At 39.5% G+C, this 144,179-nt stretch overlaps 4 protein-coding genes across 6 annotated transcripts; 2 read left to right on the top strand and 2 right to left on the bottom strand.

The window, feature by feature from the left end:
- Window positions 1–4,679: 4,679 nt before the first annotated feature.
- Window positions 4,680–24,819, bottom strand: NSUN3 (NOP2/Sun RNA methyltransferase 3). 2 transcript variants are annotated; one of them, XM_044442424.1, is made up of 6 exons: window positions 24,732–24,819; window positions 22,348–22,457; window positions 20,560–20,759; window positions 18,575–18,729; window positions 13,904–14,025; window positions 4,680–4,950 (listed from the first exon to the last, which is right to left on the bottom strand). In XM_044442424.1, the coding sequence occupies exons 2-6, from the start codon at window positions 22,434–22,436 to the stop codon at window positions 4,689–4,691; spliced, it is 828 nt and encodes a 275-aa protein (XP_044298359.1). In that variant the 5' UTR covers window positions 22,437–22,457; window positions 24,732–24,819; the 3' UTR covers window positions 4,680–4,688. The 2 variants fall into 2 exon arrangements, with proteins under 2 accessions (XP_044298359.1, XP_044298358.1); XM_044442423.1 differs by having other exon boundaries at window positions 20,416–20,759.
- A 1,915-nt stretch (window positions 24,820–26,734) lies between these two features.
- On the bottom strand, window positions 26,735–79,617 carry ARL13B (ADP ribosylation factor like GTPase 13B). Of its 2 annotated transcripts, XM_044441645.1 has the most exons (12): window positions 79,397–79,617; window positions 78,155–78,325; window positions 70,251–70,321; window positions 67,663–67,912; window positions 42,703–42,808; window positions 39,770–39,972; window positions 38,934–39,048; window positions 34,401–34,656; window positions 33,746–33,862; window positions 31,654–31,722; window positions 30,521–30,561; window positions 28,347–28,429 (listed from the first exon to the last, which is right to left on the bottom strand). In XM_044441645.1, the coding sequence occupies exons 2-11, from the start codon at window positions 78,211–78,213 to the stop codon at window positions 30,554–30,556; spliced, it is 1,254 nt and encodes a 417-aa protein (XP_044297580.1). In that variant the 5' UTR covers window positions 78,214–78,325; window positions 79,397–79,617; the 3' UTR covers window positions 28,347–28,429; window positions 30,521–30,553. The 2 variants fall into 2 exon arrangements, with proteins under 2 accessions (XP_044297579.1, XP_044297580.1); XM_044441644.1 differs by lacking the exon at window positions 30,521–30,561 and having other exon boundaries at window positions 26,735–28,429.
- On the top strand, window positions 46,000–54,555 carry STX19 (syntaxin 19). Its single transcript, XM_044441646.1, has 2 exons — window positions 46,000–46,241; window positions 52,667–54,555. Exon 2 carries the CDS (start codon window positions 52,708–52,710, stop codon window positions 53,587–53,589), a length of 882 nt encoding a protein of 293 aa, XP_044297581.1. The 5' UTR covers window positions 46,000–46,241; window positions 52,667–52,707; the 3' UTR covers window positions 53,590–54,555.
- Window positions 79,618–91,418: 11,801 nt separating the features above from the next.
- On the top strand, window positions 91,419–118,896 carry PROS1 (protein S). Its single transcript, XM_044442084.1, has 12 exons — window positions 91,419–92,853; window positions 96,586–96,708; window positions 97,148–97,279; window positions 98,135–98,260; window positions 103,876–103,997; window positions 106,592–106,710; window positions 106,897–107,086; window positions 107,693–107,860; window positions 111,403–111,571; window positions 113,429–113,580; window positions 114,286–114,502; window positions 116,534–118,896. Exons 1-12 carry the CDS (start codon window positions 92,661–92,663, stop codon window positions 116,719–116,721), a joined length of 1,899 nt encoding a protein of 632 aa, XP_044298019.1. The 5' UTR covers window positions 91,419–92,660; the 3' UTR covers window positions 116,722–118,896.
- The last annotated feature ends 25,283 nt before the right edge of the window (window positions 118,897–144,179 follow it).

The following is a 144,179-nucleotide window of genomic DNA, read 5'->3' on the forward strand; positions in this document are numbered from 1 at the left end:
GTTGGTCCCAGCATTGACCTTGAAGGGACTTTGTACAGCATCAGAAGAACCTGGAGGGCTGAGGAGTGGGGCTACCACAGTCTGCAGAAGGGCTCCCTGTCTGTCTGACTCCTAGAGGGTTTGAATCTTGTGTTGGGTCAGCAGGAGATTAGGGATTCTGCTGGTGGACTATCCACCCTGTGACCAAGCTGTATCCCCAGATATGGACAGAGGTTGTTTCGGTTGCAATGCGGATGTCCTTGGGGACATTAACATCAATGTCAAGGGCACTGGTGCATTTCATGGCCTTTTGAAATGTCATGGTTGGATCACTACCTGCTGAGAGTTAGACCAACAGCAACTTTTCCTCTTTGCAGGGGTTGAGGACATGTTAAAATGGTCCACCTCTCCAGGTTGGTAGATCCAGATGGTTTCCTGAAGGTTCTCTGATATGGCTGGTGGTTCTGTCAAATCCTTAGTCAATTCTTGGAATACAGAGATGACTTGGGTAGCTGACATCATCACTCTCAACCATATTTGTTATAGTAGAGGTCATATGGCTCTGTGTTATATCCCAGAGCTGAGAATGACGAGGTGAAACAGGAGTTGACTTGAGTGTAGATGGAAGAAAATTCAAGTGGATTCAATTGTACCCTGGTATTCACCAAGAGTCAAGTATATCTGGGGACAGCTAGAACAGCAAGTAAACACTATCTCACTTCTTCAATTCAATCTTCTGTTTGCTGTCCAGTGGAACTCTTTAGGGCAGTCCAGTGCTTATTACAGTCTGGCCCCAAGGGCCCACTGCAATATATTTGCTAAGCATTACCAGGAAAAAAAATTTCTTGCCTCCAACAGAACTTTCTTTCTGTTGTCTTTCAATGTTATAGCACTTGAATAAGGAACGATACCCAGACCACAGCCTGGTCAAGTTTTCTTGGATGATTTCCAGATGATACACCTGGAGAAGATTGACAAGGTGTGTGGACAGGTTTGTGCAACCACATGCATACGGGATTGTTTCCCCTCTTGGCTAATAAAAGCTAGAAGAGAGGGAATAGCCAGTCAGATCAGGGAAGTCCTCAATGCCCCCTTCCAACAGGGAGTGGGTGCATGCCATCTGAAACAGGTGATGTTGGGGCCACTCCTGCATGCAAGAGAGCAATTGCCCACGTGAGCCAGCTTAATGATTGGGTGTCCCTAGAGGAGATACCAAGGCACTGAGAGACTAGGTTCATAGGAAAATGCCTTATGGCACTGAGCCATGTAGCTTGGTATTGGCTATGCCAGGGGAATTCAGGACAGGAGCTCCACATGTGTCCCTCCTGGAATTCCACTCCGGCTCCAGATGGCCCCAGCCGCTTTCTCCAGCTTGTTTTCCCAGCTTTTGTGCAGTTTCCTCCTTCTGCAGGCTGAAATGCCTCACTGAAGGCTTAGCCAGTGGCAGGAAGAGCTTTAAGCTAAACTATGCTGGTATTTTTGGTGGTTAGGGCTCTGCCTGTTTTGCTTCTGGCCCTGTCCAGTATCAGAGTGTCTTCAGAATTAAATTTGGCCCTTGGACGGCAAGAGGTCCCCCAAGCTTAGCTTGCACTGACTTCCAGTGGCTCTCCAGAGCTGCAGTCAGGATTCTTTGCCAGTCCTACACGGAGATGCCAGGGACTGAATTTAGGAGCTTTTGCAGAGGAAGCATGTGCTCTGCCACTGAGCTATGGCATGCTTAAGTGAGATGATGTTTTTATAGCTAGGCAGAAGGGGGTTATTTTAGAAATCTAATAAATAACAGTAACAACAATAATAACAGCAGCAGCTGCTGCTGTGAAAACCATTTCTACAGTGACATATGTGATGTTATTGGACTGTCCTCAGAAATAGCTTCTTCTATATTATGATGTGGCTACAAATAGCAAGAAATTACATCAAGTTACTTACCTGCATGAAGGGTAAATGAGAGAAGCTAAAGAAAATATTCTCTGCCCCCATCGCCAAGTTTCTCCAAAGGGTTCGTGCTAAATGGAAACAGCACAATAGCAGGCTTCATTATGGGCTTCCTGTACAAGGCTTTTAAGGCATCACTTAGCCAAGCATCCTGCTTCTGGATTCTTTGTAGGATTTAGGGCAGTTTTTGTGCTCCAAAAATAAGCCTCTCCATGCAACAAAGTTACAAGCAAGTTCACTAACTGACCTCTATTGTACATGTGTGTATTAGAAAGGGAAATTCCTTTATTCAATTTTTAAAAATCAATTCAAGCCTGGACTTTCCCTGGAAGCGCAAAGGACAAAGCTGAGGCTGTCATAGTTTGGGCATATCATGAATGGGCAAGAGTCACTGGATAACACAATAATGCTAGAAGTAGGAGATAGGAATGATCGAATTTGAGATGGCTTGATGCCATAAAGGAAGCCACGGCCTTGAGTTTACAAAAGCTGAGCGGGGCTTTAAGGCAAGGACATTTTGGAGCGCTTTCATCCATAGGGCTGGTTTCAGTTGGAGACAACTTGACAGCACACAACAACATTAAAGAAAGTTGGCAGCCATTTGATACTTATCCAAACCCATATAACTTTACACAAGGAATATGTTCCCCAGTATTGTCAACACTACTTTCTGAACAAGATCATAGGAACTTTCCATTATTATGGTCTGTGAAGAAGATATAATTTTTATTACGTTGCTCTTGCCTTGCAATAATTTATAACAATTTATATAGTCTAGTAAAGAATTGTGACTAAATGGACATTTGATTGGGAACAGTGTATTCTGAATAGCATTGACATTAGTTTGCTCAAATCATTTGTTCAGATTGTTTATGCCAATACTTATGATTGCATTTATTTAGAAATACTCTTATAACACTGTGGTGGCAATGATTCCAAATGGAGGGCATGACAAATCAAATGACATTCTGCAACTATTCCATCTTCACTGTCTACGTAGGGTTTTGTTTTGTTTTTGTTATAAGAAAAAAGACAGAAGTGATGGGAAAACACAGGATGGTTACAAATGGCCTAAGCTGATGTCTATAGGCCCTTTCAAATTAGGTGTCTGAAACAGGGCAGTTGCAGAATAAAAGCTTTTTCTGGAACAATCCCTCATGTATTTGTCATCTTAGTTTCATTTCAGGTTATTTGTTTTGCAATTATCAGAAAAACACGAGGTTATATCCCAAAACTGCAAACAAAAGTGGCCCATATGTTTGGCAATCAGCTGTTAATAAGGGACTTTCAGTACAATTGACTCTGTTTATTATAATCTTTCAGAGTAGAAACAGTAACAGTAAACTGGTTTCATTATAATCTTTGCTGTCCAAGAGTGGCAGAAAGCAATCCTTTGTAGTAACTATTTGTAGCATTTTGAAACACATTTTCTTGGAGCATAGGGTAGCTTCACCAGAAAAGGATATTCTGCATATAAATCTGTTCCTTTTACAGTGTTTAGAATGTTTTACCATATAACCTGTAGCTGCAATTAAAGATGATAATCCTACAGTTGTTAGCTTACAGATGCAAAACGCAGGGTTTGGAAAACCACAAAACTAGGTCTTTTGTGTCTGCTTCCTCTCCAACCTGCCTCTCCGGATTTTTCCCTGGCCTTCTGTGCCAGCTCCAAAGTTGCTCTTGCACCTTTGGAGCTGCAGCTGGCTGGAAAGAACTGCACTGACTGTGAAGGCAGGGATCAGAAAACAGTTCCAAGGCTGAAGCTTGGACTCTGGTTTATCCTATGATAGTCTAGACAGCATCTAGTAGCTACAGGATTGCATCCCTGAATCCTTTACTAATAGACATTTAGGGTTTTCTGCTGCCTCCAGTTCTTCTTGCTTCTCTAGCTTCTAGGATGACTTGGATACGACAAGGACCACTTGCTGAAGTTTCCTTTGGTAAGACATAACATAGGAATCTAAACTATGTTATAATTTTCTTTGCTCATACTGTATAAGTATTGTATTTGGTATATATAATGTAAAATATATACTTTATTCAGACAAAAATCTGAATAAAAAACTTTATTCAGACAAAAATCTGGTATATACTTTATTCAGACAAAAATCACATTCTTACCAAGTTTTTAAATATAGTAATTTTACAAGCAGATCAAGTTATACTTGATCCATCTTTAGGAACCTAAAGGCTGCTTTATGGTCCTACAACAGTCTTCCTCAGCCTATTGCCCTCCAAATATCTTGGCCTACCATGCCCAATATTCCTGACCACTGGCCATATTGCCAAAGGCTGACAAGAGCTGGAGATCAGTTGGTGAAGACTGGCAAATACAACAAACAGCACAGTTCTAAACTGCTAAATGAAGTCTAGGCAGCCACAGGAGTTTTTGAGGGGCCCAGTTGCAAGGCCTGGAAAGTGCTGCGACCTCATAGCTGGGCATTAGCCTTGGAGCATGCTCTCCCACCTGCAGCTGGTGCAGAAATGACTGCACTAGTACATCTCCAAAGTTACAAAAGGTAAGCCAGATGGACTTCATTAGCTACTGAGTTTGTACATTTTAGCATGCTGACCACTACAGCTAGCAATCAAGCTAAATGTATTCTTCTAAGCACAATAGACTAACTTTTTCCCATTAATAGCAAACCAGCTCCACTCAACCCGCATTCCATTGTGACCTGTGTGGGGAGGGACTGGGTGGAATGAAAATGGCACATTGACTTCTCACAATTGCCCACCTCACACTTGCATGAACTAGGCAGGAGTTGTGTTCATCATATTTTCTTTAATTTAGATATATACATTGGTCCCCATGCTTTCCCCTTTTCCGGAAGTACTAGAAGTTCATGCTGCTGAACACCTGAAGCCAAAGCGAATTCCTGGGATGCAGAACTGGCCAAGGCTTGCATGTCCATGGGCTGAACATTGCTACAGGAGTCGAGAATGTTTGTTATGACATCACTGTTCTCTGCCTTAGAAAGAGTACATGTAGAATAAACCAGAGACCCTCCTGGACGCAAAACTTTGATTGCAGACCTGTAAGCAATAGGAACCAAACAGGTTGATTTGAATTTCCTCAACATACATATGTCACAGTAGAACATATATGCATCAAAATACTCATTTTTGTGAATTAGGGCATCATGTAGCATTTCAGCAACAAGCCATGAAGTTCTTAATGCACAACCAATTCATATAAAAGTTGCTTTAAGTTATGTTTAAACATTCAATGCTCGAACACCCCTCCCAGCTGGTGCAGGAAGGACTGCACTGGCTGCTCTCTGAGATTGAAAAAACAATCTTGGAGAGGAGCTAAAGAAGATGCTTTGGTGGGAGAAGTGGTGAGGAGACCCTGGAGGCCAGGATATGTGCTATCCTGAGGCCTCTCCAGCTCCTCCCTCCACGTCAGAAATACCACTGCTAGATGGACAGAAAAGCCTGTCTAGTGAAAAATGCTGGGTACAGGAGAGGGATAGGAAGATCATCTCTACCACTCCTTCTGCTCTGCACTGGATGATTATAAGACGCCATGTTTGGGACTTACAATCTTAAAATCATTGGAGGCACAATCAGCATGACCATGCCCTTGTTTTAGTATCATTAAGGCCTCTGAACGAAACTTTGGGATCCTTATTAATTACTTTTATTCTGCAATGCTGATTTTATAAGGGACTATTAAGACCCAAATCTGTACAGCGTATACGTCAGAACTATGTTCAGGAAAAAAGAGGTCCTATTACGAAAATAGGAGGAAGGTTTCCCATTTTGTAGGGGTAAAGTAGGAGTAATGACACATACCTTTCCAAAACTTATACATCCACTATCACTTTTCAGTCAAAAGTCATCTTTCCATTTAGCCATTTTATAATCTGCTTATCATAGGATCACTGATTCAATCAGAAATACAGCATTTGGGCACTCTATTTGGCAGGCTATCTGCATACACTGCTTTTGCAGGAATGCTTTCACATAAGCAAATGCATAAGCTAATCAAGGTACAATTGCTTACTGCAGGGGTGTTTTTTCATTTTTAAGAATACGGGCAAATATTATACCATCAATAAGGGTTGATGTAATATAGCTGAAACATACTGTTGTTGAAGATCTGTACTAAATCAGTTTGAGCATTCTGGGATCAATTAATTGTAAATCTAGCACAGTTGAACAAGATGCTGAGCAGTTCTACCAGGAAAGTTGAAGCGTGTGGATTAAAACCATGGCTACTATAACCAGACATTATTCTAAGTCTCTGTGTATCAAATATCAGGCATATAGTTTAAAAGCTTCCATTAGCAGTAACTAAAAAATAAAGTTTTTAAATGGGACAATACAAAGAATTCAGAATATGGGAGCAATGAGTAGTACTTCAAGTTTTCAATAACTCTGAAAAAGTCAGACATTTTAAATGTCACCTCCTGCCTCGCAATGAACTATTGCTGCTACAAAATGCCAAAAAGCAACTACTTCACATTGCAATGCATTAAACTTTGTGATAGCCTGCCATTTTTGTTCATTGTAACATCTTGGTGTTTCAGGCTCTGTTCTGTTTCTCTCAGTCATTCAGACACACACCCAGACACACACACACACAGAGTGCATGAAATTTAGCTGGAAATCTCTATACTTATAGGGATACATAGAAAGAGATAAAGAAATAACAGAGGTTCAGAAATTCATGATACAAACTGCACTTCCTCAGCCCACTCCTTCAGAGACTAATTACATGTTCTTCATCCTGTTAGAAGGACCGGCATTAATTATGCCACTAATTTATCCATTCTTTGCATAAAAAAGAAGAGCAAAAATTTCAAGACAAATGATAAGAACAGTGTGCTGTATTTCAACACTGCCATCTTGTGTACACTGTTAGGATTCATTTTCTGAGCATGCTGAGCTATTTTTGAACAGCAGGAAAGCAATCCTCTCTAAGCCACTCAAGCAGCTGAAATCACATTTGCTTTCATCCCTACATTCCTTTTTATGAAGGTGATCATAGATTTTGTTTTCATTTTAAAGATCAACCTGGCCTAGCTGCATCATAGTCACTCCACTTATATTCCTCCATTGTTTCATACAAAATCAATCTGAAAAGGCCAGAAAACCATTCCTGTATCAAGAATACACAATTTGTCATATGCCTGCAAAGTGAGGCAACATGCTGGCACTGGCGATGCTGAATGGCAGCACCAGAAAACTTCATTTGGGTTTTCCCTTTCAATGCAGTGGGGCTTTTTCCTGTTGCATAAAAATAAGGCAGAACAGCCTTTCTGTTTTCACAAGGACTTATATCAAGCTCTTTAACAGGAAAACAGCAATTTGACAGTCTTCCTCCACACAGCATTTGTCTCCTCTATGTGTGCACACATGCATTGCCCAGCAGGTATCGAGTTACAATAACAATTAGAAAAACAAAAGGTTTCCTGATAGTTGGAGCATTGGCAACCAAGGAGTTCATGGGACCAAAACCCTTCTTGTGACCAGCAGAAGTGGTGGGCATGTCCCTGGCAATGGGAGCTATATATGTGTGGGATTATACAGGCCCAGCAGTTGAATACTTTCACATATAATAACCAGGGTCAAAGCTCAAAGACATTTTAATTGATTAGTAGCATGACTTTAGCTGTTGAACTGATATTTGCATATGGGTATGGCATCCAGGTGTGGATCCTAATTTTTGCCAGTGGAAATGTTCATTCAATGGAGTTCTGCTCATAGAACTCTCCCCAGCAGAAGATTCTGCCTCCCACTTCACTTCTACTTCTGTTCCAAAAAAATTGCTCCATAGGCTGGAAGGATGCTCTGGAGCACTGGAAAAATGGAATGGCCTATAGAAGAAAGAAAACATCAGGAAAAACGGCCTCACCCATCTTGTCTTCCAGCAGAACCCTATGCTAGATTGAAATGCTTGCAATGGCTGGAAGGAGCTCTTCCATTCTCCTTCAAAGAGGACTCCTAAAGAAGGACCTCCGATCCAGATCATGGGGGGAGGGGGTATGCATGGAAGGAGGTACTCCTTCAAATATCCAGGTCCTAAGCCGTTTAGGGCTTATTTCTTGCTTATTTCTGAAGCAAGAAACATTTTCTTTCTATAGATTGAAGAAGTGTCATACAGGCATTGCCTTAGAAGAGTTATTCCTCCTTTATGTGTGAGAAAAGAAAATGCCTTTTCTAAGATGGCATTTGCAGTTCACATAAGTTGAGAAATAACTTCTAAAACTATGCAGACCAATTACTTTTTAAATAAACATTTAAACTTGAATTTTCTAACCCATGCTGCTCATCACCCAGAGAACAAATGTTACTGGATGACTAATAAATATAACACCTAAAATATCAGCTGATTAGCAGAGCAGACCTATGGCTGCTTGACAGCATTTAGACAGCCACAGGATTTTTCAGTTTCCCAGCTCCGAGGTCAGAAAAATCACTCCAACTTCAGAATTGGGAATTTGTGCATGGATTCCCTTTTGCCCACCTTGCAGCTGACACGGAAGGTACTTGCTGGCTATTTCTATTTGGTTAAAGCGAGTAAACAAATCCTAGCCTTAAGGGCAGTGGACATGGGGAAAGAGGGAATGGTAGACACAAATGGGTACACAGGTTACAAGATATATTTGCAGTCTTTGGAATATAGGGAAGAATGACTTGAGTTCACAGCATCGGCACAACTCATAGCTTATTAAAGTTACAATGAGACACGGCACCCATAAGTGCCATCCTGAAAATTCAAGCCATGTCATCTGAACCCAGCAGGGAAGGGTTGTGTAAGCATTAAATAACCTTGCAGAAAACACTGTGTGTTTTAGAGTTATAGACCTTGCAAAACTCACCCACACCAGTATTGGATGACACAACAAGGCACGGTTATGACTTGTATAATCAACACGCCTACCAACAGCCTCTACAACTTGCTTCATCATCCTAACAGGTGCCATATTCTCTCCCAATTATTTTGTCATCCACAACCTCCAGAACCCCACATTTCAAATGCATTCTTTAGTCTGCTATAGTTTGGCATATTCTCCTAACCGTTTGCACAGACTGTTTTATTTATACCAGCACTCTTTTTCTTCATTTTACTTTTATGTCTCATTTATTTTTTACAGTTCCATGTTTGTAAGCTTTGCTTCCTCCCCACTCGTTCATCAAACACTGAATCTGACCAATTGTATCAATAAAAATCTCAGTGAATTTAAAAATAGATTGCAAAATTGAGAGGGTGGTGCTTGAGATAAGATTTGTGAAATAACAGGGACTGGGAATCATGCATTTTAATTTCTTCGTGCAGAAAAAACTATCAAGGCATCCAATGTCAATGGAATAAAGGTACTATAGTGATGTGAAGAACATGGGGAGGGTGATAGCCATAGGTGAACCATAGGTGAATACTTTACCATAGGTGAATTTCCACTCATGATACGATGTTTTCCTTTACCTTCCATTCCACAGAAGACTCTTGTGTTCCCCTTAAAGCCACCATCCACATGGGCATGTGGGATGAGGCTGGGGGCTATTCCAGCTGAGATATAGGGAGCTAAAAACCTGCAGAAATGGAAGATCCTTCCTTTGCATGAGCTGAAGTGCTTTCTTATACAAATAGAATTCTGGATACTATCCAACACTAGAAACAATGGGTGACTGGAACATTGGCCAAGAAGATCAACAAGAGACTTTGGTCCAAAACAACTGCAATAAAGAAGGGCTGAGAAATCATTTTCCTAGGAAGGGCTACTGATCCAGGGGAAATGGCAATGCAGTACCAAAGTCAACGATGGATTGAAGTCAGATCCAATGGAGGATGAAGCCAGAGTTAAAACTAGGTTGCATTTGCAGCAATGGTGTCACTTCCCTCTGTATTAACTTACCGGATGCCCCTTCCTCTCTGTGTAACAATCCCTTCCAGTTTTGTCCTCCTTTCCCTCTGGATTTTCCCTACAACTCTGCAGCTTTCTACCAAGCGTCAATTCTCTCCCCCAACCCATATTTATTTTGTAAGAGGTACTTCTCTCTCTCTCTCTCTCTCTCTCTCTCTCTCTCTCTCTCTCTCTCTCTCTCTCTCTCTCTCTCTCTCTCTCTCTCTCACAGACACATGCACACAAAGCAGAAGTGATTTCAAGAGGTGTAGTCTGAAGACCAAGAGGGGACCTACAGCATCTGAAGAGGGTTGCCTGAAATTAGGCTAATTATACCTCCTTTAATTAGCTGTAAGATTTTGCATGAAATAAGCAAGATATGGATTACAGTGACAAGTCACAGGCACACTGTACAAACAAGTGAATTATCCTATCACCATTAAGGCCAGTTCACCTTATTTAGTTTCTCCACATAATCAGATTTTTAATCTGAGTGGGCACTCAAATTCTGCACACTCATGCAGAAGAGAAAACACCCTTGTGGTGCAGCTGTTCATGTAGCCCTGTACACTGTCCTACTTTTGATCAGGAAACTATTTAGAGGTGCAGACACTAATTTAGACTCCTATAATATCTGACATAATACAACACAACACAAATGCTTTAGCTGGGTGTTCAGTACCCCTCATTCCCATGACTCCAATTGAGAGACAGAAAGAGCAAAAGCCATGCTCCCTGACCCTAACACATGCATGGAGCAGACGGCCCAGTTTAGACCTCTCCTCTCCAGTGCCTGAAAAGAAAAGGGGGTGGGCCACTGAAGGGGCAACAGGGAGAACAGGGCCAACAAACACAGCCCCACTCTCCCTCTCACGTGACTGAAATTGTGTGGGGGGGGGGGGGGAGAGGGGAGGCAATTAAATGCTTGGGGGAGCAGGACTGAATGCATGAACAGGGGTGTCCTTTTCATAATTTCAGACCAGACATAAATGATGCCATATTATGCCCAAACTGAAAATAAAATGTTGCTCAAAGGCAAAAGTGTTTGAAAGCCTATAGGATACTTTTCTGCACAATGTGCCTTACTCTCGTTCACCAGGCTACATCTGATCCATGAAACAATTCAGAAAATGTGGGAACATCAGCCTTTCAATCACTATGGTTCACTACACAAGTTAAAGTTTGCTTAGCCCTGTTCATACATTATGGGCAAAGCTTGTTCCATTTGTTCTTGCCTTGGACTGGTGTGCTATCTCTCCATCCCTTCTTCCCTTACATGCTCCAATATGTTTCCCCACTTCCTGGTTTGCAACTACAACTTTGACATGAAATCTAAGTTAGTTATAACTATAACTATATTTTGCCATACCATCTAAGTAGGGCAGCCTATAGTTAATACAAAGAATAATTGTCGCCAAACCGTAACTGGAAATCCAATTCCTACAGTTCCATTCTGGGTTAAAGGTAAGATCTTGTTTGTTATAACCAAAGTTTGTTGGATTCAGCTGCAATACAAAACTATAATTACTATAAACCAGGAAATACGGGGGAGAGCAATCTGTTCAAGATGAGAACCGAATGTATCTTAATGCTAAGAGTTAAGCTATGCATTATGTTTCTTATTCGAGGACTGCTGCAAACAATAAAAAAGTGGAAAAATGATTGTGCATTGCTGGTTTGGATTGGTTTTATTAACTAATCTTGCAGCATAGATAACTCACTCTAATGAGTTTTAGCCAAGGTAGAAATTTAAAAAAGATAAATAAATGGATTAATCAATCTGTTTATTTATGTCATTATTTATGAATAGCATGCAGTGGACCACTGAATTCATATTCTAAATTAGAGTGAAAAAGTTATTATTTTGCAACTACTATCATTTACCTAGTTTTATATACTTCCATCAAACACACAATTTCTCTCTCTTCTAGATCAGAGGCTCAAATGGATTAAGTGTATATTGGGGAGACAGGCAAATTTGGGTTTTTTGGATTTTTCTCTACCAACAAGGTTCTTCCTGTCAAGAATATTCCACTTCAGAATTATAATCAAGAATGATCTATACAAATTTGCAAAAATTTCACTGAATGATGTATGCTTCCTTGAGCCAGGAGTTCACAAATTGGATTTCATATGTCAAATATTGGAAAGAGAACACTGAGGGAGGTCAGTGTTTTAAATGTGATTGATTTCTCCAAAGGAAACGAGTGACATGATGCATTACTGCAATAAGACACTCATATTTCAGTTATAAATCACACACTTCCTTTAGACCTTTTCCTGAGGAAGTCATGCAAAACACACACACACATACCTCACCTTCTCTTGCACTGCCATTATATGAGCTTTCCATAAAGAACACTACTTTTAGGAAAACAAACTATTTTATTTCTCTCTCAATTCTTCCTGACAGCTGGGATACTTCTGAGGTGAAACATAGCACCATGTTAAAAAGCTTTAGTATTTCATCAATAGCCATAAAATAATATATTGCAGGAGAAAATGACTGGGGAAAAGAAAAACAAAACAAAGAACCTTGCTTCACTCATTGCTCCCCCTTCTAATATCCTTATCATATTATATGGCTCTACAGTTAAACTTCCCAGTCATTTCTGTTTGTCTCTATAAAATACAATGCAGAGACTGCAATTTAATCCAAAACTGCGGGCTTTCCTGAGCTCAGACTGAAATTGAAGTAAGTCACTTCTGAAGGATTCTGGGAGCTGCAGGACTTTTTTCTGCCTAAGCATGTAGGTTTCTACCCTTAATTGTGAAGCTTTGGTCAGCAGTGAACAAATGTTTAGCAAAACTACAACCCCAAAAAAGTAAATAAGGATATTCCCACAAGGCAGAGGTTCTCAGGGGTTACAATCCAGTAGTGGGCATGGATAGAGGCAGAACAGGACAAGGCAACAAAGAAAAGCTTTAGATTTTAGGTTATAGTTTTTACTGCCAGTAATTAAGCCTTAGGAAAGGAACTTCAACCTTTTAGAAGTGGGAGAAAACTTCACTCCGTAGCCTCATCCTTTTATTTCCTACAGCGAATGGTCTTCCACAGGAGGTCACTGAGGCTCCATCAGTGAGGGTGTTCAAAGATAGGCTGGACATGCACATGGTGGGCATGTCATGAGCGGAGTTGGCTGGAGCCGGAGGTCAGACTAGATGGCCTGGGAGGCCCCTTCTGACTCGCTCTGTTTCTATGTTTCAATCATTTGGTGGAGACAAAGAAGTAAGGCCAAAAGGCATGACTGCCTTCCCCAGGGGGAGGTTAAGGTCACTATCCTGACCATGTGATATCTGGTTGCAGCAACACAAGATTACATGCTTTGCATGAAAAAGATCCTAGGTTTAATCCAGGGTGTCCAGGTAGAGCTTGGAAACCTGCCTTAAACCCAGAAGGCACTGCCAGCCAGTGATAACTAGGCCAGGTGGACCCAGCAGTCTCAGTCCGTATCAAGCCACTTTTTTATATTCCTCTATTCTTTCATAGCTAAACGGGCTTTGAAAACAAATCTCCCTGGTCCAAGTGTGAAATTCTATCCATTATATCATATTGTGGAAAAGGGTAAAATTGTGGTAGTTGACCAAGAGGCTGCAGCAAACCTTTAATAAAGTAGGCACTAACTACCTCTATTTACTTTCATCTCCTGTAACAAAATAAATCTTTCTGGATCCATCAATTTGTTTCTTGGGTTTGAATTGTTCTTAGATGAATAGACATTTGATGTTTTCCAACTTCCACAATTGCCAAGTTGTTAATTATTAGCTATAAGGAAACAACACAGAGATGTTTGGCCTTTATGCAGGAGTGTTTTTAAAAGGTTTCAGGAATTATGTTTTTATCAGGATACATTCCCCGTTTTCTATTCCTCCACCTGCTGCAAAATGTCCTAGTTACAAGCCTATCGCTCAGCATGAAGAGCAGAATGGGCCTCTCTACACACCAAGGCAATTGTCCGGAGAAGACAGGAGAGCTCTCTGCCTTTTTCAACGATGACTGGCTCAGTGTGAGTGCATACGGAGAGGAGAGTACAAGGACCAGACAGATGCAGAGCCGGAGAATATGATTTAGCATGTCCTTCAATCCAGGGCTGGCCATTACCGAGCTTTATTTGGTTTCCCTGCACACTTCTTACCTCAGTAGCTGTGTCTGTACAGCAGATAATACCTTCCTTTGTGCTAATCGCAGGGTAGCCCGTTGGGAATCAGAAGAGAATAACCAACTTCTATCATTTGAGCATGGAGCATCCACGAGGACCTGAATGATCAATAATAAAAATGCATATGAAAACTGCTCATGTTACAGACAGGAAAAAATGTTACATTGATATGCAAGTGCTCCCATTAACAATAGCAACAAATAATGAAAGAAATCTTATTCCATGTCAGGCTTTCTGTGTGACTTATATGAATGCAAAAATCACTAACCTTGTATTCGATGAATATTTATGGAAGTACAACATACTTCTAAAATATTTATTGACACTCCATGCCCCATTGTGGGGGGGCAGTGGCTCAGTGTTGCATCACATGCTTTGCAGCCATTTCCTATTCCTGGAATCTCCAGCTAGGCTAGGAAAGACTCTTGAAACCCCAGAGAGTCCATGCCAGTCAATGAAGACGATATTACGCTTGACTGATCAATGGTCTGACTTGGAGGAAGACAACTTCTTATAATCCTATGGGAAAATTAATGAGCAATGGCCACTTATGTGTCTGATCAAGTTGCCTATAGCACATGAAAGCTTACACCAGAATACATTTGTTAGCTTTTAAGGTGTCACACGGCCCTTTGCTGGCTTTGTTGCAAAGCCTAACATGGCTATCCTTCAAAAATGCCCTTTTAGTTGTTAGCTAGCCTACCATTTCTAATGCTCAGCAATTTTAAAATTTAATGTTTGTCACATTTTCCTAATTTCCCCAATATTTTGTATATGTTGGGCACTCGCTTTTAACCTTGATTCTTTAGTTATTGTTTCCTAAATAGCTGTTCTGCATTTTTCCAGGATTTTCAGCATGGACTCTGCTTCAGTACAGGAACAGGACACAGAACTGTAGTTCAGACAGGCCCCCTCCCCAGACATTATCTGAAAGCAACACCCTCATGAAAATCACCAGTTACTTTTCCCAATGAAAAGTAGTCTACACTTTAAAGTAAAATAATTGATAACATTAAAAAGAAATCATTTTGTGGGTCCAGAACACAATGGGTCCATTAGCTAAAAGTGAATGCACTCTTCAGCTGCCCTGACAGAAGCAGATTATCCAGATCACAAGCAACAATTCCAAACTCCATTCTGCAGAGGTAAGGAGGCCCTTTCTGGAGTACTGTGTTCAATTCTGGATGCCACACTTTAAGGAGGACATTTATAAATTGGACTGTGTCCAGAGAAGGATGACAGGGTTGGCGACAGATTTGTAAGACAAGTCCTATGAAGGATGGTGAAAAGATGTTTAGCCAGGAGATGAAAAGGTTAAAGCAAGACATCAGAGTGGTCCTCGAATCTCTAAAGGGCTGTCATGCAGAAAATGGAGCAGAACTGTTCAGGACTAGGACTAATGAATAGAAATTGTGAGTAAGCAGATTTTGATGAAACATAAAAGAGAAATGTCCTAGTGCTAAGAGGTGTTCAATGGTGAAACAGACTGCTTTGGGAAGTGGTGGGCTCTGCTTCACTGCACATATTGCAAAGACTGGATAACCACAGTAAGAGAGTTCTTGGAATGAGAGGAAACTGGATCAGATGCCTTCTGAAGTACTTACCTATCCCTGGATAGGCGCTCAGCTTTCTAAATAAAGGCTAAACCTGTAACTAATAAATAACAGTTGTGTACTATTATTTGCGTCACTTTTCACAGGGTGAAGGAACAACCATCCCTCTTCCATGCATATGACTTGTGGCTTTGCCTGTTCTGCACATCCTGCAGAAGGTGGTTCCTGGCTGCACAACCAGAGTTCTGTGAGCATTCATGGACTTCCTCTTGGCTCAGCTTATTTCTGAAGCACAAGAGGAAGTTTGATGAAGAGAAGAGGGGTGGATTCCAGGGAGGATTGCTTCAAACTTTTAAGAGGCTATATGCTCCTGAGCGCTGCAATTGTAAGGGAGTGGCCTGATTTCTAGCAGCAACTGTGCAGGAAGGGAAATTCATTCCGGTTCCTGATTCCAAGGTGAGCAGGTCAGAAGAAGAAGCCACAGCTGGTCTAGGGACTCTGGGATACAAGCAGCCAAGCTCCCAGAGAGCGAGCAGAGCAAACAAACAGGGAGCAAAAACAGGAGTTTGACTGGGGTGGTTTCTTCTTTCTTCCACTTAATTCTTCTTTGTAACACACACCCATTTACTTGTAGGACTTCATTGTTAACCTTTTGGGAAGACATCACTGCTTGTTACAACAGGCCCAACAAGGCAGAATCAAAAAAGCAGCAGAAAGAATGGACCCAGAAGACTCCCCAGTGGTGGGCACCTGCAACATCTGTGTAATGTTTTCTTTTTTTTCTTGCTTGAGGTCAACATGACCTACATGTGCAACGAGTGCAAGCTAGTGGCCCTGTTAGAAGAAAAGTGAGTATCCCCCCTCAAGATAATTAAAAAAATGAAGTAGTTTTAGACAAAGTGTTGGAACTGCAACAGCGAAGGGTAGTACAGCAGCTAGAAGTGCCATGGAAAGTTGAAGCAGAAGACAAGAATCCCGAGGGAAAGCAAAATGAAGAAAAAACTCCTTGGAAAGCAGTGGCAGTTATGTGCAGAAGAACTACAAGATACTCTCCACCAGTGGAAGCAGTGGAACTCTTGAACTGCTGTGAGTTACTCAAAGCTGAGAGTGGAAGGCAGCCTGCTGTGGAAGAAGCAGACATCCCATGCAACCCTGAACAAGAGGCTAAAGGTCAGCTAATTATACCAAGGCTTGCAAGAACAAGAAGAGAGTTAGCTGTGGGAAACTCCCTGCAGTGTGTGGGATGGAAACACATGTATGTCAGGATGACCTGTGGACTCCTCAGGTATACTTTCTCCCTGGAGGACAGATTAGTAATATAACTGAAAGACTGTAAAGTCTCATACAGCCTACAAACATGTACCCCTTCCTTCTTACACATGTGGGAATAAATGACACTGCCAAGTGGAGAGTTGAATAAATCACATCAGACTTTGAAGTTTTGGGGAGGAAAGTCAGGAACTCTGGGGACTGGATGGTTTCCCTTCAATCCTTCTGGTCTATCCAAGAGGCCAGCCATTCGCCTGGAGAATTTTTCTTCCAAGAGGAATGGACAGGAAAAGAAAAATATTCCAGGTGAATCTCTGACTATGAAGGTGGTAGTGAAAAGTCGCGTAGATGGAACAATGATCAGGTAAATCCACAGCTGGTTACAGGAACAGACTTAGAGTGCTCATCAGTAGCACCATCTCAAACCAGGTAAAAAAACAAGTGGGGTACTACAGTGTTCAGTCCTGGGACCAGTATTCTTCAACATTTTGATTAATGATTCAGATGAAGAAGCAAAGGGAATGATTATCAAATCTGCAGATGGCCCAAAACTGGGTGGGTTAGCTAATACCCTGGAAGATTGAAAGAAGATTCAGGGTGATCTTGATAGGTTGGAGGGCTGGGCTGAAAGCAACATAATAAAATCCAATAGAGGCAAATGCCAAGTTCTGCTCCTAGGAAAAAGAACAGAAATGCATCACTACAAGATACAGAATACTTGGCTCAAAAATAGGGCAAAGGAGAAGAATCTTGGAATTGCTGTAGATCACAAGCTGAATATGAGTCAACAATGTGATGTGGCTGCAAAATTGGCAAGTGCTATTTCAGGCTGAATTAATACAAGTATCATGTCCAAATGATTGTACTGATTCCCCTTTACTCATCACTGGTTAGGCCTCATCTGGAGCACTGTGTCCAGTTCTGGGTACCACAGTTTAAGAAAGATACTGACAAGCTGGAAAGGTTTCAAAGGAAGGCAACAAATATGATCCAGGGACTGGAAACATAGCCCTATTATGAAAGATTGAAAGAACTGGGCATGTTTAACCTCAAGAAGAAAAGACTGAGGGGAGATATGGTAACACTCTACAAGTAATTGAAAGGCTATCACAAAGAAGGAAGACAGGATCTCTCCTCAATCATCCCAGAGAGCAGGACATAGAATAATGGGCTCAGGTTACAGAAAACCAGATTCTGGCTAGATATCAGAAAAATTTTCCTATTAGTGCAGTACAACAATGGAACCAATTGCCTCAGGAGGGCATGGGCTCTCCCACACTAGAGGCATTCAAAATGCAACTAAGCCATCTGAGAGAAATGGTTTAACTTGGTGTCCTCCACTGAGCAGGGGGTTGGACCCGATGGTCTTCTTGGCCCCTTCCAACTCTTCTATTCTATGAGTCTATGAACCATAGCTTGAATTCAGTTTTTTACAAGGGCAGATGCTTCTCCCACATCTCGAGGAGGACACTTCTTTTATTTATACCAACCTTCCCCAACCTGGTGGCCTTCAGAGGTATTTGGATTGCAAATTCCAGAATTCTCATCCAGCAGGGACATTGACTGGGAATTCAGGGTATTGCAGTCCAAATGTGTCTGGAAGGCACAGCATTGGGGAAGCATGATCTATACTATTTTGAAACCTGTTAGGCCTTAATAGAAAGGCTGTGCTTCTAAAGTCTCATCTCAGTCTGCTAAAGCAGAAAAGAGGGGTGGGTGAGACTTACACACAACAGCAAGCTTAAGTTGAATGGCTTGCATGGGCCTGAGTGGGGGAAAAAGAATATGTTGGAGCCTCATGAGTGATCAGCCATTATAAAGATACCTTGTCGAATCCACCAAGCTGCAAGTTCCCAATTTGTCTTCCATCCAACTGAGAAACAGTGACTAGGCTCATCTGTGATTCTGGGATGAAGGATTCTAGCGTCTGCTTCAGCCAGCAGGATCTCAAATAATCATATTCATTGCAATGTAGGAGGCCTAAATATATTATAAACATTAGCATTATTTCACTTATGTTGTTGTTACTGCTGCTTGGTGTTGTTCGTTTAATTTCTATACTGCCCAATAGCCAAAGCTCTATGGGCAGTTTACAACAATACATAAAATACAATATAAAATACAAACAGCATTAAAAAACAAGGTCACCATACATTTGTTTTATAACCAAACTGAAAACTCATATAAAATGTTACAATGACTTATACAATGTAAATCTTGAGACCAGGTTAAGCAGCTAACAAAGCCCCAGTTAAACCAATTTAAACCAATTAAATGCCTTGTGGTAAAGCATAGGGTTAACTTGACTCTGAAGGGATAGCAAGGTAGGTCTCTGCAGGGAACATATTCCAACAGTTGAAGCTGCCCAGGCAGTTTACAACAATGCAGTACAGGTATTTTAGAATTGAATTTCATCAGGTTGCATTTCGGAGATTTTAACTTTTGTGTAACAGCCAGAGCTTTTGCTACCGGGCAGCATAGAAATATAATAAATAAATCAAATCAAGCCCCGAAATATGCAATCAGAACAATACCTATGGAATGAGAAACAAGAGCTAAAGGCAGCAATGGAATGGCAAGAACTAGGGGCACTTTAGGTCCCCCTTGCCATGCTCAGATGTGACACGTGCCATGCCACAGTGATCAACAGTGAAGTTCTCAACATATGTATTTCATGGCAGGAAAAAGTATTCAAGAATGCCAAACTACATCTTATACTAGAGCCACGAGTAACCAAGAAAAGCACCCTTGAGAAGGGAGCATTTATTTCAAACAAGAGGTAGGATGAAAAGGAAAAATTAATTCACCGGTCATTTCTCCCTGAAACGCTGCCACACACAGTCCTTTTACCTCTGCCAGATCCCCAGAGTAGTTTTTAAGGTAAATTTGCATTTGGAATACTGATGGGCATTTTCCATGGGGATAGGCAACTTTCTCTGTCTTGAGAGCTGCCATGCCTCATGGTCATTGTTGGGGCACCCATACCAGTGGTGAGTTGGGCTGAAACCAGGACTGGGTAGGACCAGAACCTAAAAGGGGTACAGCAGTTTGCCAGGGCAGGAACAGATCACTTCTGTCAGAGCTCTGGACGGATCTCACGGAGGGACTTTTGAGAAATCTAAAAGGAATTCTAGGGCTGCAGGTTGCTCAGCCCATCTTAGACTCTTGTGAACTCCACAATGACTTGCAGCTATTATGCAATGCTCACTGATTTCCTTCCAACTTTCCTGAAACATATTCATTCCCGTGATTGATAACCTAATCTCCATAGAATCTTATTGCGTTTCCTTTTCGTGTATCTGCACTGCACCTCATGAGCACACTGAGATTGCTTTGTTTTTCTCTCTAGCTGACCTTGCAAAATTAGAGTACCAAAGTATCACAGAGAAGAGATGAAAATATCAGAGGACTGTAGAACACATCTTTTCATATGCTTTCAACTAATGCGCAAGAAAATTGGTGCCGGGCAGCAAGGGCATAATATGCAGATTGCATTTGAAACAGAAATTAGTTCCTGATGTGCTGGCTTTTCACTACAGTGGGGAGAAGGATACCACCAGAGTTTTCTTAATGAATGCCTCTGAATAACACACTTAATGGGTTATTTGAGCAATCTAGCAGCCAATTTGTGTGTGTTCTAATTGGTTTAGGAGCAGAGTGGTTTACCTGGCAAAGCATACTGAAGTGTTGCTATTGATTTACCCCCTGGTGCAGCACACATATCCAAAACCTTCTCTCCCTTCTCTACTTTCAGAGCCAACACTGCCAGCACCGACGCGGCATTCAGCAAGTAATATTCCTTCAGTTTACCAGCTCTGTGTTTCTGAGCAGGGAATCTACCAGGTGTGCTAGTGATGTAGCACTTGAGTGACTGCAGAAAAGAGGGCGAGGTTCTTGGGAAAAGGAGGCGATAGCCCTTCGAAAGTAAATCATTCTCCACTGCAGAGGAAAAATTGAATTTATTAAGGAGGACGGCGTACTGCCACCACTGGGGTGTTGTAAGTACTTCCCTGGAGAGGAGAAAAAAGATATACATGTTATTGGCTGTATTTTACATACAGATGTGCACAAATATAGAGCAACAGCTGCAACACATCATACGAAAGGACAAAGAAGCAGTTCGGCACTTGGGCTGATCCAGATAAGGTTTAAATTAAAATGGTGGGGCACAGATAACTGAGTTACACGCAAATACAATTTTCAGTGTCATCATTCCAGGCAGTGCACTGATCAAAAGGCTAGAGCAGAAAATCATGTTGCATCCACTTTTTATTCTGGTTTGAGACAATGTGTGTCAGAGCAATCTTTAATCAGGATTCTGGAAAGTGGCTTCACAATCAGAGGGAAATCATGGTGTATTTCCATCCCTGCCATCCAATTACTTTCCCTTTCCCAGCAGTTCTACATGGGATTCTGGGTGGTTGTAGTAGTGCAGGCTTAGGTTAGTGTCCAGATATTTGGCTTCTAACTCTCATAAGCTGAGCCAGCATAACCAATAGTCTGCAATCATCACCACTGTGATTATTTTTATTACTTTTATATCCTACCATTTTTTCATCTTGCAAGGATCCCACTACTGTTGACAGGGATTACAGTAGAGTTTATCCAAAACAGCCAAAGGGCACCAAGTTGCCGAAGAGATTTTGAACCAGGGCTGGGCAGACCCAATTACGAAACTGCATGACCTTGGGCTGATCACAGTGTCTCCACCCAGTCAATCTCAGAACCACTGTGATAAAAGGGGAGTGGGGAGGATACCACGTATGCTGCCTTGAGCAATTTAAAGAGAAGGCAGAGTATAAAATTAATAACTAAATACAGGAGACAGTGCTAGGACAACAGAACAAAGGACTATTTCCATGGACTCCTTTGACAGGGCCAAATCACTTTTGGTACACTATTATTTCATAAGAAAAATAATCACATTGTACGGAGATATTCTGCAGCTTATGATGACACCTGAGAACTTATGAGGCTAAGATGCACAGCAAAATACACCTCCAACCTTGGTCCACTGACCAAAAATTACAGTTACAGTGGGAGCATTTTTTCGTTCCTGTTGAGGGCCAATCTGTGTGTGGGCGAATCCAGAAGCAAAAGTGGATGGGTCACCCTTTTCTGCAGTTTCTTCCTTTCTGCACAGAGGTCTGCTGGGAAAGGGACAGATTACTCTTGCCAGAAATTTGAACTGAATGCATGCAGAAGGCTTTTGAAATTAGTCTGAGGGCCATATGCAGTTCTAAAGCTAGAAGATGCCCACTTCTATATGGTACCTAAGAATACAGAAATTAACCATCCCTACCCTAGCTATTCTTCAGATTCTTTCTTATATGACATTCATTTTTTATACGGAGAGAAACAATACATCCAGGGCAGAATGTTTAGGCAGGAAAAAGTCTACAACTTCTGGCTGGCTGAGGATTAGTGCAGCTGTCAAGACTTTTTCCTGTCCAAACTTGCCTAGAATTGAACTCGAAAAGTTTTACACTTGTTTGCACATTGTGAAGCTGTTTCTATATAATCATTTTATGAAGCATTGAAGTGGAGGAACAGTGGGGCTGAGTGGGGGAGACAGGAGAGAAAGAAACAAAAATTGACCTGACTGAGTTCCATGCTTCTCCCAGTTCCTTGGAGTATTGCTTCTCAAAATGATCGAGAACAACCTGGCATATTTGCTTTCGAAGCATTGCTTCTGATTCTGTTCTCAGCTTGGAGAGAAAATGATAAAAACGTATACATGAATACCAATTAGCCAAATACTACACTCAGTTAAACTTTAAAATGTTCTCAACTCAGCAAACAGCTTATGTTTTTAAAATCGCATGGCATCTCCAGGGGTTGGTTCAAAAGATGTGTGAAGATGGTCCTTTTCTGCCTCACCTAATAATGATATAGGGTCAAATTATGTATCTGAGGGTCAAATTATGCATTTTGAAATAATTTCCCAATATAGTCTGGAAATGCAAAACAATAACAAAGTCTGTAAAATAACAGACTGGATTATCTGTTCCATTTGACTTTGACCTAATCCGGTGTGGTACAGCAGTTAAGGGAATAAGAGTCTGGAAGATCCAAATTTGAAGCTTTCAGATAACCGAGATCAGAACATGAGAAGTAATAAGCCCCCTTCACATTAAGAACTCTCTGACTGAAGGGCCAAAGTGTGCAATGACGGGCCCTGAAGATGTGCCCCCAGCTTCACCCCTGCCAACATTCTGGTTCACAGCCCCCTTCCATTGTGCACGGCCTTTGTGTGGAGGCTTCTATCTATGGAAGTTCATTTCGGTCCCAGACTCAGTCAAGCTTCCATCCATAGAGACCTAGACATGAAAGCTCCTCCAACTCAAGCACCCATGCTAATGTGTGGTGTGGAACAAAGTGTGGTTAGGAACGGGGCCAGATATGCAGCTGGCAGCCCCTTTCTACGTATTTTGTCCCTTCACACAGCAAACACATGATCAGGTGAAGTATAATACTAGTTTATTCTGCACTGAACAGGAACTATCTTGGGCATTTTGTCCACTTCTGGGTACCATGTTTTAACACTGACAAACTGGACCTCAGTCTACCCGGACACTCTGATCTGAGGTCTTCCCCAGCCTGCCACCTCCAAGGGAGGCCTGGAGGGAGGCAACAAGGAAGAAGGTGCTAACATTGTCCTCTTTTCAGATCTCTACTTCCAGGCATTGAATGGCATATGATAGGATAGGTCAGCTGTTGTAACCAACATTGTTTTAGTTGTTTAAACTGTTTGGAATTTGGCCCTTCATTCATATTGGAATTTTGTCCTGCTTTTTATTGTATTTGTGTTTTCATTGTATCCATTTTTACTATTCTGTCTATGTTTTTAATTGTTATGAGAGGCTCAGAGAGATTCACTTATAGAAATGGAAATGACAATATCCAGAAGAGGACAACCGAAGACAACTAGGTCTCTGGTTAGCCACAACTACATTAAGTCTCATCGATTTTAACATATCTACCGCACAGGCAATTAAGTCAAGATACAACCCTGTGTTTATCCTGAAAAGAACATGGGGGGGGGGGCATGTTGTGAACTGCCCAAAGATGTTTCCTATATGTAGTACACAGAGTTCAATTTCCTGGGGGGATTGAAATTTGGAAAGTAGAGATGAAATCTTAGGGTCAATGAAAGGGCCACCAGATGCTTACAATGTTTTTAGATTATACAGATTATGCAAACAGATGGCCTGAAACCTACAAAAAGGCATTCTGCTTTTTGGTCTCCAAAAACAATGTGACCTGTATTTCTTTCTCTGCAGTTATTACAATCTCTGCAGAATAAGGAGAGACTTTAGCTACCCAAACCTTGTATATTTGTGTTCCAAAAATATCTAAGTTAAGGTAGGTTTTACTGTCGCTTTGCATTTGTAATGCCCTAGAATTATGAACATCGTTTTGCTGCTTCGATGGGAAAGTGTTCTGGATATAGTCGTGGTTAAAGCTCACTGACATTGTCGAATTTTCCTCTAACAGACCAAGGCAACTTCCAGATTGTAGTTTGACTTTTCTCCCTTTTCCTCTACTGTGACTTCTCAAGTCTCCCACGTTTAGCAACTTATCTGCAACCCCATGTCCTGGAGAAGGAACACAAAAGGACTACAGGGTTCGCTTTCTACAATATCTAGAGGCACACCACAGCAGCTGTAAAACAGCTGGGAAAGTGGCAGCGAGGGGGCGGGGGACAAGCCGTTGTCCAATCGCAACTGAGCTAAACATGCAAGCACTTCTCCATTAGTTTCTATGGGCAACCTTAAAACCTCTCGAAACCGGAAGCAAGTCTTGCACTTCGGGAATTACAAGTCTATAGCTGCATCTACGCAAGACTTTGGAAAGAACTAGGAATAGCGGCCAAAGCACAGCCAGCCTCTGCCACGCTCGTTAAGAAGGCGCGGCTTCGGGTTTCTCCCTGCCGATGCGCGAAGAAGCCAGAGCAAATGCTTCCTCCGGTTCGCTCTTACCTGACCCTTGACCGAGGAGAGCGTCCTCCTAAGCCGAGAGCCAGCCGGCACCCACTGCCTGAGTCCCGAAAGCCGCCATAAGCGCTGGAGCAGGCGCATGGCGCCTTTGCCAGGCCGGTGGGACGGCCCTTCCGAGCGGAAGCGGCAGCGGCTTAGCCAAGCGCGCCGAGTTTGAAAGGAAAGAAAGTAGCAGGAGCTCTGCGTCGGAAGAAGGGGCTGGAGAACGCGCGGCTAGAATTAGGGACTGCGGGGGTTCACACTGCCGTTGGGGCATTGCTTTTGATTGCTGTCCGTTTTCAGTCAATAAGTGTAAGCCGCCCCGAGGCTTTCTGCGATGGGGGCGGCATAAAAATGCTATAAATAAATACAAAACAAGCCACAGTCAGTAAGCTAGCACCTCAAGGTTCTAGTCCAGGTCGTTTCGCGCTGGGCTAGCATCCTTTAGGGAAGGGAGCGTTAAGAAAGCGAGCCTTCACCCGCAAGTTAAAGGGCCGCAAATTGACTGAGTAGAGCAGGTAGAGCGCAGGAAGGTTGTCTGAAAGACCGCTGCTGTCGTTGCTTGTGCAAAGCAGAAAGAACTGCAGTTGGCTCTTACGGGCAAGTTGTGAGCCTTCAAGTGGCTTTTGGCCTACAGCTCACATCCTCCTTCCTTGCTTTACTGGTGGGAGATGCAGGGCCACAAATTGGCTACCCTAATAATCTTTTGTGCATTCTGCGCTGCCAAGTTTCATTCCTTGGATGAAGGTATCTGGGCTGCCTTTTTGTAGCAGACAGCCCCAGTAGTACAGGTGGGATGAGCTATTAAAGCTTCTCTGAATTTTCCTCATTTATGATCTGAAGTAGTGATTGGCAGCTTTAGCAACATAAGGTCACACCTATTTGACATGAGTTGAATTTCATTGCCTTGTCCCAACTAGAACTTTTTTAAACAAAAGGTGCCTCTCCAGCAGGTGAATTCTAATGGACCCCAGGTATTACTGCTTCATTTAATGAGAATCCAGTTTACACAGATTTGCAACAATGTCCTGCTGCATTGAGACTTGCAGCCAGATGAGCATACCTGGAAGTGTAGCCTAATAACCAAGTTGTTTTGTACTCTTGAAAAAGAGTGCTAGTAGTAGGGAGCCCCTACCCAGCAATCTTTCCCAGGTACTCGTACCTTACTGTTAAGGTGGACTCTTGGCCAGTCCTTAGGTATTTCAACCTTTTTTGGACCTATGAGCATATTACAGGTTTGAGCAAGTGTCCTGGACAGTGCCACTTCTATAAGAGGACCTGTCACAGTATGTAATGGCTCTGTGACAAATATGAAAACCTTGCTGCTTACACTTTGTCACTCCTACTTTAACAGTTTCTTTTGAGGCTTTCTAGCTCTCTCCCCAAGTACTTGTTCATTGGCAGCCTTCTGTCTCTAGCTTTAGAACTACCATTAGAACTCAACCTGACAGCAATTTTGCAAAGTTTCTCAGTGTTTTTCCTCCTCGCTCACAATTCTGGGAACAAGAGTCAGGAACTACACAGACATCCCAATCACAAGAAGGATCTTGCCATTATTGAGAGACTGACTTTATTTTGTAGAATATCATACTACGTATATATCTAAATGGCTGACTGGTAGATGCTCTGAGGTATAGGTCTTTTTTCTATCTAAACTTGCGTAGGATTATTTCTTGCTCAACTATGGGTGTGTGTGTGTATTTACTTCCAAAGTGAAAACACGTGATACTCGATAAATAGTATAATATGGATTTTATAACATAAATTATTCTTAATAATGTGCTCACAGAAAATATTTAATAGCTTGTAAACAAATGTGTGAAATACGTATGTAGTAGCAGGTCAAGAAAACTTGAGTTTTAACTTCAGAATCGTGATTGTTTTCTTAATAAACCTTTTAGCTTCAGTGTTTGCTAACTGAGTTGAAAGGGAAACTGGTTCTGTCAGCACTTTTGGAACTATAGAGAAAATATTTGTCTTTCAAAATAAATTCATGCAACATCTGGTAAAAAGGAAAATAGGCAGGCTTTTAATTGGAGACTGATTTTTACACAACATAATTCGATATATTTCAGGTAATGTATCCTTAATACAACCACACAATTAGGCATAATCAGAGGAATTAATAGTCAAGCATGAGATTTTAAATGGGTTGGAATTTATTCATGGTGTAAAAGGATTTTAAATGAAATCCACACATATAAACATACAGGACAGAATAACAACACAGTGTTAAAGCATGACAATTTGTCAAACTCCAGAATGCAATAATGCACATTGTGAGCTCCAATATGAACAAAGGTTCCTCATGCTTTTTAATACTAGGGCTGCTTTGTAGGCACAGTGGACAAAGATGTCCAGGGATGCTCTTTTTAAGTGTATGAGGAAACCTCTTCTCATATGGAAATTCTTTGTAGATTCTTTCTTATGTACATAAATCCTGAGCAAGAAGCATAGAAAGTCAAATTTTAGTGTTACAGAAAATGTGTCTTCATTAAATCAAGAGATATTCCCATAAACTATATAGAAGTTACATTCAGATTTTAGTTTCTTGCAGTTTTTGGTCTTGGAATATGTAGCTCATTTAATACTACTATGCAGTCAAACAAAGGATTCCATGAAGAAAACCACCATAATTTGCAGTACAATACCATTTGAGCGATCAAAACACATACCCCAGTATAATTAGAAGAAATAAATGTGTAAATGATGAGTTCTTGTCTCCACAAGCTCAAATTCATTCCAGGAATAGTATCTGTGCATATGGAACAGTGGAGTCCAGTAATCTATTGGACAGGGAAGGAATGAATTGAGCCTCGTCCCTGCACCGTGCCTCACCAAAACATAATTAGTATAGTGCAATTCTAAAGACTCTATCCATGTTCATTGCACAAAAGCCTGCTTCTAGAATGTTCTCTTGCTTGGGGAAACAAAAGTCAAAACCCATTTGTGGGTGCCATCTCCCTGGTGGATCAGGACAATAAACTATCAACATTTCAACAGCTAGGCAATTGTAAGGCAAGTCACATGCAAAATGTATTGCTGTTGCAAAAAGGTGACATACGTATGTCCTGATTAGGAATATAGCTATTAGCTTTAATATTTCAAAATACTTCTGTTAACCAAATAGCTCTGTTAAAAACAAACAATGCTAGAAAAATATAAAAATAGTTAAAATGTACAGTCTGTATTTTCATCTGAACATGCATTTATTTTACAAAAAAACCCCAACCCTTGGAATATTGAATACAGAAATATTAAGCTAAACTAAACTGAAAAAACAGTCCTTAGGTGTGCACAGTCAAGTTGCATTTGGTCTTGAAAGTGTTCTTCAGGGTTATAATTCTCATTTTCAACAAAGAAATCAAGTGAGAAGCCTTGCTCTCATTTCCCAAGAGTTCTACTTAAGTTTTCTCATTCCATGTTAACCCTAAAGAACAGCTGGTGAGTCAAAAAGGATATAGGACAAGTTCATGAGAGCCATCTTCCATGCTGAGATCCCAAGGCAATCTTAGTGTCCTTGCCCAACAAGTGTCTCTTCAAGTAAGAAAAAAAACAGTGCCTAATATAAATCTTCCCTTTACATGGTACTGTGCTGTTTGAAAGCTGCCACACAACTGCTAGTTAAGAAATGACATCATGGCTATCGCTGTTTGGTCTTTGCCGTATAGTTAGTGGAGGCAGTGGCTTTCCGTAGAAATCTAAAACATGTTAGGAAAGAAGTCAAGTTAAACATCTCATACTATCTGCCTAGCTATTCTTTGGGGAAAGAGTGAAAACTGTATGGAATGTCTGATAATTTAACAAGTGTGGGAAAACATAATTTCCTTCAGGGAGTAAAAATTATGTTAAAATACTAAAAGATGTATGTTTGCCTTTTTTAGGATGTAAACTTATATTTTTATCTCTCTTTTACATTTGTGTTTATCATGCCATCAAAATAATTTATAGAAAAAAGGATAATATCCAAAAATACTTCTGGATTTCAGAACACCAAATCTAAGCCCACAGGCACTCTATCCCAAGCATAAAAACTAACATAACAAATTGCCTCTTGATTTAAGTGTGACTGAATGGGACAACAGAAAATCAAAATCTGTTAGACATAAGAATGTAGAGTCAAATGTAGTTTGAAGGAAGGAAAGAGGTGAAAAATCTAAATGTTTTAAAACTATAAGGCTGGTGTGCTATGCTCTACTGCTGCCACCACCACTAACACTTTCTTCTTTACAGTCACATAAAGCTCAAGCTGACCAGAAGGGAAAATAAGAATCTGAGCAGGTCATTCCCTACCACAGCACCTGTTTCCCCTCTTCCTTTTCCACATTAATCCAGCCAGCTATGAAGCAGTAAACCATATTAGGATTTAAAACAGATATCCTCAACAGTGGTACATTTCACTTGTGCTGGTGCCAGAACTGTTTGTACTGTTCTGAATTAAGTACTTGAGAAATATTTTAGACAATGCAACGTGTTTCCCAACATAAACAGGAAAAGGAGACACCCCTATGCCAAATGATTAACCATTGCTAGGTTAAAATATACACATCAGTCTTTAAACAAACATTTAAAAAGAGGCATAATACATGCTGGCTTAGTACATGCAAAATTAGAAAGTTAGAAAACAAAAAAAAATGTTTGTATGCTCAGCAGGAAACATAAGAAAAGTGAATGCAAGCAACATTTAAGAACTTTTTTGACTGTCCATACCACTGAAAACAGATTAAGTTAAATATATGTCTCCCGACTCCCAAGTTTTGCTTTAATTTGTCAAGATATTTAAATATTTTTTTCCAAGTATCTTCTCTGCTTGTAAATATATTTGAAAAACATTTGGCTAAGAAAAGCTAATAAATTCTGGGCTATTGTCAAGATGTTCAGAAATTTGCTATGTTGTTTCCCAAGCGCAAAATATTTAAACTATTTAAATGTCCATATCTAGACAGATTCTAGAGTGGTGAACAGTAAAAAAGCTAAAACAGATAAGCACAATACACTAAAAATATGCATGAATCCAGGGGCTAAACCTTATGAATCTCTATACTGATACAGAAAAAGAACAACAGAGTGGAATCCTGAAGTAAAGTTACTCAACATTAATAATTTTTGCTTCAAAGAAATATAACGTATATAACCCTTATGTCAAACATTTTCATTGCTTTTGAAAAGAAGTAGGGGTTGCCTTTTTTTAAGGGCCTGAACTGTAGAGAAACTGCAGCTTTTGATGTTGACATCTTGGAATTTTGTCAAATGCCTACTGTATAACTAGTTCCTATACTGTGGTTAATAGTTCAGAACAGTGCCAATGACGCCATTATAAATGGCTCTCAAAAGACATTAATTCTATTACATCTTCTGAATGCAAGGAATTCCATACAAGATCATGAACATTAACTGTAATAATTGAGACAATGTGGAAATCAAAACGGTATATAGGCCAGCAATAGGAAACCTGGGCCCTCAAAATGTTTTGAATTACAGCTCCCATAATTTCTGACCACTGGCCATGCTGACTGGGACTGATGGGAAGTGGGGGTTAGAAGGCAAATGCCACATGCATTTTTATGTCAGCAAATTTACCTGCATGGGTTACTATGTACAATCAGGAACAGTTCTCGCACCAGAAAAGAATAGTTTCACTTTTTACATGAGGAAAACTGATGGACAGTAATTAAGAATCATGTCCAAGTATAATAGTTTGATTCTCATTTCCTTGTACCAGCCAGAAATTAGGCGGCTTCTCTGTGAGCAAAGAGAATCAGAAAACATAAACCCTTCCCTCTCTTCCCTACCTCATTTGTTCTGCCTTTCTTGCCTTCTTCTCTTTATATGCCTTAAAAAGAAAGATGGGTTTTATTATACACATTTATTGAAAGGCATACTACATAATAGTGGCAATAGATAATAGTTATGCTTACTTGTACAAGTATCTTTAAAATGTTTCTATAATTTGCAAAATATTACTTCTGCAAATATGAAGCAAACTGCCTTCATACATGCACCCAGCTAGTCCAATAATTTATACTCTGTTTGCATCTCTATCTAGGGTCCCTGGCATGAGTTTGTACCCATCTTTTCTATATGAGCACCTATCAACAGAAGCACTAATGATTAAGACCTTATGCATGTAAGGTATATGCTTTTCCAACTACGAACCACCAAGTTATTAAAAAATACTGCTGTATTGGAAGGCTCCTTAAAACAAATTGATACCCTGCAATAAAACAATATGTCGATACTGTGCAAAGGTCTTGAAATAATTCTCCCTAGTAGCCACATAATAAAGTGAGGAGGGGGAAACAAAATAAAGGAGGGACTCAATAGAATATTGTTGTAAGAAACCTTTATTTTGAAAGGAGTTGGGCCATTTTATGTACTACTGATAAAATTCAGAGCAAACATTCACTTTAAATAAACAATATATTTAATTCACTTAGCAACTTCTGTTTCTCTCATCTTAGAAAAATAGCTACAAGCTATGTATACAAGGTTCTAATTAATCAGATATCTTTTGATATTCCTTCACCTTCCATAATTTAGTAGTTCATCTCAACTTTAGAATTTTATTGATACCTGAAAATATATAAAACCTACTTCTGTTTTTCATTGGGATGTACTAATTAAGGACATTTTTGCATTATATGGAATGGGACCTTATGACAACTGAGTTGTTCAATTGTAAACTGTGGTCAAAGGACATGGTTTCAATAAGCAATAATCTGTATGTGAGAAAACCGAATGAAGGAAATAATTTATAATCAAGACACAGCTTAAGCTTTGCTTTAAATGGAAAAGGCTAGAAAAATCATAGATCTTTTTAAACACTTGCAGCAGAAGATTAGTTGAAATAAAGAAATTAGCCAGCATGCAAAATGGAGTAAGTTTCTGAGGACAAACAACAAATTGTGATTTCCTCTGAAATTACCATTATGATGAGTTTCACCAAGAGGTGTAAGTTTTCGAATTCTGTTAACTTTAGGAGTTTCCCATCCAACTACAAGGGGAAAAAAAATCAAAGAGCAACACCATATTATCAAACAGAATTCTAGTGATGCCAACATTCATCTTTGTGAAGATGAATGAAAACATCTAAGCTTTTGGAGAGAAATTCGTAATATTTATTTTTACATTATTATATTTAAAACAAACTACATTGCTGTACCATTTTAAAAGGCCATTTAGTTCAACAGGAGATGAAGGACACAATCCGTTTCTCACAGATAGATCAACGTGTAAGAGTTGGTTTTCAAATGTAAAACCTGTAAACTGTAAAGACTTGTAAAACATATACACATGGAATTTTCATTCTTAGTTATTATGGTTACTAATGGTTATTCATGACAATTTATTCTGTAATTGTGCAATCCAATCAATTGTGCCTTCACAGCTTAGAAGCCTACAAAATCGGAGGCTTCTGAGGTTTCTATGCCTTGCTGGGCAAGGCTGGCAAGGGTGCAGGCGTAGTGAAGCGAATTTTTGCTTGCATGCCTGCCTGCCCGCAGTTCTTTGCCTTTTTGTTAGACAGGCTTCTCAAAGTTTGGGGCAGCGGCTAAAAGAGACTCAGGATAAATCACACTTTGGCTCCTCCAGACTTCTCCCCTGACAAAGGGGAAAAATGTCCCCTTTTTCCTCTCTCTGAAGTAGAGAGACAGTTTCTGATATTACACATTACAGAATGATTCTCTCCAAGCTGCATATAACGGAGCAAAGGTAGAATTTTGGATTTCCAACTTTCCCTTACCAGGTCAGCATGCTATGTTTGATTTCAAAAAGGGGAGTCAAAACTATCATTTAATCCCTGGAATATTTCCCCAGGGACCACAGTTATGCTCTCTTAATTATGTACTTCATTAAGCAGTGATTCTTCAGAACATAGTAAAATGTTCCTTTGTATTTCCAATAACTTTACTGAATCCAAAAGTTCTAGCATTTTGACACAGAAGGGAAAGATACCCTTTTATTCTCTCAGCACTATTTCCAATGTTGTGAACCCCTTTCTTAGTTCTTTGTCTTACTATTTTAACAGGATTGTTTTAAATAATATGAAAACACATCTGAACTCTATAATTCAGCACATTTAATTGGTGTCAGTGACTTGTACTTTTGATTAAGAATGCATACATTGAACTATTCATGCACTTATTTAAAAATGGGATTTCCCTGCCTCCAATACCTACAAAAAAGCTGGTCCAATAAACATTATGGGCTATCAGGAGAAGCTATCAACTATCAATATTTTAGTTGGCAGCATCTATGATGTTAAAAGGCTCCAGTAAGTGTGCTGTGTTTAAAATATTCAATACAAATTTAAACACTGATTTTAATTAAACATAAGCAAGTTATTTCCTCCTTTTTATATTGACTCCAACTAGAAATATATGTGAAGCTCACATAATACAAAATTTGCAAGCCAGTGTCTGAAGTACAAAATGATATACTGCATGGGAACTGTCTGAAATGCATCAGAATAGCACATACATGAGGTTTACACAGCATAACTCACATTCAAGGCTTAGAATAGGTTGGATGTGTGTTGTTGAAATGTGGGTTGTTGTGTAATCTCTAAACCTGGTCATATTAACTACAAACAACCCATGAAGAGAACCCATGGTTTATTGTTGGTTTTTTGTGGTTAACAATCCATGATTTATTACTATGGCTGGGTTCATACAGCATGATAATGCCTGAGTATGGATTATCATGTTTGAATCCAGCCACAGTTACCAACTCTAAAAAAGAAGACATTTGTCACAGTATAGAAAGCACTACCACATCTATTTAGTCTAGACGTGGTACAACTTTGGTTTTTCTAGTAAACCAAAAAGATTTGGGTGGGGGGGAGTATAACATAAATAGTATTTTTCACTATATGCAACAGCTGATTTGTGCTTAGAATATCTAGTATGAAAGAAGTCATGTGAATTCTACTTTTTCTACACTCGACCCTTCCCCTAAGGAGCAAATAACACAGCATCCATTAGTTGGCATACCACTAGTTCTAATAATCTTTTACTCACCTGGTGCAAGAGGTGCTACTGGTGTAGGATGTGGGGTAACAGTGTCTTCAGTACTGGCTGGCTCTACTCGGTGACTCCTTTTTAATTTGAGTTTCTTTGCTTTCTTTTTAGTGTTTTCTAAAGGAAATGGGAATAACACTGGTCATAAAACACTGAGCATTTGAACAATAAACTTTGTTTCTTTTATGAATTTGTAGTTTACATTTCAATTTCCAGAGTGAGTTAAAATATCAAACAACCAAAGGACATCAGTGCAAGCACTAGGTAAGCCTCCCTGGAAAGAACTTTTCTCAAGCGGATGCCACAATCTAGAAGACCATCTACAGAACTGTAATTTGCTTTACTTCAAATAACAGAGGAAGGCCTGATGAATCATTCTGAGACTACCAGATAATTTGGATGAATGGGGTAGACTTAAGCTATTACATTGTATTTATATCCTTGTCTTTCTTCCTCTTGTGAGGAACTCAAAAGGCAGTGAGGTAGGTTGGGCTGAGAGCAAGTCAGTGGCCCAAAGTCATCCAGTGAGCTTCATGGCCACTTGGGGACTTGTGCCAAGATCTCCTAGGGATCCCTAACCCAGCACTTGAACCGTCATGCTACGCTGGCTGTTTGCTAGTGTTTATGTATTTTAGGCCATGAAACTCAACCCCACCTGTTCCCAAATTCAGCGTGGCGTTATCTCCAGAGTCAAGACTTTCTGAGATTTGTTGACCATTCTCATCTTCATGCTCCAGCTGTTGTGTTAGTGCAGATTTATAGCTTTCTACCAATTTACAGTCGTTTGATTGCTGGCTGTTCAGGCTTTGAGCATCCATTCGCTCCTGATCTGTATTCGTTTTCAAGGCAATGGCATGCTTCTCACTCTCTTCCCACTGCCTCTTCTTTTCTTTTTCAATTTTCTTTTCATTCTAACAAAGTGCACATACACACACACAGGAAAAAAAAACTTTAGTAAAGCAGTAGGGCAGACCTAGCATTTCTGGAGAGGGAGAGAACATGGGAAATCATTATCAACTACAAAAAGAAGGAAAAAAAGATACTCTACAAGTACTATCAAAATATATTTTACATTATTACATGTCTCACAAGTTGTTCATACAAAGCAAAGTACATTTTCTAGCACATATGAAACAATGCACTTTATCGCTATTATTTCTTGCACTTTCACAATAAGCATGTGGTTAGAGGGGGGAAAAATACTCCAAGCCAGTTCATGGTGAGCTTGGAATCTGTATTCTGGACTCCATGCCAACCTTTCACTTAGACCACACATCAATAATATAAAATGAATTAAGCCTCAAGTATGGAAGATTTAAATCTTTAATATTCAGTTGCTCTACTTTTAGAAAGGAACAGCTATGTACAATTTTACTCTTTGTGTTTGAATGACAGCTATTTTAAGGGCCAGCTGTACAGGTATTTTCTGTGTCCCTAATTCAGGTCCCCTATATGCACACAGCAGTTACTGGGTGATTCTGTCAAAAATTGCTATGTATAATGCACTCAGAATATGTAATATAGCTTCTATTATGCTGGAAATACTAAGCCTTTAATCACTACTGTTGATTTACAAAGCATAGTAGCTGACATTTCATCCCTCCTTAATACATGCATATAATTTCAATCAAGTTGAACTGAAAGGTGTCACAGTTATGAATCCAGCTATATATCTTCCTAAAATCTATGTTTCTATTAAGGGCTTTGGCTCCTGGTGGAATGAACAATCTAGAACAGTCTGAGTGTAAGGAAGCAAGTTTTAATGAAGCACTTTTCTTAATATTCATTTTTGGAGGGCTTTTGTGATATATTTCATGTCATTGTTAACTACCATGAGCAAATCTGGAAATATATTTAATCAACAAACAAAACAGAAAGCAACACCTATTCACTTAAAATAGAAATGGGAAATGTGGTGCTTCAAATGTTGATGGACTGCAGCTTCCATCAAAACCTACCACTGGTTCTGTGGGCTAGGATTTGTGAGAGTTACTGTTCAACACCATCTGTAAAGGCCACATGTTTCCCATCTCCAATTTAAAATATGTATAGGTTCTCCTAAGGTAGTTTCCCAAAATGAATTCAAATGTTAATTTATTGCACTGACTACTCATTGCATTTCTATACTGCCCAGTAGCAGGAGGTTTCTGGGCAATTCATGAAATAAAAGTTGTACCACAAAATATGTAAATATATAAAAACATTGTAAAATCTAGAACAATGTAAAAGTAATGTAAAGTCAATAGCAGAAGACAAGCAGCAGTACAAGGATCTAAAAAGCACCACTCATACTTTTAAAGTAGACAGACTGAAAGCTAGGGTGTCAGAACAGAAAAGGCCCATTCTATAGTAGCCACCCATCTCACCTCATTTGTTGAGCAGCCAGATAAAAATCTGAGAAACTTCATTAATGTTCAAATAAATATATAAACGATGAAACTTTCTTCAGGTAACCTGGCCTCAAGCTGTTCCAGATTGTAAGAATTAATACTAGCACTTTTAATTCACTCTAGAAATTGACTAGAAGCCAGAAAAAGCATAGGCCTATTACATTGTACAGTTCAAGTCTCATTACCTTACTTTTGATTAGCTGACAGTTTTCAAAGGCAGCCCCATATAAAATGCATTGGAGTAATCTAACTGAGAGGTTACTAAAGCGTGGATAATTCTATCAAGGCTGTTTCTGTTCAGATAGGGATAGAGTTGGTCTATCAGCCTAAGTTGATAAAAAGTGCTCTTAGCCACAAAGATCAGTTGTCGTTCCAATGACAATATTATAGCCAAAAGCTTGCCCAAACGGTTCTGAACATGATTATGAAGAGTGAAATTCCTTCCAGAAAAGATCGAGCACCCTCAGCTGTGCAGAAGAAGCATCCACCAATAGAACCTCTATTTTGTTTGCATCTCAGTTAAGTGGACCTCTTCCAGTGCGTCCCTCCACACAGGCAGTGGTTCAGAACATCCATTGTAACACAAGGATTCAATGAAAAATAGAAACAGTTGGGTGCCACCTGTATGTTGGTGATACCTCAGTCCCTAATTCTAGGTGATCTCCAATGTTTTTATGTAGATCTTACGTAAACTGTACAGGGAATAGAGCCCTGTGGAGTGTCATAGGCAAAGCAATAATCTGCTGGTATCACCTTTTAGAATGGACAATCCAAATAGAAGCAGAATAACTGAAAATAGAACTTCAAACTCAAACAGCCTGTTTGAGCCTCAAACAGCCTCCAAGGCCAACCCAAAACAGACACAAACACTCTGGCATCAGCAAAGGTTATCCCAGAGTGATAAATTCTGTTCCAAAACCAGGCTAAACCCAACTGCAAATGGGTCTGGAAAATTAGTTTCACCCAAGCATGCCTACGACTGAATGGTAACCATTCCTTGTACTAAGGAGTTTTTAATTGTTTTATTGCTTGAATTAACCAGGGCTTTAAAAATGTAGTGAACCATCATAAGATTTTTAATGAATGACAGTATAAAAACCTTTGAATAAATAAAATTAAAATAAATCAAAACAAAAACGCTATAATGTCATTGATAGGAACTGGTAATATTACATAAAAAATCAACCCTGGTAAAAACACTAAACTTAAATAAATAATTACAGTCAAAACCATTTTATTCCAACAACCCAGTATGGTATTGTTTAAGACAATGGAAGGAAAAACAGACAAACCTCTAGTGACATTTTAAGGGTCTTCAGTGATGGAGTTTAATATAGACAGCTGCCTTACAATAAATCAGACAATTGATCCATTGAATCCAGTGTAGTCAATACTGACTGGCAGCAATGGCTCTCCAGGATTTCAGGCAGGATTTCTCCCTAGCCCTACCTGGAGATGCTGGGGATTGAACTTGGGCCTTTCTACATATGGAACTGGGGCTCCACCACTGAACTACAGTCACTACCCAATACATTCCAGTTGGGAAAGCATTCCACAAATGTGGGGCCACTAACGTAAAATCTCCTCCATTTTTCCTGCCTGCCTGCCTAGTCGTTCTATTGAGTGAGCATATTGGGAGGTTATTGGATGATGATTCAAAGTGTGAACACATCATATCATGTGGGAATATGATACTTCTCAGAACTTGATCTCAAGTAGTTTAAGCCTTTCAAGTTTAAAAACAGCTCTTGAAAATAGGCCCAGAAATGTACTGCCAACTTATGCCACAGAGTTCTGCTTGTTCCAACTGCTTAGCCCCCACACCAACACCTAGACAGCTGCATTTGCAACTCACTGAAGTTGCAGAAGCGTATTTAAAGGCAGCTGCACATAGAATCCATTACATGATGTTGGTGCCTAGAAGATGGAGGCAATTTCCATCCTCCTCCAATAGAGCTGTAGCGGGTATATCCTACTGGTCTGAAACAGAACAAAACTTGCCACTTGAGCCTCCCTAGCTAGTGTGGCTTCTACAAGAATTCCCAGCTAGTACTTCAGAAGGACTGCAATCCAGGTCAAGTCCATCTGTAAAACTCCATCCAGTGTAGCTGCCTTCCCTAATCAGAGTATTTCTCTTGTCTCGATTAAGCCTAGAGACTCCTCACAACTTCTCCAGAAACCCACAGCGGTTGTGTGGATTTAACAAACACTCATCTTGTGTTTTCCCTAGATGCTGGTGGTTAAACTTGTAGAATGGGGTTTATGGCACTCTTGGAAGGACAGCAGAGTCTATGGTTCTGTCTATGATTACAGCAAAGAACTGCATGGTTTTGTTTGCATTAGCTACATGAGACTCCTGATGTCCAGCTTGTATTAAAATAAGGGTGGGGCAGAGGGCATTACGTATCTTGTAACATCAAATATCTAATCGTCCAGGCTTAACTCTCGGAACATTTGTCAAACAAGTTGGCAACCACTTAAGGTTTGATATGAACCACACTTTGGAAGTTAACTATGCTTTGAAAATTGAAAGCTTATGTATGTGGAAGCAAATCCAGTTCAAAATCAAAGAAAATGACTTCAGAGTAAAATGTTAGGAATCAAGTAGCAAGCCCTTCACTGAAAATTCTTTCTATAGGATCCTATTGATTTTAAGATTAAATTAGGTGAGATGCTGATTTAATATTGACAGAGACAATTGGTTTTTAATCAACATTGTGAATCCAGATCTACTATTGAATACTCTCAAATCAGTGGTTTATCACAAAGATTTTTCATACACATGAATCTGACAATACCTCCATGATTACAGTTGAAATAGGCTGGAATGGGTTGCCAGTTACGAGATCAGAGTCCGCTTCATCCAAAACCCTCCTTCCTTCATGGCCAGCTTCTTCTTTCTCTTTCTGTTCCCTTTATTATTGTGCATAAAGATAAAAGAAGACAAATCCACAACCACTTTTTGGTTTATAATCCTTACCATACTACAAGTGTAATGTTTCACATTATGGTAATAATCCTTGCAACATCCTTGCAAGGTAGGCAAGTGTTATTACCCAAGTTCTAAAGAGTGGGTGTGAAGCTAAAGAATAGCTGTTTGTTTAAAGCAAATTAATCAGTGGCTGAAGTGATATCCGAGCAAGTTCTACTGGCATTTAATAAATTCCTGAGAGAATCTAGTCATTATTCATATCTAGACACTTACTGTTTTGCCTTGAATGAATACTACCTATGCCTTTTTTTCAAAGTTAAGTTTTGCGTAATGTAGGCATTAAGAAGCCAATGGCCATGTTGGAAAGGACATTCTTAGTAAAGCAACTTCAGACAGGCTAATGAAAGATTTTGAGTATTTTGTAGCTATTCGACAACATTTTCTAGCATGCTCTAATATTGATCATATCTGAAAATTGATTAAAGGCAATCCATTAAAACAAAACACATTGATTTAAAACTGAGAAAAAATAGTTTGTAGTTAAGGTTTTATCTATTATATTCTGTTTTCTGTTCTCTTTATGCCATATACTACTTTGATATGCAATGTGAACAGCTATATACAAATGTTTAAAATAAATATTAAAATCTGATAAAAATGGTATCTGATAAAAACCCCTTTCAAAAAGGAAAGCGAAGGTACCTTTCTGCCCGTATCTTCCTCACTCGTTCTGCCCGTTCTTGTTTCTCTTGCTCTTCAGCTGCTTTTTGTTCTGCAGTGTCCTTCTGGATTCGTTCATGTAAAGCATCAAAATCTTTGGCTATAATATGCAACAGCCAAAGTAAACCCTTCTTTATAGATTTGTCAATTTTTTTTCCATAGCCCATGACAGCTGAACAAGGCTCCTAGAGGTAAGAGAAAAACGAGCTGCGTTGTCAAGAAATTAAGAAAAGCTATGCTGGATCAAAGGTACAAGTAATCCAGCACTTTGTACACATGGTGGCAAACCAGCTGCCCACAGGATCTCTCAAGCAGAATGGATGCAAAACCTTTGCTTGCCCAAGTTCTGCAGAAATTAGTACATACAGGAATGCCATCTTTGGTAAAAGAAGTGGCACACAGCCAGTAAAGTTAGTAGCCACTGACAGCCACCTCCTCCCATCACTGTTGAATTACTATGTGAACAATGAAAATGACTCAGTATTAAGTAATTTCTCAAAATATTTGTATAGGTGATGTGCAGTTCAGCTGTTGACGACACTGAGGTCCACCTCAGTAAGATTTATAATCCAGATAGACATGGGTATAGGTTTGAAATTGCTTTTCAGAAATTACTTCTGCAAATCCCGCAAACATTCTTTGAACCTAAAGTACAAGGGTTCAGTTTGGTGATTTGGTACATGTTGTGAGCTGAGGTTCCTTCTTTGTGCATTCAAAAGTTCCAGACCTTTTCTTGCAAAGTGCTCTTTATTGACCAAGAAGCACAGAATACCCTGAATGAATCTCTGAGCATGCACAGAGTGAATTGCTGAACCCAATCTATTAATCATTCCAGGAATTCTCTTTATGAGTGTGCCTGGGCCCTATCCCCTTGGGTGGGGCCTTCTGAAAGTGTGCATGCCTCCTCTCCATACACTAGTGGATCCTCTAACTGGACTGCTCTCTTCAGTTGATACCACGTCATGGGATCAAGAGCCAGAGCTGCCTGGTCTGTGTCTAAGCAACTCCGCTGTTCTGGGTTCCTTCTTGCCAGCTGTACATCTTGGTTATGCCCAGGGACTTCCTGCCCACCTGGGAAGTCTTGCCTTGAGATAAATGTCTCTGCTTCTATCATCTCAGAATCTTGGCTTGCCACATTCTTAGACTTCCCACAGGTCTGCGTCACATTCTGATTGATTCTTCAGAAGCCCAGCCAGCAGTCCTTGAGAATGAGTGCCCAAAGCAGCCATCTTTCTCACTCCCAATAGTAGAAGAGCTACTTAAATGATCTGGGCTCCTAAAAATTCACTAGACTTTAAAAAAAATAGAAGTGGGACTTGTAGCAAAGGGTAATGGTGTGGAATGATCCTGCTCAGTTGCCTAGTCAATATGCCAAGTTTTATTTCAAGATACTCCATTCAGTCTTCTGTTCCTTGCCCTACTGCCACACACTTAGCAATCTGTTGGCACTTGGTCCTCAATGAGCTGTTTTTTCCCTATAGGTTTCCCACTCAAGGATTTTTTTTTAACTTGGAGATCACCTGCGCTTTCTGACACTACCCATCTTGTTTCTCAACACTCCTCTTTTGACTACATAGCCATTGTAACTCATATGTGACTGAAAAGCATCACAGTGATTATAGCATCACATTCTAAAATAAATGAATGTTGAAGTTTTCTTAAACAAAATGACATATGAGCGTATTACACGATCACTCGTTTAACTGAACAATACCTATGAACTTTATGGTTGCATTACATTTAATTCAAAAGTGGTGATATTTTGTAGCTTGCAGGCTGAAGCTTTATGGCTGTATAAAAATATGTGCAATGACATGAGCTCAATTTGAAACTAAGTTATGCTGCCATCCAAAGTGACAGTACCCTGTTCCAAGGCTAGCATGGCAAAAAATAGGGAATCAGACAACTCTACTATGGCTTCAAAGGCTGAAAAGCTACATAGGCTAGTCTTACTATAACTTTATAGCCTATCTTGGGTTCCATGTAAAAGGAAGAAAGCCTGTATATAAAGGTAACATAATAATAATAAAGACAACAATTGCAAGTAGTGTTTACAGCTGCATTTATTAGGAAGAAATGGCATCCTAAGAAATTCAATTGAGAATCAAACAAGAGAGCACCTGGATAGTATTTTTCATCTGAAGAAAAACTTGCAATATTCTATGAAAAATCAGGGGAAAGGGGAGTGGTAGTATTGAAATTTATTTATTTATTTAAAACATTTCTATGTTGCCCCCATCGCAACAAAGCCTCAGGGCAGCTCACAAAGAAAGTACATAAATGAAGTACTCCTTTGAAAAACTGAATTCTAAATTCTTCAGGCCCAAAGAGGAAAGTTTTGTTAAGGTTGAGCACAGCACAGCAGATGGAAACGTTTCAGTGAAATGCCAACAAATGCCAACAAATTCTGTGACTGCAGAAAGAAGTAATTCAAGAGAGATGGGATTCAACTCCTTTTTTCTTCTTTTTATCAAAGCTTGGAATAAAAGTTATGGTGAAACTTTTCTGAGATTTGTCATTAATTTTATTTCACTAGACTTCAATAAAAGCTATTTTTCTGTACTGATATTTGCATTTAATAAAACATTTAATACATCTCAAAAGTAAAGCATTCCAAAATGTTAAATTTGTTGTAACAATTGACACTACACCAGGGTGGCAGCATAAAGCATCTGAAATGGACCAAAGGATAGTACAGGCTTGTCTTCTTTTCCTCACAGTCTGAACCATTAAGTCTCTCTCTTCTAGATTAAATCTCTTTCAACCAAGCACAGCAAAACCACAAGAGCTCAGGATCATGGAAACAAGAAAATATAGTTATAGAGTAAACAGAAACAATGGGATTACACAATCCTGGTTTTAAATTCTGTGAAGCATCATATTAAAGGATGTTAATCTTATTAAAATGCACTCACAATCTGACAGAGGCATTTGTGCTCGTTGACAAGCTTTTCAAGAGATAAACACTCAATTACATCTGCTTCTGCCAAAGCTCCTTCTTTGTCTTGCTTATTTGCTAACCTATGGAAAAGAACACCACCAGGTGAGAAAACACAACTTTGCTACTTACATTGGTAAAACTAAGTTCAATTCTGGTCAAGAACCAGAACTAGACAATATAATCTGAATCCACTAAGCAACAATTAAAAAAATAAGATAATGGCCTTGTTTACACAAAATGCTAAACCATAGTGCAGACTGTTGAAACTGACTTGAGATTGGGTCACTTTGTACAATCAAATTGTCTGCCATTGCTTATTTAAACCATTGTAGATTGTGGCACAGGTTGTTGGTCATTTTGAATATTCAAACTCCAGACAGCAGGGACTATAACAAGGGTTTTTTAAAAGGGTTTTGTATAATCCATTGCCACTTCTAGGGTTATGGCAAAGGCTGTTTAATCCTTGTGTTCAGATGACATGACAAGCTGTAGTCAGTGCTTGAATATGTTTTGTGGTACCCATGTAACCATGGCTGTTGTAATTGTGTGAATAAAGTCAATGCATGAATCCCTTCCTTGCAAACAAGGTATAATTCATTAACCAGCATACACCACAAATAGGACCTAAGATTTGGGAGTCTATCTTGTTTATCAATTCCTAAACCACAACTTGGAATGTCTGCGCTGTTGTCTGCTCTGAAACAGAAGCACCCTGCAAGAACAGTCTGAAAATGAAATCACTCTGAAGACTGGCAAAATATGTTGGGAGAGAAGCAGTTCCGAAATAAGGAGAGCAAGCTTCAGGTTATTTATTCATCTGCAAAACAAATTGTGGCCAAAGCAAAAACAACCATTAAGATAAATATGGCTTAACGTTCTTTGTGAACACATCCTTTATTACTAATGTCAAACAGTCTTTCATACTGTCTGTTTAGTAATAATTACTCCTCACAAGAATACACCAACCAACCAGGTTGGAAAACACAATTCAGAATCTTATATTAATTACTCTTAGTGAGCTAAGTGCAACTGAAGGAGTGATCCATCTCACCCCTGCTTTTCCTGACACCCCCCACAGCACCTCAAAAATGCTCTCCTTCTTTGGGGGAATGAACGTGTCCTTGGAACTGTGTATCTTCTAAGTGCTGAATATGGGTGTTTAGTGGTCTATCAAAAATTGAGTAATTTAAATCTGTCAACAACCAAATCAGAAAGTCTTCCATTATACAACACCTACTGCAGGGCATGACAGTTATATGCAGGTGGTAAACAGAATTATGTTGAAAGACAAATCAAAGTTTAGCTTGTGCTTAGGTGTTTCTGTACATTGTGCCTCTCAACACACCCACATCATAACAAAAAAGCTAAGACTGCATGGAAAAGTCACATCCCAAATATAAGAATGTTAAGTTGTAAATGTGTTTTTGCTTACAAAAAAATTGCCTGGGTGTCTGAAAGGAAAAAAAAGACTTGTGACCAATCTGAGGTTCCACTGGTTTCCTTATTCATACAAAGTGGCAGCAGAAGACACACGTTTGAAAAGCATAAATTTTGAAATATATAACAAAAATCTACAGAAGATCCTACAGACACAGCAGCTGACAAAACTGTTTTTTCTCTTTTTCTGTACTTTCCTAAGGGAAACATGGATTCCCATTTGCAAAAAAAATGGTTATTGATTAAAAGCATTAGCAAGACTAGAATAACATTTCTATTTCTTAGATGCACAACAGTTTAGGGGGCCTGGGGTGGGGGATTTTCAGTGAAAGCATCAAATAGTACCTGGCACAATCAACTGACAAGGACTTTTTTAGCCTAGGCCTAGATAAGGAGCACTGAGAACTAAGTAATAATATCAATGGCTTGGAACTATGAAAGGAATCATAGTTCCTCTCTGTGTGGAACTATAAAGGCTACCTTATGCATTGCTTTAAAGCATTGCTCAAGAAAAGTGAAACTAAATTCAAACATGTTCAAGCAGAAGGACGACTTCTTATGCAAGTTCTTGCATAAGCAAAGCTATCTATTCCACAATTCCTGTGGAAGCTTTGTGCAAGAGATAGCAGAATAGTGGAAATGACTATGTGTTTTCTGTTCAGTTACATGGATACAGCCCAATATATTTTAACACAAAATGTTTTTGATTTTGACTTATAAACTTAATAGTACTTCATAAAACTGAACATGCTTATTATTATTAGTTACTATCTCTATTCTGCATTCCCCTTAAGAGTTGTAGAATTTATTTTCTTCCCCCAGTTTATCACCATAACAACCCTGTGGAGTATGGTGGGCTGAGAATGCTCAACTAGCACAAGGTTACCCAATGAATTAAATTACAGAGAGAGAATCTGAGACAAAAATGGCAGGGGAATTTGATCACCGATCTTTTCAGTCCATGTCCAACTGTCTCACTGGTTCTTACAGTTAATTCCGTAATTTCCTTTTTAATAGATTTCTAAAGAAACAGAATATTTCAAGAAAACAGTGCTCTAAACTAATGGAACATATACAAACCCACCTACTTATAGTCAACTTCATCTACCTTTTCCTTCTGCCAGAATTGTGTTCTATGTGCACTGCAACCATAGCCAACAACTCCACTGATTTCATTACATCTATGACACTACTTTCCTCCAAGGAGCTCAAGCTGCCATGGTTTTCCTCTTCCCCAACCCACATTTAATTTCAGAAAAAAATGTTTCAGACCAGTGAAGAAACACATTACAAATTAAAAAGTTAAAAAAAAAATAAAAGTAAAAAAGAAAGAGAATTCCAACTTGAGTATTCAGTGAAAAGGACCCAAACTGCTATGCATGATCTTGTACGTCTATGTTGTAGAATTCCAGTATCTCCCATACAGCCAACTCCAAGGTCACCCCTCCTTTCCCTGGAATAGCATCTCGTGGGAGGTGAAATGGGGTTGCACTGGAAACAAAAATTGTCCACAGCTCACAAGTGCATTATCTGTGTGTCTATGATCCCATTAGGACTGCAGTTAATAATCTGAAAATATTTCTTTCCCTTCCTAATTTCTGCAACTCCTTATGATGTGCATTCTCCAAAAAAGGTCTCTACTTTGCTTGCCAAGTGTCTGATGTTCAGGAAATTCATTTTTAGAAGAGGAATTACACTTGGCAAACAGACATTTTTCCAGTAAACCAGATAGTACAATAAGAAAGCAACTAAGCAAAGGTACTTCCTGGCTAATTATAATAGAATGACCCGCCTTGGAAGCAAGGCTGGGTCTCCAACTGGCAGAACCGGATTTCTCAAGTGTAAAGTAACCAATTTGCTCTTCTATGCTCTACATCGTAACACACAAGTCTCACAGCTTTCCAAGATGCACTTTCCAAGTGATTATTAAGGTCCAGGAAGATTAAGAATGCAGAAACTGTTTTAATGGGAATCACACTCCAACTCTATTATTTATGCTCATTGTAAATTACGTTTAAGCATCAGATCCAAGAGCAGAAGTACAAGAGTCACTTTGAACAACAGGACTTAAAAAAGGTAAGCAAACTTTTTAGTTTACATCAAATAATGAAAAAATAACACTGTTCAACTTAAATGCCTTCAATTATCAAGCTGTCTTTAAAACAGTGGTGTTTGCCCTCTGTAGCACTAAAATGTATTACCAATAGATCTCTTTGTAGAAGTTTATTACATATGTGAGTACTAATTTGGTAGCCACATTTTATGAACCCAGTTTCTTTTGGGAAAGTGCTGGAAGTAGCTTTAAGAGAAGAGCTTTCCTTTAATTTTTCAAGTCAATAAGGTTTTGCAGAAACTTCTCATTTTAAAGCTGAGGAAGTCTTATAGCAAAATGTAGTCATATGAAGTGAAGAATACCACATTAAAAGCTGTGTGAAAAAGGAAGCATTGCTTTATTTCCTTGGGAACCTATAAATAATGTCTGGATTCAAAATTTATTAAGGTTTATTATATATACTTGAAAGTGGTCTGGAACCAAGGAAGCAGGAAAAAACAGGAACAAATGGGGTGTAAATTAGTTCAGGGAACTGTATTATACCTGGCGTATGTCTGTAGTTTTATTTTAGGAATCATGGGAAAGGGAGTGTATGTGTACACTGGAAAGAAATGACATCATCTCATATTTATGAAAAAAATGTTAGTACTCTATGTGGAAACATTTTCAAAGGTCACACTCATTGGTAACAGAAGGATCCAAATGATTTTTAAATCCATTAACTTCAGAATTTCCCTAATCTTCAAAAACCTGTGTTATTTGAACAACATCACCAATTCAAAACAATAGCCATTACTTTTTAAGTCACATTATTACAGCTGTAGGTTTCTCATAATGCTATGCTGCATTGCTACCTTCATTTACACATTACACCCCCACATCTGTATTTAAATTGATTGTAAAATAGTCTGGTGCTTAAAATTCATACGGAACAATGAAGAGAAAGTAATCAGTTTATTTGTAAGTACAATCTGAAGCTTGTTATTATAGCTTTCAAATGTGCACACTGATAAAGTTCTTTTTACATTAATTTGCTTGTCACCAAAACCCACCACACAATTCCTGTCTATTACAGATGACTGTATAATGTTTAGAACACATATTCAGTTCTCATGCAGTGCACCAGTGTCTGTTGGCTTTCATGTTTAACCTGTGAGGACTCACTTCATACTCTACAACAGAAACGTCCTGCTTGTTGTATAATTTCAAAAACCCCTTGTAAGTGATCTTACACCCTGGGTAAGAGTGCTTTTTCCCTCCCAAGTAGTCTGTTACGTGGGGAGTAATAGGGAAAAGTAGGGTAGGGAAAAATGGAAAAAAGCAACAGGTAAAGCTAAAATAGATGAAGCTTTGTCCACTCACTGCATTTGGAAACTACCAAACCACCAGTATGGGCCCCTGATAGATAGCTGTTTGGAAGAATAATACAGCAGTCATGGGAAAAAAACCCAAACCCACCACTGTTCTAGAATGCTGTGCACTCCCCACCCTGTTCTAAAACACTGGTCTCCAGCCATTAGGTCAGGAAGCTCTGGTAGAACAAAGCCTCAATTAAGCAGCAATACCTCTGTGCAAATTTATGAGAAAGGCTAACTAAGAAGCAGCCCCCAAAGAGTATTTTGGACCTAAAGGTGCTGAAAGTAAAAGGTTTTAAGTCCTAAAAGTCTAATGAGTACTAGTTTATTCACAATATGTACAATTTTCTAATATGCACTATCCAATCGGTGAAGGTGTTCAACAACAGGCTGGACATGCACATGGTAGACATGTCATGAGTACAGCCGGGGATCAGACTAGATGGCCTGGGAGGTCCCTTCTGACTCGCTCTGTTTCTGTTTCCCCAGTGCTTATGCACTGCAGTGAATATTAACAGAAGAAGGCAGGCTGCCATTCGAACATGATTTTTTCAATGCCAGCCTAAAATATTTTGCTGATTAAGGCAAAGTACAAGATGGCACTCCTCCACATTCCATGTTCAAAAGCTGACAAGACTGACACTGGAATCTTTCTTGAAGACTGCTGACAGAAGAGCTGCCACCACAACATTTAAAGGTAGCAAACTACCTTAGAGGGAACAGGGAAGGTTGGTTGGTGCACACTCTTCCCTCCAACACCTTGCTGTTGCCTCCACATATCTGCTGCCAGAGGCATCTGCTTCAATCTGCCGAATAGTAGGACTGACCCTGAATTATTTGCCATTACTGTTCTTCTCACTGAAGAATCTCTAATGGACTTCAAAATACTCTTAGGTTTTCCCAGAATGTAGCTGGAAAACAATTAAATTAATAGTGCAATATTAACAATGTAAATAACCAATGGAGAGTTAAATTAGATATTAACAAATGCTGAAGCTCTCTTAAGCTTTGGTAAATACTCAAATTACAAACATCCCTAAGTTCAAACATTCCAAAGTTTGAATGCTAAAATCTAGATAAGATAATTCCAAATGTCTAACAATCCTTCTAAATTTGAGCTGCAGGTACAGTAAAAAAAAAAAGCCTCAGTGCTTCTTCGATTCAATTTCAGTGCCTTCTCAATTGTTCTCAGTGCCTTTTCAGTGAGTGCCTTTTTATTGTCTTCGTGCTTTTTCGATCTGTTCTCAGTGCCTTTTAGATTGTTCTCAGTGCTTTTTGAGTGAATGCCTCTTGAATAATTTTCAGTGCTTTTTCCATCATTCTCAGAGCCGAAATGGGTATTGTTTAGGGTCTGGGAACTGATTAATTCAGTTTCCATTATTTCTAATGGGGAACATGGCTTCAGACTTCAAATGATTCAGAGTTCAAATGGCCTGAAACAAATTAAGTTTGAAGTACGAGGCACCACTGTACTACAGTTCTCAATATTTCAATGATTTGCTCAATTGCTAGTATCTGTCAAGAGCAAAGAGACAAGCCTGTTCTCTGAAACTTGCAGTGCAAAATCAGTTTTACTAAGTCAAAACAACTGTAGAAAACAAGCCAAAACTGGCACAACCCATATGAAACTGTTCCTAAACTTAACATTATCCTACATAAATTATAAGATGCAAATCCCAGCCACCAACATTAGTTCACTTTATATGTCTTTCCAAGCATTGTATTTACAGTGTGATTTTGTTTAAGTTTATTGCTACAGAGTGACAACTGCAGTTTCATCGTGAGCAATCTTACATTGAGAACTCCTCCTCACTTCTGACTCACATTATCTTTCTATGAGACTATTATGTCAATGACCTCCACCCTGTATCATCTGGATCATGAGATTGGAATAAATAAAATATGATCTATGTTATTTCCAGATGATAAAGTTGCTGTAAGAACTAGTGCTAAACCTAATCCAGCACCCTTAGTACTATGCTTAACAAAGGAGGGATATTCTGTATCTCAGCATCCCCCAATTTAGTGAGCTCCTGATGCAGTGAACTACAACTCTGATCATTTTCGGCCAACATGATCCAACATATCTTGAGGACACCAGGTTGGGGAAGTCTCCTACATCTATTTAGTACTTAAAGGCTGCAGTGAATCTTCACAAAGTTTCAATATAGTAGTAAAATAGATAGGTAATAAAATGGTAAGTTACCAGTTAGCACAAAAAATAAAAATAAAATTCATAATTCATTTAAAATGTGGGAAATTAAAATTGTTTTGCTCTTGCACATAAAACAGTAATCCAGGTCAGGCATAATGCTGGTCAATTCCTGGGTCATTTAGCCCAGGAATTCTGGGAATAGGGAAGAATGCAAGTGTTGTGATTTTTGCTTTTAATCAACAACCCTATGATATCTAAACCTTCCTGTCCATGGGACAAAACAACCCAGAGTTACTCTAACAATTGCCCATGGCTTGCTGTCAGGTTAACTCTGTATAGTCTAATTCATAAAAAACACAGCCTCTCTGGTTCAGACATCACAACACTGCCAAGGAATGAGGGCATTCCTGAGCTATTGATTAAAAGCAGAAGCAAGAACATACTTCACTTGCATGTTCTTGCTGCTGATTAATAGCAGAAGTGACAAGAACACTTGGCTCATCCCTCACCCAACATTACATGCTAGGTCCCATTCTAAAAACACTGAAAAAATCCCTGTCCTCACTTGATACCCACCGCCCCACTGAAAAGTCATCAGGGGATACTCAGACAAGCTAGTGTGCAGGTGACTTAAATACTCAAGTAGGCTTGAGTATTCTCTCACAGATTAATTTGATGGGTAATTTTCTTTTAAGACAACATAGGGGAAGCCCCACTGATTACAGTCCCCAACTGAGACAGCTGCAAACTGCTGCAGCATGGCAGTATACCATATGCATGTTACAACGTATCAATGCTATCACATATATAAGCACCTTATCATGTATGTCTACTCAAGTAGGTGGAGAATCTCTGTGTCAGTGCTGCAAATGCCTTTTGGCTGCTAGTGTTTTTTTCCCATGTGATCCTGTTAGAAAAAGTGGCTTCAGAGATTTGAGCCTACATTGTGAAGGGTCTCCAAACAAAATGTGTATGAGAACACCACACATTGCATACTCTATTCATAAAACATCTCTTGAATTGTGCACCTAATAGCCTACAAATTGCATCACATGCAATCCTTTCCCAGTGTCTACAAAGCATATGGATACAGGATATAGTTTTAATATTGAAGCACCGCAGAATGGATAATAGCACATAAAATGCAAAAAAGCAACATATGATTCACATTGCAGGAAATCATACACAGTGAATGAACCACAGCATGCAAATAATACATAGCCTGTCAGGATCTGGGTTCCTTTTTGCTATAGTGCCTGTATCTTGCCTCATTGTCTCACTTCAGCAACATGGGTATTCTTCCTGGTTGTGGTGTGGTTCAGGTTCAGGTTCTGCACCTTGCCTGACCCTTACTGTATTTGGTTCCTGTTGTATCCTGCCTTGCCGTTTTGCCTCAACAATGCAGGTTTGTCTGCTAGTTGTGTTTTTTTCTTCTTACCTGATCCTTGCCATGTCTCTTGCCATGCTGTGTATCCTGCCAAGTTATCCTGTCTCAAGGTATCTGCACCTCTGTCTTTCTGGTTCCTTACCCTGGCTGAGACTTGGACTTACCAGTGAACCCTGCTATCAGACTTTGGATGCTGTCTTGTCTCAAGTTCTCTTGCCTGGTCCCAGTGCCTTTACCTTGACTTCTGCTGCCCATGTCCTGGCCCTGGACCCTGACACCAAGTGGAAGGGTTTATATTTCTCTCAGATCAAAGGTCACAAGCCACTTTAACCCCATCACATTCAAAACCAAAAATGTAGAGAAAACCTAAGAAACTTTATAAACTTGCATGCACCAAGTTGTATGCTACTTCTTCCTCTCCTTTATACCCTTGCACAAATTTTCTCTTCCCTTACTTCCCTTTCAAATGTATTTATGCATGCACAAATGTAAATGCTAGCTGTAGTTTCAATGTTAGAAGGCAACCAAGATTAATGTTTAGTTCAGTATGGTTTATTTAATTTTCATTAAAATAGTATCAAAACAGTGTAGAAAACTAGTAAAGCACAGTTAAAATCATACGAATTTACACTGATAAAATAATAATGGGAGAAATACAAATAAGCTACATCTCACAATATGCAGCAGAACAGAAGCTATCAAAAATGTGGATGAACAAATAGGTCTTTAATTGGTGAGAAAGTTTGTAAGACTCTATACAGACCACATGTGAGAGGGGAGAGAATCCAACAAATGGGTACCTATATTGAACACATGCTCTTTTGGGTTGCCATATAGTGAATTCAAGGCAAAACCAATAGGACATGATACTAGATCAAAAGGAAGAAGATATTCCATCCAGATTCCTTATCCTAAGCTGTGTAGGACTTTATAGGTCAGTACAATCACCTTGAACTTGGTTCAGTAATTTGCTGGCAGCCAATGCAAATTTTTACTATTCGTTTCCAGTAGGTTGTCCCATCTGGCACTATCCACTACATTTTATACTAACTGAAACTTTTAGCCTCAAAAGCAGCCCCACACAAAGAACATTGCACTAGACCAACTTTGTTAACTTCAAAAAAAATAGGAAGGGAGGCAAGAGGATGAGAATAAGGGGGACAGACATTGCAAATCAAAACCATCCTCCCATGTATGATTAGGAAAGTAAAAATGCCACATAAGAACTGCACCAAGATATCCCGTATACGTTGATCACTTCAGCTTTCCAAAAGAAAGCAAAATGCAAAAATGAATACCATACCAATATTGGCTTTCAAACAATGCGTACTACACTCCCATGCATGTTACCAAGCAATTTCTAAAGCTAGTCGCTGACCAAGTATTTAAAAGAGATGTCTAAACATGTGTGCCTGTGCCACCATATGTACCGTATTTGCATATCTTCAGCTGCTGCATTTTTCTGACTTTGAAAAATCCATCTAATTTTTCTGTGATGCCTCTAGTAAGTCAGTTGGTAAAAAAACAGCTAACAAAATATGTAATCCTTAGGTTTACACCACTGGCTGAGTTTAATACAAGAGCAACAGAAGATGAAAGACCGCCTTCAAGAGCTTAAATTACGAGCAAAGGAGCTGCAAGTACTTGAAGAAAACAGCCATGTTCCTACTATTGTGGCAGAAGAACATGGAGAACTGGAACAAGCAGCTGTTATTTTTGAAAAGGAACCCATAACAGAAAGGTATCTGAATGAAATCCAGCGGGTTCACAATGATATTAACAATCTAGCAGCGGATGTTCAGAAATTTAGTCAGCAGCAAAAGAGCCTTGTGGCTTCTATGAGAAGATTCAGTATGCTTAAAAAGGAATGCAGTGCCACAAGAGAAATAAAAAATCAAGCAGAACATATTAGCAAGTGCTTGGATGACTTGTCAAAAACAGTCAAGAAGGCAGAAAAAGAACATGGCTCATCATCTGCCATCGGAAGGGTTCTCACTTCTCAGAGGGCAGTCCTATTTCGTCGCTTCCAAAACATCATGTTTCTGTACAATGATGCAATAACAGCTAAACAAGAAAAATGCAAAAGTTTCATTGTTCGTCAGCTTGAAGTGGCTGGAAAAGAGGTATCTGAGGAAGAAGTGAACAATATGGTTCAACAAGGGAAATGGGAAATCTTCAATGAAAATCTGCTCACTGAGGTCAAGATCACTAAAGCTCAGTTATCAGAGATTGAACAAAGACACAAAGAACTGGTCAATCTCGAGAACCAGATGAAAGACTTAAAAGGCCTCTTCATGCAAATCTCTCTGTTGGTTGAAGAGCAAGGTGAAATGATCAACAACATTGAAATGGAAGTTGTTAATACTCAGGACTATGTTCAGACATGCAGGGAAAAGTTCAGACTGGCAGCCAGGTATCGAAAGAAAAATCCTTGCAGAGCAATATGCTGTTGGTGCTTTCCCTGCTGCAAATAAAAGGATTTCTGGATAATTAAATCTACTTTGCAATAGCCCTGGTTGAGCATGTAATGAACAGGGACAGCCGTGATGCAAGAGGGAATAACTGCACTAATAGCTGTAGGTGGAGATACAGTTCTTCCTCTTTTATTTTTAAATGCCCTGTATGCTTCAGAGTTGGCAGCAGAAATGCACACAACTGAAGACATGAAACTAAATGAGTGAGAAAGAGGTCATTGGCAAAGGTACAAGTAGTATCATCACTGCTTACCATATGGCAACTTTTTAAGAGGTAACTGAGGGTAGCTTTACCATACTAATGAAGAGTAAGAATGCTATCTTTCTAAAGTATTATTTCATTAAAAAGGCATAAGACAATACTGGATGTGACATGAAGGAATTTTGATACCAGTGATATTCTTCGAAAACACGCAGCAAACAAGTGCTTGAAACATAAGCATTCACTGTGATATTTTATTCACTTCCTCGGGAAAGATTTTATGTTCCTAACAATTTTATTTAGCATCTTGATGAAGGAAAACTGTAAACCTACTGAAATGGAAACTAGCACAATATTATCTGGAAGGTGTTCAACAAATTAGCAAAACCTGTCAAAAAAAAAGGTTGACTGGCTTTTCATAGGCAGTGGAGAAACATTTGAAACTATTTTTGATGGTGGGATTTGTTAAGATCATTTCAGATTGTTCACTAATAAGAACCATTCAACAATTAGACAGGAAGAGAGCAAACAGAGCAAAGCATAATTAAGTAATTGCCTGTGGAACGCCAGTACAGGATACTTTACTCACTTTTACCTCCAAATATGTCAGAACACAGTATTCCTGGAAGACGCACATCAAATATTCAGAACATAAAAGCAGAGTGGATAAAAATCAATGATTTAAAAAAAATTAAATGGATTTTTAAAATTGAAATCAGATTTTGGTTTAATTTTTTTAAATAAAATGCTTTTTGAGGAAAAAATATCCAGTTTTCTGTTTCAGATACATTATAGTTTAAAGGTTATGCATCTTTAAATAAGGAATGGTATTTAATTATGAAGAATGAGGCTGTATATTCATGTAATGTTTAAATGTTTTGGCAAATGAAATCCATTAATCCATTCACAATGTCATGCTCTTCCAAAGGTTTCTGTAAGATTATTGGGCAATTTTTCTATCAAGAAGGTATTATCAGCTTAGCTTTAACAGTTCTCAAAATTATAAATGTGTGTCACATGCCTTTTCTTGAAAGCCAAAATGTTATAAAATGTACATACAGAGCTGAGAAGGCCTTAATCCCATTGTTCCTTTGCAAATCTATGTATACAGAATCAACTCCTTACCTCTGAAATGCTAAGTTTCAAAAAATTTGATGAATAAAGAAGACTGTTCGGCAGCAGTATAGTTCTGCAAAAGAAGTGAGGAGGGACCAGCAAGCAGTAAATATGAGAATGAATCCTGTTAAGCAGAATATTCCACAATTCTTTGAATCTTTTTGTGTATATCCTGAGGTTTATCTTTCCCTGGAGGAGAAATCCTATAATGGCAGCAGGCCACAAAAGAGATCCAGTTTAGGAATATCTTAATGAAGTTCCTCTACCTATGGGTAGGGCAGGCATGTGTGCAAATTATATAGAAAATCATGATTTAAGTCCAGACTTTACTGACTGGTGATTTAAATTGATTTAATTTAAATCAAATCCACCCTGCATAAAAGCAGAACTTCTAGAAAGTAAGATTATTAGTCTCTCTTTCATTGAGGCCACCTAAACTTTCTACTCAAAATGTCAAGAGGCAGTGCTGGTTTGCATGTGATTTCCCGCCAGTGCTTCTTGTTGTACATTTTGAAAATTTGAGCCACAGTGAAAGTATCCCACAACTTGTTGTTAGGCACACATCCATCAAGCGTGGATTGTTGAAGTGGTTGAGTCATCCTCAACCCTAGAAAAGGCCACTGGTTAGGGATGAGTTTTTAACCACCCCAACAATCCACATTCACCAAGTTCACATGTAACAGTAAGCTCCAGTGCACCCCCTTCTTCTGCTGTATCTTGAATTTTTGAAATGCAAAATGGCAATCTCCAGGAGGCTTATGAACTAGGTCAACTGTCATCATTATTCAGGGGAAAAAAACAGCTTTTGCCTGTACGACAACTTTTATGCTGTTAGCAAACTTAGCGATCCATAGTGCTCAAATTACCACATTTCACAAATGCAAATTTAATTTCTTTAAAAAGCTAATTTATTTTAACTGTGAAGACAAGACTGAAAACACTATTACCATATATACTGTTTGTTATGTAAAGTGCAGATCTATCACTAGTGTGAGACAAGCATGAATGTTTGTGTGGAAAAGATTAAATTAAACAATGTTGGCAATTTACATTTTAGAGAACTATAAAGAAATCATACTTTGTTGTTCTGAAAGGAGGAAGGGCAATAAACAGATTTAAAATGTATAACTGAAGCAAAATGCTGGAAGCCTAAAAGTGGAAACAACTTTTTGCCTAACTATCCTGGAAAGTCACTGGACATTTTAAGGACAGAAAGAAAAATACTTTCGACTCTGCTCCAGGCTGATTTTATACAGGCTTTATTATGTGCAATATAATTGGTAACTATTTCATGCATATCATTATGTAAACTTACTTTTTAAAATATTTTAATACAGGTTATAGTCAGCAGATTCTAACTTTATATGTTAAATTAGATGCAAAATTGTGATTAGAGGATGTGTGCTGGGCTAAATTTCCTCCACAATTAATATGGAAACAGCAACTGAGAAAGGAGCTACTTACAAAACTAGGTTCTAAAAAGCTTTCTTAACTTCATGCACCATTGTTTATGAAACCAGGAGCAAACATTCAGACACCATTTCCTCACCTTTCTGCTACCCCCACTCATGTCTCAGATTTAGAGCTTCATTCCTAGCTAGTATAAAGCTAGAGCTCTATTTCATCCTGTCTAGGGAATTCCTGCTTCATCCTAGTTAACAAACTGTTAAAATCCTACCATATTATCCTGGCTTAATCAGACATAATTGGAAACTCTTGCCTTATTCAAACTGAGAACAAAGCCCATAGCTGGGCTCTTGGCTGAAACCATCATGGATTATGAAGCTAGGAAAGATCAACTGAACTTTATGCAGGGAAATCAAAGTATTTAAAAGCACTTACAATGCACAATCAATTCACCACCATGTGTATCTTGCTATTTACATTTGAGAACATTTTGTACCAGAGATTAAAACTGCCCCCGCCTCACAGTCAACGAGTTAATGCTATTATTCAGCTTTAATGCTTCAACGTTTTTTCTAGTTTTTCCCATTTTACAAGACTAGCACATACAAGTCATTGCCAAGCCAATCAGGTTTTTCAGACCAAGCCTGTCCAGTTAAAATGTTAACTTTTTCTTCAAACAATAGTTTCTTCAAATTCATGCTGTCCTGTAATTTAAGTCATCTGAAGGAACAACAATGAGAAGACTGCATAGTATAATAATTTTGCATTCTACAAAAAGTCAGAAGTTTAAAATTAAAGTGAAGGTTCTTCATCTAACTGTGTCTGAAAAATAGATATCTAAAATTATTTTTATGGCTTAAGTTTATGGCATCAGAGTTTCACTGAAATATTCATTGCAACATTATCATTGGATGCTGTGCAACTGTTATTCTTATTTTTATTTTTGTAAACCATCCCAAGATGTCTGTGATGGGATGGTATAGAAAAGTTTTAAATAAATGAATAAAATAATAAAATAAGAATAATTAAACATTATGGCTTGCCCCTCCCCATATAAGCTGTATGTTATGCCTGCATTCTCTTTTGTACTGGCACAAACATCAATCAGTTCCCAAGCACATGGTTATTATCCAATGTACTTACCAGTGAAAAAGGCAATTCCACTGTGAGCTAATGTAAACAAATCTCAGAAAACACCTGCAATACTGTATTGCGTTGCTCATTTTCTCCTAACTGTAGTCCTTCTATAAAGGGTTTTTGCTCTGCCTCCATACTGCAAAGAAACAGGTGCAACAGGGAGAAATATATAGTTCTGTAGAACAAGAATATTCAAAAGCAAGGAACTACAAGGACCAATTTTTATCCACTGCAACAGACCTGCAGCTTTGTACCATTTCTGTAGCCTGTGGGTTACAGTGGTTCAACATGCTTGGAAAGTGAACAGCATTAGTAAAACTAGCTATGCAAGACTATTCCCTGCTGCAGTGTTTATAAAACCTACAGTGGCAGCCTGAAAGTAGCAAGCCTTGGCCACCCCAGCCAAGTCATGGCTTTTCTGTTGTGGGCCTTTATCTCTCTCGAACATGTGCAGAAACACTTCATAAGAGAAGAAGCAAATTAAAACTGGGGGAGGGGTGTCACAGATGAGTTCAACTAGATGCATTTGAAAGACATTAAAAAAACATTTTGGCACTCTGGGAGCAAAAAGGGCAAACTATGACTGTGTCCTGGTACCTGTGATAGGAGGAAGAATGAATGACTACCGTGTACAAATAGCCACAACCACTAGGCATAAGGTATGTCTATTCAAGGGGGAGGTGGCAGTAGCTTGTCTCCATTTTTTCTCTTACACAGAGTATAGGCAGCAAACAACACAATATAGGCAGCATTATACAAGAATAAGCCATAATGAATTCAAAGGGCTTAGAACTAAATTTAGATCTAGAATGTAATTTTTAAAATATTTTGTAAACTTTTAAAAATAGTTTTTATTTTCTCCCCTGCTTATGCTGGGACTGAACAGAAATGTGGTCTTACCAAAAGTTATGAAATTCTGAGCCAGTGATAGGCAAACTTTTTGGGCTAAGGGGACATTTAGAAAATTGAGAAAGTGTCTTGGGCACCACCATGAAATGGCTTCCATAAGAAGCATAACAAAAGACAATAATTTGCTTCAAAGACCAACACATTATACAATTCCCTTAAATCCACAGCTTCCAGCACCAACAAATACCAATTTGACAGTAATGCCAGCTGCCAGAAAATGTTTTAAAGATGGGATGGGTCAGGAACTATGGAAGGCACCAACAAAGATGTTGGGGCACTATTTGTCTATTCCCCTACCTTATTATACAAGCAGAAAGTAAAAGTAAAGAACATGTGCCTCATTACTGATCTAACTATTGTCTTGGTTAGTTAAAAATCAGGTTCAGATCAGGCATTAACAATCTATGTATAAGTGCTCTGGAGTTCACTAACACTTGAAGAACTACCACCCATGGGGAGGCACAGTCATGTATACCTATTACCTGATCACTGTCACAAATCCCATCAGGCAACTATCACATTGTAAGACCTTGCAAAGGACCATTGTAATTCTGAACCAATAGCCCTGACTTTGAGGGTGGGGAGTCAAGAGACTTCCCACTCCCCAGCTATGGTTGAGGACTGCAACGAGAAGTACACTGGAGCAATCAGTGAATTAAGTGTGATGGGGAGAAACCCAAAAGGCAAAAATCAGATCCCTTCCAGTTAAAGAACCAAGAATGACCCTGTCAGAATTTGCCTTTCTGGTCATTTGGGTGATTGACTGACTAGACCCAGAATAACTAGCTGAACAAGTTTAAAATGTGTAAAAATAAAAGACATGGTATGGTATAGGCTGCATTAGGATATGTTATGTTGTGGATTTCTGTTTTGTTTTGTTACATGATTTGTTATTTAAGTTTTCTTGTGATAGGATGAGTTAATAACCTAACTCTTCCGACTATGTGACAAAGATGTTTACTAAAACAACACTTCAAAGGCAAAAACACTCTTTCTGGACATGGAAAAGACCCAACCTAGTTTTCTTTTCACAGATATTGGAAACAAGAATGTTCCATTTGGAAGTAAACAATTGACTTTGGTTGGCATAATATCGAAACAGCTGAAATAAAAAGATCTTGGAGTTGTACCGCCAAATATCTTGCCTGCTTCTATTCTGCTGGCCCTAGTTTAAAAAGAAATACAGTGCCAAAGTGACATACATTCTTTTTTTATTGTGTGTTTGCCCAATTTTTCAAAGAACAAGTTTCCTTCAGCGGCTGCCTAGAATATAACAATATTTAAAAACCATTCTTACGTAGATGTCCAATTGCATATAGCATAAAGGTAAAGGTTTCCCCTTGACGTTAAGTCCAGTCATGCCTGACTCTAGGGGTGGTGCTCATCTCCGTTTCCTAGCTGAGGGAGCCAGCGTTTGTCTGTAGACAGTCTCCATGGTCATGTGGCCAGCATGAATAAACACCGAAGTGCATGGAACACTGTTACCTTCCCACCGAAGTGGTCCCTTTTTATCTACTTGCATTTGCATGCTTTTGAATTGCAAGGCTGACAGGAGCTGGGACGGAGCAAGAGGAACCCACCCTGTTGTGCAGATTCGAACCGGCAAACATTCGATCGACCAGCCCAGCAGAACAGCAGTTTAAACCACTGCGCCACCTGCATATAGCATATTATGCCCAAAATACTCCATTCATATCTACAAATTCAACTATGAAGAAACACATTCTATGAACAAAAACATAAACCACCTTCCAACATTAGAAATGCCAAACCACAATTAAACCATCATTCCGGTAGTCTTTATATTCCACTCCCAAAGAGGCATATAATAAGAATCCAGGCTCTTCTCAAAAGTCAGAGCATCACATTTTTCACACACGGTTACTTAGGGTTATCCCTAAACATTCTTTAGAATAACAAGCTACAGTGAAAAGGAAAAACTGATAATGAACAAAGGAACTCCTTCTTCAAGCCTCCTAAAGATATACCACTCAATTCCAAAATCTACTTCAGTTTTCTTAAGAATGTTTTAATTGATGCAATCCATTTGCTCCACACCCATTTCACATCACAAACTATGATTTCTCTCAAAATTATGTTGAACATGCATGACTTTTCCCTGCCATTCCTAATGTTGCTCAAATGTTCACCCACTTTATTGTCTGAAGGCCCTCAGGGTTTTCTACCCACTAAATTATTGTGCACGGGTACTGGATTACTTCAATATTACGGCTGCTGCAACAGGTTGTAAACAGTTCTTAAGTATACCTCTTTCCATTATGCTGGTTAATAAACATTCCAACCTTATTTGTATGTTTATGGTATACATATCTGCCACAAGGATGTGTCAGGAACAGTTACAAAATGCTGTAGTTAAATGTGCAGACTAGGGATTATCACAGTGCAAGAAAGAGAGGGCATGGTAAAATACAAAAAAGTGTCCTCCATATCTAGTCCACTCTTGAACGTAGCCCCACCCTAACCCCCAAAGTCCTGAGCATCTCTTCAAAGCTATTCTGTCTGTCTGGGAAGCTGAACAGCAGCGCTTATCCTGGAGGTGAGGGTGGAAATATACAACAAAGTAAAAGCCTACGCACATGACACGGTTGGCAAACTGTGGATTATTAAACCCATAAAGAGCCAGAGTACATGCTGATTTTGAATATGCAACCACTGCCATGTGAACTTTGCCATAGTGGATTATTTGAGGATTAAAGAACTCTGCTACTAATCAAGAGTCATGCAAGGGGACTTTAAGTCGTGGAAAAACACCAATGGCTGGGTCTGTGTGGAAATGCGGGTCCAGCTCAACTATATGCTAACTCTACCCCTCCCCCCATAAGAAAGAATGAAAAAGAAATTCAGGCTAAAGTCAATAATTAGGATGGCAGACAAAGGAAGAAGCAGGAATGTGAGATCCCACATTTTGTTACCCACCCAAATCACATCAAAATATATAATCACAGGAATAAATGGAAGAAAATTCATTTCAGACCTAAGGTAGAAGTTAGTCATTTAAACCCTCCTAAGTTACAGTTAAGATCACAAAACTGACTAGGCCTTTCCCAAAAAGGGTTCGATATACCTCCTGGAACATGGCAGATGGGAGAAACAAAATAATCGGCAGAGAATTTGTCAGAACACTACAATAATATGATAATATTTGTTTGAAAGAGACTTGATTGTATGAACATAGTGCAGCATTCCTTCAGGGTTATACATCATTTAGTTAGCTAGCAATAAAGAAATGTAAGAAAGGCAGAAGAAGTGGAGAAATAGCATCCTTTTATCTCATTAGAATTAGTAAGAGACTCACAGTAGATGGTGGATCACAAAATAGTTACTTCTTAGATGTACAAATTGAAACTATGGATGGAAATGTTCTTTTTTCTATAAATACTTGTTTCCTTCCCATAAAGGGGAGACTAGTGGCTGATAAGATCTGGAAGGATGTAATATCTCTTCCAAATCAGATAATACAGAAGTCTCAAAATGCATGCATCTTTATTTGTGGGGGCTTTAATGACTATATAGATGCCACCTCAGAGGGGCTTTTGTTTAGAAGATGTTTTTCTAGCAGGTCATACTTCAGAGAGTAAATATAATCTGTAGGGACTAAGATTTTTAGAGTATGAATATCATTATAATCTATATACACTTCACAGAAGTACTGTAGACAAATCTGGAGGTGGTTATACTTAGATGCATAATACAGTGGTGGTGTTATTGACCATTAAACAAGGTACTATTCTCCTAAATACATTTACTACAGAGTAAATAATCTATAGCTTCTGTCTTCAGAATTGAAGTTCTCATATCCCTGTGAAGTAGTTTAGCCTGCGATACAATACCAAAGGTGCTCCATTAAGATTTATGGCTAAACAGATATTTGAAACTAAGTATCTCATCCCTCTGTACCCATTCCACACAGTGAGACTTGCTTCTAAGTAAATATGCAAAGGATTGTACTACATATCACAAACATTTTATGTTTAGAAATGGATTATTTGTTATTTTCACTGGACTTAATATGTTTCCTGTTTCTCTTCAGCATAAGCTGGAAAAAGGATAGAATAGATTTCAGCTGCTTTTTCAACATCTCTTCATTAGCTTTAACATTATTCGGTGTATGTCAAGCACTAATTAGTATTCTGTCAATTATCAACATATAAATACATTGGATACCTGTACTTAACAGGTGAGAGAAATCTAATAAATAAAAATTGTTTTTTAAAATTTATTTATTTAAAGATAGATCCAGAACAGTTGTAATAATGGTGAGGTATAACAGACATATGATGAGGCTGCAGTTACCAGCTTACAAAATGTAGGAAATCTGTATTACTATAGTACAGTAAAGTGATCCTGTCATGCATTTCTAACAGGTCAACTTCAAGTCACATACCCTTTCCCAAAATGTCATCCAAGGTTTTATCATCAAGGTGAATAATACCTTTCAATGGGTTTAAGTAATCCATGTGATAGCTGTTGCTAGAACAATTTTAAGAATTACCTTCACCAAACACAATTTCCCAATAACCTGTTGATTAATCAGTATTTTCAGCATATATATGCTAACTTTCTAATAAATACACCCAGTCCCCCAGTTATGAACATCCAAGTTATAAATTCTACTTATGAATTAGTAAATCTTGCTGCATCCTTGAGGAGCAAGTGCATGTCCATGAGCAGGAGTGGAGTGGAAGGAAAGAAGGCCCAGCAGTAGAATCAAACCCTGAGTCTACAGCACCAGGTCCACCCTCTCCTCCACCAGTCCCATCTCCATCATCATCCAGTTAATGTTAGGCTTAATGTTAGCTCAAGAAGTGCTAACCTTTAATAACCATTTAACTATTTTTTCTTTCTATCTAAACTGTTTAAGAACTATATTGTATATAAACGTAGAGTCTAACTTAAGTACTTGTAGCTATTTTATTATTACAGTATTATTATAATTATAAAATGTTTTATGGTGCTTAAGATGTTTAAGAGCAGGGGTCCCCAACCCCCAGGCCATGGACCAGTATCAGTCCATGGCCTGTTAGGAACCAGGCCATACAGTAAGAGGTAAATGGCAGGCGAGCAAGTGAAACTTCATCTGTATTTGCAGCTGCTCCCCAGTGCTAGCATCAAGGATTATCATTCAGGCCCTTTTGGGTCTTGCGCCTCGAAAGGAGGAGGGAGTGGTGGCGGAGGTGGCAGTGCTGGGCACCAAGTGGCACAGAGAAGCCAGAGAGGGCACATGCGAGAGACAAGAGAACTGGCAAGCAGGTAAGGGCTGGGCTGCAGATCAGGGGGAGGTGGAGCAAGCAAGGCGCAAGGCGCTGAGCAGGCAGGTGTGCCAATTTGAACCTGTGCTGCCGCTGAGAGGCCCTTTTGGCTCGCAAGGATGAGGGAACAGCAGTGGCAGCAGCAGAGCTGGGCAGCAAATGGTGCGGAGAAGCTAGGGAGAGCACATGTGAGTAGCGAGGGAGCCAGGAAGCAGGTAAGGGCAGAGCTGCAGGGCTTCAGGTTGGGGGGGAGCCCCCACTGATTCTGCATTACGGTGAGTTGTATAATTATTTCATTATATATTACAATGCAGTAATAATAATAGGAATAGAGTGCACAATAAATGTAATGTGCTTCAATCATCCCAAAACCATCCCCTCCTCCAGTCCATGGAAAAACTGTTTTCCATAAAACTGGTCCCTGATGCCAGAAAGGTTGGGGACTGCTATTTTAGAATATATGAAAGTGTTTCTGAAGTGTTTTATATTCTTTTTATATATGTGATGCAACTTACATACAAATTTGATTTTAAAATGACCTCAGGAACAGAACTTAATCTGGGAACCAAGAGTTATTCAAGGTTAAATATTTAAACATGGAGGTAGTCCCGCAAATATACATTTTTTCAAATTGTTTTTGGAAAAACAAAGTCTTTAACTAATTAATCAGGATGCACAAGCTAATTACACTCTGACTTAAGGTGAGTTGTACTGCTTCTTGGTAGCTATTACTATAAGCCTTAGTTCTATCATCAGTTTGTACATTCTCTCACTGATATCCTGGCTCGAAAAGTTAATTTGATTGAAAAGTTGAGCTACAAGAGGCCTAGTTAACCAGAGCAAACACTGCTTGAAAATTTCTGGCTCAGGTACTCTATCAACATGGGCAAAGGTATAATATTCAGATAATACGCAATCTCCTGAGAGCATTACTAGCTTCCTCCAGTTCAAAATCTCATTGTACTACAGTATTAATACCCTACAAGGAGCCTTGAAATTGCAAGTGACTTTTCCAAAAACTGCTACAACCCTACTAGATGTCCAGATGCATTTCTTTCATTAGCAGTAAGTTTTTCTGGGTTTATCTGGAAAACAAGTTCCCAGAAACAGCTTTACCACTCATATGTTTATTTCAGGTTAGCTAGTTTAGATACTGAGTTGCCTTTAGTATTTACAATCAAGGAGTTATGCTTTGGGGAATTCCTGATCATTTATCAGAAACAACAGCAAGATTACTCCAGGAAGAATTGTTTGGAGTTCAAGTATTGCTGAGGAGGAATCTCCCTCTTAATCTTTCTTCTAACTGCTTTTAAAACTACTTCTCAAACTGCAATCCTGCTCTTCTGAAGTGTATGCCACACTGCACTGCCACGCCATGTACCTTGTAACACCCTCCTTCTTCATTCCTACAGACCCTTCAGAGTATATTCTTCAATGGCTGTGCTGTTATACATTCTCAGTGAACCCCATTCTCTAGATAACTCTCATCTCATAGTACCTTACATGGGCACTACTTTGATTAAACAAATCCAGTTATGCATGCTTGGTTCTATCGTATTTTTGTTAAAGTGGTAGTTTCTGAGTCACCTCTAAAGGGATCATCCTGTCCTCTGGCAGAGGTGAGCCTGAGTCAAAATGCAAAAAGTTTCTCTAGCACATTTGAGCTAAAATCGCCCCCTTCTCCTTCAAAGTAATTTATGTCTCAGATAGCTTATTACCTACCCATGGAGAAGTATTCTGTATGCATGTTTACAGAAGGAAGCACATTAATACACTAGGCTTGTAGGGGGTTTTGTTTAGAAAAGTAGAATGGCAGGAAAAAATTAAAAGTGAGCAAACAGCATGCAAGGACAGGGTTCCTTTATTTGCAATCACTGCATGGGATGTGGAATTTCAACTTCTTAAACTCACATCCCTCAAAATGCTTGCATGTAGTAATAAATCAGCCTTCCCCGATTTGGCACCCTCCTGATATGTTGGAATGCAACTCCCATGATGGCTGAAGCATGCTGGAAGCTGTAATCCAAAACATCTAGAAGCACCAGGTTGGGAAAGATTTTAGTTTAACTTCTTTGTTGTTTTTGGGCAAATCTTATTCATGGCACTCACTGAATATGTGTTTTCAAGATGTCCTTAGGCTACTAGGTGGACCGGTTAGAACCATTAAGTGCTGTGAATTGCTTGCATCATTACTGAAGAACTCCATCAATTGATCTTTCCAATATGCAGTTAATACTGCTTTTTTTCATGAAACGCCGTATGTAAAAAGAATTTGAAAAAATCCAAAGGATTAGTTAGTGGTTGCTAATCCAGAATTGTCGTATATACAGAAATGTGGCAGTGTCCCTAATATTCTTAAAAAACCCAATTCTCAAAATTGCTCCATGTCAAAATATGTGGAAAGATCATAGTATGTAGGAGACCATGCACATATAAAGATGCACAACATATACATATACAAGTCCTGCTACATGCTTTGAGGAAGGAGAGAGGAACCCACTTTCCCACTTCAAGTTTAATTATTACAGAATATATATGAACCAACCTAAAGTTTCCAGTTTTTCCAAGTTAATATTGCTTACTCCAAAGTTAGGTCACATCACCTAATCATTTAGGAAGAGTTTAGGGATAAGATTTGAAGCAGGAGTTTAGAGGTAACATGTGGCTCATCTCACATCCATACCATAAATACAAATACACTTAATTTGTGGCCAATGAAACCCCATGGCACTTCAGAAAGCACTGGCTGAAACTTCAATTATAATTCTTCTGTAGATATTTTTGTATATTATTCTGTACAATTATATATTTATCTATTTACTCTCAAACTAATATACAACAACCTGTAGCCCAATTAAGGGCTCTCTGGGCAGTGTACATTTATCCACCCTGCTGTTAAAACTTTATGCCAGGTTAAGGAACCATAACAAAAAAATACCACATTTGGTTCGCCATGTTTTATAACTAAACTGTCATCTGATATTATTAAGATATTATTTTTTTAATAATAAGATATTATTATTAAGATATTATTTTTTTCAAACATGTAACTTAATAATGCTTTTAAGAAATAAAAATGGACCAATGAATTGAATATCTTTTGAATTAGATAATTATTAAACATTCTAAAGAAAACTCTAAACAGCTTTTAGGGAAACAACAATCTTTCTTTAGGTCCTATGACTGATAAAATCTTTATCTGTAGGAAACCATCTATATTTAAGTTCAAGAAGAAATGTAGAATACCCTTAATCAAAGCATTTCTGTCAAGTAAGAACTGCATCCAATATATAGGAAACTTACACTTAAGGAAAAGAAAAAACATACAAGAACATGATTTAGCCAAAGTTAAGCATGGTTAAGTTTCCAAGGATCCAATGAATTAAGCATGTGCTTACCTGTCACTTAAAAACAGCTGGACCTAAATGAGCTTAGTTTGAGCTAGATCCTGTTCATATTGCATAGCCCAAACACCGCATTTCTTTGTAAAAATCTTAAGTACATTGTATTTATCTTCTGCTACACCATTATGCCAAGCCTATTCTGGGAGATGGGGTAAGACCTTTACACATAGCAAAAGTTAGAAAAATCTGTTGGATGTCAATTCCATGAAATAAGGTCCTTTGATAACGCATCACTTGCACCCTCTTGTGTTGAACATGCATACCTCATTAATACAAAGAATTTGCTCACAACGTACTTATGCTAGAATTATGCAAGAGCCATATTACTTGTGTTCAAACATCATACTAATCAAAACAACTAGAATTATTACTATAGGCAGTACTGGATATATTAAAATATGGAAGCATTCTATACATAATTTCTGTACAGGCTGCGCAAACAACAATTCTATCAGACTGAAACCCTCATTTCTAATGACTTCAATAGCACCACAGTACAGTTTAATTTCCCTGCTTTGTTGTGCTTGGAAAGATTGTATTCAGCAGTAAAGGCAGTTTGAAAAGGAAATATGTTTTAAGATATCAAGTTATAGATCAGTAAACATACATGCTGATTTCTGTTACTTACACTAACACAGGTTTCCCTGCTATCTTGGGATGCCTTAGGACTTCTGACATTGTCTCTTTTGTTTCTTCCATTCTCTCCACATCGCTGGAATCCACAACAAATATCACTCCATAGGATTCAGCGTAGTAATTCTTCCAGATACCCCGGATTCTCTTTCCCCCTCCCAAGTCAAAGATTGTGACTTCAAACCGGCCTTGCTTAAGATCAATTTTAGAAAAACCAACTGTTGGAGCCACATCCTCAGGGGACTCTAACAAAACATAACATGTATTAAAACACACAGTTGTGATACAGTCTGAATAAGAATTGTTACATTTATATTTATTAATATTCATTTGTATATTTATGTTTAGTATATCCCATTGTGCTAACTCTCTATGATAGATGCCGGACTCCTTAGAAGAAGGTAAGGTGTATTTTAGTTTTGAATTTTAAAATATTTTACTAACATTTTATATTTTTCAACTAGCATTTACTTTTAGAAAACAGTTCCCAGCATTCATTCTGTTGCCTTTACATGTCAAAGAAGAGGCAGGCAAATAGTTGAAATGTCTTCCACTCCAAGATCAAGCTTTTACAGAGGGCAATGTGCTTTAATATATCACTGCCCATATCTAAGCTAGATTTGAAAAGGCAAAGGAAGGAAAGTAATGCATCAGCTTTGGGCTAAGGGAGAAAATGCAGGGCTTTCAGACAAGAAAAGAGGAAGAGCTGAAACCCCTTTGAAATCACTCATTTCAAAGACATATTATTGGTTCTTTCATAAAAGCCACATTATAAGTACAACATGGACTGAGAAAAATCATGTTGAAATTTAAGACCACAGTTACTATATTTGTGCATTTCAATGCTGGGGACACAGAACACAAAGAAAATGTATGATGGTTCAACCTAGTATGAATTCTGACCCAATGGATTGCAGTCTATTCTTTTTAGCATTTAAAACAATGCTGTGCATTTCTAAGCATATTACAAAATTCTATAGTAAAATAATTGAAACGTCATGCTAATTATATCTAGCTTACAGGCAAATCAATGTTATTGTACAGAATATCTGAAAAATCTAAGTAGCATACCTGTAACTTGGTGCTTTTGAAGGATAAGCACCATAAACAACTAGAGGGAAAATGATTAACTCCTAATTGAAAAGACTTTGTTCACTTGACTTAATATTCCTTAAAGAATTCAATGCGGACTAAAAATAAGTAACAATATTCATTACCAACCATCCACCTGAAAGAGCTGAGCTGAGAATAATTGGAACATGAATATTATCCAAAGAGGCACGTACAAAGTGCTTTTACAGTCAGACTACCAGGGGTAGTCATTTTCTCTTCTCATGTAGCTTAGATTTAATGTAACATTGCCCCAGAAGGTCTAATTCTAAGGTTGGTCTAACCACTAGAGGTGTCTTTTCAAAATACATGGGGAGCTGCTGAAATGGGAAAAGTGAAAATCCCTTGTGTATATGAGCCTTTTGAATTTCAAATACAACAGGTTTATCCAATTCAGAGCTTGGGTGCATCTGCAGCACTGTTTTACTGAAGCTGGAAGATGGAAATATGATGCTAAAGGGAATCTTTACGGCTGAGGAGATAAATGTGAACTGGCAAACTGTCATACCTTCCCAATTATAAATGGTAATATAAAATATTATTAGAATCGCATTTTGTTATATACATACAATTTCCTTTGAACTTTTTCCTAATTATAGCTTGAGTCAATATCATAAAAGATATGATATTGATTTTTATGTAAAATTTACTGATGGCATGCTCATTGCTGTGTTTTGGTGAACTGGTGTTGCTGCACATGCAAAAGGAGAGGAGGAGAGGAACAACTGATTTTCTGTCCTATATAAAAAAGGTATCCTATAATGAAATGCCTCATTAACCTGAAAATGTATTTCATATTATAGCAATAACTAAACATATTTATATCAGCAATTCCATAAAAGCCTTAAACACCCATCAAAGAGGCTTGCCTTCTGTGTGCGTGTGGGGGGAGGGAGGAGAGGGCTTACACTGCTATAGCATTCTTGATTTCCTCTGTAAGGACAGTTCTTTAAGGAACCATGTACTAGTTCAGATGCAATTCCACAACTATAGGGTTTAGTCTGCCTGAAAAGGCTTTATTTCTCTGCCATGCGAGGAAAAACATGCAAGGAGGCATGTGCTTAAGCATGTCTGACACTGAAAAGCAGCAAAATCCTTATGGCAGCTTCCAAAGTGCCCCTATGCCTTTGCTGTTTGTGTTGCTACAGCAGGACCCAGTCTGGCACAACAGGAAGGTATTGCTTCATAAAGCAACCCCAGGATAAACCATTCCTGCAAATTTTATTTCCAGAAACAAACAGGAACTCTACAAACATGAACTCTACTAACCTGTTCTATACCATAAATGAATGTTTAATTTAGGTGTTGCTTTCAGAAGTACTACCTGTTTCCAAGATTTGAAGGCTATCTAGATGCTTTAAGATGGGATGCATTCAAAATTGTGTCATGTTTAAATATTAAAGGCACATCTTTTAATACTTGATAAGAAAATTTCTGCAAGAATTATTGGATAAGATTAAAGAGATTACTTACCTCCTTGGATTCCTTTCACTGTTGCAGTTTTTCCAGCATTATCAAGACCCACCATGATTAATGTCACTTTCCTTTGAATTACAGAAAGAGAGTATTTTCAGGCTTTTTTCCTGAAACAAATTTTTATCTTCTTTCCTTCTTTATTAAAAAAAAACTTTAACTGTATGCTTGTATTTCATCAAGTTCCAATTATAGTACCCTCTATATAATAAGGCAACTACAATTTAAAAAAAGGCTTGACAAGTACCCATACCAAATGGCTTACAAAAGATTCATACAAAAGGAAACATAGAAAGGAAGCAAAACAGACAGGGTACAGACAGAGGCATAATATGCTACTCAGAAAGCTTTAGCTTGGGACAGTATGAAAATGAAATTAATTATAATTATAGCTAATGTACAGTAGGATATTGGCACAAAGGGATGTTCCAAAGGCTTCCTGGAAAAGGTGATCTGAAGAGACATGAACTAAGAACAGAACCAAACATTAAGTTGATCAAAACTCATTTAAAAAATATTTTAAAAATATAAATAAGCACAAGAAACACCAATAGGGCAGTTGGCGATGTCCAATACCAGTATCATATATTCATCAACTCAGTTTCTGTGAAGATACCAAACAATAACTGCCCAGAAAGTTTCAGTCATGAGGTAGTATAGAAATGAAATATAACACAATATAACACTCATCCACGGGGGGGGGGGGGGGACCACAGAAAAGAGACCCTCCTTTCACTACGGTACCATGTCCAGTGCCAAGAAGGGCACCCTCATCCCCATGTCAAATCTATTGATGGACTTCTCTTAGCAGTACAGCACCAGGGGAAAAAACTCTTCCTCAGCTGTTGTCTCCAAACAGTCCAGGAAACAGCACACACAGCATCATACCAAATTGAGCAATATCTCCCTTACAAAAGTTCCTAAAGTTAGGACTGTGGTAATGCAGGTGCAAGTAGCCAAGTCCTGAATGCAAACACAGAACATTTTGTAGTGTTATAAAGGTAGAAGCAAGATGACATAGCAACAAACTAAACTGAAGATGGGAGGGGGAAGAGAAAGACAGAGAGTAAAGGCAGAAGTCAAAGAGAAAACAAGTTTTCAAGCTTTGTGCACAGGTTAGAGGGTGATGTTGACAATGGGTGAGAAAAGTAAATAAGGAGGACCTAAAACAGCTAGGAAGAAAAATCAGTAAAGCACCTGCAGATACAGAATTGTGTAAATAATAAAAGTTCTAGTATAGGGCAGCAGAGGTGTTATCCCACTGTTATCCTTGTACAAATGATGCTGAATGATATTAATTAGGGACAATGCATACAGAACACACTGAATGTGCAAAGAAAGTGTATCCCTATTCCAAGTTTCAGCGAGTCAGCCATGCCCACTTCCAGGATACTGCATTCCATTTCCTGCCTCCTACATTTCCACTCTGCCAAACACTCAAGCCACTGAGCATACTTAGTCATGTTTAGACTGGGGAGTGGTTTATCCCTTAGAATTTCTTCCCTCTAAGAATTTATTTGTACTTTGTAAAACTAAAGGTTTCTCCAAGCCTCCCAATTCCTCTCTTGTGGTGCCATTCGAGCAACAGAAGGCACCTTACTTTTGAGAATTCAGTTCATTACATGGGATAGAAGATACTGGAAGACAGACCAAGTACAAAGCCCTAGGAACCCAACAGGAGACAAGAAAGCAAAGAGCATCACATCCTTCTTGAAACATGACTGGATAGGAAGGAAGAGGGCATATTTTATATTATTTTAAGGAAGTTTATTTATGGATGTGAGCCGCCCCGAGGCATCAGCGAATGGAGCGGCATAGAAGTCTCCTAAATAAATAAATAAAATAATCACAGAAACTTGGGACATAAAACAAGCAGAAGAGTGATGGGTTGTATCAAAGGTAGTTGAAAGGACAGAGATGATGGGGACTGAACAAAGGACTCCAGATTTGACGGTGAGGTATGCAATTATTTTCTTGACAACAGTTTCAATGGACTGCAGGCAGCAAAAGCCAGAAAAGATAGGAAACGAGTGGTATACTTTTAGTGCTGAAAACAAGAGCAAAGAAGAATAATTGACAATGTAGTAGAGAAGGTAGATAATGGCAGGAGATGGCAATTAGCTGTAAGAAGAGGAGATCAGGGGAGCATGGTGGGGGTTAAATTAGTGTAATAGGCCATTCAGCTCACCAAAGATGAAAAAAGAATGGAGTAAGAAGGGAAAATTAAGGTCAATGCAAATATTCTGATTTGGATAGAGAAGGCAAAACCTTAGCACAGGGGTGTTAAACAATGTAGAGCTGTGGACACCAATGTATCCAGGAAATGTTCCATGTTGCCCATCAACAGAAATCAGATGAAAATCACACAACTAATGCCTCTCAGGGTATTTTTAGACAACAGCATAGAAGTACTGTGATGAAAGGCAATAGCATCTGTACTTTGTTTTCCAGAACTGGTAGAATTGACATTCATTTACTGAGGTATATTTGATTTTATATTGTTTTAAATCTTCGTTTTAAGAGGCATTGTACGCCACCGTGAAAAGCAACACAGAAGAGTTAAACAGAACAGAACTAACAAACAAATATGAGCAAAGAAATACGAGTTTCTTTTCCCATTACAATTCTAAAAGTAACTCAAATTGGAAAACATTTTCAAATGAATCAGTTTGGTTTTAGTTGTATTTGCAAACATTCAATTGACTGCTTCCTTCTTCACTGAGCTGGAGCAAATAGGCTTTAGCCCTAGACAACAGAGCCTCCGATGTAGCATGCCCTTAGCATGTGTATGTAAAGCACTTTAAAGCAAACAAGGACAACATATATTAAAAAGATAGTATATGGAAAAATTGATTGTAGAAAGTCAACTTTCCATCCACAGTACTCCCCTGCTTGAAGCTCCATATTTTGTTTTGAGGATGTCAATCTGCATTTGAATCTCATTCCTTCAATTAACTGTAGCAACCGAAATTGATTTGTTCTTATTTCCTCGGGTTAAATGTCTCCAGCTTTTCCTGAAACCAAGACTGGACTTGATGGCCACAAGGTACAGTGGGTTGTGAGCCATATTTGTGTCAGTATGGCTTAGTGACATCTGAATTCAGTGCAGATGATTTAGCATGGTTTGTTAATCAGGTGGAAGTCGCCAAGGTAATCCATGGCTTACTGTTAGGTTATTAAGGATAGCTTTTCTTCAGGATGGCTTGAGGTAATGTCTGAACCTGTCACAATGATTGGTCTCCCCAGTACCAGGCAACACTTGCAACCACCAGGCAACACTTGCAAAAAGCTGGCCATTCCTTGTGTTTCCACCCCAGTACATATATAGAAATGACACTTGGAAAGTTCTGAACATGTTTGTAACACTTTTCTTCCGCTGCTACAAAAGTATGCAAATGTATTCAAAATTTATCTTTTGACCTCCAGCCCCAGCCCTAGCACTTCTCAGCTGCACAAACTCACATATTTGTTGTGTACAGCCTGCAGCATAATATTCATCTTGTCAATTTCCTTGTAAATTACCTATTCCACTTTGAGGACTTCCACTGACAGCTTTCAGAGTTCATTATCCATGTAGGTATCCATGTTTAACTGCGAGCATCAGAAAAAGTACACTCTCAAATGACGGGGGGGGGGGCATTTTTGCATCAAATATATCCATACTCCTGCTGTAATTCCATCCACCCACCCCAAGAGCTCCATGCTCTCAGCTGCTGCTTTTAAAATTCAGAAGAACTGAAATGGGGGAGAAAGTTTACAAGTGTCAGTTCAAGGAGAGCGAAGCTTTTCACATAGTGCCCCACAACATCCTGATAAGCAAATTAGCAAAGAGTGGACTAGACAGAAAAATTATTAGGTGGATCCAAACTTGGCTGTTAAATCAGACACAAAGAGTGTTCATCAATGGCACATTCTCTGGGGGTGCCACAGAGTTCAGTCCTAGGCCCAGTGCTCTTAAGCAACTGTATTAATGATTTAGATGAGGACATACAAGGAAAGATAACCAAATTTTCAGGAGATACAAAACTAGGTGAAATAGAAAAAGCCCAGGGTGATCTTGATAAACTTGAATACCAGGCTAAAAGCCACAGAATTAGATTCAATAGGGACAAATGCCAAGTCCTTCACCTAGGAAAAAGAAACCAAATGTGTTTATACAAGATGGGGAATATGTGGCTCAACAAAACTGAAAGAAAAACCATGGAGTTACTGTGGACAACAGGCTAAATATGAGCCAACAATGCAATGAAGCCATAAAAAGGGCAAATTATTTTAGGATATATTAACACAAGTATTACTTCCAAATCACAAGCAGTAGTTCCCCAATACTCCTCACCAGTCAGACGTCATCTGGAATACTGTGTCCAGTTCTGGGCACCAATATTTAAGAAAGAGGCAGAAAAACTAGAAAGAGTCCAGAGGACAGCAACAAAAATGGTCCAGGGTTTGCAAACACTGTCCTATGAGGAGATACTGAGAGAATTGGGCATGTTCAGCCTTGAGAAGAGGACTGAGAAGGGACATGATATCCCTCTAGAAGTACCTCAAAGGCTGCCACAAAGAGCTAAGGTCAAGATCTCTTCTTGCGGATACCAGAGTATAGGACACAGAATGATCAATTCAAGTTGCAACAACCCAGATTCAGGCTAGTTATCAGGAAAAGTGTCAGAGCAATATGACAGCTGAACCAGTTGCCTAGAGAGTTTGTGGTCTCTCCCACATGGGATAAAGTAAATTGGTGACCTGAAACAGCAGGGGGTTGGACCCAATGGCTTTCTTGGCCCCTTCCAAGTCTACTATTGAGAGGATGCAATGGACAAGTGATATTTCAAGACATACAAAGATCATACAAATAATTGTATGCACTTGTTCATGACAGAAAAATAAAAATTAAAAAACCAAACCTATTGGCATCCTTCTCAAACCACAATAGGAAACCAGAAAAGTTTCTTTCTGTAGAGATGAGGATACATGGTGCTGTGCAGCAAAGGCCCAAGATATACATAGTGGAAGCAGACAGATGGAATAAAGAGGAAACAAGCCACCTCAAGCTGCAGAATGCTCTATCACTCGTTGGGAGTAATGTGGGTTAGTAAGCAAGCAATCATGGATTATTTCCAGTTTATTTGATTTCCTATGATGTGTATCCTTGCCTATAAAGAAGAAAGCTGCTTTGTACAATGTTTAGATATTTCTATTTCTCTGAATGAGCTGAAGCTTTAGGGAAAGGTAGCAAGGAAGCTCTCAATATTGCATAAAGTTGAAGGAATATTCATCTTTTGCCGAAAAGCTTATCTGCACTTTTTGACTACCAAAAACAATTTAAAACAGTAAATGTGCTTGCATTACTTGGAGAATATAGAGAGGTTCTACCAATTCTCCATATTAAAGTATGGTTACACCTTCTGTGCTAAGATGGCTTTTAACTATCTGTTCCCCCATCTGCTTATTTAGCTTGCTCAATAATGCTCCCTGCAAATACTAAGAGGCCCTTTTTTTTATTAATACATGGAATATTCTACCATTTTCTCCGGTAAAGAACCTAAGGCAGTTCTCATGGTTCTTACCTATTTTGTTCTTACAACATCCTGGAGAAGTACGCTAGACTCACATCAAGCCCTAATTAAAGAAAGTAAGGCTTGGGAACCTTGATCTTCACATATGAACGATTCTAATACAGTATCAGTTTGGCCAAAGAGGATTTTTCAAAAATGGCAAATAAAAACACAAACAGGGATTCCACCAATATAAACTTCTTATGCATATCTCCTTCTTTTTGAGAAAGTAGGAATACTTTTTTAAAGTATTTTTTCTATTTAAAGGTATGTAAATTCAAAACCATGCATGAGTTTGCCTTGTTTTTTTAAAATCATTCAATCCACAGGAAAATGATTAAGCTAATATATTTATGTGAGCTAATAGTTTTTCTGACTCCATTGCCACGTGCTGGGCATCTGTCACCTAAAAATACAGTTTCAACAAATCTCAGAATAAGGAAAGAATAGTTCTAAATATCACTGATTTTAATTATATGAATTAATAAATGAAGCCTGCGCAACACATTATATATTTCAATTCAATGTTATCTCCTGAGCAACAGTTTATTTCATAAAATTTGGCACTGGACAGCATGGATTTTAGGCAAACCACTGCAGAAACTGTATTAAAACAAAAATAAAACCGTATTTTATTTTAGATCAGTTGCCAACAAAAACAGATGGATACAGGTGAGGATTGGTATGGGCTCGGTAAAATAGGAAAGCTAGCATGTTGACATAATTAAAAAAAACATTCTGAAGAATGATGTATCTTTTTCTACTAGTTCTTCCATTTCAACAAGTTATACCACCTTTCTGCTAACACATGAGAGCCTTCTCCTCTTCCTGCCTTGTAGACAACCCAAAAGTAATAGTGCTGGCAGCTTGCTGAGGTCAGAAAAATGAATTCAGAGAGGGAAAAATAGGGATTTCAGTGGGTAGGGAGGACAAGAGACTGGAGAAGACATGATACAAACTATCCTGATGCTTCTCCATCCTCCTTTCGTCATCTAAAGTGTTAAGGATAGATAAAAAAGCCCCTTTAGCAAAAACTGCAGGGTGGAGGTACAGGGAAGAAGATCACTTCGGCATCTCTTCCCAAAGGGAAGATCATTTTTGCATCACTTCCCATCTTGCATTGGATGAAAAGTATGTATCTTGCAGGACTCAGCTGCACACATGCAGCACACACAAAAATGTCCTAAAACTGCCATCTTTCCCTAACTAGTCTTGATGGCTAAGGAATGCTGCCAAAATTAATTTGCCAGGGCAATTTCTAGCTGCCTTTGGTTTATAGAACTGTATACTATGAACAGGAGTATACACACCTTTGAAATATTTACAACACAAACCTAAGAAGAAAGTTCATCTTACTAGCTTACTCCTATTTACATGTATAAGATTGCAGCATAAGGAAATATTTTCTTCAACCTGGTGCTCTCCAAATATTTTGGACTTCTACTGCCATCCACACCAGCTATCATAATGCATAGACAGGAATTCTGGGAGTTACAGTCCAAATCATCTGGAAGGTACCAGACTGGGGAAGACAGGCATTTGCACAGAATAATAAATCAGAGTTTTGAACCTTGACTTATCATCCATAAGCAGCATGCTAGTAAATACTGCCCCATTACTCTCACTTGGCTCCTCCACCAGTATAATCAACTTATGAAATATTAAACACATTAGGAGGAAAAGTTAGTATGTCCACACCTGGATTTGGGGATTTTTGCCCTCAGACAAGCCAAAAATCATACATCAGTGACAAAATTAAACTTCAGATTTTGGTTTGTTAAGAAACAACAAGCCAGGAAACCCAGGTCAGCTAAACAAACCCTTCCTGGTAATTTTCTGCTTAGTTTTCTGGCAGAAACCAACAGTCAGCTTGTGAAGATAAACCAGGATTCTTCAGAACCCTGACAAGGCATTCTATGCAAGCTGTGCTGAGTAACTGTGGAGCTTAGTTACACTGGATCTCTGTCACAGGGCCAGCAACGTAAGAGGAAGTGAAGAAAAATCTGACACAGAATCAGTTTAGTACTGCTTGTACTTTCTACATTTCATTTTCCCCCTCTGAGTTGCATTTTATCAATCATTTTTATTCATTTTTTCCTAAGCCAGAGGCAGATGAACCTTCATGCATCTGAAGAAATTGACTGTAGCCCATGTGATCTTACGCTACAATAGAGTTAACATGTTTTACTTTAGATAATTTACTTTGGTCTGATCTTTTGTAAAAGGCAAATGGCCTGACAGCTATACACATTTAACCTTTTTGACACCTCTTGTGCACAGTGCTATCTTTAGACCAATTATTTAAAAAGTTTCTTCCACATATCTAGAGTTTTTTGTTTCCTTTTTTACCTGACAGGTTCGCGCCACTGCTTTAGCCAGTTGCAGCAATTGGCCATCAGACTATACATCTCTAGCCATACAGAACAGCAAGTCAATTTACAAACGCAGCTTGAAGACAGATTCTGGAGTTCCAGTCAAAGATACAGCTCAGTGAAATAGATCAACTCAGATGCTGTTTTACTGTTAAAATAATGGGACAGAATAAAGAATACAGTTAATAAGCAATTGCTGCCAAACGTTATTCTTTCAGTACAAGCTTAATGAAGAGTTCCTGCTGTAAAGCTGGCCACTAAATATAGTATGTGTTACAATATCTTTTTATTTCACAGAGATGCATGGTCACCACATTGAAAAATGCTACTGTGCTGGAAATACAATGTAGAAAAAGTATAGCACTGTATCTTTCATGTGGGTTAGACACACATTTCTGTACCGCAATGAGGAGAGGCACACTAGATCTCACGGTCTCACAAAGGATTTACAGAAAGTGAAGATAAAATGTTCTCTGAATACCTACTTTGTGGATCCTGAACTTAACAGAGGCAGAGAGATGCACAGGATTTCTATTTTGGCTAGGAGATTTTATACCACTACGCTTCCAGAAAACACAAGATCGGACAGTTTAATGAATGTGTTTCTGTCAGTCTATGTTATTTCAGATTTGTATCTTGGCACACAACAAATGCAAGATCATAGAATGGTCTGCAAATGTTATACAAGGATTCGATGGAAATTCCCCAAGTTCAAGTAGAATCACCTTCCATGAGCAAAGCCCTTACACCAGCCTTCCCTAATCCACCGTCCTCCAATGTTTTTAGCTACAACTCTGAAGAATTCCTGGGTACAGGCTATTCTGCCTGAGATAATGGGAGTTAAAATTCAAAACATCTGGAGGGGTCAGCTTGAGGAAGGTTGCCTTCAGCCCAAAAAGGCAAACCCTGGATCAACCCGGGATGCCTATCCCCTCTTCACACAAAAATTCTCACAATAAACCTTGTGAGAGAGATAAGACTGTGTAGTACTGGTCCAAGGTAGGCCCAGCTTTGTGACTAGGTGGAAGCTTGAACCCAGGACTCGCTGGTCTAAGCCCATTATTCTTTCCATAGGACAACACTAACTTCTTATCAACATTACTATAACGTACTAAAAGCGTGCGTGCCGGCTCCAGAGTAAGCCGGATCTGAGCCACTCAAGGAGCAACTTCCCGCGAAATGCATAAGGGGCTCCTCTCTTACCAGCGCTTTCTCTTACCAGATCGGGGGACATAAACGCGCGAAGCTGGGTCCCAGTCACAGCCTACGGCCAACAGCAGCGGCCCAGGAACTCTCGTCCCCCACATCACCGCTAAGCCGAGAGAGGCCTGCCTACTTTCCCTCGAGTCGCCACGCAACCACCACAGCAACGCCCCTGACCTTCCTCTCGCCGCACCCCTTGCCCCCCGGACAAACCACGAATTCCCAGACCGACCCCTCCAGCCACCAAACCACGTGACAGTGTTCTTTTCTCCCGCTGTTTCCCCTCTTCACGTGACGCTGTCGGAGCTCGCTTATTGGTCGGCTCTCCATACAGTGCGATAACAACGGGGCGCAGTAAGGACGCGTAACCAAGCTAGTTTCCAATGGTTACAAAAGAGCGAAAGAAAGGCGTGAGGGGGAGAACCCGGAAATAAAATAGCCAATGAGAAGCGGCAGGTGGCTTGATTGATGGACATATGTCAACCATACTTTCCTCGGGAGGTGGGGGAATAGGTTTCGAGGGTGAGCTAAGTGAGTTAAGCGTGGAGTTCTTGTTTGAGGCGGCGCGTTTTTCTTTGTGCGTGGCCAGCGAGAAGACATCGCTGTTCGTAAGGCTGAGAGTGCTGTACCGCGGGAGTTCGCGCCGGTCTCATGTTTCGGCACTGCTTGGCTGCGGCAAAACCCCCCTCCCCCCCATTCCTTGGGAAGGCTCATGCGCACCAGTCCCGGGCACAACCGCATCCCCTGACGCTCTCCTAAGGAATGTGTCCCGCTCACCTTGGATAGCCTTTTGTCTGCGGCATGCAGTTCCTTGGCTTCCTCCCCGCGCACTCACCCGGACAGCAGGCAGCTGAGGCTGTCTCTGGGCACCGTCGCAGGGGTGACAATAGGCAGCTGCCTCTACTGCTCCTGCAGCCCCCTGACCCTTAGGCAGGGTGTTCTTTGTGTGGCCTGAAAAGGCAGCCAGTTATCTTATGCGTGTTCAGACAAAAGAAGGGCCTGCAAACTGCCAGCCTAATTCCTTGTGCTGCTGTGCCTTGACAGGATCGTCTGCCTCCAATGCCAACATGACTTGCTCAGCCAGAGCGATCTGGCACCTTGAGTTCGGCGTAGATGGGAGCTCTGCCTTGAGGCAGCCTGGCGCCCACGTGCCCACTTTCTCGAAAGGAGTAATAAGCAAAAGCATCAAATAAAAGACATTTTAGCTGAGTTAAGAAATTGCATTGTTTTGGCTGGGAGCCCCTCTTTGTTTGGCCGGCCAGATTTGTTTGGCCGGCCGGATCTGATGAATAATTCAGCTGTTGTCCACACTTGAATTTGCTTCAGGAAACCAGTCCAAATGGACTGGGAGTTAGCTTCTGGAGGTTGTGCAAGTGGCTCGCCTACCAGTGTTTCTCTTTTTTCTCGACCAAAATATGTTGGACACATGAAATTGTTTTAAAGGTGCTTCCTTTTACGACCCTTCACAATGAATTGGGATTTGATGTGTACAGGATATTGACTGGGTGCATTCACCCTATTCTGATACTGTTATGTTTTTATTGTGCTTATGTGTATTTAAACTGTAACCTACTTTTGAAGACAGCAGTGTTTGTAAACAGAAGGCTCCTAATTTAAATAAAGGCATTCTACTGCCAGTCCACCTTTTCTTCCTTAACTGATTATTTTCTTCTCCTAGGAAAACAAGATAAAACAATAGGCAAAATAAGGAATAGCAACAAATGGAAGATGACAATCCCTGGACTCCCTGAAAAATACTGTGAATAAGGCAGTACGATCGCACAAGGAAAGCCTTGTTTCTAAGTTTCATGTAGAAGGGCAACCAATGAAATTTAACAGTGATAAATTGACATTATTCATTTGCCAAACAACTTTGTATTGATTGTAAGGCATCAAATCCTATCCTGTTGTAGCAACACAAACTCCTGCAGACCATTCACTAATTCTCAAGAATAAGCAAAGTCTGCAATGAATTTCTGAATATTGAAATAACTCTGAATTTTACAATGGGCTCTAGTCCATGAAAGCATGGACTACAACATACAACTAAAGCATACAACTCATATAATTCAGTCCTATATATATATATATCAACTCACTTAGTAGCCCTATTGAATTCAGTGAGGCTTGTTCTTGGGTGAGCAATCACAGGTGTGCAGATGTGTTATGCACATCTACACAGAAGTAAGTTTCATTGAGTTTAATTAAATAGGTACAGGCTTAAAGATTGCAATCTTAGTGTTTATGATTCCACTATTTCTAGAGAAGGCTTCTTTGTCAATGAGCTTAACCTGTCTAGAGATCAGTTTCGAACATGTGTATGTGAATATTTTCTTCCCTAGAAGGTCCAGGTACCGGCTTTCTTAAGATGATCTTCATAGCCAGAAAAAGTCTCCTAAAAGTTAAATTAAAATCTACAACTTTATAAAATGCCTGCCCCTTTGGTTTGAATCCAGTCCAGTGATTTGAATTCATGCCAGTTTTGCAGTTTTAGGGCAAACAATGACATCTATATGAAAACTGATGTGAATTAACTTTATATCCAGTAAAAGGTCACATCATAAACTGTATCTAGTAAGTAATACCTAGTAATTAAATATGGACATCTTTAATTTAGGAAGAGATACGGTTTTAGGAGTTGAAGTAGCCTGTTCTATGTTATGGGAATGAAAGCAAAGGGAAATGCACAATCAAAAGACCACTTATATCTCACCCCACCCATCTCCCTTCCCACCGTCCTTTTCAGTGAGCTGCTAGCAATCAGCACCATTGGAGGTTCAGCGACCTCGGCCGTGGACATAAGGTCCCCCTCCCATGCATCCTGTTTACCACCACGCGAGTGTTTCCTGGAAATGTCCTCTGTTCTCATGCAGCCCTCTCCCATCCCCCATCAGTCCCCCCTCCCCCTCGGCGGGAGGAGGACGGGAACCTGGCAGAGCATTTCCCTGCTGCATCACTCCCAGGCACCGGGTACGGAGAGCAGCAGCAGCAGCAGCAGCAGCAGCAAAACGGCATCCCCCTCTCTAGCCCCCTACAACGCGCCCGCCCTACGTAACCCACCGCGGCTACTCCCCTTAAGGATGAGGCTACACTGCGTGATTTGCTTGTTTATTTCCTGTCTGTTTATGACAGCAATCGCTCTCTCCGAGGGCAGACTATGTAAGTAAAATCGGTTCGCTTTCCAACTTTTCAGAGTTCCTTTTTTCTTTGCTTTTCTCGGTAATTCCTATCTGTGTTCCACCTTCTTGCTCCATGGTGCGCAATGAATAAAACCATTATGACGACACTGGCACAATTTAAGAAACAAAAAAAAGGAAAGGATGTATATTGCAGTATGGTTTCTTCAGTGAAGAAATTCTGCAGTCTCATAGATTAGCAGAAATGCAGACATTCTCTATGTTAATACAGAGGTAAATCCCGTTGGGTTTAATGGGATTTACCCCCAGGTACACAGGGCTATAGAAGTGGGCGGTAGGGGGGCTGGGTTCTTTTTTTAATTTTTTGGTTTTGGTTTTATGTATATCTGGCTTTTTTGGTAGCAAGAATTATTGAGAAATGCTGCTTTGGCACATAGAACAAGGCAAAGCTCTAGAGTTCCTGCAAAAGTGACTGGATTTTGCTTAGGACTCCTCCATTCCGCCTTCCCTGAACAAGAAGTTTTAGAAAAGTTGGACTAAAAGCTGGGGAATAGTCAGTGTACTTAAGTATTAGCAACATTAGTTATAAGCATATTTCTGACTATTGCAAAATAAGCACTATATATTTTAAAAAAGTGTTCTATACCGCGCCAAAAAGTGTATATTTCGCAGAGAATGAAAATTCATGTTTCTGTTTTGAACCAATTCTTTCAAGGTTGTTGTGTCTTGGAACTACTACTTTTAACAACTTCTTTTACTAATATTTTCCTATGACCACAGCTTAGTCTAATTTCATGAGCCAGACATTGAAGATGAGAGCCACTGATGTGCTGTGCAGGAGGACAAGAAGCTCAAGCTGGTATCTATGACTGTAGAACCCATTTTATTATGACAAGATCTAGGTCCCCCGTGCTAATCTAATACTGTGACCACTACACAACATAGGCTCATGAGAGATCCCAGAAAGAGGCAAGATTTGGGTGTATATAGAGAGGGTGACTGTTCTCCACGAGGCAGTCTTCAACCTTTCATCAGGCACTTTGTCTTATATCACCTTGTCATGCGACTTTCTAGAAATCTTAAATACCAAAGACAAGAAGCATGGCTCAGCACCTACTTTAGGTCTACCTGTTCTGAGACCAAGATCAAGGCTTACAGATGTTAAATTGTACAGGTGCTGGGCATCTAACTGGCACAGCAGTCCTGTGGAGGGCTTAAAATATTAATTGGTATCAGGTCATACATGTGGTGTCATTCCTGGGCTGCTATGTGCTGAATGCTGTTTATGATACATTGATTCAACTGCCAGACTGTTGGAACAGTCCTGGGCTGGTGTTTACTACACTTAGTCACATGAATTGAGATGAGATTCTTTTTCAGCACAGAAAGGATGTAGTCTATAAATGTCTATGAAGTCCAACACTACAAGTGGTATTAATATTTACCATGCCAAGGAAACTTTCACATTGTATAAAGGAATACGATAATAACATCCCCATAGTGGAATGAGGTCTAATACTTGTTACAGGGGAGGTCAAAATTGTCTACTAACATGACTGTAGAAACACATTAGTCTCATAGCATAACAAAGGAGATATGGAGATTGTTTATAAATTGGTTTGCCTTGCACAACATCCTCCCACAAGGGCTTCTGTAGGTTAAGTGAAACATAAAAGAGAAGATTCTGGTTCCTGGCTTCTGTCATTTTATCAGCATGATGGGAAACTTCAGCTGGTGAAATCTCTGTCCTCTGAAATTTTCAATAAATTATTTATGCATTTAAATTCTGATGCTTAATAATCAAAAATACTGATTACCTTGTTTGAGTCTTAAAACCTAAAATGAGTTTATTCTTACTTTTTGCTGAGGAACAGTTTCATTACCGTCAGGTATAAAAGAGATCTGTTTTGCACAGCAAAGGAACTTCTACCAGTACATTAAATATTATGCTCTTATTTATTTGAAAAATAAATCCTGCTTCTGATGCAACTCTGGTATAAAAGAATCACTAAAAGAAATCTTAATAGCCACTGGAGGGGAGGCATGCTACTAATGAGGCAATGTTATGAAGACTGCATTTCAATATACGCAGACACAAACTATTATTATATTGCATTTATAGCCCACCTTTTTTTCTTCTTTCATGGAACTCAAGGTGGCTTACATAGCTCCACTTCATCCTCACACAGGAACCCTGTGAGGTAAGTTTGATGAAGAGTGAATGACTGAGCCAAAGTCATCCAGTAGACTTCATGGCTAAGTGGGGGTAGAACCCAGATTTTCCACATGCAGCCCTCTAATCACCAGTCCACACTGGCTTTCTATGGAGCCAGTGTCTGGTACCTTATAGAACCAGCCAGAACTATGGAGTCTTACTTCTGAGTAAACATGTCTAGAATGTCCATCAACTAAATTAAAATACAGAAAGACAGACCAACTGCTTTCCAATCCTGTGTTGTTTTAGTTCAGAAGAAAATCTTCTTGAGTTTACTGGGCTTACTCGCAGGTCAGTTGGCTAGATGCAAGAGAGGACAACTTTTCTTCACCTTGGATAGTAATGCAGAAGAGGAAATGTTGGCAAGCTGTGCCTGCTGAAATTTCTTCTACGGGGCTTTTAAAAGTGCAAGAGATATGGCCTTACATCTCTTGATCTTAGATCTTAGAGATCTTAGATCTGGCCACCTTACAGGCTTGCATAGGAGTTATAATGCAAACCTATGCATTTTTTAAAACTTGGAATTGAGTCACACTCTGGTCAGTCAGAACTTGCACCCTAAAAATCATGTTTAGACAGAAGATAAGCTGGCAAATTACAAAGAACTCTTTAGTTGAGGGGTCCAAAAGGAAAAGTAAAAACCAGAAGAATGATAAGTTTAAATGATAAGCAAAGTATTTTTAAAAGAAAACAAGAAACTTTTTATAATCAATCTTAATTGGATTTCAAGCTAATTTTCCTAAAAGGGTTCATTTGAACAAAACATAATTTTTCAACAAATTACTCAACCACAAAGTAAACAAGGAAATACAACAGTATGTTTTTATCTCTTCTGTCAATACAGCTTTCATAAAGACCAGTTAATACAAAACAGACTGGCAATTGTATTAGTAAAGGAGATTTTTTTGGACATTCACTAGCTAAAGAGTCTGTAAGCATACAGAGTTCTTCTTTATAACCTCTGAAATGTGGGATATAACCATATTAACATGTGCCATAAACTAGCTTCCTTCCCTTCATGTAACCAAAATATAAGAAAAGTTCTTTGCAGCTTAAAGCATTGAGTGGTTGGTCAGTCAAGATTTTCACTTGTTCTGTTTGTAGTGACCTCTGAAGTTCATGTCTTTTGAGTAGTTTAGCTGTTCTGATTATGGGAAAAAATCATGCTTCTAGCTACCAAAGCAGCATTTTCTAGGAGGAGTTACTATATGTACTGATAAACTCATTTTCTAAGTGCTCATCAATCATATAGCCAAATGGCATCATTGACACCCAAGACAGTGTGTCTGTAAGTTTGGGGATGATGCAGAGTGCGGTTCATCTGTCTCTGTGAGACAGAAGACAATTGCAAGCTTTAAATAGTACCTTTTCTTAATAGGCATTTTCTTGTTACAACTTAAAAGAAAACATGCATGAATGGATAAAACTGGGGTAACAAATCTAGTGACAGAAAATCCCCCAACTGGTCCCATAGGGAAAGAGTAAGCAGACTCACTGTACAGAAAATGCTGAGTATCTGCTGCGATGCAGAATGAGAGCACTGGGTATGTGGAATGGAGTATTCCTCCATGGTCCTTCTTTCAGAAATTATTTTTCAGGATGATGTGATGATGATGACGATGTATTTATATTCTACCTTTCTTCCTCTTGCAAGGAACCCAAGGGGGCTTACAGGCTTCTTCTGTCCATTTTATCCTCACAACAACAACAACCCTGTGGGATAGGTCAGGCTGAGAGTCTGTGACTTGTCCAAAATGAACTTCATGGCTGAGTAGGGACTAGAATTCAGATTTCCTGATACCCGGTTCTGTACCATCCAGTGCATATTTACATAGAAAAACCAAACTGTAGTCCTACAATTTCCATCATTTCCCAGCCAGCCTGGTATTGTAGGATGCTTTCTGTCTAACGCGTCTAGGATTGCACACTTACTAGTTGAAGCAATGCCATTTCACTTGCACTGCTGCAGTGATGAAACCTCATCTCATGTTGCTGTTTTAAAAGTTTGCACTTGTTCCTAGTTCCTGACTAAATTCTCACGAGTACTCTCTGCTGATGCTGGGTTCTGCAATGAAAACTGTGGAACAGAAAGAAGTATATTTTGGTATTCATTTTCTGAATAATTTTTTGCTGGAAAACATGGAAAACTAAAGTATGCACATTTTGTAAAATTATTTAGAGTTGGATTCATCTGTAATGCAATGCAACACAATGCAAGATATCCCATATCATGAATATGGAATCCTTTGTGCCTTCTGTACAATGTTGTTCATCGTATTTGCTGATATTATTTCTTATTGTGTCTTAGATATCATTTTAAAAATTGTTTGGGATGTGCAGTGCTATCCCGCCAAGCCATTTCAATATTGTAGGTATTTCATCATTTACCCAGCCATACAGTTAGAAATACTTAGCCACACTCACCAAACTCATCCAGTAGGGAGAAGCTGAGCCTACTTAAGCTGGTGTGTCCTGGTTCTTCCACTGGAGTGCCTTGCATGACAACCCATTTTGGCTGCCATATGTCTCTTAAGATCTTGCCCATGAGTACATAAAAAAATGAACATGGCTGTTCCTCATGTATGGGTTTTGTTGCTTCTACAGCCCCTTAGAAGCAGCCAAGTAAAATAGAGAGAGAATTTCTCCTCTCTTTTGAAAAAATAATTCCAAGTTTAATACACATTTATGAAGCAACAATTTTATAATATTTGCATGGGGAACATTGGTGTGTGGGGAAGGAATACTTGTGTGTTCTTTGTTCATTGCCTCCTCTCCAATTTTCCATTTTAATTTTCAGTAGATACCCAAAGTGGCTACTGAGCATGCTCGGTGTTTTCATCTTTGGGAGGGAGAGCTGACCACTTAAGGTTTTTTAAATTATTATTAGACTTGCGCAAAAGTTTGGCACTCCTCATTTTAGCTACTCACCACCACTATTCTCTGTTAGATGATGTGATTGCTAACATTCCTTGCAGTGTCTAGTTACATAACATTTGAGAAACAAGGTTGTTGAAAAACTTATTGTTAGAAGGGACAGATTATGATGTTTGTTTGAAACTTACCAGAGCCCACTTTGCTGGAAAATCTACTCAAAAGGCAAGGCTTTAGCTTATGATTTAACAAGTGCAGACTTAATTGGAAGCAGATTCTGACAAATATTTTGGGGTATAGTTAATTATACTTCCAAAGGGAAAATGCAATTCTGTTATCGTGTTCCAGAGGGGAAAATGACTAGACACAAAACTGGCTATTTGTGAAGGGAATTCCAGTCTTCAAGTTAATTCTTAATCATTCTAGCTAATGTGACTTTATCTAAAGTCTTTTGGAGTTAATCAGGTTCTTGATGGTTAAGGATTTTTAGCCTGTAGAAAAAAATCCTGGTATTTTATTCCTGCTCTTTTTCATAATCTAACAATGATCTACATGGTCATCAAAACCTTGATTTTTATTCTTTGTTCTGTGTCATTGCTTGCTTGCACAATACAGATTTTTAACATGCAAATAATTGTTTTTTATCCAGTTTTATCTCCACGCCATGCCTCAACATTTCTGGTTAGAAAACGTCGAGCAAATTCCTTTATGGAAGAAAGTAAGAAGGGAAATTTGGAACGTGAATGCATTGAAGAATATTGTAATAAAGAAGAAGCCAGGGAAATATTTGAAAATTACCCTGAAACGGTAAGCATTTATAGGTTTATACTTTGCCTCAAGTTTCTAAGGATTGAAGTAAACTGGATAAAGCAAAGCTTGGTTCACTCACATTCATTGTTTGCAATATATGTGTATAGGCATCAATGAGCTCATATTTTATATGAATATTATAAATTCAACAAACCTACCTAAATACCCATGTCATGGGCTGAAATAATATATACAATATATTATATTGCTAGGTGCATTCTAAGGGACATTAGTTGACACACAATATGGCACGTGGGTTTTTTCTTTTTTACTGCTTTAGCAAATGTTTATATTCAAATCTGAACTTGTGCTTGTGTCATGTATTTTTTTTTCACTTATATTCCATCTTTCTCTGAGAAACTTAGACTTACTAACATAGCTTTCAGGTGGTATTCAGGACCAAGCTTGCTTAGTTGCAGCATAGAATTTTGTTCAAGCATCAGATACCATTTGGCTTTCAAAGGATATTGGCCAAACTCATGGCAGAGAAGGTTATCCATGGCTATTAGTTGTATGTTGCCTCCAGAATCGGGCTGTGTGCCTATGTACACCAGCCGCTGGAGAAGTTGGGCAGGAAGGTGTTATTGCCCTCACATCCTGTTAGCCATCTTCTTCTTACGTTTTTAAGGTGATAGTAGTAAAGAACACTGAGTCCTTCCTTCAAACCTCATCTCAGTTTCTTATCAGCTATCAGGTCACTATCGTTCGGGTTCACCTTCTTGTACTACATGTGCAATAGAGAAAACAGTGCTACTATTTAGTATCGTTATTCACGGATGAATGGGATAATGTATATGACTATATGCATGTATCAATCCCTAGGGGACTGGTTTAGTGAAGGCACTTCAATTCCAATCAGAAGGTACTCAGAATGAAGAAAAAGACTTGTATCAACTAGGATATACAGTAACTTGTGTAAGCAATAATACTATGATGAAATATGAATGCAGAATATAAACGAGCAAAAGGAAGCTTACACTCTGTGACTGTATTGATTCCCTGAATATAGAGGATGTTCCAAGGGCCTTCAAATTTCCTGGGCAATAATGCATCAGTTCTTCTCTTCAAGCCAAAAACAAAAGACAAAACTGCTTAACATGGATTTTCCACAATTCCTCTCTCCCCATGTTGCAGAAGCTGTCAGTTTATGTATAGGCTTTAGTCCCATTTCCTGATACATGAGGGAGGAGATGGTTGCAGTTTTCATGGCCAAAAACAGCTCTTATCTAAGCAATATGCTTGAGAAAAAGAGCTTTGAGGAAGTTATCTCTCATATTCTTTCTAGAAAGCGGAATGCCAGAAGGTCTTGGCATGGCTCCAAAAGACTATCTTGGCTTTGAATATTGAGAAAATTTATTTCACTACCTGTTGAACCTTAATAACCCTCCTCTCATTGTACTGGCAGAGCCCAGCCAGTGCAACAGGGAATTTAAAATCACTGTATAGATTCTAAGATTGCAATTCTAAACACACTTACTTGGAAGAAGTTCCTCTAGACTCATTTGGGCATACCTCTAAATAAACTACATGTATTGGGATTGTGATGGTGCTATAAAATGGGGAAAATTAAAAGGAAAGCTACCTTTCATTGATAAATAGATTCAGTATATGTGACTATGTTCTAGTGAAATTTGTGGTGATGCTTGAGTTGGACATAGTATTATACTAGGATAGTCATAATTATTTAACCCAGGGTAGTTGTTCTACTCAGGGTTTGTTTGAAAGTTGATCAAACAAAAATTGTTTATTTTCTTAGTCTCTAGATTCTTTGTTTTCCCTTTTTTTTGCCGATTCCTTCCCTGTATCACAATTGGATCAGCTGGGTGTTTTTTTTACTACTCTTGGCTGCTGTTTCTGTAACCTGGTGAAAAAACCTAGGAACAAGACACAGTTCTAGGTTCACATATAGCAGCAATCCATGGCTTAAATAACCCAGAGTTCACAACCTTGCAACAAATAATATTTTCCCCCTGGTTATTTGTGGTTAACAAACCACAGTTTTGTTTAGTGTGGCTGAGTTTGCACATAATAGCAATGACACATGATTTCCATTAAACTTGGTTTGTTGAATCATGGGTTGTTACTCTGTGTGAATCCAGAAGTATGGGTTAACTATGGGTTGTTAACCATGAAACTTAAGAAGATACTCTATGCTTTGTTGCATTATAAAATTTGAGTCATTTAAGCTGTGGGTAGTTGTTCACAATGACTGGCTATAGCTTTCCATGTTTTCAGGTAGGATTCTTTCCAAGCCTACTTGGAAACCCAAGGTTTGAACCTGGGACCTTCCCTGAATGCAAGGGATGTAGTCTCTCATTGAACTATGGCCCCTCGGCAGTCAGGGCAGGTGTCTAAATCAGTCACTGAGTGCTCATTGCCGTCTGGAGATGCCTGGACTGGCAGGTGCAGATATTACTGGTGATTCATGGGTAATGAGTATTTACATGCTTCCGTGGCAAATTTGCATGCAGCTGGTGTTTGGTAGCGCTGCTGGAGAATAGTACAATCTAATCTGAATTAACTGTTGAGTACCTGGCAATGATCTCCTGAGTGTCCATAAAAAGCATTTATGGCATGTTGCACCATAAAATAAGAGGCCTCCACATGTGGCTGATCAAAGATACTCTGCCTTTTTCAGAAATAGGAAATGGAACACTGAGTTCAGTTACAAGCTTTTGGTAGCATAATCGAAGGGAATTGATTTGGTTTGTTAGAGGAATATTTTCAAAATTGAGCAGTTTGTACCTGCTGTATTTAATAAATTATCTAAGAATTACATAAAACATAGTTTAATTAATATCAAATAAGAAGCTATCAAATAAGAAGCAAACACTAAATAAAATAATTGTCTTTTTGCACTTGCATTTTTAATGATTCTTCTAAGTAATACAAACAATTAAATTATGTCTTGTGTTGGATTAACATTTCAATTTGACTTTTCTTTTTTTAAACACAGGAATATTTCTTCCCCAACTACTTAGGTAAGTTTTATTTTTTTAAACAAATGCAAGCTTGTTTTTTCACCACTTAGATTATATCCTTTTTGTGCTTTAACCTCTGAAGGATTTTAGGAGAAGATTGGAAGGTGCTGAACTCAGGACAGCTGAAATCAAATGGTACTCATTTAAGAAGTCTTCTTAATATATGTCTGTCATGCATGTGAATACATTTCAGTGTGAGCAGTGGTTCCCATTGTGGCCGTTTCAGCATAAACAAAGCTGGACATCCTTCATCGAAAGCAGAATGTGTAGAATAGGAATGTTCTGTGGTGATGCCATCCCTTTTTCAGTATGCCCTGCCTTAAACTATGCAATAGGCTACTGACCTGGTGTATTGTTAAAAAGCAATTTTGGTGTATTGTTATTCCTTTGATTCAGAATACAGTGGACACACTAATTTCATGAAGGCTAAAGACTATATCAAGTAAAAACAAATTAACAAAGCCAATAAGAAAACAGGATCTGCTAGCTGAGGTAATTCACAGGAGTCAGTCTAAATAGGTTCCATAGGACTTACATGTGTATAGGATTGCTGCACCCCCTACCCTAACTCACTTTGGATGAACTTTCCCATTCCTTTCATGTAGAGTATGAAACACTCTGAGCAAACCTACTTCTGGTTTACACCTATCCTAGGATTTATGTATGTAGACCTAATTCATTAGCCCTTTAATTTTGCACAGTCCCAAACTTCATAGACAATTTACATATAACAATATTCATTTTTCTACAGCATGGACTAATTGTATTAGTAATTGTGTTTTACAGAGGTGTGATATCTATGGTGAATAGAAACAGGAAGATGAGGAATGCCAAAATAAAATCATCTGCCTTCATCACTAAACTTGCAGTATAACATGACATTAACTATAAAAATATATAAGCCATCAACAGCTATTATAGGTTAATAAATCTTAAGGGAGCTTTGTTTGAAGATTTGGATGGCCTTTGGGGTTTTTTATTACTATGATCTGTTCTATCTTTTTTCCCCCCTGGCCCTTCAGAATCTGATGCATTTGACATTCATGAACCATAAAATCACAGGATTTAATTCTCCTTGGCTCCACAAGATCAGACTGTAGGTGGGGTTCACATTTTTCAGTCTCTAAAGGAAACCTAGCAGGAAAGGAAGAAGACTACCTGTAACTCTTATTATTGATATATTTGTTTGTTACATGGGGAGAGCCTTTGAAATGCATCTCCTGTTATCTGCAATCTGAAGCAATATGGAACAGGAAGGACTATGTCATGCAACTTAATTGTATGCCTAACTCTGCTCTTAGTTGTTTAGAATATGCCATTGTGGTTGTAGTGAGTATTTTGTCAATGGGCAGCTTTTGTATCTGTTTCACAGATTGCCTGGCTTTACACCGGACAGGAGTTTTCAGAGTGCCATCAGTGACTTCTGATTCTCCAGCTGACTTGCGGTTCTGTGTAACAGGTGAGCATTTGTAACTGCACACTCTACATCTAGAATTAGATAGAAATACAATGCATCTAACAGCAGTATTCATTTATTCAACTTATATTCTACATTAAATTAGCCCCAGAGACTCTCTAAGTGGATTGCAAAAATAAAGAACAATTGGACAGTTATCCACTACAGGATAGGTCAGATTTCCAGTCCCCTGAGGCTGTAGACACTCCTGCAACCTTGGAGGAAAATCTGAGGTTGGGCTGTTCCGTCTCCCATGTCCACTCCTAACAGTCATGGAAAGTACCTTAGCAGATATTCCTCTGCATTTTAACAGGCTTGGGTCCACAGGTACATGATTTGGACAGGCTTAAACTTAAACAAATTTCCAGGTACAAATGCCATGTGATACTATTCATGTGTGTAAACAAACTTTCTTATTTTGGAGAAAAAAGGCACAGCTCCTGGTCCAGAATGTGATTCTAGTCCAAATCCAGTTGTCTTCTGAAAATTGTTCCCTCCTGGTTGTGCTTGCCTCCAAAAGTCATTCGTCATAATAAAATGTATGTTTGGAGACACAATAGCTTGGGAAAGGATTACAAACAACAGCAAACCAGCATACTTTTTCCCCAGAGGAGCAATGGACAGATTAATTATGTTGAGCAGCATGAATAATATCAGATATGTTTCAGCTCTAAATCAGCACAGCAACCCTTTAACAAGAAGGCCAGTTCAATTTCACTTTGGCTTGGTTTAACTAAAACAAGAGGGCAGCTACTGCCATTGTTCCCAAATCAATGAATTTTTCATATAACTTTTAGTACATGCATGCTTTCTCTCTCTCAGTTGCTCATTTGTTCTCATTTTTAAACCTTAGGGCAAAAAGAAAAATTATCTCACCTTACTTCAGTTCCTTTTTCTGTATGTATGTTGTTATAAATGACAACAAACAAACAAACAAACATCCATCCTGGATCATGATTGTATCAGTACTATAAGCAACAGCATGACCAATAAAGTAGTATTGAATTTTCAGCCAATCATTCAAAGTGCCAGGTAATTTCAAGATATGAGAGCTTAGGAACCTCGATTTTCATTAGTACCTTCTTTGCAGCTGCACACTTTGCAGTTACAAGATAGTGTGTAATGAAATAAAATGATACATTAGACTGAATTGTAGTTCATCAGCTGGAGAGTTAAATCAGTTGGCACCATTGTCATTTTTGTCATCTTACTTCATGCATCTGATAAAGTAAACTGTAACCCATAAAATATACAATAATATAATACTTTTTAAGGTTTTTGGTGCACAAACTATACTGCTACCCATATGAGAGTTAACAAAATACAGAGAAGGAGAAAGTAAAAAGAGAAAGAGGGGAAGGAAAAAAACAGAAAATAAGCATGTACAGATATACATATGAAAGTGGCGAGTTGAGTGTGAAAGTGGCTGCTGAGTCTAGAAAGTTGGAGGCTAGCATGTTAATCCATTTTAAATTCTTGCTGGTATCAGTAAATCATATTCCGATCTAGCCATGACTAATTTAAATTCAGTTGATTTAAACTGGGCTGTTGCAAGGGTTTGATGCCACCTTGAAGTAACCAGAAGTCTACTTGTGCAGTGGGCCTTCCCTGATTGACCTGCCCTCTGCAGCCTTCTGCATGTGCCTCAGATCTGTTTCAGAGGTTCTTCCATTCTTCGAGAGTAGGTTTGGGGATGCAAAGCGCCAAGAGGAAAGAGAAATCTGTTTCCCTGGTGGTTCCTTTGCACAGGCAGAAACAAGCCTATGTTTGACTAAATAAGGATTCAACTCATTTGTTTTTACTCTTAAAAGTTACAACTGTCTACTTTCTACTTCACTCAGCCTGTTTGATCAGATCCAAACCAATTAGAGGGCCAGTATATTTGTAAAGCACTATGCAGATACTGCAAATAAATAAAGACATTCACAATATATGAAAGAACAAGGAAATAATCTATGCAAAGCATCTTCCTTCATTAACTGGAAGTACCTCTTCTCATTGCTCTCCTAACAAAATTGTCTAGGTGTTTAGAAAGAAGTCCCAAGTGGAACATACATTCTTACCCTTAAGGATCTATCCCTGTTTTTTGTCCTTGAGAACAAATGAGGGCAAAACGGATTCCTTGATCATTATTCTGCCTGTAGTCAGAGATGGAGCACAGTTCCCAGGCTGCTGTGTTAGCGTGCCTGCAGACACAAATTAAAGTGTGCTCTTATTCATCTCTCCTCTCTTTTTCTTACTCTCATTAAGGCTCTTGGGGGGGTGACAGGGATGCGTGAGCATATTATCTTGCTGAGAAGTCTCTAGTGAGCGATGCTGCTGTTCTTGACTTTAATTTTATTCCTCATATATCCTTATGTCATAAAGTGGTTGTTGCAGATTACTCACTGGAGAAGCATTGATGATACTACAAGCAACAACCAAAAAGTGTTGTAACTGCAAATTCATAGCCTGCCAGCCCTGGCATCCAAATTCTGCAGCAGCTGAGAATACTCTGAGAAGAGTTGGGCCTGAAGCCCAGCAAAGTGCCTGGAGGATCAGAGCTTCCTGCCCTGCAGAAATTGTGTTTATGTCTCAGCATTGCTCCAAGATAATATTTTTTCAGGATAGCTTTTAAATGATAGGTTGGTGTTTCTTCAAGCAGATCTCAAGGATCAATGGAAAGTGAATCTTGTGTACAGTGATACAATGTTTTATCAGTCGTCAAATATCTCCATTCCTCATGCAGAACCTGTTACTTCCCTGGAAAACATTGAGCCTGATAAATTCCTTGAACTAAGTGTGAGAATCTTAATGTGAACTCCCTTTGAAACCTTACCAGTTCAATGCGACAAGGGCTGAACTAATGGAGAAGGGACAGGTGTTCATGGCATCCACTGAGTGCACATTTTAAATCTTTTTGCATTGAAGCAAACACCTGAACAGGGCTGTATGTATGGAGGATAGCTGCATTGCCAGGCAGGAAAAATGTCCTTTTCTGTCCTGTGGTACCTTAGTACTCAGTCCTGGTCTCACATGCTAATCCATAGTGATCACAAGAAGAAGCTTTAGCTATGTGGGAGGACAGTACAAGGAAAAGGAACCATGAGATAGCCCAGGATATTTCAGTACCTAAGATAGCAAAACTAACTAGGTCTGTTGAGGACAAAAAATAAATTAATTAATTGACAACTTGCTGCCTTTAAATAAAGTTTTGACATTTTCCACAAGGATATGTTTTCTTGACTGTAGTAAGCATTGCATGGTGGATGCATTTCTTAATATGGTATACTGTTTAAAAATGGTAAAAAGATGCAGTGATTGTTACTCTGTCAGAAATGACCCTGAGAATCGGTCTTAGCCCCACCATTAATATGATCTGTTTATAGTGTACACACTGCTGTCAGATATAGTTCTAAAATGCATTATCCTTAAGGTCTTTGTGTTAACATTCAATCAGTTCATCTTATACATACTGATTACAAGGAAAATGGTGCATTAAATCTATTTTATCAGAGAGTAAAATCTATTTTATCTATTCACCATTTTTGAGATGGTGGAATGAGGTGGAAATAAAACTTGTGCTAAATCTGAATCCAATGGTCCCATCAAAAGACCCTGCAAAGATTAGAATTGGCGTGGTAGGGCTACATTGTTTTTTGTCAGTACTAGTACTCATATAGTACTTAGGGAGAGAATGGAAAAGTAAGTTTAGCAGAAGTCTTATAATAAGATACCTTTTTTCTTCCTCTGCAGAAATACCAAACCAGTGTAGTCCACTACCATGCAATGAAGATGGTTATAAAGAATGCAGAGATGGACAAGCCAAGTTCACATGTATCTGTAAGCCTGGTTGGCAAGGAGAGAAATGTGAAGAAGGTATATGTAGTCTGTTCTATAATAAGTCATACTGATCTGCAGCCATTTTCACTGTACTCATGACAAAAAAGATAGTATTGTACGAGGGTATATGATGTTGCCATTCTGTCATTAAAAAAAAATTGCTGGTGCAAATAATTTCGACAAATCCTGTGTACCCCCTGTTCTGTTCCAGAGTTTTGGGAGACTCTCTGGAGCAGATTTGGTGAGGTTCATGGGAAATTGCAGAGGAGAGAAAGAAGTAGACATTATGTGGGCAGGTATTTGCTTGTGTGGCATTGGATCCACCCCAGAAATAGCTCAATTTTATAGAAGTCTGCATTTCAAATGCAGACTGTAGGTGTTCAGCAAAGGACCAATGCATAGTTAAGGGTTTTTCATATATAGGAACACACATACGCACATATATGTATGCACACACATGTATATATCTTTGTAGATATAAATGAATGTGACGATCCAACAAATATAAATGGAGGATGTAGTCAGACATGTATTAATTTTCCGGGAAGTTATCGCTGTACCTGTGAAGATGGTTATTACATACAGCCAAACAAATTGGACTGCAAAGGTAAGAGAAAAGCCCCAAATAAAAACGTCAATGCCACAGAAAACAAAAAGGCAACCTATATCATCCAATAGGATTGAAAGGTCACACTATGGCAATTGGTCACAGTGCTAAAATCTATAGAGACAAGTCCCAGTATTCCTATCTCATGGTTTAAATGGAATTGCCCATACTGGTGCTACAGCCCCAGGAGTAGCTGTCAACATGTGGAGAAGAGGTAGTGGTTTAGCGCATGCACATCCTGTCCCAATCAGTCCTCTAGCCTTGTTAACAAATGTAGTCTATGCTTGAACAGATGGGTTTGATTCGGAAGCAAAGGGTGGGGGAGGGATGATGCTACACTAATGCCTGCTGAGACCCATGTGCTTGCAAAGCACCATCTGTCTAGTTGCCAGTGAATCATCCACCCCATGCAGTGCTCTGGATGGTGATGACAGTACTTAATTAAAAGGAAATGGGAATACGTACTTCCACTACCAAAAAATAACTGCTTAAACTGATCACATGAGAGAACCTTACCACCTGGGCAATCATATAGCAGATAAATGCATTTTGAAAACATGGAAGGTGAGAGAATTATCCCTTAAAATGTATCCCTTAAAGTTTATATGACTATAAACTGTTTAAAATTAGTAAGCTATCTATATCCTGTTCACTTCCCTGTGGATTTATAGCATATCCTTCCATGTCCACATTTTTTCATATTTCATTCAGAGCTAGCTAGTGCTTCCAGAACTTTCCTGTTACTGCCTGAGATCATTTCTATCCCAGGAACAAATGCTAGGAGTCAGCTGTAACATAAATGAAAAGTAATCCATTCCTTTTTGTGAGAAATTAATACACATTCCATATGTACAGACAGGAACGAATGCATGTTAAACCAGAACATTTGTGGGACAGCACAATGCAGGAATACCCCTGGAAAGTATGAGTGTGAATGTGCAGAAGGCTACACCTATAACTCAACTGCAATGAGATGTGAAGGTAGAATTCTTCAATTTATATATTAGATAGATAAATTCTTAAAAAGCCAATAAGCTTACCTTTCTTGGTGTACTTAGAATTACTTGCAATAGATTTTATATTACGTTATTTAGGGATTTGTTTACCTTTCAGATTATTTCTGTTTTGAATTGCAGATGTAATATCTGTCATATTTTAGTGCACAAATGCTATTTGACATAATGACTGAATCTTGTGATGGAGTATCAATTGAAGCTGTAAGGAAACAGGATTCACTGTAAAAATGCATCAAATCTTGAATCAATAATTTAACAGAATAAGTATCTGAAATATAATTTATTTCTATCCCACCCTTTGTTTGAAAGGCCGAAGCTGCATTTTAGCTTCATAAATCTGTCATGTAGCTAAGGCACAGAAAAATTTCCATATATATGTATGTATTTGTTTGTTTGTTTGTTAAAAGCTTTTCTATCCTGTCTCCTACAGAACGTCTCAGGACGGCTTACAATAAATCTTGGGATGGCTTACACACACACACACACACACATACACACACTTAACACCATGCAAAGGCTGCAATATTCTTCCCAGACTTTAAAAAGGTTTTTTAACCCCCATTGCATGTCAACATGATACCTAGTATTATTGGCATTTGGGGTCATTTTGTTACCCCAAATGAAAGTACCTGAGGCGAGGCAAGGCAAGGAAAATGTTGCATATGAAAGTTTTGTCTGACAGACTCTGCAACTAGAACATGGGCATCCAGAGACATGGCAACAGGAGCAAGAATAAGAGGAGCAGAGGCACCTGACTAGGGCAACAGAACTTCAGGAAAGACAGATTCCAAAACCGGGGTTAAATGGAAAATTCAAATCATAGTCATGGTAGAGGTCAAGGTAAGAACCCAGAAGAATGCACGATGGCAGAACAAGGATGTGGCCAGGAACAAGCCAGGGATCAAGAACCAGAAGGACAAACAGAGCAGCTATCTTGAACAAGATAGCGGGGAAGGAGACATGGCAAGGCAAGATACATGGCAAGACAAGAGAGACAACAGGAACCAGATGCAGCAAGGGTCAGGCAAAATGCAGGAACTGAACCATAGCGTACAGGAAGCCCTGTGTTACTGAGGCAACATGGTGAAGCATCTGATACATGGCCAAGGCAGGCACAACAGCAAGGCAACATGGAAGGGCAGGAAAAACAGCAGGAATCAGGAGCAGGAAAGGCCAAGCAGGATGCAGGCACAGCAACAAAAGGGGACCTGTGCTGCTGAGGTAACACAGTGGGGCAGGAGCAGGAAAATGAGTGCACCAGCAGGGCTTGGGACCAATCCTGCAAATACAGTGGTGGCAGTTGTTCTGGTTCTGGCCACCAGAGCAGCCCAGATCCTGACAAGTTCTGACCTCAGAGGAATTCTACTGCCTTTTCGAGTTCCCCTGCTGGCTGGCCATGGAGATTTCTGCAGTGGCTCTCTTTCCCAAGCTGAAACTCCAGCCTTGTAGTGATAGTGTAAGCTGGTGTGTTGAGGTATGCTGGTGAATTGATTCAACATCTTCTCAGGCTTAATCACATCTCTGTCCACAGAAAACATTTAGACTGGCTTAAGAGCTGCCTAAATACTTCCTCTCATTTCCACCAAATGGAAAATAATACAGAAAGCCCCAATTCCATCTTCCCTCACACCCTGATTATACAAGTCAACATGGCTTATCACAGGCTCTGCTCAGAGAGCATTAGGTTCCTCTATAAGAGTAACAACTAGACCTAGTTTGCCCAACATGCCAGTTATAAACCACCATAGGTTAGTGTGTCATGTGAACCTGGCATCATTTTGTCAGGGTGGTTTAAATTTGGGTTATAAGGTAACCCATCCTGGAATTGATTCTGCTTTGTTTGACTCATGATGGGTTGTCGTGTTGTCCATACCCAGATAATAGTACCCACACTACTAGTGAAGGAGACAAAAGTAGCAGGAGATCATTGTGTTCTTGCCAAGTGATACCAGGGAAATGCCGCTGCTTTCTGCCCCAGACTGTCCAAGTGGCTTTTGGGGCAGCTAACAAAGGCTTTGCCACTTCTTTTTGCCATGCCCATGAGCCATTTTCAACCTGCTGGGGATTCCCCGCTTTAAATAACTTTTCAGAGATTGCAAAAGGTAGTTAAGGCACTTTTTACAATCCCAAGTGGGCAACCATGAGCATTCCCACTCAGGTGCCCCAATGGCCCCTTAAAAGGGGTGCATTTGGTTGCCCATGCTTCTTGAGCCTGTAATATGCTCAAACGTGTGTGCTCTATCCAGGTGTATAGTTTCCCAAAAAGAAACCTTTGAAGCCTACTAAGTCTCACTGAAACAATGGAACGTCCGTTGTGACACCCGACAAAGCACTTACTCCCACAAATGGGACACTTTCTCCTTTTGCATTTGCCTGAGGTGGCAGCATCTTAGTAGCAGGTGCAAAAGTGAGTGAGGGGATCCTTGAAATACATGAGAGCCCCCACAAAAAAGAAAACCTTGTGGAGCCACCCTTAGGGAATGCACCCCTTATCTAGATAAGCAAAGCCTCATGGTTAAATGTGGAATATCTTCCAGTCTACTTGTCAACCATTATTCTTTAGTTTTTTTTCCTGAAAACATGCATCGAAATAAGCTACATTATCACCCCCAAAGCAATATTCCACTGTACCTATTGAACAGCTTTATTTACTTTTACACATTTTACACTACACATTTTACACATTGAAAAATTCAAGTTTTCTGAATCAGAAGCAACCAGCCTAGAGTGCTATACAATCAAACTGTACAGATTTAATGCTATAAGTATTTGTCAGTACATGTTAAGTTTTTATCTCGCCAGTGTGACATTCTAGGAACAGACCGCAACATTTTCTGAGCTATACTCATCTTCTCAGTCAGTAAGTGTCTGTTTAGTTGCAGAAAAGGCAAGTTACTGATGCTGTCTTTCACACAGCCTTTCCCTCGTGCCTCTAAATTATTTATTGTGCTTAGCCAACAAAGCAGAGAGCGTAGCCAGCTTCATTCACTCAGGACAAAATGTGTTTTGCCCTGGTCAGTCCACATTTTCTTTCTGAATGATTGCCTCCTAAGCTCCCTTGGATGTTGGAATTTGGCACGCACGCACACACATTTCTCAGTGTACTTGTATTGAACTGAATTTTTCTCTGATGTGGACATATTTAGTTCATGGTATCAACCATATAATAGGGGCTAGTATAACTTGGAAATACAGTATTTCAAACCAAGAAACTTTGGTTTCTGCACAAATATGATATATTTATTTTATCTATGCAGCTCTATTCCATGAAATTTTTGCTCATGCAAAAACTATCCACAAGGTCACTTTGTTGACAGACCTCATTTATGTTTTCTAGTGGCTTGGAGGTTGATGTGAGTGAAGTGTTCTAGGTTTGGAAAAAAACTCTTTTGGTTAGTGTGATTCAGAAATACAATCCCTGAGTAAATCTGTATCCAGCAGTAAGATTTTATGCTAATATATTTATATGCAGATGCACATTTAGAAAATATTATGATTTGAATAGAAATACAGTATATCACACCATAATATGGAGACTGTAGTATGGAAATTGTCAGTTGATTGACTGTCCAGGTGCTCTTATTTATTTAGGAGAGGTCTATGCCACCCCATTTGCTGAAGCCTCGGGGTGGCTCACAACCATAAATAAACTTCAAAATAGAATAATATAAATTAACAATATAAATTAACAAAATAAATTAAGTCACCCTGGCCAAAGAATAAAATGAATAAATAATATTAACAATTAAAATAACATTTGAATAAAAAGGTCTTCGCCTGGCGCTGAAAAACAAATAACAACGGTGCCAGGCGGACCTCTCTGGGGAGCACATTCCATAGATTGGGCACCACTGCAGAGAAAGTCCTCCTCCGAGTACTCACCCTCCTAATTTCCTTCACGGAGGGTTCCCGGAGAAGGGCCTCCCCCGCAGATCTCAAGGGGCGGCTGGGCATATATGGACGTAAGTGCTCCTTCAGGTAACCAGGACCCAAGCCGTTTAGGGCTTTATAGGTCATCACCAACACCTTGAATTGGGCCCGGACTTCAATGGGAAGCCAGTGAAGCTGACGGAGGACTGGAGTCATGTGAACATAACGCCCAGTCCCCGTCAGCAGCCTGGCAGCTCTGTTTTGAACCAATTGAAGTATCTGGACCGTCTTCAAGGGTAGCCCCACGTAGAGCGCGTTACAGAAGTCAAGTCAGGAAGTCACCAACGCGTGTGTCACTGTCGCCAGGCAGTCGTACTCCAGGTAGGCGTGCAGCTGATTAATCAGCCGAAGCTGAAAGAAAGTGCTCCTCACCACCGCTGTCACCTGAGCTTCCAGTGAAAGCTCTGGGTCGAGGAGCACTCCCAAGCTGCGAACCTTGTCCCTAAGAGGGAGTGCAACCCCATTCAGGACTAGGTTCAATTCACCCTTACCGAAGCCCAATCCGCCAACCAACAGGACCTCCGTCTTGTCTGAATTGAGCTCCAGTTTATTGGCCCTCATCCAGCCCATTACCTTGGCCAGGCACCGGTTCAGCACAGCCACTGCCTCACCTGGATTGGTGGAAAATGAGAGGTAGAGCTGGGTATCATCAGTGTCTGGTGATTCCGCAGCCCACACCTTCTGATGACCTCTCCCAGCGGTTTCATGTAGACGTTAAACAGCAAAGGGGACAAAATGGACCCCTGCGGTACTCCATGGCATAGCTGCCATGGTGCAGAGTCATAGTCCCCCAGCACCACCTTCTGGAATCGACCATTGAGATAGGAGCGGAACCACTGCAAAGCAGTGCCTCCGACCCCTAATCCTGCTAGCCTATCCAGAAGGATACCATGGTGGATGGTATCGAAAGCCGCTGAGAGGTCCAGGAGAACCAACAGGGACGCACTCCCCCTGTCGTCCCTGCACAGGTCATTGTACAGGGCGACCAAGGCAGATTCAGTACCGTACCCGGGTCTGAAGCCGGACTGAAATGGGTCCAGATAATCAGTTTCATCCAAGAGTGCTTGGAGTTGTCCCACCACCACCCACTCCAACACCTTGCCCAGAAACAGGATGTTGGCCACTGGTCTATAATTAGTGGCCATCTCTGGATCCAGTGACGCTTTCTTCAGGACCGCTCGGACTACCTCCTCCTTTAAAGGGGCAGTTACCTGACCCTCCCTCAGAGAAGCGTTAACCACTTCCAAGATGGTTTTCCCATCACTCTTGATGGGAAACTTTCTTCCAATGGTTCTTATCTTTAAAGCAGATTTGGACAGGACTGACCTTTAAATAGAGGTCATTTTCGAAATAGGGGGCAGTTTCTGGCAGGCTTTCAAATAGAGTCCTGGCCTTTGACTTGATCAATCAATGCCTGTTCAAGTCTTCAGTAGAGGTATTCCTGCCTCTATATTTAAAAAGAAGGCTTGAAGTTTGTGGAGATGCTGCTAGGAACCTGTCTTGCATGCATCTTAAATTGTACTGTGCTCCTAGTCTTTCAACACTGCAACCTCATTCCACTTAATTACTCATTTGATGCCCAAGAGTGTAATGATATAACAGTTGGGTTGAGGTGCAAGTGTCAAGCTGCATTTTCCCGTTTCCCTGCAGATGTGGATGAATGTGCTGAAAATACGTGTTCTCAGATATGCATCAATTCTCCAGGAAGCTACGCTTGCTATTGTGATGGCGCAAAAGGCTTCAAACTTTCCAGGGACACGAAAACTTGTGAGGTAAAGTATAGTAATACTGTACTAATTTTGTCATCTTCGTCATCATCAGCAGCAGCAGCAGCAGCCTCAAAAGGGCTCAAACCTGACTTTCTACTGGCCAAATATTTTGTATACTCTGGTACCTAATATTAACATGAGGCTTTGCATTATTGTAATAATGTAATAATTCTCCCACTACAACCTCACTATGATGTATATTACGTGATCAAAGCATTTTAACATACACATTTTGAACTGGAGAAACCAAGAGCCTATACTGGATTTCCATGAAAGCATTTCTCTGTGAATGGCCTCCTTTATACTTGTCTGGCAAGACTGGGCATGTTGAAGTGTATTCAGACAGCTACCACTTAAAACAAGCTTTGACATAGTTCACTGCAATGGGGCTTAAATAGTGCACAGATCAAAGGTTGCTTTTGTGCTTAAGCATACTTATGAGGACCCGGTGAGTTGTAGTTAACTGTGATTTAATGATTAGGCAACATGGGGTGTAATTCCATTCCCTAAAGATAATGGAAGCCACAAGCAGGCCATTTATCCTCCAAGTAAATATTGCCCTAGAGGATTTTGGCTTCAGAGGTTTATTAACTTAATACTACACGCAGTCTCAACTAGTACATGGAAATGAGTTCCAAATCTAAAGCATGAAAGAATTCATTGAAAGAAATGAAGCTTTTCAAAAAGAAAATAGGACCAGCACAGACTAGAGTACAGATACCTGTTATCACAGTTCATATTTTCTGAATTTTTATTTCTTCCTGACATTACTTCTTACAAACCTTTTAAAAAATAGCTACACATGTGTATGTGCAGCAGTCAATTTAGGATACTTGTTTGTGCATCTAATGAATTAGACTCTGTTCCACAAAAACTTATGCCACAATGGATTTGTTCATTCTTCTTTAATTTTCCAAAGATACTTGTACAGATCAAAAACGGAAGGTTCACATTACAGAAATAAATTCCTGTCAAGTTTTATATGTCCACAATGACTATTCCAATGATCTGTGAAACAAGCATTTTCAGCAACATTAATTGCTAATTGTGAACCGTTACATACTACATCAGTCAGCTTGTCTATTTTTTTCTAATCCAGGACATATCAGTTCTCTGTTAAATATGTATGTGTGTGATTTCTTTCAAGATTCTGGCCTACAAAATATTTAAAAAGATTAATACACTGATTAATTATTTCCAAATATTATCTTTCTATGAAATTAAATACAATTAATAATAGACTTAAACCATTAATCAGAAATTGCTGTTGCTGATATGATGTTTTTGTGTCCAGTAGTTTTAAGTTGTCTGACAATCCCATTGCATCTTCAAATAATGTTACTAATACATCTGGAATACATGCTAGAAAGTCTAGCAAGTGTCAAATATCAGTGAAACAATTCGTATTACTGATAGTCCCAACAAAAGCATCCTAGCTTAATGATACTAACTTTGACCTTACACCCTTTCACATCACTATTGATTAATATTTTGCAGGGTATTGATTTTCTAAGTGAAAATTTGATCCTTTCTTATTTTACAATTTTTACAAGATTTATAACTAAGCTAGAGTTTAGCCACCTGATATCTAAATGAAATTTTGTTTGTAAATACATGACTATTCACAAATACTTCACAAAATTAGGCACATTTTTATAGATGTGATTGTTCTTTCAAAATGTTTTTTACCATCCCTTACTATTGATGCTACTGGGGATATTCCAAGATTTTACTTAACTTAGTATTTATCCCAGGTTTTACGGAATCATTGTAGTATCAGATATTCCTTTGTAGGATCAGTCTTTTTCATTAGAGTCCGTAATAATCAATACATAAAGGAAATACTGTACATGAAAATTTAGGAAAGAATCTTACCTTAAATGTAGAAATCCTAGTTGGTCAGGATATCTACAGCCATTGTTTATATTCAATTTAATTTTTCAGCAAGGGTTTAATAATTGATTTCTGAATTTTGCATATCTTTTACTAATTTGGCCCCAAATCTGATTAGCTTGTTAGCTTTTGCCAATTCATAATGGCTTAGTGGAATTGATATTGCATAGGAATGTTAATTGTAATTGAATATGATTTTGCTGATTTAACTTTGTCACAGAGTTATTTGCATGTAGCCACCATGTGAAGTAGGCTCTTTACCATGCAGACATCTTCTGTAGATTCTGGCATCATTATGTGATTATTCCTTGGCTAGTGAGGGGCAGAGAAGCTTCACAGCCTCGAGAAAATCTACCTAAAGACAGAGAAGAGGAGAGCCAGCCAAGTTTTCAGCCCCTGCTAGGAAAAATGAGCCAATTTGCTTCTTGTCTCCTTAATATACTAGATGTAGCACAAAACTCTAGCATTATTGCAGGTTTCTACGTGAGCTGGGGACCCAGCTTTGTTTCTAAGTAAGGAGTCAAGCTCCAGCATTCTAGCCAGCTTGAACTTTTGCAAGATAAACACTTGCAAAATTTGGATGTTTAGGTGTGCATCTCCCCAGTGTGACACCAACACCATCCTATTCTTCAGGAATAAGCTGACAAAGAGAAAAGTGCCCTCACTTGATCATTATAATAAACTGCTTCTTCTCTTACTTCTAGGCTGTACCAACCTGCCTTTCTCTGTATCTTGAAACAAATTATGAATTGCTTTACCTGGCAGAGCAATTTATAGGGATCCCTGTTTTGTATTTAAGGTTTAGATTGCCAGAAGTTACAAGGTAAGTAGATTTCAATATGCATACATATGCAGTACCTGTACTATGTGTGGTTATGTCAATTAGTGCTTGCACATGGTGTTGTGTAGCCAATTATTAATTTTATTTCATTCCGTGACAAAATTCTTAATCTGGAGATCCAGCCTCTGCACTGTTTCATATTTCCCCTCACCACTTTACTCAATCCAGATTTTCTGCAGCTTTTGACTTTCGGACGTATGATAATGAGGGTGTTATTCTGTATGCTGAATCCACTGACAACACAGCATGGTTTTTGCTTGCCCTGCGTGATGGAAAGATTGAAATTCAGTTCAAGAATGAATTTGGAACCAAAGTAACGAGTGGTGGCAAAGCAATTAATGATGGCTTTTGGCACATGGTAAGCCTCCCCCACCCCCCAAAAAATCCCTCAGTAAGTAAGGAATTCAAAATTGAATTCTTTATAAAGGAGGCTACTTTTAAAGTGATTTGATGCCTATGTAATAGTCACATTTGTCACTTTTCTCAAAATGTTTTGATGACTTCCTATTAAAGTGTAGTATCTATGCTCTGGATAGAAACCTCTAAAGGAACTTTGGATCTAGGATTCAAGAAAGTTCTTATACATTCCGACAAAAGTGGGTAGAATTTGCTAGAAGGTAGACACGTGTTATGCAAATTTTGTTTCAGGTATGCCATTTCAGTGCAGGAAAAATCTATTATTCATTCCAATAGAAAGTGATTGGGTGTAATGAATAACTTGATTTGTCAGGTTGACCAAGCAACCATTTGCTAATGGTATATATGCTAATAGTCCTGATCCCATAACTATTCCTGGTCACAGAGCTCTAGATGTTGGTTGCAATGCTTTTACCAAAGTATTCCCCTTTTGTTTGGGGGAAAGCAAATCATCACTAGAAAAGCTGAATCATTTCTGCACAAAGATGGCCCTTGCTGGGACGGGGTGGCTTACCTGAACCTTTACAAACATTTCTGTTAAACATAGATCTCAGTGGAAGAACTGGATCACAGCATCAGTGTGAAAATAGAAAAAGAAGCAGTAATGAACATTAACAGTCCAAGAAACCTTTTTAAGCCATCCAATGGGTTCCTGGAAACAAAGGTGTATATTGCAGGACTACCTCGCAAAGTGGACAACATTCTCATTAAACCGGTAATATTTCCAGTGTTGAATGTGATATGTCAAATTACTGTTTCCCCTCAATAGTTAATGCACGTGTTCTTCTTTCCTCCCAGCCTCTTACAAAAATCACTTCAGGCCACTGTTTCTGTGATGCAATGAGGTTTTTCATGATATACTTTGGGGGACAGGGAGGCAGTAAGAAATTATTCCTTCTGATATGTTTTCAAATGTATAGCAGCCTGGTTCACATGCTACAGTGGGTTGTCAGCAGGGATGCACTATGCAGAGGGCTTTTGCCCACCAGAGTTCTTTCCCATGCTTGACCCTTGCTGGTAGGCCAGCCAAGATCAAGTCCATGCATACTCTGGACCATTAGTGGGCCCTTCTTTGTGCAAGGTACACAAAGCCTGCTAGTCACGTGTGCAGTAGCAGAACTCTGCTTGTGTAGCAAGTGCCCTAGTAGCAGGCAACACGTACACACGCCAGCCTCGCAGAATTGCTTGGACTTGCTTTCTGATGGATGCCCACATGAATGCCCAGCGCATGGCAGGCAGAAAGAAAGTGGCCAGAGTCTAGGGAGCTGAGCCAAGGAAATCTGATGGATTCCCACCCCAGAGCAGGTTGATTCTTCATGCATTGCTAGTGGACACTCTGGATTGTTGGAGAAAGGGTTGTCATTGTCTCTAAATCACAAAGTAATTTGTTTTGTCTGTTGTTGGTTATTATTTATGAAGAATCCACCCTGAGAAACCTGACTTTTTGTTGGCTTGTTTTCAAGATGTGATGTCCAGACATGGCAGAGCATCTTCTTTATAGGTTGTTGGGAATGGCTAGAGGAGTTCCCAGCAAGAAAAGCAAAACCTCCCACCAGTCTTCACAATCTTTCTAGTTCTTCTGCCATCTTCTCTCCTCTTTTGTCAGTGTCTCCAGCCCCATGCTCTTAAAAATGAAGAAGAAAGATACTGGGGAGTATACCAAATTGTTTTGCTCCCCTTTTTCTGGACATGTGCAAGGGTACACATTAAAAAATCTGCTACTGTGAATGGGTATATTTTTGCCAACACCCCTCACTGTGCTGCTTTGAAATTTGTGTGTTTTTACTGCTAACCATTCACAACTCTGTAGCTCATGAGTATATCAGACAGCTTACAATGGATGCCATTGAGGAAAGCAACAAGCATGCAGTGGGAGAGAGGGAGCTGAAAGTGGCCAGCAGCTGCAAGAACAGGGCTTCTGGGTAGCTGTAATTACTTCAGGATTAGGTGATGCAGTCACCTAGCAAAGGAAGTGCCAAAGTGAAGGATGAAATTGACAAGAATGTAAGAGGGAAGTAACATCAGTAAGCTGTGCTAAATTGCATAAAGACACTTGTGCAATAGTAGGCAGATATTTGTGATTTTTTTAAGCTTTCAAACACATCACTTTGTTCATAAGTGCTTGGAAAAATTCTTTCTTTCTTGCAATCTCCTGTCAGCAGGGTGGGCAGAGATTTTCTTGGAAAGTGCCAAAGTGAGGTTGCAAGGACACTGACCAGGGCATTGACAAGTGGCATCCTGAGCTAAAGAGCAGATAGGCAGTATTGTACACTTGCACAAGACTCTGAAAAAAGTAGCTTGCAACTGCATTCACAAGTTCATCAGAGCTCAGAAAATACCTTTTGATGATTTGATGCAGAAGTAGGGAATGAGGAGATGAAGGGTTCTGCTCAAAGGCACATTGTGTGTCATGCAAATTTTGCTCCAAAAGATTGGCTATTATATAGAAAGTAACAATTTTTGTTCTCTTAGAAAGAAGATCTGCTATGGAAAGTGATGCGTGCAGAGACACGTCCTTTGTACTTCTTAACACATTGGAGAACTTGCAGGCATGGTGAACAGGCAGAGAAGATCAGCAAGAATCTGACATAACAGTAAAAATCATCAAAAAGTTTGATTTTTACTGTTTATGAGATTATATTATTGCATTCTTGAAAATATCATTCTTGAAAGCATGGAACATGCAAGGATTATCTCCTGAATTATGTGCCTCTAAACATCTTCACTCTATAAGCAATTCTTTTTAGAGCTTCTTTAAACTGAAACTAAAACAAAAAGGTCATCCACTCGAGGAAAGGGCTGAAAAAACTGAACATTTGACTTTTGGTCCATGATGGGCTGACTATGCATGGATCAGCTTTTGGTATGCCAACACAAAAGAAACATTGGTGGAAGCTGCTTGTTGCATGTTAGCTTTACATTTGAAGAATCCATAGAGTGCCACACCAGCCTTTCATGTGCAGTATTGTCATGATCGCCATCTGTGGCCACAATTGAATCTATGGTGGTGTGCAAATATTGCATGTGTAGAAATTGGTGCACACTGTAAATGTGACCCCTGCCCGTTAGAGTCATTTAGCCCTGCCTCTTTCAGATAAGGCAGAGTCTAATATTCTGTAGTACTTTAGGAGAGTTATATGTTAATTGGCTTAGCAGAAAATTGGAATCATAAGCAGGTGAACTGCAGCTTGCTGTTTGGTTAACAAAACAATGTCTTTCAAACAAAAGCAGAAAGCAGATCTCAGCATACCGGCGCAGGGACATGCAGTTCTATTGCTAGATAATTTGCTGTGCACACACTGTATGATCTAACACTTCTGCACCCCTTACCTCAGGGATTGTATTGTAAAACATTCATTTGCATTCATCTTTGCTTCCCATAGGCAGCTGGTTGTGTCTGTGGGAACAGAATGCTAGGCTAGAGAAAACTTTGATCTGATCCTACATGGCTCTTTTTCTTTTCTTATATATAAGGATGTCTGCACATTTTCAAGGAAAACAACAGTGCTTGAATCGGTGCTTCAGCCATCCCTTTGTTATCTGCAAACACACAAACTGTATGACATTTAACAATCTTTGTAAGAGTTTTAAATCACAAGATACGATGTCTGAGTTAGGGAGAGCTGTGAGCCTGCATTGAGAGCCTGTGTCATTTAGCAGCTAAAAGTGAGTTGAAGGAAGTTCTAGGTTCAAGTGTTGGCTCAGTCATGAACTCACTACTTGGGTTTAAACCAGCCAGCAGCTTCAGCACCCCATCTATAAAATAGGGAAAATAACCACTCCCCTGCAGTCGAAATCCCTCTTCTGATGCTGGCATTTGCTTGAAGAGTAGCAGCATTCCTTCTAGTATGAAGAGAAATTTCTTCAGAGAAGGGATTTTTCTTAGGATTTCAGCAGGAGGAGAAGTAATTAATTTTCTTCTGTATGCATGCTTCATTATTCAACACACTCACAGCAGTTGATGCAATATGCATTTTTGAAAACCTGCAAAGAGGCATTTAACATTATGTCTGGGTTTCCTCCTAATGTGCTTTCCTTTTTTGAGAGAAGAAAATGGTGTTTGGCTTGCACTTCTCTCTCTTTCTCCCTGCCTTCTTCCCCCACTACTTCTGTAATCTGCATCCTATGTCTCACATTGGAACCTATTGCAACACTTGGTGTCTAGAAGTAAGGTGTTACGTGTAGTAACTTGTTCAGCTCTGGCAATGTTCCTGGAACATTGTAGGATACCAGTGTCTACTGCAACTTCTTCTACAGATTAACCCCCGACTGGATGGGTGTATTCGTGCCTGGAACTTGTTGAATCAGGGAAATTCTGGTGTAAATGATATAATTCAACAGAAAAGAAGCAAACACTGCTTAATACGTGTTGGAAAGGGATCTTACTATCCTGGTACTGGAGTGGCAAGATTTGGTATAAACTACAGTAAGTAAAGCCCCCCCCCCCCCGCTTTTCTCTGACACTATTTGGATGTTGCACTGATTATTAAATATAAGCAGTGATTTTTTTGGTAAAACAAAAGGTGTCGGAACTCACGTCGCCGGCAGAAAGCGTGCGACCACACACACCAATCCCAAGCCGAGAGCAGCAGCGCCCTCACTACCTCACTTTCAGATAGCGGACACAAAAGCAGCCCGCAGGCACTATATTAATGATGTTTGCTGCTGATCTGCTACGATTCAAAATCACTTCGTAAAATCCATTGGAAAAAACGGTACTGGAATGCCGTTCCGGTGCGTTCTATGACAAAAAAAGCCCTGAATATAAGGTTTGGGAAGCAGTGTAGGAAGAGACATTGTTATTCACTTCCAATGTCAGTAATAATCCCTGTAATCAATCGAAATTGTTTACATCCAAATGGTGGAAAGCAAGCTTGATCCAGTACCAAAGTTCTCTAATAAGGACAAGTGTCCCGAGGCAAGCTTATTCCCAGGCTCAGCCCCTTTTCCTTGTATGACATTGTAAAACTCTAGAGCACACCTGGCTGTTGCTCAGCTGTGCCACTAAATATGGTCTTCCCATAGTAAGTGATTCCTTTCTAGGCTGTCACATCCATGACACTTGCCATGTGGATCAGCACAATCACTTTCTTATATAAATGACACTGTGACCACTAGGCACATTCCCAGTTGAGTCTAAATATGTTCATTTCCTTACTATTTTAGGAGCATCATGCCACTTTTTTCTTAATGCCAAGGTAGAATATGAAAAAGAGTCAAATGCATTAATATATTGTGGTAAACCCAACATTCATTTGTTTATTAAAAAATCAGTTGCCATTTTATCCCTGCAGTTTCGCACAAAAATATATAACATCACCTATGAAATAGAACCAAGCAAAATATAAATTGGCCTTGAACATTTATTATTATTATTATTATTATTATTATTATTATTAAGACATTTGTATGCCACCCCATTCGCCGAAGCCTCGGGGAGGCTTACAACACATAAATAAAAATTAATATATATATATTAGAATAATAATAATAATTTAAATATATATACACACACACACACACAATATAATACAATATACAATATAAAATAAGCCGTCCTGGCCAGATAAAATTCAATAGTATTAACATTTAAAATGCTGCTTAAATAAAAAGGTCTTCGCCTGGCGCAAAAAAACAAATAATGATGGCGCCAGGCGGACCTCTCTGGGGAGCGCATTCCATAACTTGGGTGCCACCACTGAGAAAGCCCTCCTCCGAGTAACCACCCTCCTAATTTCTTTCACGGAGGGCTCCTGGAGAAGGACCTCTCCCGCCGATCTCAGGGGGCGGCTGGGCATATATGGATGCAAGCGCTCCTTCAGGTAAGCGCTTGCATTTATGGAGATAAGAACTTAAAATCTCCTTGTATGCACTTGATCTGATGTGGCATAGAATGTGGCCACAGCAGGACAAGTGTGAAGCAGCAATCCCTCAGATTTACAGGGCCTACATTATTGCCATGATCTGACTCTGTCCAGATTATGTGTTGCAAACCTTTTTTGTGTTCTAAGGATCAACCGCTCCTACTTTACCGTGAGCATTGCAATCATGCAATTTGGACAATAATCAAATAGAAGTATTTCTGAGTGCTTAACAGATGCTTTCTCTGAACTTATATCTGACAAAGTTCCTGGGCTTGTTGGGTGGCTTGTAACTCCCATGAAAGGACTTTTATGGAACTGCCAGTATTGAGTTAAAGTTTCAAGTTTTAAAAAAGAGGTTCTTTGGAGGTTTGCTAACTTACTCTTTTCTCCTGCTTTTTAATTTGTTTAAAATAAAACAGATAACAGCTTTACCAATGCAGAAGACTGGTTAATAAATGTGACCATGACCATCCGTCCATCTACAGGCACTGGTGTAATGTTTGCATTGGTTTCTCGTGAAACAGTGCCGCTTGCTTTGTCTATAGCAGACTCCAACTCATCAGACTTTCAGGTAGGCTTCTGCTCCGACTGCATGTGCATCTGCATAGTGAACAGATCTAGTCAGATACGGAGCAGCACCCTTGTATGAATGAGCAACAATTTGTTGTGAAAAGTATGACTATCACTTGATGTCCCTCACTTTTGCCTAAATGAGGAAATTTTAAAAGGTCCCCCACTCCTACAGAGGGGGAAAGGAGCCAAAAGGAAGTGACCTGACCATGACAAGGGAGCTAATGTTAATTCCCTGATTTGCCGTTCACCATCCTCCTGCCCAGTCAAGAAAACCACATGAAGGGTGTGTCCTTTTACATGTGTTGAGCCAATAACATGTTGCAACAGCCACAGGGTTGTCCTAGCAGCTATAAAGTCCTACACCGCCCCAGATAAAGCAGCCTCAGCATAGAAGTTAAGATCTCCCCAAACCAAATACAAAAGCAAAACAATGCAATAAAAGGAACATTAACCAACAAGAATATTGCACACCCTACTATATGGTGTGGACCATGGTTGGGTCAGACTTCAGGAAAAGCCTGTGTGAAGCAGTGGGTCTTGAGAAAACATCTAAAAGGTAGAACTATGGAAACCCATCTAGTGATGGCAAGGTTTTCCAGAGGGTGGGTGCTGCAATGCTAAACTCTCTATTGCAGGTGCTTCTGTGGCAGTGAAATGAAATGAACTCCCCCCCCTTTTTTTTTTTTTTGCACCTGGATTGAAGGAAATCATTGTTTCTATTGAGAATGTCACTGTTGCCCGCTTGGAGTCAGAGGATTTGTGTACCTCAAAAACAGTGCAACTGGGACTCAGAGTCACTAGACACCTGCTTGAACTTACATCTGAATCACATTCTGAGATTACCTACTTTGGCGAGCAGCTCTCTGTCCTTGATCGAGCAATGAACGGAACTGTTGATACCTACATAGGAGGGCTTCCTGGTAAATATTGTTTTCTTTCATGAATTCAGTTCAAATAATGGCAAAGTTCATTCATCCATATTTTTTCTTTCCTGCAGCCATGTTGGTCTTTTCTTTTAAAGTTATTTTATTTTATAGTGTTGCAATAATCATTAAATTATATTAGCCTAACACTAATAGAAGCAGAGTTTTTCTGAAATATCCATTTTCCAATGTGACCCTGGGAACCTCTATTCCCTCCTCTCCTACTCATGTCTCTTCTCCCCCCACCCCCCCTTCTTGTGATCTTAGGCAGCTTTAGTTTGTAGTATACCTAAAGTGTCCTCTGCTGGTATGTCTGAAGAATTGCACAGGCAATTCAGATAACTGCTGCTTTTTGCAAACAGTTATTTCTCCTTTGTTAATTGAATGTTGTATAAAGAAGACAAGGCATTTTTATACAATTCTACCCAAACTACTACCTGATGTTATAATTTCATGCAATGCTTTGAAAATAGGAAAGTGCCTAAAAATCACACCAGAAATTCAGAACTGTTAAAATTCTCTTTTCTTTCACAGGGCAAAGCATATTAGGCAGTGTGATGGTTATTCAGTGCAACTAAGCTTGTGTGCTTGGATTAGCTTCAATCAGAATCAGCCCTGTGGTCCTTCAGTATTGTGGTGTGATGACTCAGCACTTTGTATGAGTTTAGCTCTCTTTGCTGCCAAACACTGAGTTGCCCTCTTTGGGTGTTACCCCTTGCATGATTAACACCCACCCTCACTGCTGTATATTAATGGCTCCAGGTCTATCCCAGTGTATGTGTTGCGGCAGAGGCCAGGGAGCCCTGCTCTACGTGTATGGACTGCCCCTATACTGTAAAAGCTTGATCTGAAATGCTTCAGCATCAGAGGCAGAGTCTATGTATGCAGAGCAGGTTCCTTTCTTCAAACCTCTCCTCCATTCCACAGGAGGAGTGTGGGCAGCTGGAACCAGTGGGTATATCTCTAGCCTTGCAGACAAGCAAAGGGAAAACATGGCATTCCTAAAAAGGAATATCTTTGTCAAGGATATCTTTGTCAAGAGATGCATTCCCAGGCATTCCTGCTCTTCAGGTGGTCCTCCATCACTGACCATAAAAAAGGCATCCTAATGTGGCAAAGACGCATTTGGCCCTTAGCCCCTTTGATGTCTTTGGGTGTGGATGTGAGATGCATTTGAGTCCTCAAAGACCAGGAAATTATTACTTATTAGTATTACATGGTATTTATATCCATCCTTATTTTTCCTTGCAAGGAACCCAAGGCAGCTCACATAGTCTTTCACTCCATTTTACCCTCACAACTACCCTGGGAGGTAGGTTAGACTGAGAACCTGCAACTGGTCCAAAAGTCACCCAGGGAACTTTAGTGACTGGGAACTGGAACATGGTTCTCCGGGTCTCCAGTCCAACACTCTGACCACCACACTGGGTTGATTAGCATGCACAGAGATAATCCAAGTGCATTAGTCAAAATAACAATAATAGAAATGTGCCCACTGAGAAAAATGGATCTGGGGAAAGTTATCCAGGGATGAGTCATTCTTTTCCCCTGAACTAGCACCATACAGAAGTTGTTGTTAGGCAGTGTAACTGTGAGATGTATTCAGAAAAGAAATATGGGGAACTCTGAATAAAAAGAGCGGGACTCTAGAACAGAAAGAAGCATAACTTTTTGCATTAGACCTCTACATATGAAATGGTTTTACAGGTTTTTTATGGCAAAATGAAAAAGAACAATATCCATAATGAGGATGAAGAGTGATGAAAAAGTTGTGATTTCCAGAAAGTGTAAGGACATTCCTAACTGAAATTGTATCTTCTATTTTATTGAGGGAATTTTGCTTAGCCAGAATGTGTGATCTTCCCACCTCTTTCTTTCTTTTGCTTTGTTATACATGCCCATTTACCTGCACATATATAATTATTACCTGTAATTCAGTAGTTATTATGTATGCTAGAAAAATGCTATTAAAAAGACATGAATCCAATATGCCAGAATAAACACTGATATCCTTTATGTTTTATGCAGAAGTTCCAGTTGAGGCCACCCCAGTAACAGTTTTTTACAATGGTTGCATGGAAGTGAAAATCAATGATAGGCAGCTGGATCTGGATGAAGCAATCTACAAAAAGAATGACATTAGATCACATTCATGCCCGTTGCTTATAGAGGAAATGCCACGGCCTCAAGCCATTTCTCACCCTTCCCTTCATTAATCTCATATGAAAGTCCAGATTGTTTGCACAAGATGGGTAAAGACAAACTGAACTGTAAAGGTCTGATTTTCTAATGATCTGTTTTGAGAACAAATAATTTGCATCCTTTTCCAATATAAAGGGACCGTATCAAAATTAATATTCTGTCAAAATAGTGTCATTTATAACATTTCAAGATTTTTAGTTGCATAATTTACTTGTCAACATTTATGCAGTTCATATTTTGTATTTTACTTACTTTGGAGAATAAAACAAAAAACCATATGTCTGCACACAGCTTGACATCTTGATTCTAATGTATTGTGGCAGCAAGAAAAGGCACTGAATAGATATTTCATTTTTCTAACAAACAATATTCCACCAATATCCTATGAACTCTTATATAAGCAATCATTCACAGAAAATCTTGCAACAATGTTTCAAGAAGTGATGGTCACAGCTAGATAATGGTAACACAAACATTTAGGAACAAAGCACCAGTGAGACAATAAACTGTATTATTTTTTAACTGTTTTTTTCACAAAGAAAACTTATTAGTAGCAGCAGCCACAGTATACTTTCTGATCTCCAGTACATTCAAAAATAAAGTAGGCCAATATTTTATGTATATAACCTGCTGAATCAAGCAGATCACCTTCTATTGCATATTTCACAATGATACACATACAGTAAAATATGATGAAAGGATTGTATCTGACTTGACGGGCTGATTGTAAGTCTATATATTTGTTATGCACTCTCCACAAAGGATCCCTACATTATACTAGGCAGAATTATGTGTTTGTGAATTAGCATGGTATCATTCATTATTGCAGACCACAAATATGGTCTCTGTGGCATCCCATTCATATTTCCTCACAACATAAAGTACATTTCTTTTGATTAAATGAGTTTGTTCAACCCATTCGTAAAGATTTCGTTGTGGCTTGGAACCAATGCTTTGTTTTCAGACATTAATAAAGTATAGCTTGAAAAGAACTTGAAAACTATAAGATGATACTGCCACTTAAAGAAATGTGGTTTCCAGTAGAATTCAATGTCATTCTTTACTATGTAATTAAATTGATCTGAGGCACACTTAAGTAGCACTAGAGAACTCAACAGATTTCCAGATCAATTGTTCTGACACAGAACTTCATATTTCTGATGCTTCAAATAGCACTTGCTGATATGGAAACATGGCCAGGACCTCTGCTTTAACCAAAACCTTGTTTTGACACCTGATACTACCAACACATGATTAGATGCAAGTTTCAACTTCCAAGTGAGGATGTCTGAGGTCATGCTACTAAATATAAGTTAAACCTCAAGCCAGCTAACATCTTGAACCTAAAGCACAGGCAAGTAGACATTAATGGGACTTAAGTCTTTCATAACAGTGTGATTCTGAGGAGCCAAATAAGCTTCTTCTACCTTACTCAAGTAACAGCATGAATAAGATGGTAGGCTTGTGTAAGAAGCATGTGAACATACATGGTTTTGATGCATTTTTCTGTGTAAGAGCTTGCCATGCTAGAATATTTAGGGGTGCAATCCTCTGCAAGTTTAGACAAGGGAAAAAACAACACCCAGCACAGTAGGGTGGGGTGTGCTGAGAGTTGTATGCCTTTTTTCTGCCTAAATTTGGACAGAATTCCACAAGAAATGATGTGACTGTTTGGGAAATGATGCCAAAGGAGCACAGAACAGTTCTAGTTGACTGGATACATAGCTAGCTGTATGCATCTGTTCACTGTTCCTTACTACCACTGTTTCACAGAGGTGTTATCTGTCTTAGCATATAATAAGGATGCAGAGTGTTAATGTGTGCCATGAGCAGATTAGATTTTGTTCCTTTTCATTTTTAAAGCACTCCTGTCTAAGAAAGCAAAGTGTAGCGAGGAATACTTAAATAGAAACATACTAAATGACATCTACCAAACTTCCTCCTCCTTTAAGCAGTCATATTCATAATAGTAACAGTTAGACGATGCATTGAACAGTTTAGATTTTTTCTGAATAAAGTTGATATAAGCAGATGTATTTTCAAGAAATTTACCAAATATTTTTGAGTTCTATTTTGTGTCTTGTATGAATATTGCAATGGGTTGAGGTTCTAATGTACAATACTGGGTTGGATTTTACAAAGTGTAAATGCTGCTCTGTTTAACAAAATAAAGGAGATCTACCATTCTCTTTCCACTTGTGTATATTGTTAACAATAAAATGTAGGCCATCTGAATATATGGCTCTTTACAAAGAAAGAACTGGTCCTGGGTTAGGGTGTAGTTGCATTTGAGAAACAAAGAGTGTGCTTGCTGTGCAATACCATATCTTCCATTTTCCATTTAATATGTTCCAATCTGATTTTTACTATGATTTACCACAATGTTGTGAAACAACAGCATGGAGATGCCTCTTCTTTCTGTTTATATCTGAGTTGCTTTAGACTCAGGTGCCTAAACCCAGGTGCCTAAAAACCCAGCCATAGAAGACAAGATCTACTAACTCAAAATATCCAATCACTAATAGAGTTTGCTCCCTCACCCCTTTAAATTCATCTCTGAAGTCAGTGTCTATTGAGATAGATGGCTTGGTCGAGCATCCTTTCTGGGCCAAGCACCCTTTCTTGATTTCCAGGCCTCAGTCTATTACAGTGAGCAAGGATGGCCTGAAAAAGCATGCTATCCGAAGCAAAACCAAGGTGGTGGTACAAAAGCTGACTGACCATATTGGCACTTAAATCTTACATCATCTCTGGCAATCTGAGAACAGCAGGCTAGCTTATGGGGTCCACAGACTCTTACCCACTCCATGTGTTCCAGCTTCTCCTCTTTGCAGGAACTGTTTTGCTCTGCCTAATGATTGGGGCAGCCCTAATATGCCAAGTTCCTTTTAGGTAAAACCATTTGCCCTACATGAAGGATAAGATGTCTTCTCTCACACAGTGAAGCTGTTACCGATGAGCCCATACTCATTTGCTTTAAATTCCTAAAGCCCAAATCAAACCTTGCTTAGTCAGAAGTAACTCTAAGGGCATTTTCTGCACTGGCCTCTGGAAAAAGGTGCCTTTGAGATGTTTTCCAGGCCACAGCATTGCAGGCTTTTAAGAAGTTCCTGAAAATTCAGTGCTTTACTCTGGGCTTCTCTTGATTATGCTTTACTGGATAGGGTTGCAGGTACAGTTGTACGTTCCAAGTTGTATTTGTTGTTCATTACAGAATATCTGCTACTGTTGCTGTTTGAACTACTGCATCAGTTTTTATCAAATGTCACTATTGGACATCACCTTGGGAGGCTTCCTCCCCTGAAAGGCAGCTAACAAACATGTTAATATGCAAGGTAAAACAAAAAATGAGACTTAAACATACTTAACATTCAGCCTTGGTTATACAAATTCCTTGTTTTTCTTGGTTATTTGAATCATGTTCTGACTATGGGCAAATGCATCAGGCTGCTTGGACCAGCAAAACTGTATTTTATAGCAGCAACAGTTAAATTATATCCTTTATATGGATTAACAAACTCATTCCCTTAGTTGCAATCTTATGTAGCCAAAACAGCACCATTCACAGATGAGAGGATGGTATATGTGGGCTTGGTAGAATACCAAGACTTGCAGAGATACAAAAAGTAGGTGTGGCAGAACCCAAAACAGCTCAATGAGGGCTTTGGCTATATGGCCACACAATGCTGAGTGTCTGTTGAGGGTCAGAAATGCAACTTCATGTGGACATGGAATTGGAATGTCTGGGGAAGCATGTGGCCGGATGGATGAAACTTAAACAGACGTGTTCCATGCTAGGGATGTGGATAATTTAGTGTGGTTGCTTTTGTATAAGAACTTATCATTTTTAGCAAATCCATGACCTAGATGAGAAGAAGCTGAGGCATGGATGTCAGATAAATCCACAATGAATTCAAAGTGAAGATTTCTATGACTCCAGCATGCAGATTCCTAGTGTGTAGGCCTTCACAGAGTCAAGTGGATTCTGTGGACTCACACCTACTTCTCAGTGGGGAATCTGGGCTAATTCTCTTTAATGTACAGTACAAGTGCACATTAGGAGAAACGTGCAGGTTAATATTCAATATTGTGCATTAGTGCAAAAGCAAATTGGTATAAGTAGAATACAATTCTGGTTTTAAAAAATCATATTTACTCATGTGTAGATAACAAAATATATAACACCTAACAATCCATGAAACACAGAATAGATCTATTAAAATCTGTGCACCCTTACCTGAGAGTAGAATGACTCACCATGGGCAAAAGTGAAACTGTCAGATTTGTCCAGCCAGGCAAAGGGTATTTGAATGCTTTGCTATTAGAATTCTGGATTGGAATTCCTGAATGAAACTGTCTGAATTTGAAGTGCCACCTCTTATTCTCTGAAGGGCTTTTCACTTGTAACAGCTACACAGCTTTGCTACTTCACAGTCATTTTGCAGTCTTCATTTCTGTATCCTCTCTGCATATGGGCAGCGTTGGGCTCCCAGTATTCTGAGATTGATGGTGTTCCTCCAACAGCAGTAAGAGAAGTGTGGTGCATAGTATCACATCAATTATAGTCTGATTCATTTTTGCCAAAAAAATTAACATCATGGGAAAACACAGATTTTAAAATTGGTAAGAAAACATTTGTTTGGCGGACTTGGATGAATAGGTCAGTTTTTACTTAGGATCAGCTAGTGAGTTCCAGTGATAATTTTTTGCCACTCTTTATTTTAAGTGCTAAATACAATTTGTCAGCTGTAGTGCAATGGCAATACGTGCAGTTGAAATATCTACTTGAATCTGTGTTTGTCCCTGATACTTTTACAGCTTCAGAATTCACTCTGGTATTGGAAGTACTGATATTGGAAGTAGTGATTGAGACTGAAAAAGGTATCATACCTTGACATGAAGGGTCTTAAACAAAAATGGAATTATGAACTGAATTGTTCTATCTTGCCCAGTCAATGGATTGCTGCAATGGAATTCATCTCAGAAGGGTGAACAGATCTTAGGTTATGCATAATTCAGATAAAACTTATGTTTGGGTATATTGGACACCGCAATACCTTTTTTAAAAGGTTTGTCTACTGGTCAACTGTTGGAGGTGTAACATAGCTAATGCTTCTCTTACCTAAATGTTTTGGCCATGCCCAATGGCCACCTGCTTTGGTTAGAAGTAATAACATGAATAAACCTTGTGACAAAAAGCTCTGCAATGTTTTTGATGCTCATGTTCTCCTCAACTAACTACCCGCTTCCTGGAATGCAAAGTATAATGTAACTGGATCCTCTGTATGCCTTTTACAACTAGTATTACAACACTGGAAGGACAAATGACCACCCTGGATAACACAATGGACTAAGGACTTAATGATGCTTTCAGTTTTCAACAGTGGTGCTTAGGCGTAATCTGCAAATGGACAAATATATGGATTTTTTGTTGAAGACTGTGCATAATTATTGCTTAAAAAGTACTATTATTATCATGTATAAATATATATTGGTGTACACACTGCATATGTCTCTATTGCAACTGATATACTCAAAAGAAAACTATAATCCTCTGTTTTATTTTTTGTGGCTGAGTTTTTGTTTTTGATCTGATATTCTGAAATTTGCAATAAAAAGTAATGAACAGAAAATAACAGATAGATAACAGGTAATGCAATATGAAGATCTCCATGCTGGAAATAGTTGTGCTTGCTGAATTTGTTCAGCCAGTGCAGATGGCTTTTAGTTTGGTTTGTTTGGCTGCTCTTATAAAAACTTAACATCATTCTCAAAATTTCTTCATAAATGAGGACTTTATGTAATAGTTGAACACTGGGGAAAGCAAAACCTCTGGCTTCATATATCCCTACCAGCACTGTAGCATTCTGTTACAGATCCTGCTTGTATTCCTACATTGTGAAGCATCACACACAGAAGCATAAGCCAGAAATGTCTCAAAGATTCTTCTAGGAGACTAAAGTCATTTTTAACAAGCATAATTCTTATTTTATTTTTTTATTTATTTAAAACATTTCTATGCTGCCCCCGTCGCAACAAAGCCTCGGGGCAGCTCACAACAAAAACAAGGACAAGGAAAGCTTTTACCCTAGGTATCTCTCTCTGTCTCTCTGCATTGTACTTCTTCATATGTAAAACAGGGCGGACACCCTAGCGAATTCAAGCTGACAAGATCCATTGAGAGTTTTAATCAGGGAAGACAAAAGAAACAGGTGATTCTGTCATTTGTCTACAGCCTGAAATAGAGATGTCACTTTTGACAGGATAGCATGTGTTAGCTCATACTGTCTGCTCAGATTCTAGCTTGAATATCACCAGGGGGTCTTCTTAATAGTTCAGCTATGAACACTTTACAATACTCGACTGAGGAATATAAACTGAAAGCCATGCAGTTTAGAGAGGAAGAGAAGAACAGCTGCTAAATAACTAAGTTTTAACATCTTACTTGAATTGTGAAACAGGCTATTTTGAGTATACAGTTGGATATTTTATTTATTTATTTATTTATTTATTTATTTATTTATTATGGGGTGTTCCATCTTTGTAATGAAGTCATTTCTACAGGATTATGTATGAAGATTAGACAAATGAAACTGTTCTAACTCTTGCCATGGTGCATGTGTGGGGAAATCATATATTTCCCCACACATATAGCCCAGCTATATATGTTGCTGGGCTATGGCACCTATCATCCCTCACCATTATCCATACTGGGTGAGGATGTTGGGAGCTGGAGTTCAACAACCTCTGGAAGGCCATAGGTTTGAACCCCTGCCACAGTGACTATGATTTGTAGCCATGACTTGCTTAGAGCCTAAGACAGCTTAGTTCTGGACTGGTTGGAATGCTAATCTAATTTCCTTGTGGATTTGTTCCAGTTAAGCACATGCAAACAAACAAACAAACACACACACAAACAAACAAACAAATGGAATGCTCTATTTAGATTTTGTGAAAGTCATCATATATCCATCAACACAGGAAAAATGTCACATTGACCTCAGTTGTGAGAGTTACAATGCATTTATCTCCAGTCCAAGGTGGTGCAAACTAAGATATAGACTTCTGTTGCAAGGAGCCCTTTCTAGCTGTGGAGTCCTCCTGCTGCAGAGGTAATTCCTACACATGTGAAGAAGCTGAAATTATGTGATTTTGTGGTTTCACCTAAACACATACTCCACAGTTCCCCCGTACCTATGTTTCTGCTTGGGGTGAGTAGTGACTAAACAGGGCTTCTATGGCTAGCTAGCTTTTTTTTTTTTTTTTTTCCGATTTATATCCTGCCTTTTTCCTATAAAGGGCTCAAGGCAGCTTACATCATTCTCCTCCTCCATCTTATCCCCACAACAACAACCCTGTGAGGTAGGTTGGGCTGAGAGTCTGTGACTGGCCCAAAGTCACCCAGTTGGCTCCATGGCTGAGCGGGGACTAGAACCCAGATCGTCTGAGTCCCAGTCCCATGCTCTTAACCACTACACCACACTGGCTCTCTTGATTGAAAATGAATCCCCCACCCTCTTAGTTAACCCTAACCCTAACTGTTCTTAACTACCTTCCTGATTATCCACATTTGCTGCTAATTTCAAAACATTGTAAAGTGATATGGAAGCAACTAGCCTTTGGGCACAATCCTATGCTTATTTAGACAGAAAAAGACATACAACTTGCAGCATTCTAGGAATGATGGAACTTGAGGGATCTTTTCCTATTTAGGATTATAACTTTAATTTCTTTAATATAGCAATCATGGTTAAAGTAGGCAATGGGAAATTGTGACTAGGAAGAAAGCAGATGAGGGTAATGTGGAATCCCACTCTCAAGTTCTTTACCATGGTTAAGAAATTATTTTCCACTACGTTGCATTAACGCTGTTGTTAAACAATAAATACTGTTTATGGTTTGCTGCTCTACCAGAGGGGGTCAAATTATTATAGTTGCTGCAGTTGCTGTCCTACAGTTGTTTTATTATATTGTTTTAGGTTTTATTGTATTTTATGAGTATATTGTATTTATAAATATTTTATGAATTGTATTTTACAATTTTTATTATTTGCAAACTACCCAGAGAGTCCGTGGGCTATTGTGTTGTATATAAATGCACTTAAATAAACAAACAAACAAACAAGGCTGCAATCCTATATATATAGTGGTTCTAAGCTGTCAGGCATAAGGTTGCACTGAAGCCTCTATGCAGAAATGGACTTTGATCTTCTGGATAAGGCAATAGGAATAAAACAGATTGGCCTATATATTTTCAGCTTGTCTTTTGATCTGGTGTGGAATATGGGAACTCTGCATTTTGATCTCTGATATGTTTCTTTTTCAGAAACAGTGGCAGTGCAATTTGGATGAAGACCAGATGGCAGTAAGGATGGACCTTGTGTCCACTGGCCCTGTGCCAATCCTTTGATCTAAATTGTAATAATTACCATCAGCAGCAGCATCACAGATCCCATCCTTTTTCTTCTTGCAAGGAACCCAAGGCAATTTCCAAAGGTGTCCTCTTCTTTATTTTATTCTCATGACAGCCTTGTGAGGTAGATTAGGCTGATAATCAGTGATGGGTCTTTTTTGAGAACAAGGAAGCCATTAAGCAAAGCAATCGTATGCCATGTGTGTATGCATATAGAAAGACTTATAACCTAAGATAAATGACCATAAAAGCACAGTACCTTGCATAAATAGTGGGAGAATGCCTCTGTCTACACATGCATAGGATTGTGCACTAAGGAAGTTAATGAAAGGAAAGTATTCCATCTTTTCTTTCCTACTTCATCCCCCACCCTGAGTAAGTCTCTTCAAAGGGCTGGGGTAGGGCAGACTGGTGAACAATGCAAGATGGGTGCTGGGGGAGAAGGAGACAGGAGACACTTTCTTCTGTGAGTTTGCTTAAATTGTTTATCTTAGAAACATAGCAAGTCAGAAGGGGTCACTCGGGCCATCTAATCTGACCCTTGGCCCCAGATGGCTCTGCCCATGTAATACCAACATGTGGTTGTCCAGTCTTTCCTTGAATATCCTCACTGATGGGCCTCTCACCACCTCTCATGGAAGACCATTCCATATCCTAGGGGCCCTGACCATCAGGAAGTATTTTCTGACCTTCGACCTGAAACCAAGTTCCTTGAGCTTTGCCCCATTGGACTGCATCCTTTCCTTCACTGCAGGGGAGAAGAGATCATGGCCTTCTACCAGGTGACACCCCTTCACACATATATATGTCACTATATGATCCCCTCTGAGTTTCCTCCAGGCTGAAAAGACCCAGCTCTCTCAATCTCATCTCATACGTGATTTTCCCACCTTCCCACTGAACTCCTTCTAACCTAAAGGATCCAAACCAGAAGCATTGAACAAACCCTCTTGAGGTGCATATGGTGAATCATCACCTGAAACCTCAACTCAAAGCAAAGCTTGTAAAAAATTCAACTGCCAGGACCATCTCTCAGATATCATTGTGATATCGTTGACAGGTCAAAGCTTTACAACTTCAATCAGTGCTGAATTAAAGCATTTAGAATCATATTCTGGGCTGCATAATAACTCCTTTGGGCTATACATCATAGCCTAGGATGGTCCTTTGGGCTATACAACATAGACTAGGATGGACAGCATCTGGGCCTCCAGACATTTTGACTTATGGCTCCCATCAGTTATAGCCAGCACAGCTATGCTGGTTGGGCATGTCTGGAGTTGTAGGCCTGTTTACTGTTTCAGCTTGCGTAAGATTGTGCCCTTATGCTATCATTTTGCACAAGTAATTTCAAGCCTGTGCATGTCTTGTCAGATATGGGTATGGCAGGTAAGTATAAAGTTGCATCAGAAAGTATTATGAGCAATACATAAGAAAGTTAGAGAACAGAACACCAAATTCCATATTCTACCATGGATATTCTAAACACTGGTGCTGTGCACTGGGAAACCAGAAGATGGAGCTGAATGACTGTAAGAATTTGGAACAAATGATGCTAATAACTTAAAAATGATAATTTCACTAAATACTTGAGCCTTTCACCCATCCATGTAGAAGAAGGCCTATTTTAAAAAAATGTAGATCCAAAATATCTTTTAAAAACAGTGAGTATAGTTGTTTGGATTTTCAGATATCATGATTTTGGCCTTCAACAATGTGACTTTTTAGATTCTTTAAGGGCCAAATCCACTGTAATGGTCTCCTGTTTATCAAAAGAGCCATCACAGGCTTGTGTAGCTCATGTTCCTTTTGGTGAGGCAATGCAGGAGACCTTCATGGATCAATACTTAATAATAAAGAATCAAACTATTTCTTGCTTTTTATTTCATAGGGCAACAGCTGTATGCTTTCACTACATATCCTAGTTGGTGTGCTGTTTGTTTCTGCACTTCACCAACTCAGACTGCATTCCTAAAAAGACTTAATAGGGAGTAAACCCCACTGAATGCAGGGAGACTTCCTTTTGAATACACAGGCCTAGGATTGTTCAGCAATTGCAACTCTCCCTGGAGCTCACAGACCTGTCCTCAGCATGCAGGTTACTAGATTCTAATTCTCTTTACAAGTGGTCAACTTTAAAGACAATCTGGGAACTTCAGCTGGTTCAGTTTTTACCTTACAGCAAATTTTTCAGGGCTGGGAGGCTGTTTGCCACAAAGTGAGGTTCAGGCCTCCAAAACTATCTTTATTCCCAATCATACTCTGATAAAATTATAGTTGCAACCCTGTACTTTCTTTGGAAAGAACCCAGTAGCCAAGAGAAAAGGAAAAGTTGTTCTGGACAGGGGCTTTAGAGAACACTCTGGGACCCTAAGGGGGACTGGTGTGGAACATCCTAGGCAGAGGAATGGAGAGGAGCTAGTGGGAGCAAGCTTTTGCCAAGTGGGTGCAAAGTTAGCTGCTGTGTACTTTTGCACCACATTAACACCCTGCTCCTCATCACCCAAGTTTAGCAGCCTTCGACAGTGCTGGGTACCATCACATACTCAGTGATTGCATCCCAGCACATCATGTCAAAGGCTTGGAAAGTCTGGTGCACTTCCACAGTACCTCAAAAGTCCAGGCACTGGGCAAGGCACACAGCAGTAGGGTGACCGCTTGTGAATTTACAAAAAAAGCATAAATGGGAATATCAGTGTACATAAAATGTGCAAGTGCCAATATATATGTGTATAGAGGCAAACTTAGGAACAAGTAGTATAATTTTAATAAAAACACAATGTTCTATTGTATTGTGAAATACTGTATTGTATTGCATTGCATTACATTGCATTGTATTACTGCAGAAATGTATGGCCAGGTTCCCTGTGTGGCTTGCTCAGTTTTCTGTTCAGGTCCTGCTGACAGGCAGCTTCAAGGCCCAGCAATTTCTTCTGATGGTTTTTCATCTTTATGCTGGACAAGATATAAAGGACACATTTAAAACAGAGAACTTCCCTCTGAAAAGGAGGACAACTGGCCACCCTAGTTCTCATCTTCTTCCTTCTTCTTTGTATATTCTTTCTTGTCTTCATCATCAGTTTATTTGAATGCTAATTTTCCATGGTAAAACCATGCTCAAAATTACTTACATCTTCAAAACAAAATAAAATACACAATAAAATACAGTAACATCTCCAAATAATCACAGTTACAAATCATAAAAAATAAGTATCATGCACATGAAACCTTGCATTAATAACTATACATGAGGATTAAGCAAACCTGATAAGGAAGAACTAAACTAATCCAACTAGCAAAGGTAACTGCAGTTACATTTGTATCTGGAGAGTCAGTCATGGCCCTGGGCTTCCAGACCAGTTAAAATAAGTCAGACAAGCAAGGCCAAATCTTGCAGGCCTCACAGTGAAATGGTCTGCAGGCAAATCGCTTCATCATCAAACAGGAGCTATCCTGAAACAAAAATAAATTCTGAATTGATTGTGTACAAGAATAAATGCATGCAGGTGAGGATTGGTGTGGGCTTGGTGAGATCAGAAAATTGGCTTGCTGACATAAATGTGAGGAAGCATCTTGGAGAATCATACACAGTTTGGTGCTAGTTCTTCCATTTTAGCAAGTTATACCACCTTTCTGATTGCATTATGGCTGCAATTCTATGTACAGTTAGAAAGGAAAAAATTCTACAATTCCCAAAAATCTAGCTGGTTTGTGCTTATAAAGCATATATTGTCATATACTCCCATGTAACTCTCCAGGGATGTCTTGAAGTCACCTTTACAACTTCATTGCATTTGACACTGCCTAACATTTTTCCCTACAAAAGGTTTGTCAACAGATTTTTCTCACAAACAGGCATAATATTTTCATTTGTTCTCAGATGGAAGACCATCTATGATATTGGACATTGATTTTTATCGTGCTCCAAGCCGTCTGCTTAAACATTTTAACTAGTATCATTGGGAGAGAAAGAGAGAGAAAAGAAGGAAAGAAAAAAATCTTACTTCTGACCATTAATTTTATAAAATATTGATGGCAAAATCCCTTTGTCTTAAAAATGGAAGCCATTAATTCTGACTGGATATTAGAAGGGGAGAAATATTGACAGTGATCTTCAAATATTTGATTCATTTCCTGGATTCTCAATGTAGAAATCAGACTTAAAACATTTATCTGAAGAAAGAAATTCTAATGTTGACTTTTGACTTTGGAAATCACTATTTGTTTTATTCTCTGTTTCCATTAATGGAAGCTATTTCCAGTAGCTTCCAAAGAACCTCCTTACTGATATCTCTTATAAATCTCTGCAATGGGGTGAATCTTTATTCCATGCTGGAAAAAAATAGGTCTAAAATATTTTGGGGGCTTTTCCCACATTATGGCCTGTTTTTTCATATGTATATTTTTGCAGTGTTTACCAGTTAAGATTTATCACAGCTGTGTGCCCACCCCCCCTTTTTTACATTGAAATGCTTGGGAAAGGTGCAATAGTAACTAAGCCAAGGTAGGTAAATTGTATTATAAACTGTTATTTATATAAGAATGATACTATAAATGAAAGAAGTGCTTTGACATTCACCAAAGGAGAAAATCAGCAGCACTTGCAGCAGTTGCTTGGCCAAGAGCATCAGCAACCAACACAACCTGTCATAGGTATGTAAATTGTCACCTCTGAGATTTATTATAGGGCCACAGTTCTGGTCCTAGAGTAAACATGATCATGATTAATTGCATTCCATCTTTATAACCAGAATTATGTGTGTAGTAGTTTCTGTAGCTTATACTCAGAAAATAGATCAGCAGAGTGATTTGAAATGTGGCAGTATTGGGGATCATTCTTTGAGGATGTTCTATATGGAATGTTGATCTTGAGGTAGAAAGGAAAAAAATTAGCATTTATAAGCGTTCCAAGCTTGATGAGTTTATTTGATCTCATTTGAATTTTTCCCCTTTTGTTTTTTCTACTGCTAAGCCTAAATGCTACTATTTGGCTTCCAATAAACTAGCTTTGTATCACATGAAGTTGGGGTCTTCAGTATTGTGCCCATGGATACTTGGTCCTTGTCCCTGCTGATTATATTCTTAAGATTAGAGAATTCCACTTTTCCCCTCCCCTCCCCTCCCCTCCCCTCCCCTCTGGTTTTATGTTTGGTGTTTTGGAGCTCAGATTCTAGGAATCCTATGAGAGACGACCTGCAATATTAGAAAGTGAAATGAAAGCTGCTTTGAAAGCATTTGGAGAGAATAAAGTTCCTGGAGTCAACTGAGTACCAATGGACATGTTTCAAACTTCAGAGAATGAAGCAGTCAAATTCTAACAGATATGAAAAACAAAACAATGCCCAGACATTCTATATGCATCCTAATCTCCAAGAGAGAGATCCTAAGGAGTGCAACAACTATAGGACCATTGCGCTAATTTGCCATGCAAGCAAAGTGATGTTCAAGGTGGTGCAATCAAGAATTTTACCCTGTACAGAAAGGCCTGAAGTAAAAGCTGGATTCTGGTGAGGAAGAGGCACTTGCTATCATAGCCAAATATACTTTAGCTACTGAAGCACAGTAAAGAATTTCAGAAAAAGTCTATACTTTATCAACTATAGCAAAGCCTTTGGCTGTGTGGAGCATGAGAAGCTATGGATGATCCTGAAAGAAATGTGTGTGTTTCAGCATTTGATTGTCCTTGATGCATAACCTGTATCATGGACAAGAAGCTACTGCTAGGAGATAATATAGAGAAACAGAATGGCTTCACATAGGCAAAGGTGTCAGACAAGTGTACCCTTTATCCCCTATCTGTTTAATGTATATGCAGTACATATCATAAGGAAAGCTGGATTAGAATCAGAGGAAGCAAACGTGAAAATTAGGGAAAGATGCATCAATAATTTAAGATATGCATAAGTTATAATATTACCGGCAGAAAGCAGCAATGAATTGAAATTACTCCTAATGAAAATAAAAAAGAAGAGTTCCAAATCTGGGCTGCAGTGGAACATTTAAGAAAACAAAAATCATGACTTCAGAATAAGTAGTTAGGGAAAGCCACAACAGAAGAAAAAGAAGACCAGCTATGAGAGGGACTGATGCCATAAACAAAAGCACAGCCTTGAATTTACAAGAGGTGATCAGCGCCATCAAGAATATGACATTCTGGAGGGCATTCATTCATATGGTTGTCTTGAAATATTGATGTATAAAAAGAGCATCAACTTGTATTACATGCAGAAATTACTTTTCTTTAGATTCACTTTCTGGGAAGACAGAATTTTGTGAATGGTAACCATTCATGAGTGATCTACCCGCTATAACACCCATTTTGATAGATCTTCTATAACATTCTCTTAAAATCGAAATGTGCCCTCCAACTCAAAGAAGCTTAGGAATCCCTGAACTGTAAGATGCAGAGAGCCCACAGTTTTTGCCAAATGCACGCTGGGCAGAAATCCAACTGGTGTAACTATACATATTATCAGCAGCTATGCCTATAGCTGTCAGGTTTTTGGGAAGGAGGTGGCAGACCAGGATTTATTTAGCCCTTTTGGGGGGGTTACAGCAGTTTTTCCTCAAGGTATGGTCCTTTTCAAATGCATACATTAAAAGTTAATGTATTATACAATCTGACTTCCATAGATTCCTTGACACAATGGGCATTAACATCTGTAATTGACCAGCATTTTGAGTGAACATGATAAACTCTTAACAGAACTTGTTAACAGAAGTATTTTTGTAAATTATTTTTAAATTAGTGTAAAACTCAATTTTAGTTTGCATTTCATTGAGCTTATATATTCCAACTAAGGCAGCTATGCCATGCACCAGAGCTTTCAGATATTTTCTACTACTTATGATGCAGTCAAGCTGCAATTGTATATGCACTTATCTAGGAGTAAGCCCATTAAACTCAATAAAACTCCAGACTTAAGTAGACAATAACTGGTCTGAGAGAACATGAGACTGAGTGTGAGTTGTCACTGAACTGTGAGTTCTTGAAGCGTGGGTTATCACATTGTCTAAACCCAGTCATGCTAACAACAACCTATGAAAAGAACAAAGGGTATGTAATTGGGTTCTGAACTATGGGTTGTTTGTGGTTAACAACCATGATAACATGTTTCAACATCATCTCATAGTTCAATAAACATTCAACCCATGCCCAACTCTTTAGTGTGGAGTATTACTTTGTCTGAACCCAGTCATTGCTTGCAATTGCACTGTCATACACTTATGAAACTGGATTTGGTTATGGCTGAAATCCTATCCTTTCTTACCTGGGTAAAAGCCCCACAGAATACAATAGGCAGTATATAGTGTTGTTACTCTGCTTAAATAGTTGTCATAGCACAGTAATGGGAAACTTTTTGAATTCAGATGCCCATTTTACTTTCTGGGGACAACCATAAATGGTTGGCTGGATGCACCTTCTTCTTTCTCCTCCTCTTTCCTCAATATTGTTTCCTCCAGTCTCTCACACCACTTGTGACTCTTCTCCTTCTCCTCCTCCAGTGAAAGGAAAAAGCTGTGAGGAGGTACATGAATCACATGTACTTATGATTAGTGTATTATGATCATGTTGCAACTGTACCTAAAGAACCTAAAGTAGCTTACATAGTCTTCCTCCACTTCATTTTATCCTGTGAGGTAGGTTAGGTTGCAAGTGAGTGAATGGCCCAGTCACCAGGAACTGGAACCTGACTGACCCAGTCAAGCAGAAACTGAAATGAAATCTTCCAGGTTCCCAGTCCACCATTCTAACCACCACACCACATGTAGAATGAGCATACGTACCATGTGTTGGATGTCAGGTTATGAATGGAGTTATTCCATGAAGTTTATTAGATGAGCTGCACCAGTCACTGAGTTTTTCTATATGAGGCAGTTCTTGTTACAGTTGCTTATGAGTTCTTTAGATGATGTTGTGACCTTCCAGTTTTACTTCTGAATCTAATCAGCTCTTTTCTTGCATTTTTGAGCAGAGAAAAAGCAACATTTAATTATGAAAGTGAAAGAAAACAATGTTCACGTGTGTGTTTGCCCTATTTCACTATACCACACTGACACCTAGAGGTTAAATAGTGAAATTGCAAGAAATAAAATGTGTAGTGTTCGGATCTCAATTCTGTGGCAAAACTGAAAATAGATACAGTGACAACAGCCTGATACAGAAAATCTCACTCTCTGTTAACCTGACTTGCTTCACAGGGATGTGGTGAAGATAAGATGATAGTAGGGATGGGGCAGAGGCAATGATGTATTGGAGCAAGTACAGAGCACAGACGATACATAAATAAAATAAATAAGGGGTATGTTTGGCAGCTAAGAAACTATTTCACTTGTGCCAGGAATATAGAGTTTCTTAAACCAACAGCACTGCAAGGATATAGCGCGTTTCGCGGAGTCTATCAAATAACTAATAACGTCTTTCAGTCTCAGGAGGTTATTGCATTAAACATGATGAACAGGCAGCTCCTCTATTGAACATCAGTGAGCAAGGAATATGAAAAATAGATCCCATATTATGCAACATAGGTTTTGTTTTTTCATTTTTGAAAAGAAACATTGGAACAGAAGGCTGCCTGTAAGACAACACAGTAACATTCAAAGTAATTCCCCCTCTGTTTGAACTGTGCTCCCCACCAAAATGATCACATTTTTCCAGGATGAACACAGCAGCATATTTCATAGCACTGTGGAATATATTCCGTGAAGGGGGATCCCAAAAGGCAGGAAGATTTAGCAGTGACTTCACCCACCCCTGCCCCCTTCCAATAATCAAAAAGCCAACTTGCATGTTGGAGGGTTTAAATGAGATCTGAAGAGGCAAAATAAATGAAAAGAACTTTGAACATGAAAATCCACTGTGGAGCTTACTTTAATGTGGGTATTAAAAGACCCTCTGAAGAAAAGAGAATCATTCTCGAAGTGTGTGAAAAGAGTTGGCAAGGGCCTTGTCCTCATAGCTATGGCAATGCCTGAATGTGTGATTTAGTTAAATCAGTCAAATGCCAGTCTTTCATCTTTTGAGCTCTGATTTTGAGCTCTGGTTCTTAAGGCATTAATTAAAAGTGTCTTGGCTATCTGCTTTTCATGCAATTAAACTATTGCATACAAGAAGCATAACCCTAGGTCACCCCCCCCACACACACACACACACAATGTTTAATGCAAAAGACCAAATTGAGGCACAACAACAGCAATGAGAGAGAGAGAGAGAGAGAGAGAGAGAGAGAGAGAGAGAGAGAGAGCACCTTCAATGACTTGTCACACAAAACTTGTGTTAGTGTTGTAAGCTGCCCCGAGGCTTCGGTGAATGGGGTGACATAAAAATGTTTTAATAAATAAATAAATAAAACTTTATTTGTCTGGTGCCTTGGAGATGGTGGAACAGAAATGAAGAGGAAATGATTCTGTAAATTACAGAAAAATGTACAGAGACAATGTCTTGGTGTACTTGCTAAACTTTAATGTGCTCACCAGGATTCATAACTGGCACAGGCTATAGCTCTGCACTAATGCTAGCATATGAAAGCTTCCAGGTACAGTCCACTGCAACTTGCTCGATCACCTGCTGCTCAGTCTGGCCCAGGCTGCCATGGTGCTAAGGAGGATGAGCAGATGCCATGGCCTGTTTGCTCCCTGGCTATCTGCCTGTCAAGCAAGCACCTAGTAGCAGTGTGATGAGAAAGAGGGGAAGGAGCTTGTGTTGTGCTCTGCTTTAGATCCATGCCGGCTGTTCTCTCAACAGGTGCATTTTGTAGCTCAGATGGTATTATCTGTTTTGAATTTGAGTCTTTATGTTAGACTATTTGTTACTGTGTTTCACTGGGCCTGTCTGAACAGCCTCCTATGACTTCCCTAACAGTGGGCTACAGCCTGAACAGTAGCACTTAGCATAATACTTGGACTATTAAAGCTTACTTTGGGCCAGTCACTGACTCTCAGTTTGACCTACCTCACAGAATGCTGTTTTGTGGATAAGATGGAGAAGAGGAGACGTTGTCTTGAGTTCTTTGAAAAAAAAAAAATCAATGGAATAGGAACAGCAACCATGTGTAGTCTTCTAAACCCAGTGAGAATGACTTGAGTGATGGTTCAGCTATTCTTGTAGAACCAATTCCCTGTTTTCAGTTATGTAAGAATTGTTCAGCCTTTATTCTATATTAGATTTCTTAGGAAGAACTCAAAGTGGCTTACATCAGTCCCCTCCTGCTGCTCCCAATCTGATCCTCTACTACAACAACAACCCTGTGAGGTGGGCTGAGCTAAGACTCTCTGACTGGCCCAATGTCACCCAGTTGGCTCCATGGCTGAGTGGGGAGTAGAACCCAGATCACCAGATTCTAGCCCCATACTTTAGCACCACACTGGCTCTCACCAGTCTCTGCACAATCAACTACTGACTGGTTCAGAGGACAGGAGAAACTGTGGTCATGGCATGAATATTTGGAATGGTGTCCCTGGGCACTGAGCCTGCCATGGCTTAAATAAGCCACAGCAAGCTGCAGAGATTGTGCAGACACGTTCCCTGTTTTTAGTTGCTTTTCATATTATTTCTACAAAGATGATGCATAGCATTTAAAATAGACAAACATTATAAATAAGTAACTAAAATGAAGAAAGCTGTTTTGTTTCATTTTCCCTTACCACTACCTTTAGGCTTTTTCTTTTGGATTTTGGAGCTGAAGTCCAGGCCTCCAGAACTTAATCCCCTTCATGAACACTGAGAGAATATCAGGTGATGGGGGCCATGGCAAACCATGTACATGGTCAGAGGTGCTCACTTTTATGGCTTTTACTTAAAGTATATTTACACTTGCCTTCCACAAAATTATCCTTATTTCCAAACAAATGTGTTTTGCAGTAGAAGCAAGCTCTATTTTATTTCTGTAGCCATTACGTTACTATGGTTTAAGTGAGTTTAAAATATGCATGCGCAGATATTTTTTTTAAAAAATATATACTGTATAAACAGTTTCTTTTTATCGTTTGCTCAAATGTAGCCACCTAGGAAGGCCTCGGCAGTTATAGGTGGCCTATAAATACACGTATGTATGTATATATGCATGTATGTATGTATGTGTGCATGTATGTATGTATAAATAAATGTATCAGGGATATAGAAGCGGTAATAAAGCATGAGAAGGCAAGAGAGCAGGGAAAGAAGAGAAATGTTATGGTACCTAGAAGACCATCAAGTCCAGAATTACTGTACTGTGTGAACAGAACAGAGGACTAGATGGACCTGTTCTGATCTGGCATGGTGCTTCCTCAAATGTTCTTTCCTAGCTGCACCACTGGATGGATGTTGTAGAATAATGTGACTAATTGTTTGTGGAGGATGCTTCCCCAAATCAGTCTTCACCACCCTGACATGGTAGGAGCAAATGGCTACACAATCAGCCATGGCACTTCCAGAAACAAACAGCTTCTCTGACGGGGCAAGGCTAACTCTAGCTCTAGATTTGCTGGCCTTCATAAGGCTTCAGAAAATTACTGTTCCTGAATCAAAAGTGCTTGCTGACTATGCCTCAGCTTGCGTTGTCCAAGGTCCTGAAAATGCAGAGAACCATTATGAGATTTGCAGATGACGTAAAACTGGTTGGGATAGCTAACACACTAGAAGACAGAAAGAAGATTCAAGGTGATCTTGATAGGCTGGAGCACTGGTCTACAGAATGAAATTCAATAGGGACAAATGCCAAGTTCTGTACCTAGGAAAAAGAAAAATGCATTGCTACAAGATGGGGGATGCTTGGAGCAACAGTACTGCAAGGAAGAAGGGTCTTGGAATTGTTTTAGATTACAGGCTGAATATGAATAAACGATGTAATGTGGCTGCACAAATGGCAAATGCTATTTTAGGCTGCATTAGTAGAAGGTCACTTCCAAATCACATAAAGTGCTAATTCTCCTTTACTCAGCACTGGTTGGGCCTATTTGGACTACTGTTTCCAGTTCTGGGCACTACAGTTTAAGGACGATGCAGGTAAGCTGGAAAGAGTTCTGAGAAGGACAACAAGGATGATCCAGGAACTGAAGACAAAACCCTATGAGAAGAGAGTGAAGGAACTGGGCATAATTAGCCTCAAGAAGAGAAGATTGAAGCAGTATATGATAGCATTCTACAAGTACTTGAAAGCCTGTCACAAAAGGGAAGAACACGATCTCTTCTCAATCATTCCAGAAGGCAAGACATAGAATACTGGGTTCAAGGAAACCACGATTCTGGCTAGATCATAGAAAAAAAATTCCTGACTATTAGAGCAGTTCAAAAATGGAACCAATTACGTCAGAAGTTTGTGGGCTCTCCCACAATAGAAGCATTAATTATGCAACTGGACAGCAAGCTGAGAGGGATGGTTTAACTTGGAGTCCTGCACTGAACAAGGGGTTGGACCTGATGACCTTCTGGCCACTTCCAGCTCTATGATTCTCTTATTTTATGTTTCTATGATTCGATGAACTGATCAGGACAGGACAAGAGATAAAGTTGGTAGGGATTAAAGAGAAAGCCTTCTGAATAGTAGTGCCCTCGTTGTGAAACTTCCTTCCTAGGAAGGCTGTGTTGAGGTGTTTTATGATTTATGATGGAAGTTGTAAGCCAAAACATTGAAAGGGCTACAAGTTGTCCAGTCCTGCTCTAGGGCACTAGAACAATTTCTGATGCATACTAAAAAATATATCTGTGCAAATGACCCCATACACATGATTGGCTTGAAAAAAATTCTGGAAATCCTACATCACTGGAATACAAGTGTCTTCACAACTGTATTTACTCTATAAACCCATTTCTGCTGCCCTTCTCTTTATTCCCCTAAAATAATGTTAAGTAAATATTTATTGTTGTTATGTGCTGTGAAGTCCTCTCCAACTTATGGCAACCATATAGAAACACAGAAACAGAGTGAGTCAGAAGGGGTCTCCCGGAGCATCTGGTCTGACTCCTGGCTCTAGCTGGCTCTGCTCACGACATGCCTACCATGTGCATGTATGAACCATTTGACCCTCCAAAATGTCCTGTCCTAGTTCTAAGAGTGGCTGAAATGCTGCAAGGTGGTAAATAGCCAGAATTAGATTGGCTCCTTTGCACATGCTCTTTCCACCCCAGGGTTCTTCTTTCTTTGCTCCTCTGTATGTTCTATTGTCCAACCACTAGGTGGCACTGCAGTATAATGGGATGACAGAATACGCTCACTTCTTATTCCAGATAATACTATACATTCCTAGCTCTAACATGCCATCCCTCCCCATCAATGCTTTGGAAGCACAGGAGAGACCCTGGAGGATGACAGCATTGTGTAAAGCATGTACAAACTACCATGAGTGAAGAACCATGTTATTATTGTTATGTGCTTTCAAGTAGTTTCCAACTTGGGACAACCCTTTCAGTGAATATCCTCCAAAATGTCCCGTCCTTGACAGCTCTGCTCAGTTCTTACAAACTCAAGACTTCCTTTATGAAATTGATCTCTATCATATTTGGTTCTTCTCTTCTTTCTCTGCCTTCAACTCTCCCTGTCTTTATTGACTGAAAATGCCCCTTTCCTTTCCACTTTAGTTCACTCACAGCAAGTACTGCAATGTTTAACAGTATCCATTCTGCCTTGACTCGTACTTCTCACATTCCATGTTCCAATTGCATGAACTTTCGTTTCACTTCTGTACATGGCATCCACTAAACTTCCTTTTGGTTTTGATCTAGTGAACTCACTAGCAACTGTGCTATTTGTAGCTGTCCTTTGCTCCTCCCCAGTAGCTAAATGAGTGCCTTCTCACCTGGAGGATTCCATCTCCTAGCACTATTTCTCATTGCATTTTGTGTTGTTTCATCACTGGGTTTTCAAGGAGACAAATATTCAGAAGTGGTTTATCTATCCGCCCCTTCCTCACAAGACTAACCAGAGTTAACTTGAGCATCACTGCTGTTGCCTGTAAAAGACCCTCCACCAGTGTCACCTTCACCTACTGCTGCTGCCTACTTGCTGCCTTCAGGAGTTTCTTCACCCTCATCACCATTAAGGATATCCATTCCCTTCTGCTGATGTGATCTTCTGGCCTCCTGGCAGCATTGCTTTTGGCTTGTCTGGCACTCTCAAACCCTGCATTGCAGCTGGCATGTAAAGAACTGCACTGGCTGTGACCAGGTTGCATGAGCAACCTCAGGCATGGGCTTTGGGGTGATGCGGAAAGGGGAAAGGGGGAGGAGTCAGGCTCTTCTATCATATTCTGTCCTCAGCCTCCTCTCCTCTCATGTTCTGGGGCAAAACACTCAGAAGGAAGAAACCGGCTATTTGAGTGTCTTACAGAGTGAGGGAAATACAGAGATTACCTCCATCTCCTCACTGCTTCTGCCATCTGTAGGATGCCTGCAATTGTCCAAGTCTTGAGAGTTATGGGCAGCTTCACTGCACTGCACTGTAAGTAAGTAAATAAATAAAAAATTATGTAGACTGGAATGCAGATTTCTTTATCAGGATTTTTTTTCCCTTGATGAACAGGAACAACGGGAGGGAAGTAGTTTTTCTAGGTGACCCTGCATAAGTAATAATTCAACAGCACTAGTCTGCTAGTCCCTGTATCTATGCAAACATCATTCAGCATCTGATTCAATTCCCTTTCGAATCAATAGAAACCTTCTAGGGAAAGTCCAGAGCAAGATCTAACATGCATTGAAAACTGTGATATTCTGTTAATCTCATCTTCATCATTTTTAATTGTTTCATCCACTGCTATTTTCAATGTGATTGTTTCCAAGAATTTAGCTGGGCCAGATATTTATGTAGGTGCTACACAATTATGCCTCTGGGAAGTATGCTTGATGAATCACAATAAACTGCATTCCAAGCAAATTGTAATTATTGCCCAGGAGAGGGAACACCAAGAAATTGCTTCCTCTGTCATTTGTGAGAATGGGGTATTACTTTGCCCCTGATGAAGTCAAGGAAAATATAGCTCAAGAGAGGTATAGAGCTTCATATCCACATGCTTAGATTAAACCCCCACACCAGCAAGGTCAAATACAAGCTTAGGCTAGGATTGCCCACTGGTCTCCTAATTACGGTAACATGTTCTGTACAGGAAACTAGAATGTGAGCATTTTCCAACAAGTCCTAGACTAGTTTCTTCTATAAACTCTGTAGTTTATTTCTCTGGGTCAGTCTAGTTACACTCCATAGTGCAGAATTGCATCTTTTTTCCCCCACAGACAAAACCCACAGAACAAATGGACATCAATCTTACATATGCCAAGAATTGATCATTTGGTTTTATCAATGACAGGGCAACCTCATGTTATGATAACCATTGTTAGGTGGTTATGCATGGGAGATGAGTGAGGCTTCCATAAAGATCTGAACATAACATCCATGTTGCTGATGAGCACTTAGTTAATGCAGTACTCATGAGCAGCACAGCATAGAGCTCATATATGTCAGATACACGGAGGTTAAAATGGAAGTATTTATTCATGATACAACTCATTTCGGGTCCAGCCCACCTCTGCTTTCTGGAAAGTATGAGCAGATCTGAAGCAATCATTCACGTTTGTCTATAATTCATTTGGATACCATTTCTGCTATTTGCTATGCAAGCAATAAAGGCCCATGGCTTGCAGAGGCGGCCAGAATACTCCTTGTCAGACCAGTCTCTGTTTCACTCTGTCTAGCAAAGGAAAGCCAACCATCTTCCTAAGTAATGTGTTTCAGTGTTGAACTCCTCCTACAATCAAGAAATTTCTCCTAATGTTCTGCAGAATATATCCTCCTGTGAAATAAGTCCTCTTTGGCCACAGATAACACATTTTATCTTCCTTGTTAATGTGTCAGTCCTTCAAGCATTTGAAGAGTGCTATCCTGTTTCTCTCTAGTCTGATTTTTTTCCAAGCTAAACATTCCTAATTCCTTCAACTTTTCCTCCTAGAACTTTTCCATGCCCCTGAGCATCATCATTACTTTCATATTTCAGATAAGCCCATTGTGAAGAAACCATCAGCCACTGTATTCATATTTTTCTGCTGCTGCTCTATGCTGAACAGATCTCTCCCTCCAAATTTCCCCCAGGTCAGGGACTATGCTAAATCATTGGCAGAAAGGAATTCCAAGAACTGATGATGAGTTCAAAGGAGAAGTCTTACATGAGGTTCAGTGTATTCTGCAGGGAGGTGTAAATCCTAGGAATGAGATGCACCCTTGTCTGCTGGAGAATGAGAGCCTTTTCCCCATCAGATGCATTGGAGAAGATTATAGTTCTGTATGCTTTGCATGAAGGAGGTGCCAGGCTCAGGTAGAGTTGGAAAGGTCCCCATCTGGACTTACGGATAGCCCTGCTATCAGTGTAGGTAAGACTGAATTAGATTGACAAATGGCCTAAATCGCATTTAAATCACAAATTTTGAAGGCATGAACTGTTCTCTAATTGTGTAAGCAAAATTGTTTGTAGTTTAAGTTTTAGGAGAATAGGCAGCCATCTACCATCACAATGAATAGGCATCCATATAGGATGCATACCAAACTCACATACCTTTGACAGATACAAAAGGAAAGCTTTGAAAATGACAACAAAGGATGTGCCTAAGGATGTAGGCACAGGTGGGGTCATTTAGCAATCTGCAGTTCGCTGCACATAAAACATGAATCAATCTACTTTCAGGATTAGGTTAATTTAGATTTGGCAAGCCTTGTCCTGTTAATTTGTTTCCCAAACACACACCAGTAGGTGGACTCATACTGAATTATAGATGAAATGGTTATTTCTTTATTAAATGAGCACGCTCTATTTCATTTTAAATTGTTTTTCTTAGGAACCAACATGGCAAAAATCCTTTTCAAACAGACTCCTTGCCGAGTCTCCTTTTTGAGAATATTAAACAAAACATCTCCAGCTCATTACATGGGAGAAATAGTGCTTGAACAGAAATAAATATTAGAGTGGTGCCTGAAAGTTACAGCTGTGTGTGTGTGAGTGAGTGAGTGAGTGCAGGGGGAATGACAAGAAAGAATGCCATCCTGACCTTTATCAATGAAGTACCAACCTGTGAAAAACAGAGAAATGACTTGGTAGTGGAGCACAGGGCTGAACAAAGACATTTTGCACCCTGTGGTGAGAAAAAAAAATGAAGCTCCCTCCCATTCCATGTACAAAAGCCCCTTTTCATGACTGAATATCTCTCTTCAACTTCATCAATGGTACACCAGCCTGAAGGCAACAGGATAGCTTCCGGTACTAGCCCACACTTTTCCCCGCCAGCACCTCTCAGCATTTGCTCCCTGAGGCAACTGTCTTGCTTTGAATAATAGTCAGGCCGGCTCTGCCTGTCAGTGTGACAAGGCTGAATTAGATGGCCCAATAGTCTGATTCAGAATTACTCCACTCCCATGCTCTGAAGTCCAGCTCAGTATTAAGAAGAAAGGTAAATTGCATGTACTGTATGTAAATACAGATCCCTGTCTACCTAATATTTTTGTAAGCTGGAAATCCGTTCTGCTGCTGCCCTCTTTCCCTAGTACAAGCAGATCCCTGTGTAGCTTGAATGGAACTAACCATGCTCTGAAGATGGAAACACAGAAACATAGAAAACAGAGAGAGTCAGAAGGGGTCTCCCGGGCCATCTAGTCTGACCTCCAGCACCAGCCAGCTCCACTCACAACATGCCCACCATGTGGATGTCCAGCCTATCCTTGAACACCCTCACCGATGGGGCCTCAACCACCTCCCGGGGAAGCCCATTCCACACCCTCGGGGTCCTGACGGTCAGGAAGTGCTTCCTGGCATCCAAATGGAACCTTGGCTCCCTGAGCTTTGCTCCGTTGGAGCGCGTTCTGCCTTCCTCTGCAGGGGAGAACAGGTCTCTACCCATCTCCATGTGACATCCCCTCACATACCTGTATGTTGCCAACATATCCCCTCTGAGTCTCCTCTTCTCCAGGCTGAAGAGACCCAGTTCCCTCAGTCTCACCTCATACAGCATCCCCTGCAAACCGGCCACCAACCTTGTGGCCCTACACTGCACTGACTCCAACCTGGCTATATCCTTTTTGTAATGAGGGGCCCAAAACTGAACACAATACTCCAGTTGCGGGCACACTAGAGTCGTGTAGAGTGGTAGTAATACCTCTCTTGATCTAGAAGCCACACTTCTGGCTATGCAACCAAGGGTGACGTTCGCCCTCTTGACCACCACATCACACTGCTGACTCATGTTTAGCCTGCAGTCAACCAGTACCCCGAGGTCCCTTTCACAAGTGCTGCTCTCCAGCCACTTTAACCTGTACTTATGACAGCTATTCTGATGCCCCAAGTGCACGACCTTCCACTTATCCACATTGAACACCATCCTGTTGTCTCCTGCCCACTTCCATAGTCTGTCCAGATCCTTTTGGATCTGGAGTACCTGCTCCTCAATTGTGGCCACTGCTCCAGTTTTAGTGTCGTCTGCGAATTTGATCAGCAGACTGTTCACCCCTTCTTGCATATCGTTAATGAAAAGATTAAACAGGATCAGCCCCAGGACAGAGCCCTGGGGGACCCCGCTTGTCACTGGCCGCCATCCTGATGATTCCCCATGAATGGTTACCTTCTGCTTTCAGTCAGTCAGCCATGCCCTAATCCACCGGACAGTGCTTTGGTGTATCCCAAAACTTCTCAGTTTCTCCACCAGGATATCATGGGGCACTTTGTCAAAGGCTTTGCTGAAATCCAGGTATACTGCATCCACTGCATCCCCTTCATCTAGCCATTGCAAAACCTTGTCATAGAATTCCACAAGGTTTTTCTGGCAGGACCTGTTTTTGCGGAAGCCGTGTTGCGTGGCTGTCAGCCTCCCTTCCCTGTCTAGCATCATTAGATCCCTCTCTATTATGAGCCTTTCCATTGTTTTTCCTACAATGGACATAAGGCTAACTGGTCTATAATTGCCCATGTCCTTTCTACTACCCTTTTTGAAAATTGGGACCACTGATGCCACCCTCCAGTCCTCTGGAACTTCACCCATTCTCCACGAGGTCTCAAAATGGAGGCCAGTGGGCGTGAGAGAACCCCTGCCAACTCTCTAAGTACTCTCGA

Source organism: Varanus komodoensis, unplaced genomic scaffold (genome assembly GCF_004798865.1).
Source record: "Varanus komodoensis strain SLA01 unplaced genomic scaffold, ASM479886v1 scaffold4, whole genome shotgun sequence".
Lineage (NCBI taxonomy): Eukaryota > Metazoa > Chordata > Lepidosauria > Squamata > Varanidae > Varanus > Varanus komodoensis.

Bases quoted from the DNA above. Each gene is read 5' to 3' on its own strand.
- NSUN3 (XM_044442423.1), bottom strand. From the start codon at position 22,436: ATGCTTCGAAAGCAAATATGCCAGGTTGTTCTCGATCATTTTGAGAAG. The intron at 18,730-20,415 runs GTAAACCACTCT...TAATATATTTAG, and splicing joins ACTTCAGTATGCTTTGCCAG to GCCTCCTACATTGCAATGAA. The intron at 14,026-18,574 runs GTATCTTTATAA...TTGATCATTCAG, and splicing joins AGCTTGGTGGATTCGACAAG to GTCCTCGTGGATGCTCCATG.
- STX19 (XM_044441646.1), top strand. From the start codon at position 52,708: ATGAAAGACCGCCTTCAAGAGCTTAAATTACGAGCAAAGGAGCTGCAA.
- ARL13B (XM_044441644.1), bottom strand. From the start codon at position 78,213: ATGTATAGTCTGATGGCCAATTGCTGCAACTGGCTAAAGCAGTGGCGC. The intron at 39,973-42,702 runs GTGAGTGCATTT...TCTTACCTCTAG, and splicing joins ACAAATGCCTCTGTCAGATT to GAGCCTTGTTCAGCTGTCAT. The intron at 39,049-39,769 runs GTACCTTCGCTT...ACAATAATAAAG, and splicing joins AGGAAGATACGGGCAGAAAG to GGAACAGAAAGAGAAAGAAG.
- PROS1 (XM_044442084.1), top strand. From the start codon at position 92,661: ATGCAACTTAATTGTATGCCTAACTCTGCTCTTAGTTGTTTAGAATAT. The intron at 106,711-106,896 runs GTAAGTAGATTT...TACTCAATCCAG, and splicing joins AGATTGCCAGAAGTTACAAG to ATTTTCTGCAGCTTTTGACT. The intron at 111,572-113,428 runs GTAAGTAAAGCC...AAAATAAAACAG, and splicing joins AAGATTTGGTATAAACTACA to ATAACAGCTTTACCAATGCA.